The 138,034-nt window shown below is 51.4% G+C and overlaps 6 protein-coding genes and 1 long non-coding RNA gene across 17 annotated transcripts; 4 read left to right on the forward strand and 3 right to left on the reverse strand.

Annotated features, from left to right (window-relative positions):
* The first annotated feature begins 49,983 nt into the window (after nt 1-49,983).
* RSPO1 (R-spondin 1) lies at nt 49,984-78,570 on the forward strand. Of its 4 annotated transcripts, none has more exons than XM_066982795.1 (8): nt 49,984-50,154; nt 63,144-63,219; nt 63,357-63,477; nt 70,948-71,339; nt 73,138-73,329; nt 74,077-74,226; nt 74,636-74,824; nt 75,660-78,570. In XM_066982795.1, exons 4-8 carry the CDS (start codon nt 71,246-71,248, stop codon nt 75,815-75,817), a joined length of 783 nt encoding a protein of 260 aa, XP_066838896.1. In that variant the 5' UTR covers nt 49,984-50,154; nt 63,144-63,219; nt 63,357-63,477; nt 70,948-71,245; the 3' UTR covers nt 75,818-78,570. The 4 variants fall into 4 exon arrangements, with proteins under 4 accessions (XP_066838896.1, XP_047929205.1, XP_047929206.1 ...); XM_048073249.2 differs by lacking the exon at nt 49,984-50,154 and adding an exon at nt 62,907-63,018; XM_048073248.2 differs by lacking the exons at nt 63,144-63,219; nt 63,357-63,477.
* A 4,359-nt stretch (nt 78,571-82,929) lies between these two features.
* GNL2 (G protein nucleolar 2) lies at nt 82,930-93,937 on the forward strand. The gene is made up of 16 exons (XM_048073246.2): nt 82,930-83,090; nt 83,194-83,278; nt 84,468-84,562; nt 85,063-85,202; nt 86,144-86,328; nt 86,724-86,790; nt 88,152-88,310; nt 88,872-88,985; nt 89,457-89,585; nt 89,789-89,893; nt 90,004-90,162; nt 90,582-90,689; nt 91,015-91,442; nt 92,082-92,161; nt 92,880-92,974; nt 93,757-93,937. The coding sequence occupies exons 1-16, from the start codon at nt 83,027-83,029 to the stop codon at nt 93,904-93,906; spliced, it is 2,163 nt and encodes a 720-aa protein (XP_047929203.2). The 5' UTR covers nt 82,930-83,026; the 3' UTR covers nt 93,907-93,937.
* Nucleotides 93,938-94,561: 624 nt separating this feature from the next.
* Nucleotides 94,562-98,368, reverse strand: DNALI1 (dynein axonemal light intermediate chain 1). Of its 3 annotated transcripts, none has more exons than XM_048073252.1 (6): nt 98,211-98,368; nt 97,988-98,127; nt 97,723-97,892; nt 96,733-96,875; nt 96,304-96,468; nt 94,562-94,913 (listed from the first exon to the last, which is right to left on the reverse strand). In XM_048073252.1, exons 1-6 carry the CDS (start codon nt 98,289-98,291, stop codon nt 94,878-94,880), a joined length of 735 nt encoding a protein of 244 aa, XP_047929209.1. In that variant the 5' UTR covers nt 98,292-98,368; the 3' UTR covers nt 94,562-94,877. The 3 variants fall into 3 exon arrangements, with proteins under 3 accessions (XP_047929209.1, XP_066838897.1, XP_047929208.1); XM_066982796.1 differs by having other exon boundaries at nt 96,427-96,468; nt 96,733-96,911; XM_048073251.2 differs by having other exon boundaries at nt 96,733-96,911; nt 98,211-98,367.
* Nucleotides 98,369-98,435: 67 nt separating this feature from the next.
* SNIP1 (Smad nuclear interacting protein 1) lies at nt 98,436-102,168 on the forward strand. Its single transcript, XM_048073247.2, has 4 exons — nt 98,436-98,746; nt 98,832-98,928; nt 99,284-99,873; nt 100,542-102,168. The coding sequence occupies exons 1-4, from the start codon at nt 98,451-98,453 to the stop codon at nt 100,804-100,806; spliced, it is 1,248 nt and encodes a 415-aa protein (XP_047929204.2). The 5' UTR covers nt 98,436-98,450; the 3' UTR covers nt 100,807-102,168.
* LOC125183904 (uncharacterized) lies at nt 102,029-104,150 on the reverse strand. Its single transcript, XR_007166703.2, has 2 exons — nt 103,361-104,150; nt 102,029-103,277 (listed from the first exon to the last, which is right to left on the reverse strand). It is a non-coding gene; the product is annotated as an uncharacterized lncRNA (long non-coding RNA).
* A 140-nt stretch (nt 104,151-104,290) lies between these two features.
* MEAF6 (MYST/Esa1 associated factor 6) lies at nt 104,291-111,618 on the forward strand. 6 transcript variants are annotated; one of them, XR_007166701.2, is made up of 8 exons: nt 104,291-104,449; nt 104,601-104,716; nt 104,805-104,892; nt 105,280-105,325; nt 106,187-106,376; nt 109,590-109,647; nt 110,281-110,314; nt 110,790-111,618. XR_007166701.2 is itself a non-coding variant. In XM_048073266.2 (8 exons), exons 1-8 carry the CDS (start codon nt 104,354-104,356, stop codon nt 110,796-110,798), a joined length of 609 nt encoding a protein of 202 aa, XP_047929223.1. In that variant the 5' UTR covers nt 104,291-104,353; the 3' UTR covers nt 110,799-111,618. The 6 variants fall into 6 exon arrangements, 4 of the variants coding, with proteins under 4 accessions (XP_047929223.1, XP_047929224.1, XP_047929225.1 ...); XM_048073266.2 differs by lacking the exon at nt 109,590-109,647 and adding an exon at nt 109,457-109,486; XR_010826533.1 differs by lacking the exons at nt 110,281-110,314; nt 110,790-111,618 and adding an exon at nt 107,958-108,097.
* Nucleotides 111,619-121,521: 9,903 nt separating this feature from the next.
* On the reverse strand, nt 121,522-131,863 carry ZC3H12A (zinc finger CCCH-type containing 12A). The gene is made up of 6 exons (XM_048073271.2): nt 131,706-131,863; nt 130,945-131,538; nt 126,271-126,410; nt 125,256-125,490; nt 124,610-124,716; nt 121,522-124,506 (listed from the first exon to the last, which is right to left on the reverse strand). The coding sequence occupies exons 2-6, from the start codon at nt 131,493-131,495 to the stop codon at nt 123,506-123,508; spliced, it is 2,034 nt and encodes a 677-aa protein (XP_047929228.2). The 5' UTR covers nt 131,496-131,538; nt 131,706-131,863; the 3' UTR covers nt 121,522-123,505.
* Nucleotides 131,864-138,034: the final 6,171 nt, after the last annotated feature.

Genomic DNA, 138,034 nt, shown 5'->3' on the forward strand with positions numbered 1-138,034 from the left:
GGAGCAGCCGTGGGCAGAATGGGTTTGGTGGGCTCAGCACACTCCTGTGCACCCCTCAGTGTGCTTCCAGTCCATGAACAACTGCATCCTCAGGCTTTGCTTGCTTGATCTTGGTGGTTTTGTCATTTGTTAAGAATTTCCAGCTCGTACCTGCCCTATGAACACACTTAAAAAATGAATGAGTAGTTCGCAGTTATAATGCACTCTGAAGCAATGTGATTTTTTTTTTTTTTCCTCTCTTGTCATCAGATGAAAGGAAAATATGCTGAGCACCCTCCAGCCAGGGTTGGGAAGGTGCTGCTCGTGGTGGGGAGCTGGGGCAGGAGTGACGCTGCTGGGGCAGGCCAGCACAGCCTGCTTGTGCCTGGGGGCAGCACTCGGTGCAGCACCCCTTCTGCAGCCCCGAGGCTCTGCGGGGATCTCTGATTCAGGGTCCTTTTCCAAAAAGCCTTGAAAGGGATCTGCCTTCTGGAAGGGAGATCCTCCACATTGTAATCTGTTCTTGCTGAGGCATGCCCGTGTCAGCACCCACTAGTCACCGGCCTCCTCTAAAACGGCATGACTTCCCTTTCACTTCATGAGTTAGTGATTTTGAGCTGCAGGGCAAATGTTAAATGTTAGCAACTGCTGTTAAAGTCACATCTGCAGATAATTTCGCTATTCACCTGGAAAGAAACAGTGTTCATTCAATTAATTTGAGAAATATATGTTGCCTTTCTTAAATCTTTCTGGATAGATCCTGGCACCATGACAAGGCGGTGCTGTTTGTTCTTTATTTTTGCAATCAGAAGTCCAGGACAAGGATGTCATTTGTCGGAAGTGGCAGGTAAAATTGCATGCTTTCTAGAAGCAGAAATTCAGTTTGTTGCGTGTAGGAAGACTTTCTGGCTCAACGTAGTATGACATTTGCAAGCATTTAATTTGAATAAGTTCCATTTTTGTGCTCCATCCGGCTTCTAATATATCAGCCAAACCATTCGTAAGGGACACAATCTAAATCCTGCCTGTTTTCCCTTCTATGTTATCATCAGGGATCGATCACGCTAGCGGTGCTTGTTCCTTTTGCTTTCAAAGCTCCCAGAGGTCGGCAGCTCAGTTCTGGAAGACCTGGGAGAAGCTGCAGATTCCGTAAGGATGGAAAGTGGAGATGGAGGTGGAGAGATTTGGGATCTCTGGCTCTGTTCATCATGCTGTGCATGAGGTGGTGAAGCAAGCTGCTGAATTAGCATGGCTTGTGGCTGCAGAGGAAGATAGTTGGCTAGGAGCAAGTGAAGATGCTGCTATTAGCAAAGATGCAAGAGCAAGGAGAGTCCTGAGCAGGGACTGATTCCTGAAGAAGAGAAGGAAGCTTTTCTCATAGGGAACGAGTGACAAAATGTATAATTCTTGTCAGCCCTGGGGAAGGCAGCTGTGCCAGCTGCAGGGTGCTCCCACGCATCTGTCTCACTTGTAAATCTGGAACATCAGGAGCCAGGGTGCCGAAAGCAAGCTGCTGCCTCGTCTGGGGCACTGCCACAGGCTGCCTGCAAGCAGCTCCGACACGAGGAGCCCTGTTGTAGAGCTGCGTGTCTAAAAGTAGACATCCCATTGGGATGAGGCTAGAAAAATGATGCTTTTTTTTCCTTTCTTTCCAGAGAGAAACAGGTGTCAAACACCTGTGTCTGCAAGCGCAGCCAGGGAAAGGCTCCATCAGCTGCCTCCATCAGCCAGCACTGGAGAAGACAGGAGAGCAGATCCCTCACTGGGGGCGAAGGGAGAGGGGGCCCACCAGTGAAGTTGGGTCCTCATCAGATTTGGTCATGTTTTAGCTGTTATAAAGGGTTTCAAGAGCCTCGTGAGCTCCCCACCCCCATCTTCTGCCCTTTTTCATTACATATTAGATGCCCATCTTATTTTTCTAAGTACCCTCTCTAATTACTTGGAATTTCTGTAACTCCCGTAATTCGGGAAAGAATTCTTAAATTGTACGCAGATGTGAACTATCCAGTGAACATGTATCAGCATCCGGGATCTTCTGTAAAGATGCAGGAAGAGGCAAGCTTTTGCTAGGCTCAACAGCCATCGCTTGGCCCCTGTTAATGAGAATATCGAGTTCTCTCCTGCAGCACTGCAGGTTACAGGTGACCTGTTGGTGGGAATGTAGGAAATTATCCATCCATACTGAGCCTGTCCCCTGTACAGAGGGGAATAAGCAAGAGTTCCCCAAGAGGCAAATTTTGTCTATCAAGGGATCTCCTTGCTGCTTTATCCTCACAGACTCCACATCTGGCAGGGAGAGCAATGGGGCAAGGGAAATGCATTGCCTGTCTGCCTATATAGCTCAGACAGGCTGGTGACAGCTCGGTGATGTAAATGATGCACATTAAGCCCTAAATAAAGTGTGAGGAACATGCTCGGGATCAGTAAATCCATCCTGACAAAAAGAAGCAAAGGAATGAAATCCCTTTCCCCAAACAGACTGGCAAGTTGGTGGACTAAATGGAACCTCGTCCCACTGAAAAATGGCTCCTGAAGATTGATGGTTGCGGTCTCTCTGCTCTCCCCAGAGGCGACGCATGCGAGCATTTGCCAGGCAAGGGAGGCTTTGGGCAGGGCGAGGCTGGGGAGCAGGGTCACATTCCCCTCCTCGAAATGCTCAGGCTTCGTCAAGCCAACTTCATCCAAGCTCGTTTATGGCTGAGTTTGTCCCGTTTGCAATTGTGTTCCCCCATCAGGCATTAATCACCCACAAGGGGTGGCTGCGGCCAAATGTCCCTGGTGGCTTTCAACAGACTTGGGGGCCTTTCTTCTCCGCATAAGTGGTGGACTTAAGATAAGCCCGGGGTCTCTTACACACGCCTTCCTCCGAGTAAACAGAGCGGGTGTGATGTGTTACAGGCTGCATTTCCGAGAATCATCCAGCTGAGGAGGAGAAGGGGGCTCTCTTTGTATTTTGCTGATGATGGAAAGTCACCTGTCTGCAAAGGAGGTCGTCAGGCTGGGAAACCTGCCAGTCAGCTCCTCCGTCGTGACGTCTGGAGGCAATGATCAAAGGCAAAGAGCACCGGATTGGGATGGGCACGGGGAGCAGCCCAGGGCATGCACGAGCTGCTCCCCAGGTCTGGCAGCGCGCAGCTCTGAATCTATTCCCGTGGGATGAAGACAGCCCGAGGTTTGATGAAAAACCTGATGCAATGCAGCTTGCACTGTTCATCTCCCAGCAGGTTTCCGTGCCCACTCCCTCTGCTTAACCACCTGTTCCACCAGATTCCTATTTTGTAGGGAAGATCTTCAAAAAACGACGAGCATCTGGACAAAGCCTGTGGGTAGCTGCTGCCTGGCAGCCTCAGGGAGATTCAGCAGCTGTCCTCCCCTGGCTGAAGGCAAGCCCGGCAATGCGAGGCTGAGCATCACACCCAAATCCACCCGTCTTCCATCCACTGAAAGCCATCAGATGCTCCTAGCTGCTCTGGTACCAAAGGGAAAGGCTGAAGACCACCTGGATGAGAAATCAATAGTTCTGCCAAGGCAGAAATACCTGCAGGCGAGGCAGGGTGCTGGTGGAGCTTCATGTGCTCTCGCTGCCAGCCTCGGTGCTGCCACGAGGGGCCGGAGGCTGCGACAAGCAGGGCGCTGGGTGACCAGAAGGGAATGGTCCTTTCTGGACTTGATTAAAGCTTGAGAGTTTTTACCCAGTTTGTTGGATGTTCTTCATTGCCCTTGCATTTGAACGGGAGCCAAAAAGGTGGGATCCAGATTGCAGGCATTGTCCTGGTGCATCTCGCTGGGCAAGGGCTGCTCTTCTCGGTCTCCGTGGGCTGCAGCGAGGTCAGCTGGCACTCCGCAGCCCTCGAGACCCAGGATCCCTCCAGGCTGTGCTGTTTTGGTGCGGCGGGTCAGCAGTTATCATCCCATGACATGGGGCCACGCTGCCAGCTCAAGATGCAGGCTCGGTGTAGGAGGCTGCCAAGACACCTCACCAGATGCATATTGTCTCTTTGTTCCTCTGAAAACCACAAAAAAGTTTCTCCCTTCACAGTTCAGTGATGCCCAGACAAAGATGACGTGAAATCTGTGGGAAGACTTATTTTATTACAATATAGGAATTCACAGAACCAGATGTTTAAACTTAGCCATTGCTCCTCCATACAAGCACCACTGCCCATGCTCAGTGGAACTGTTTGCAAGATAATTTACAACGCTTTAAACATGTCCACTGCTGCTTGGGTCTCCAAAAGCTGCTCCGAGGCAGGGCAGATGCCACAGCGAGTCCCCCGCATTCCCCAGGGCCACAGGACCCGGCGGAGACGCGGTGGCGGTGCTGGGGACGGGCAGCACAGTCCCCCCCTGACCCCAGCCACGTCTCGCAGGAGGGACAGGACAAGGCACAGCCCTGGGAGCAGCACGGTCCCCGGCCAGGAAACCACGTTGCCTTGCGGGAAGTATTTTATAAAACCGTGTTCCCCAGGGAGGTGGCTCTGCCCGGCCAGTGCCCGGCTGCTGGCACGTCCCGTGGGTCCCTCCGCTCTCCTGCTGGACGTGCAGCCTTGCTGTAGTCCCCCGGGAGTCAAACCCCACACCCGGATTCTTCGTTTTGTCCTCTGCTTCTCACCCTGGCTCCTGCAGCTGGGTTCAAAGGAGCCTGGCTCCCTGCTGGAGATGTGGCCCTCCTGGGAGCCATGCAGCCAGCAGCTGTTTTGCAGCAACACGGGTTGGCCTTTTCAAAACAAGCCAGCATCTGTTAGTCAACTAGCATGCAGTGTTTTAGGGTCCTTAGGCTGGAATAGAGACACGAGGCTCACACGCACATCCAGGCTGGCAGCGTTGTTTGTTTCCCCAACATCCAGAATTTCATCTTTTCCACCTTCCCGCTGCCAGCACAGTCCTTATCCCTCTGCCCCGACACCTCCAGGGTTTATTTCAAGCTGAGCCACACTGCCTCCATATGTCCTCCCGCCACTGGTCACTGGTTGCTAGAAGTCGGTGCTGGTTGCTGGTCTTCGTTGTGTCCATTCAGAGTTGGCAGTCCTAAAAACCCCGTTAATCTTAGCCACAATTAATGCCAACCACAGCCCCCATCTGCTGGACCGGTGTGCTCCTTTCCAAAGCAGATCAAGCTATTTGTAATTAAAGCAATGCAGAAAATCAAGGACGTTCCCCAGACCAGAAACAGAGGCGGCCGCTGAAAGGGGGAAGCTGGTAAAACCCTCCGAAGCCACGAGACACGCCAGCTTAGTGCGGCTGAAAGTCCACCCCGTGCTTGGCTTCTTGTACAGTTGACTTGTAAAATGATGATTCTGATCATCTCTTCATGTCTTCCCACTCGTACTCCTGTCTGTTGGATAAAGAGTTTGCAAATGTTGCAGAGAATTTCAGAACGTGTTCACCAACTCGCGGAAGGCTTAGGCTGCGAATATGAAATCATCACAAACTATCTGGAAAAATGCAGTGCTCACACCATGTTCACCTATTCTCAGCGCACATGGGCATCGTTTAACTGAGAATATCCAGCAAATCAAAAGCTCTCAATTACCCCGGTAGGAAAACCCCCAAAGTGTGTAGACTTTAATGACCAGGAAAAAGTGAGCCGAAGGTTTGTGACCCCTCAGCACGGAGCATTTGCAAATCCTTCTGCTCCAGAAGGTTTCCCCAGGTCTGCAAGTCATAGCAAATGCTAAAAAAATATTTTTTATGCAAGATCAACTCTGGAGTGAAATACAGAAACGTACAAAGAGATCTCAATTGACCATCTGGCTCTAACGTTCCCAAAGCTTGTAGCCATTTATCTCTGTCCAAAAGTGTGCTTTAAAGATGCAACAGGAATCTTCCTTTGTAGAGGGAATTTGTGAGTGTGTGTTTGGCCTTCAAACACGTTAAACTAAACACCAAAGCCTATGGGGAGTACATAAACACTAAAGAACAAACAAGCTTGCTTCATACCTGAAACGAAACTTGATTTTGGTTGCAGAAGAGTGTTTATTTTCTTGGAAAGAAACAGGCCCTGGCCTTTCAGCTGTTACAGATTTTCTCAAGGGAATAATTTTTTTAGCAAACCTTGTTCCTTCTGTAATCCTTTGTAACAACTCACCGACTCATGCTGCCCTAGCTTTAAAAATACATTTTCAAAGCCCATTAGCAAATTCACAGGTTTTTTTTATACACTGAGAATTAAAGTGGAAACATAAGACCTAGCAAATTATTTTCACTTTATATACAGTCTCCCTAGTAAACAAGTGTTGCAAAAGCCTGTGTGCTGTCGGCAGAGCACTGAGGGATGGAGAACAGAATGTGGTCACATGTGGTTTTATTCAGCAAGTTATTTATATAATCTGAAGTATAGTAACAATCTGCCTGGATCCAGAGGCTCCCAGCTCCGCAGCCCGTGCAGACGGTGCTCCTTGGCTTTTCCACTGCGTCTACACGGCTGCTCTCGGGCTCCGAGCACTTTGCTTCTGCGTCGCGCAGCCCAGGCAAGATGCTGATTTCCAAGCAGAGCTCCGGGAGGGTTTCGGGACCACATCCTGGCCTCCCTTCGTTTAATCTGGATGCGAGCCTGTCCCAGCAGCCAAAATGACCCCATCTGGTCTGGGTCCCACCTCCCCCTGCCTGATTTCACTTCCAGAGCTTTCCAAAGGCTCCATCTCCTCCGCATCCCACGGGAAGCATCTCTTCTGCCCCCCAAAGCAGCCTTCTGCCCACCAACACCGCACGACACCCCGCTCCTCCTGGCGGAGAGGCAGCTCCAGAAGGTGTCCCCCCACGGCACACATCACCCACCAGGGATCCCTCGGGGTGTGGGATCTGCCCTCGCAGCCACAGGACCAATTATGCAACATTGCAGACTAGCGGTGCAGGAGGAGATCGGCTGGGAGTGTGGGCTGAAGAAGGCCAGATGAGGTCTGAGCAATACCCACGTCGTCGTAAACTGTCAGGTCTGCTCACCCGAAAGAAATGGTTTTCATCTCGCTGGCATTAAAGATTACAGTCAGTCATTCCGCGGGAAGGTGAAGGGAATTCTTTATTGTGGATCTTCGGTTCTATCTTGAATAGCAATAAGGATTATCCTCCAGATTTCTGCATCTCACTCGGAGCCCGAAACATGTGTTCATAATTTTCCTCTCCCTTTCAGGCAATGCCAGCAATCTCCTGAAGTTCTTAAACTGAACCTGTGAAATTTAGTGGTTGGCCAGTGTATCTGACATATTCCCCTAAAATACTGCTTCAAGTGTGCTTCTCATACTGATTTATGATTTTTTTTCTCTAACAAAGTATCCACTGTATTTTATCGCTAGTATTTCTCACGCCATTTTTTTTTGTCAGAAACAAAGATCAGACCAAAGATGCTTCTATGAATTTCCAAGGAGGAGCAGTAGGTGGCTGGCTTGGATTTCTTTAGTCTAATTTTTCTGGTTCAGGCAGGCAAAGACTTCATCATGGCATGATTATTAAAGGTCTAGGGCCAGCCAAGTTCTGTTCCTTGACCTAAGTGCTGAAGTTGGTGGGGTGGTACACACATGAGCGGAATTTGGGACGTCTCCTGCGTGGATGTTGGCAGGTGGAGCAGGGCAGAGCCCTGAGGATGCTGCTCAGACTGGCCTAGGGACCTGAGGAAGCTGCTGGGAAGCTGAGATTTGTTCAGGGCGATGAGGAGGGGACACTGATACCACATCTTTTGTCACAGAGATGCCAGCTGGTCCCTGCTGCCGAGCAGGAGGTGGCAACACGGACCCCGATTTGTGATGGCTGGGTGGCCAGCCCTCACGAGCAGCAGGACCCTCTTGCGATGGGCACACCAGGGGCTGCCACTGGGCTGCTGCGAGGAGCCCCCATGTCTGCTGGCCCCACGGGAGAGCATCCAGGCCTGGAAAGAGGTGGGGGACACGGGGACACCCCCAGCCCCAGCTCCCCGGCTGCTGCAGCCAGTTGTGCTGCAACCCCGGTTGTGCCGCCTTGCAGCGTGCTCGGCTCAGACGTGCCTCTCTGCTCTTGGTTGCTTTGCTTTTATGAGCCAGTAGTTTAAAACTTGAAATAAACAATGATAATTGCCTAATTTGAGGGGAGGACGCTGTTTCTCTTTCTGTGCCAAAGGAATGAAAATTTGTCAGGACATAAAAATACCATAGGCTTTCCCTACACGCAAACTGCTTCTGTGGCGGCTCGCCCAGGGAGGCGTGCGTTAAAGTTTTGTGACGATTGCAGCTTCCAGCACCGGATTTGGGTTTATTTCTGGTGTCCCGTTGTCACAAGCACCAGTCCCCAGTGCCCGGCGTGGCACAGGAGGGCGAGCGGCTCTCCTCCTGCCACGTGTTCGCAGGCAGCGCTCTGCGGCAGGCGGGGAGCGGAGCCTCATGAATCTGTAATTGCAAATGTGGGGCTGTGGCAACAAGGGAATTCAATGAACCCGCAGACTTCATATCTCCGCTGACCCGCTATGGCCCATAAACGATCTAAATACTGACTCCTCTTGTCTGTGGCCAAAAGGGAACAGTCAGTTCTTGTGTTTCTGAACAAGGCGGCATCATCTGGCAGGGCGTTTGAGGCTTTATGGAGTCATCGTTTCTGTTTCTCAGAACCTTCTTTCAAAAGTCGTTTCTTGCGCTGAACCTTTAGTCGCTGCCCTCATCCCGTCACAGCCCTTCCCTGCTCGTGTCGCACCCTCAGCTGTCACGTCTCTGTCTCGTGTGTGCTGCAAGGGTGGTTGTTCTGGCACACAGTGAATAAAATGAATGGTTTCACCTGAAGAGGAATAACTTCCCACCTGCAGGCACCCTACAGATAAATCTTTGATCTCCTCCGCTGAAAGGCTGCGAGCAGGCAGAGGATGAGGTAGCAGCGCGGAGGCGAGGCGTTGCACAGGGAAGTTGCACAATCGCGGGAGTTTACGAGAGGAGTCCAGCTGCACGATGCACCAAAGAGAGCGAGGAAGGGGCTGGCAAAGAAATTTCTTTTCTTTTCTATTCCAGTTGTCATCCCACCCTTGCCACTGCAGCAGCCAAGCGTTCCCGGGCTTCGACATGAAAGAGCACAAGGCGATCTCGCCTTGCACTGCGCCCTGGGGCGAGCACCGCGCTCCGCAGGGGCTGAGCCTCGGCTGTCCCTTGGCCACGGACACCATTCCTGCTCCATCCCATGGCGGGGGCTGCAGCTGTGCCCCCTCTGCTTCATCTCGCAGCTCAGGACCGCAGTGGGGCTGTGCTGAGGCTCTCAGGCAGGAGCTGCTCCCTGTGCCCCCAGCCCCGCGCAGCGCCCGGCACCGCGCAGCCCGGACCCGCTGCCCCGGCCGGCCGGGCTCTTGTCCAACCTCGCAGAAATCCACGGCTTGGCTCTCTGCTTCCTCCCATCTGCCCAAGTTTATTTTCCTTGTTTTCTGTTTATGAGCTGGGCGAGTATTGAATTTCCCGAAGTCATTGCCATCCATTGCCACAGGTCTTGCACACAAAGACTCCCTCGGTGCCAGGATCCAAGTTTTGCAATTGGACTGGTTCCCTTTCCCTCCAACCATTGTGGAAACAGCCTTTGTTTTGCTTCTGGATCTTGTTCATCAGGCCCAAATCAAGGGCCGCTATCCAAATCCTGTTTTTTTTGAAATCCGATTTCACTGTTTTAATGAAAACAGCATATTTTAGGGGACAGGGCTGAGGTCCTTGAACAGTAGGATTATTTTTTTTTAATATTTTTTTTTTCTGCAGGACTTGTATATCTTTGCAAAAGCTGAGCTGTCCAGTCCTGCCAGTTCCCTCTGAATAGCAGGGACTGGAGGGACGGGGCATGAACGCTCCTAAGGGACTTATTAAAAGAGAAAGCTCGATTTCTGGCCGAGGAGCTCCATCCCAGCTGCAAGCTGACAGCCAAGGCTGAACAACCCGCGCTCTCGGAGGCTGGCTGAGAGGTGGGGGAGCCTGGCAGCTGCGAGAGCCTCTCCGTCGGCTTGTGCGGAGGAGTGAGCGGCTGCAGCCGTGGCTGAGCGTGAGCCGATGCTCCTGCTCCAGGGCTCCTGTGCGTCTCTGGCCCCGAGGATCGTGGCTCCTTTCCCTGCACCCGTTTTTGTCTCCTCCAGCGGCAAACGCCTCTGCACGGTGTCGTGGCCGCAGCTGGCGAAAGGCAGCAGCGACTCCTCCATCCCTCGCGAGGCAGTCGCACTGACCTCAAGCCTTTCAGATGAAAAACCCCATTTATTCCGGGCCTGTAGGAGAGGAATCCCCTTAAGTGCATGCTCAGGCATGTGCCGCTGCTTCCCTTGTGTATGTCAGAGCGAGGGAACGGTTCTGTAATCACCCATTTTTATTTAATTGTAACGCCCCTGTCCCACTAACTGTTCCAGATGCTCTAATGGTTCCTAGCTCTGGGCTCTAAAACATGCTGTTCTTTTCACCCTGGTCTCCGCCCTTCAAGTACAAACAATGGTTTTGCTGGTTTTTGAGCCTTTTGTGTGCCAACGGGATGTGGGGAGAGAATCCCCTCCATGCCAAATTCAGTTGATAATAAGAAACAGGAAAGGAGCTTGATGCCAGCTTCGCAAGAGCCGAGCAGCACTGGGCTGCTCGCTGCGGCATGCGGATGTCGCCATCGCCCAGCAGCAGGGTGGGATGCGGGGGGGAGACGAGGGGAGAGGGCTGGGGCAGCACAGGGGGGCTTTGGCCCCGGCGAAATCAAGCACCGTGAGTCTGCACAAACCGGCAGGGATGCTCCCAATGGCCGCAGCACCTGGTGGGCGTGAGGTGCTCCTGGAGAGCACCAGGAGCATGAGGATAACACGGGATGAGCATGGGCAGGGCGCTGTGCTGGGCGCTCCCTGCCCTGGTGCATCAGGAGTTGTGGCTGCGTGACCACCGACTGCCCACCGGCAGCCCCACCAGCAGCCAGCGGGTGCCGTGGGTGCAGCAGCCCCATGGCTACTTCCTCCCTTTGGCTACTTTCTCCCCTTGGCTGTGGCCACCATGCATGCACCTGCACATGCAGGAATGAGCAGCCCCAGGGGCTTTATCCCCTCCCCGTCTCCCCCTACCCCATTCCCCTGTGCTTTTGGGTGGCCGTGGGCTGCTCCCCGAGGCACCCCCAGCATGGCTTTTCATAGAAACCATTTTGGGAAGACTTGGCTGCGCCTTCCTGCCCGCTGCACGGCTGGTCTGGCGTTCCAGCAGCCCTGGTTATTAACAGCCGTGTCACTTCTGTGTCCCCTGGGCATCAGTCAGCCCCGTCTCCCCGCTGATGGAGGAGACAGGGGAGGAGCAGCCCTGCTGCAGCCGGCGCTGCGACTGCCGGGAAGCCTGGTGTTAGCAGAGCCGCGCGGGGAGGTGGCAGGAGGAAGAGGACCCTGGCTCCCAGGACCGATTATTGCTAAAGTCTCCGCAGGTTCCTACATCTTCTCTTTTATCCCTTCTTTATATATATTTCAGAATGATATAAATTCTCCGCTATGAACCCCGCTGTGTGAGCACAAAGGAGAAGTTGCAGGCGGGCCCAAGAGAAAGGGAGAATAAAAAAAACCACAGGAGAAAATTAATAAAGCATTTGAGAAAGGGAGGGGGCGCCTCGCTGGGAAAGTGTGTAGCACACAGGGCTCCCCAAAGCACATCAAAGCCTGACTCTGAAATTAGCCCAACTGTTGGGAATGTAAAGCAGGGGATTCTCCCACTGGGCTGTGGATTGAGAGTCCCCCCACGGGCTGCGAGGCACTGACATTTGTATTTATCCAGCCTAGAAGCTCCATCATGGAGCTTTTCAAAGGGCACTGCTGGGACCCAGCAGGCCACCTCCCCAGCACGGCAAACACTGCGCTTTTAATTACTGCTCCGAGACGGCACATGTGCCCGACCCCCACACTAATTCTTGTTGCAATTACAGCGATCTAATTGAGTTTATTCACTCTCGGCAGCTTTTGTGCCTTTCTTCCTCGCACTCCCTGCCGGTGAGAGCTGGGGCCTCCATTGATCCTCTAGGTAGTAATACGGGCAATGTCGGCGAGCCTCCCCTGGGGCTCCCGTGGGGCTTTATTGTGTGCACGGAGCTGGGGAGTGCGGGAGCCTCTGGCGAGCGGAGCCCTTCCCCGCAGCACCCGACCCCTGCGCCGGCTCGGGCCAGCGCCACGCTCGCAGCATTTCACCACGTCAGCGTGCAGCGTGCGCCGGACGTTTTGTTTGGAGAAGCAATTTTACATTTTTATAGGAAAATTACTTCCAATTAGCAAAGAGATGAGGCCTTTGGAAGTTGCAAATAAGGCTTTCCGCGCTCGGGGATGATGAGTTGTCCGACGGGGACAGCGAAGGTCTCCAGCTGCGCTCGTGCAGCGGGCGCGAAGCCGAAGCCCCCGGGCAGTAAGTGGTACTGCTGTCCTCTGTCCTGACCCTTCCTGCTCGTCAAGGAGGTCTGAGACCCACCAGATTCCCAGAGGCACAAAAACTGCACCTGCCCCTCAGGGAGGAAAGCACCGAGGTCACCCAGTGCTGCCTCCCTCCCTCCTCCTCCTCGCGAGCATCGCCTCCTCCGCAACCACCTTGCAGGAGGCTGCAAAGAGAGATACCAGTGATGTGGTTACCTGTCAGGTACCCAGAACTCAGTGCCAACTGGATGCAATTCCAGTGCTGAATAATTATCTCGTTACAGCCCCGTGGCTGGGACTTGCACCAAACCCTGGCATGAGTGCTCTGAGCGAGGATGCGGCCGTGAGCTGCAGCGGAGCCGGGTGGTATCAGGCAGTCCCAGGCATGGTACTGGAAATCAGCCCCCAAATGACACTCCTCTGGCTATTTTTTATTTATTTATTTTTATTCTGGAAAACGTTGATTTCTGTTGGAGGAAAAAAAAAAAAAAGATTAGAAATCAAACTCTGTTTAGTATTTTTGATAACAGTGATCTGTGCAGCAGTGATGAGACATTTTGAGAGCTGATGTCTCCAAAGGCAGGGGGATAGCTAGGCAAAAAGGCCGGAGATGGAACAGGGCATAGAAAGGCTGACGGCAGCTTGAGCTGGGTCTCCCTGCTTGGCACACCAGTGGCTTGAACGCCCAGTGGAGCTGGGCCAAAATGGGACTGGGGGGAGCAGCACTGCCTGTCCCCCGGGTGCAGGGCAGCATCCTGCTCCTGCTCAGCTGGGAAGGTGCTCAGCTGCAGGGATTTTCTCCTGTCCCTGCCAGCCTTTCTCCGTGGCTGGGCACGGAGGCATGCAGGACGTGCTGGGGGGCAGCCAGCACCCCCAGCACCCAGGGGAGAAGCCCTTCTTGGAGGGCCCTGGTGGAAACATCTGCCCTGGCTTCTGTGGATGCTCTTGAAAAGGGAGCTGAGCAGACACATGGTAACTGGCAAAGGGCCCAATGAGGGAGGAGGGGGAGGAATTAACTCTCATTTAAGTCCACTTTTGTTGTAAATAAACTATAATCACTTCAAACCTTTTGCTTAATCAGAAAGGGATGTTAAACATTAAGCAAACAGTCGGCAGGCTTGTCTTACTGCTGGATTAGAGATATTAAATGCCAGCGATACTTGCTTTTTTTAATCTGTCCTGCAGCTGTATTATTAAAACAAACACATTTGCAGACCTGCAAAAAAACTAAACGAAAACAAAAGATGAGATTGAAGCTTTCCCAAGGGCAATATCTGAAATCTGGACAATTTTAAGATCTACGTTTAGTCTTCATCTTTTGAACCAAATAATGGAGGGAAATGACACATAATAAAATTAACCACTGGAATTAGCAGCACATTCTTTAATGGAGCCAGGTTAAAATCCCTGGGTCACATCCTCGTAACCTCTCTACCGCACCTCCAGTGCCCAAGCACTGCGTCTCTGAGCATGACCCGGGACTCTCAGAATTTTCCTTTCTCTGTTGGGAAAGAGAGCAAATAGCCTTTGACCTTACAAAGATGCAAATTTTTGCAATAACCAATGTTTTTTTCCTTAAAGCTCCAACTTCTGGACTCGAGTGAATGCATCCAGAGACGGGGAGATTCACGAGAGTTCACAAAACTCTTACCTTTATTTGAGAAAAATTAAGGTTTCTAGCTTCCTTGGAAAGAGAATAAAAAGGCTTGAAAATACGATACCATGAAAGACTTAAAATTGCAACTGGCGCTAAGGAGAAGCAAATATCCATTTTTCGAAACTGGGCTTCTGAGCACTGGTAGGGGAGCACCAGCCAGGCTCAATATGCTTGAGAAACCCGAGCAGAGTTGTAGCACGGGCGGGAAAACGTGGCCGGCATCTGCCACGGCTGGAAGCTGAGGTGCAGCCCTGGTGCACCCATGCCATGCCACGCATCACCCTGTCGGGGCAGGCAGCCGGGAGCAGCGGTGCCTTGCCCTCAGCCCGGGCTGTGAGCTGTCCCCTCCTCTCCCAGCTGGGATTACACAGCTCCTGCCACCCTGCCCCGAGCGCTGGAGTCCTTTTGTTCCTCCCTCCAGCCCCAGGGACAATAAAACAAGATTTTAAAGGAACCAAAGGAAAATGTCAGCTCGGTGGGGCTGGGTAGGCTGAGACACGCAGCAGTCTCAGGGCAGCAGAGTTAAAGTGAGTGTCCATCGCTGACAGGGATGCCAGCCAGCAATTTATTTTCCACATTAATTTTGATTATGAGTTCTTATATGGTTACGAAGCCCAATTTTCACAAGGGAAATTTACCCCCCCCACGCACAGGACAACAAATCAGATTGACCTAAAGTTGTTCTTTCCTAAATTTCTTGTGGAATCTTGGCTGGACACAAGTTGTCTCAAATGCAATTACACTGTCATAAATAATTTTCCACCTCTTTTTTCTGTCTCAACCATCCTGCTCCCCTGGGGTCAGTGGAAATTTCCCCCTTTTATTAGGTTAGACCAGTTGGCACGGAGAAAAACTCTGCGCTCATGGCATCATTGTCTGCTCTGAGCCAAATCCTCAGAGATCTCCCTCCCACTAACACAAAAGCCGGCTGAGCCGTGGCTGGGCTGGATAACGAAGCTCGTGGCTGGGGGCCAGCCTGCCCCCGAGCATCCCAAGCCCCCCAGGTCTCCTCGCCCTGCCCTGGGAAACACCAACCCATACCATTAAGTTTAAGCACCCGCACCAACCAAAGTGGAGTTCACGACCCTGGAGCATCAGCTCGGCTTGGATCAGGAGGTGCAAGCAAGAGAGAGCTCAGGATTCAAGGCAAGCACGCACTAAGAAATGCCTTGCTGCCTTTAGACATTAGCGAAGGGCTATTATACACGTATTTCTCAAGGTCTGTTGGCTGAAATACTCCATTTTTTTAGCGCCTGCTCAGTTCACAAGCTGTCTCCTGTCCTTTCGTGGTCGCAGAGCCAGGCAGTATGTGACCGAGCCCTTGCAGACAATGGGCTCGGCAATGTGACTAACATCTGCCACATGTGGACACGTCCTCCTGCTATTTAGTACCAGACTGTGCTCTTTTTTACTGTGTCTTTCATACAAGCTGCATCCCCAAACCACTTCACAGAGCAGACTAATTAAAATCATGGGTACAAAGCCATGCAGGGAGAAAAAGCCCTCTTTAAGGCATCCAAAGAGTGAGGGGATCACGTTCAGCCCACAGGCTACTCTGCAGGGTGACCGGCGGGTTCCTCCCTGGTCTCAGTCACACCCATGCAAAATCTGGGCAGATTTCATTAATTTGGCCCCCTCAAGGGCTGGTAAACAATTTTCAAGGGTCATTAGAAGCGTTACTGAACCTAAAATCCCTGGGTTGCCGGTAGGACCAGTGCGCTCGGGCTGCCTGCAAGCCAGCAGGAGCCGGGGCACGTGGCGGAGCAGGACGCTGCCGGTGGATACGGCGGGAGGCTGTGGCTTCCCCCGGCTCCTTTTGCACGTCCTCAAACATTTCGAGATGCTGGGAGGATGCTGCCTCTGCCCGCTGGCCGGCAGGGAGGGAAGGGCTGAGTGTTCCCAGCCTCCCCGAGCCGCATCTGGTGCCTCTTAGCAGTCCACGGGACACGAGCTGGGTGTCTCCGGCCACAGATTCGACCCAGGCCAGTCCTGTAACGTTGTAGGAAAGCCTCAAATGGCTGGACGCATCTTCGGCAGCGAGGAGGAGTTGGTGTCTTGACACTTGCTTCCCTGCCCTCGCAGAGGAGGGCTGTTCTACTCTCCGTCCTTACGTGGGCTCTGGTTTCTGTCCAAACGAAGAGCGCTCATCCTCGTCCCATTCCTGCGACTGCGTGTTTTGAATTAAGTCATATCTGAGGCACTCGGGAAAGTGTGAAGCAATTTTTATTTAGAGGATGAAAAAACGGTGGGAGAGCAGAAAGAAGATGACCCAATGAAATAGCCTGGTCCATTATTAGTAACTGATTAACAGGAAAATGGAGAGGAGCCTGGAACCATGAGCCACGTCAGAGGGCTGCCAGGACTGCGAGCCACATTACTCAATAAGTGGAAAGTCCAGGTAAAACACATCCCCTGGCTACACATGTGGTAGTGATTTGGGCAGATACGCTGTCAGAGCAACGCTGACATCATAGCGAGAGGTATTTACAGCCGACAAGGAGAGCTTGGAGCAGACCTTGGCCCCCCTACCCCCCCCACTTTTTTTTTTTTTGTTTTATTCTGAGCTGTTATTATGAAGAATTATTTATGAAGTGGTGAGAGCATGAGCAGCACAGGCCTGCCAAACTTAAAGCACTTTTCATTTAACAGAATGAAAATTATTTTAACATGAGTATCTAAAGCAAAGATCCACAGATTCTGGACAGCTTTATGGAGGCAGGCTATAAATTCTGAGCTCACAAATGTATTTTCTTCGCTGCAAGTTCATGTCACCAATAGGCTTCTCTTCACCTCTGAGAGTTTATTTTCAATAAACACAAGCTAAATCTCCAGCAGTTTCCAGAGGAGGATGTTAGCAGCTATTACTGTATCTAATCAACTGCGATCCACGGACTGTTCCAGCAGGACACTTAGGAACAGGTTTTAATTCTGTCCCGGCACTGTGGGATTGCACGAGGCTCACCTTGCAGCCTCTGAGGTCAGCGGGGAGCATCACGGAGGGTCTCGTTCATTACAGACCTGGTCCCAGGCCACCAGGACTCCCTCTGTTGGCATCCCCAAGCCCCACTTGGGCTGCAGCAGGACGGAGCTTCCCTGGAGCACCCACCCGGCTCCTCCGCACAAGCTCCCAATGCAGAGGATCCCCAGCCTGGCTCAGCAGCACTGCTCATCGCGATGTCTCTGCCCATGCTCATGCAAAGCACCATCAGAGCACACTCCTGCTCCTCTGTTTATTTAGCAGGATATTTTTCTCTTCCCTGGTTGCCTTTCATCGTTGTCCCTGCGATCGCCGTGGAGCAACAACCCAGCTTTGCGAACACAGAGCCATGCACCAGGCTGCGGGCACACCCCAAGGGGCAGAGAAACCCAGCCAGAGGGTGCCAAGTGCAAACCTCTTCTTTTCATTTGGGGGGGGGGGGGTGAAAACCACGCCAAAGCCCCCTCCGCTTCCTTCCTGCCACCCACTGCAACCTGGCTGCTGCCAGCACCCACGGTCAGTGGAAACACGTGGTGGTTTTCCAATATGCAATCGGGCGCTTTCCGCTCCTGGGAGCCAGCGCTCAGTTGTGGGGCGGTGTGGCTGCAACCCCCCCGGCCCACCCTTGGCCATAATTCACACGTAGATGGAGACCGAGGATCTCGGATGATCTCAGTTTCTGACGGCTCAGAAGCGACCTGCTGACATTGGGATGTTTTGCTCTGCTTCCTTCGTCTGGGCCAAACTCAGCCAGCGGGGTATTTGTATTTCTTTTTCACATAGTTTAGAATGCCAATTGCTGTCATATTATTTTTGTTTGGAATTTCATGTCAGTTCAGTATGCTACTGAAATGTATCCTCCCCACAGACGAAGGCTGTTGGGAAACCACAAGCTTCGTGAAATTCAAAATTGGTAAGCAACAAAATTATGAAACCACAGGAAATGGAATGAGCAATTCCTGCAATTCTTGCTTTTCCCCTCAACTCCTCCATTGCTCTTCGAAAAAAAATAATAAAATAAAATAAAAATGCATTAAATGGGGTGTTAGCAAATGCTTCCTGTCCTCCAGTAAGATTTCTGGTTTTCTGGGTGCTGAGAAGGATGGAGGGGAAGGGCCGCGGAGGGCAGCCATGACTCACGCTGCCGGCCACCATGGGGCTCGCAGCAGAGGAGATACATCAGGGTCAGCGAAGAAAGGATGACAAAGACCCCACGATGACAATGGGCAGCGGCACGCGGGACCCACCAGCATGCAGAGGGCAGCCTGGAGAGCAGCCTGCCTCTTCGCTTGACATTTTTTTATGGGTCAGCACTTCATCTTGCTGTTTGTGGGACAGCTGAGTGCTGCCGCTGCCGTAGCCAAGGGGCTGCCCAGCGAGCAGCGCACCGTGCCGCTTCTGTGCCTGCCACCAGCCTGCTCGGCCTTGTGGTTGGATGGGGATGTTGGTCTTTCCCCAAATCAGTAACTTTTTCCCTCGTGAGCTGTGGACACCAATCACTACCATGGGACCCAAGCCCGTGAGCACGGGTCCCAGCACACCTTGAGCTGTGCCTCACCCCATGACGAGGAGCCCTGGAGTCCTTCAGCCTCCTTCAACCATTTTCTCGTTTCAGTTTCAATTACAGGCTGAGCGGCAACCCAGCTAACGTGACTCTGACTATGGCTGTGCTTCTCCAGTGTAATTTGGTTTGCATTTCACTGTTGACATGTTTATGGGGTGATGATGCTGGGGCAACGGCCCATGATGGTAAGCGAGAGACATCGGCGTTTTTCCCCCTGTTTGAAGAACGCACAAGTTGCGGGAACAGCCAGAAGCTGGAAGTTGTGGTATGAGTGAATCCAGGACCCTGCGATGCTCCAAGGCATGATTCTCACAGCTTCACTAAAAGGTCTGAGGCCACGGCAGCCCCAGCCCTGCTCTTCTGATCACCAAGGTGCAGACCTAGCCTGGCTTTGGAAAAGTATGCAACAGCCAACCCCTTACAAGCAAGCAAATCAGCAAGGTACTTGCAATAGTTACTCTTCATCTTGGTTTTGGAAAGGGAGGGAGTGATGGTGGGGACTGAGATGAGAATTAAGCTGGACCGGGAGCATCCACATGTCCTTTCCAGACCTAGGGGTGTGCAGAGGGGCTGGGAGGCTGCCCACATTCACGTTCCAGCACGCAGCTCAGTGGCTCACCCTCCCAGGGCAGACTTATTTCACCTCTGGTGAACAATTCCAGCCATGACGTAGATGTCCAAGCGTCTGCTTGCACAATGTGGTGGATGAGATACGGTGTCAGGTATGGTGTCTGCTGGGTACGTGCTGCAGCACATCTCTCCCGCAGCCTCAGGGTGCCATACACCAGCACGTCAAAACCTCAAGCCGATGGATGCTGAGCTCAGTGCACATCACTCCTCTGAGGCTACCAGCTCTGTATGGCCATGGCAGCCCCCATGGGGTGGGACTTACAGGCTTTCCTACAGCCAGAGGAGACCCCAACCCCAGCACAAGGCCAGACTCATTAGCTCAGAGCATCTTCTTTGGTGAAGGTAGATGAGCATCATGCTCCGCGGGACAAAATGGAAATGACAACAAGCCCTGGTCTGCAGTTTCCTCCAAATCCTTTGTCAGCTGGCCCCGTGAGGACCAGCTCCTTTCAGAAACACACTTTACCTTCAGCAGACTTTCACAGCAAAGCCAACAACCCGCCGGCACCATCAGCTCTTGGTGGCTGTACAACCTAAAACAGGAGCTGGCAAGCCTTGACCAAGCTGGTAGCACAGACGATGCTGTACCAAGAAACCAGCCGAGATACTGCAAAAATTCATCCCCGTGGCAGCTCTGCTCCAGCGCAGAGCAGCACCAACCGTGGCTCCCGAGCACTCGGCTGCACATCGGGGAGAGCAGCTGCTGCAGCGCTGCTGGCTCCAGCGGGGTGTCCCGGTGTCTCAGACGGGTTACGAGTCTCCAGTATTTCCCCGTGAAATGTCAGGGGACAGTGTAGAAAATGATGCTTTTCAATAACAAGGAAATATTCCTGAATGAAACCAGATCTGTTTATTTTGAGTTCACTGTTGCAAATCATTGCAAAGAGAACCCAGTCCTGCAGAATGGATCCAACGTGGATGTGAACCACATGAGGTGCAGGTTTGATCCAGCACAGAAACATTCTGAATTTGCTTTTTTTTAATCTAATTTCTTATTGAAACAATGTGGTTTGCATGAAGGTTTTGATGTTTTGTTTTAAAACCACACATCTAATTTTAAATGTTTAAGGCTTATAAATAATACAGTAATTTTGATGCAGCCAAAGAAGATCTCATGCGAGAAACAGATAAATCAGTAAATCAGTACCTCATTTACATGTTTAACATGTGCCACATTTTATTCACTATCCTCCTTGGATGGGACTCAAAGGGACCCTCCAAAGAATTTGCCCCCACATCCCTGCTTCATCCTGAGCTAGAAACAAATTCCACTTTGGAAAACAAAAAACAAAACAAAAGAAACCCTGAGCTTTTATCACAGATGTCAGCAATTAATCCCTCCATTAAATAAAACATTTGCTCACCTTATTTTGCCTTTTTCTCATTTGCTAAGATGAGACGTGTCTCTCTCCAGAGCTGCATCCGACTAGGGAAGCTTCCCGGTGCATCCCTGGGCAGTGGGAGAGCTGTCCTAGGAGAGAAATTCCCCAAACTAGCCCTGAGTTTCCCTAGGTAAAGGGGATTTTTGCATGTGCAAAACCTTTAGAGAATGAAATAAAATTGCTTTAACACCCCTGCGTGCACCTCTGGTCTCTATGCCCCTCTCCCTGGTGGGATGCACAAACTAGCACTGCTGCTCCAAAACTGCTCATTTTCACCTGTTTTTGCACCTGTTATTAGTCATCTAATAATCACTGCAGTAGTCGCTAATTTCCTCCTTGCTACCGTCCAGGATAGCTGCTGTCTCATGCAGAAGGGTTAATCTCAGTCAATTAATTCAGCCTCTCCAGCCGTGCAAATGAAACGTGCCCCAATTACTGCCATCTCCTCCTCTGGTGTAAGAGTGAAATCTCATTAGCACTTGAGTACAACCAAGAATGCACTAATGGGGGTGTTAGATGTGTTAATGGAAAACATTTTCCTTTATCCTTTGGCAAATCAAGCTGTTTCCACCAAGTAAGTGTGGGATTTGATCTGGAAGTCTGCATGCAGCTGCATGGCCAGGCTTTGAGGGCATTAAGTCTAAAAAGAACAGAGCACGGAGAAATGCACTAATCCCGGCCTCATTCAGCTTCCCCTGCCTTCGCCTGCCTCTGTCCCTCTCCTCTCCTGGTTTGCACAATCCCATATTTGCAAGGACCTAAATTTTGAGCCAGATGAGCTGCTGATGTGTGCCAACACGAAGCCCTTGGCCTTAGCAGAGTGGCACCTTTAACACCAGCTGAGGATCTGGCCGGTCTGAGGAGGGTCCCGCACTCAGAAAATGATATTAGGACTACAAGCGACGCTTTGCGTTGCCAACTTCAGTATGGTGCTGTGAAATGGATAAGAAAAATGTGAAAAGCACAAGTGGAGTGTCTTTACATCCCGCTGAATAATGAATGTCCCATTTTTCTTGACATCTCTGTATGAAAATAATGCCTCTCTGAAGGCTGGATTCAAAATTAGTAGGAAGATTTTAGCTTTAACTTGTCTCTGGGAATGAAAGCTCCTTCCTGGCTGGGACTTCTCACCTGCTGCCCAACCACAGCAGGCGAGGTAGATTATGAAGCCACTTTAATAAGCTTAAAGAATTTTTTGGGAGCAATACTGTGGATTATTATCTTCAGCAGATGCAGCCCTGTGCAGCCTCGGGAAGGGTTAAGTGAAGCCCGCTCACCCAGCAGCATTATTCCCTGTTCTCAGATCTCACTCTACAAAACCCAGAGGTTTTCCTCCAAATGGGAATCCCAGCTTGTCGGACACAACCGTGCCAGCCCCAGAGGGCCGAGTGCAGCGGGGGCCCAAACACACTTAGCACACCGCGGGCAGGAGGAGCAGAGCAGTCCTCAGACAGAGAGAAAAAACACAGAGGTGCAATGATATGAGGAAAAAATAAATCTCTTTATCTTAATATGACAGCTCAAAATTTTTTCTTGTTGGATAAATCACAGAGCCAGGGCGTACCCGATGATGCAGGCAAAAAAAGCATGCAGAAAACTCCCCGAGGTCTGGGGACTGCAGGTTTAGCTGCACACTTGAATTTTAAGAAACCCAGTGACAAAGAATTTCAGGCAATTCTAAGCCTAAATCACTCTTTTCCTTGTACCTTTGGGCATACATTTCCTTAGCATCTTTCTAAGCCAGGTCCTCCTGCAGCCACGCTGCTGGCCGGGCAGGGGGGGCCCCGCAGAGGTCTGCAGCGCAGCCCCCGCCTGGCTTGCATTTAGGGCTAAAGCTCCTCCAGAGAATTTAAGGCCAATGCAAACAGATTACGATTAATCCCATCTGAAGCCGAAATGCAATTGTTTCCTGGCAGCGCCGCCTGCTCGGGAGCGGGACGGCGCGGTGCGGGGCTCGCGGTAGCAGGGAGCCCTGCGACACGTCTGGTGGCGGCGTGGGGAGCGAGGCGGGGAAAATGAGTTGGTGTTGCAAAAGGGCTTGATGAAAGGCAGGAGAATTAGCGCTGGACTTGAGGGCAGAGCTGTGAGCGCGGCCAGGCTGCGTGTGTGTGTGTGTGTGTGTGTCCGTGTTGAAAGTCTCTGAGCCGATTGCTGGATATCTGTTTCCAGAATGCTGGTGGATCTTTGTGTTTCATTACAGTTACAAAACTGCATTGTGTTAAATCTCATCATCTCTACCAAGCGCAGCTAATCAGAATTCCAAGAAGAAGAAAAAAAATGCTGCTTTCACAGGGACATCCCAACTGCTACGCTGCCACACGCTGAAAGGGGCAGCACGGACGTGGTGCGGTGGGACCTCGTGGGGCTGGTGGGACATCGCTGTGTGATGGGGCCAGGCACGGGGACATCCCCACGCGCTGCAGGGTGACAAAGGCAGCTTGGGACCACCTCCTGTGCACCAAGTGTGCCTCCAGCCAGGTTAAAAGCAGTCGTGGTCTGTCTCCAGTGCAGGTCAGCATTAGAAAATGGAAAAGAAAAGAAAAACTATTATTCAGCTTTTATTAAAGTTTCAAGAGGACTACAGGCCAATATAATGCTCTTTTTTTATTAGTACAGGTGTTGTTAAATGGTATATTGCCCCATCCCCTTCCCCTTTTGCTGCAAGGTGCCTGGCACAGGCACGGAGCTCTCACAGTGGTGTCAGCAGCACGGCCCCGAGGGACAGCGGTGACATTGGTGACGTCCCTGCCATGGGGCACGTTGGGGAGTGCAGGCGGACCAGGGGATGGCAGCAGCACCGTGCCCCTTGGTGCTGGCTTCACAGGGATGCTCCAGCCCTAACCAAAAAGACAGTGTTTATGTAGTTTGGCAAGGGAACGTGCTTTTCTTTCCCTGCGTTTATTGATGAGGGACACCCGTGTTTTGGGTGGGAAGGGGCCTTCAAAATCACCTGGTCAAACCCCCTGCCATGGAGCTGGTGTGCTGCATTGTCCTGCTCTTCTGACCTTTTGTAAGGATTAAATCAAGATTACGCCTGGCCTGGGTCAAACCCCTCATTTTGGAAAGCCCTGATGGAAGGTGCTGCACCCATGCACCCTTAGGTGATGCGCCTGGGGCCAGCAGCCCAGCTCATCCCCTCCTTGCAGCCAGGAGGACGATGCAGAAAGATCTGGCCGATGCCTTTCCGCTTCCACGTGCCCTTGCACACACTTGCACCTCACCTCCACCCCCTGCTCTGCTTCCCCAGCTAGCAGAATGGCTAGTTTAAAAAAAAAAAAAAAAAAAGCAATTTTTATTATTCAGCATTAATAGACACTTCTAGTCATTATTCTTCATAGCTTGAGAGGTTTTCTTTCCTTTGATCCTGGTATATATAAAATCTTCCCCTTCAGGAAAATTCCCACTGAAATTACTGACCTAAGAGGCTCGCTTGTAAAAATCTCAGAAGCAGCATTCTTTTCTTTTCTAAAGTGGTGGAGTTTCAGGGAGAGTTTGCAATGAGAGTTTTACTTTGAGTGCAAAACCCAGCTTGACCTTAATTATGGAGCTGTCCCTGTTGCTTCATTAAACGAATAAAATAAATAATAATAAAAAGCAGATTTGCTTAATGTCACTGCGGAGCTAGTGGGCCAAGTTCAGTTTGCCTTATGTGCTACATCAGCGTCTATGCTAATAAAGCGTAATAAATGCTAATTGTTAGTGAATGCAGTGGACGCGATGCTGTCGGAGCAGGTAAAATTGCAGCCGGGATGTTTTGGCCCAGTCCTGTTTGTACTTGGGTCATTTCATCCTTGGGCAGGTCTCAGTGCTTCCTTGGCTTGTCGACTGTCACGGCTGCAGTCCCCATGTGGTCCCCAGCCCCGGTGGCACACGTCACAGCCACCAGGCTGCGGACCCCGGTGGCATCTGTGGCTGGCGGAGCAGGCAGAAGTTTTGCTGTGTTTCTGCAAGGGGATCAAAGAGCAGCCAAACCAGCGTGCAATCTGTGAAAGCTGAGCCTGCCCGTGTACAAAAAAGCCTTTTTCTGTGTTACCACGTGTCAGCAGCGAGGTTATCCCTAGCGGGGCTCTTCTGGTACCGCTTGGTACTCATAAACTACTGGAGGAGGTTGGTGAAATCAGGAAAACACCAGATTATAAGCACTGCGCTGGGTCACCGATTAACAGCCTCTTGGCAAGTGGAGCAGTCATCGCAGCATGTATTTCATTTACGAGAGTAGAGCCCCAGGACTGCTGCTCGTAATTCAGCCGGGGGCTGGATGAAGTGAGATCTTTCCCTGCTTCAATCAAATTCATAAAAGCAGAGTGCGCTGGACAGCCCGTCAGCGCGGCTGTGATTGCAGCCCTGGGAATTGGGGCTCGGCTGCCCATCGCCTTGCGCAAAGCCGGGGGTCCCAGCTCATCGCCCACCCTGCCCGCCTGCTGGGGAGCAGCACGAGATGGGCCCGGCTGGGAAAATGTTTGGGGTCTGGAGACTGGGAGAAGGGCCCGGCTTGTTCAGTCTGGGGGTGGGCAGATGCGGTGGACGTCCCTCAAATATGCAGTTTTGAAGAGTATGGAAATAATTCTGCCCTGTGCACCCTAAGGTTAAGAAGCAAGGGGCTGGTGTGGATGGGACCAGGGGATGGGAGCCCCGTCCCAGAGCAGCACTGCCTTTCCTCCTTCCACCTGCCCAGCTCGCCTGCTCCCTCCCGCAGCCCCGCTGCTGCCCTGCTGCTTCCCCATGAGCCCCCCACTGGGTTTGCTGCTGTGGTGGCACAGGACCCCACAGGGACTGGCACAGGACCCCACAGCAGGACGGGTACAGGACCCCACAGCAGCCCAGCACCAGCTTTCCCACACCCGGGAAGAGGCTCTGGAGAAACAACTGCAGCCACTGCTGCTCGTCTTTGAGATATTCTGATTAAAACAATGGAGCTGATTAATGCAAACCAGATATGGGATTGGGAAAAGAGGAGGCAGGGGTAGGATTAAACTGCGTGGCCCTCTGGAAGCCTTGCAGGGAGGCTGGGAGACCTGCAGCAGCGTGCCCCCCTGCTGCCCCCAAGGGAAAGGTGAGGCACAAGGTGTGGGAGAAGCCCTCAGAGCTGCCCGGGCACACGGGCCCCGCTCTGGCAGGGCTGCACACATGTGTTTGGTTTTACAACGGTGAGGGTTTCCCCCGAGGTCTGTGCGTGTCAGCCTGCACGCTAGGGGAACGCGGGGCACGGCCAAGGTGCAGCGAAAAGCACACCAGAAGATGGGTGAAAGAGAGAAAAATACCAGTTTGTGATCTCAGTTTCTGATCTCATTCATTTAGTCATTGTAGGAGCGCTCCAGGACCTCTCCAATCTTAGCATGCGAAGTGACTTATAAATTAAACATGTTTTTTAAGTTGATGACATCCCTTTAAACAAACAACAACATTGGTATCTCGCTACCAATCAGCTCCTGATCAATTATCTGTGTTTTTACAAATGCGCTGTTACCATATAGCACGGAGTTTCCTTCGTATATTGCAGCACCCCGAATCAAAGAAATCTTTCACACGAACATCGCAGCCTGAAAACAATAGAACCGAACACCACTTCTTCAACTTAAATTGCTAACAGACCACAAAATTAAATAGATTTTTTCCATCTGAGAACTCTCCGCAGCAGAGTCAATCACGGAGGACCCGATAATATCTCCGAAGAATTGTGCAGGAAGTGGGTCTCACTAATTGCTGCTGCTTTTGCCCTGGTGTTGCGGAGCTGTGGCGAACAGAAAGACCCGAAACCGTGGCCGGGCACTGAGCTTGCACATCCCGGCTGTGCCTCGGTCCTTACCTGAGCGTCCACGGGCTCCTTCCCCGCTGCTTCCACACGTGGTGCTCAGGGGCGTTGTGCAGGCACTGCATTGCTTGTAACGCCCCAAAAGGGCTGCACTGCATCGCTTATAAAAGGGGGCATCACTGCCCACTGCATTGCTTATAACGCCCCGAGAGGGCTGCACTGCATCGCTTATAACGCCCCCTCCCAGCGCTGCAAGTGCTGGGGCTCGCGCCGAGCTCGGCTCATGTCTTAACAGCTCCGAAGGCACGACACAGAGCTGGTTCACTCGGTCACATTCCTGTCCCAAATCTGAAAATCACGAAGAAAAAAACAAAAAAAAAAAAAAAAAAAAATGGAGAGCCAAAATGAATATTTCCCCTCAGAGTTACTTTCTTGGCGAAAAAACAAGCTGTGTGACAGCTGCTACTCCAGACACTAAAAATGTTCATTCATCATAGAAAATAAAAGTCCTTGTTGCTTTTCAGCCGAGAACCCATGTAATCACCATGTAACTAAATTAGAAATGGGTGACTTTGCTTAGTTTCAATTTCACATGATCCAAACAAGACCTGTTTGGTTGACTCATCTGGGAGCTGCACTTTATTATATCTTCAAAAGTTCAATAACGTTCAGAAGAAAGATATCTTTTATGATATCTCGCTAGTGCCTGCCATGCTGGAGCTGAGATTTTTACCGTGATAAGTTTAATAATTTGAATTTCTGACATCAAAATGAGGCTCTTTGAACTCAAGACTTTGCCATTTATCTTGTCACAGGGATTACTTTCCTTTTTCTTATCGGTGAGGCGATGCCCACAACCTGGGGGTGCCCCTGAACCAAGGGTGCGATGCCCAGGACCTGGGGCGCAATGCCAAGGACCAGGAGCTCAACGCCCATGACCTGTGGGTTGCAGTGGCCAGACGTGGGGTTGCAGTGCCCAGCACCCATCGGTGCAGTGCCCAGCACCCATGGGTGCAACGCCTGCAGACCTGCCGGCAGCTGGGCAGGCCCTGGCCCCACGTGCCCGTTGTCCCCCCGTGCGCCCCGTGGGGAGCTTTGCGCAAGGCGATCGGCTGCGAGGATTTGCACATAAGTCACAGGGTTTAACCAAAATCCAATTTGCCGGGGAGGAGTGTTGGTTTAGATTATGGAAGAACAATTCACTCGTGGCCTTGTTTTGAGAGGAGCGAGGGAAGGAGCGGGCAGGGCAGGGCCGGCCTTTCCCTGCCTCAGCCGGGGCTTGCGGGGCGTTCACGAGGCCTGAATGAAAACAAATGTAAAACTGATAGGTACATTTGTAACCTATTACCACATGGGCTTTATGAAACCCTAAACTCGCTGGCAAGGGGAGGGAGGCGGCAGCTTCCAAAATATTTTTTTTTTTCTTAAATGAGAAAGCGGCTTCAGATGGAGAGGGTTCTCATGCAGGCGCGCTGGGCTGGGGCCGAGCTGCGTCTGAACGGGAACAGGCGAAGGAAAACAAAGGCTGGGCCGCGGGCTGAGCTCACCGCGCTCACAGCAGGAGCCACGCTGCCCTCCGCCGCAGCCAGCACAGCCCAGCAGCGCCGGCTTGCTGGGGCACTGGGAGCACTGGGGAGCTGGGGACACTGGGGAGTAGACGTGGGGAGCAGCCCGGGCTTCGTCGCCTGGGATAGGGGACTGTCCCCGTGTGGGGTGGGAGGTGTAGGGTATAGGATGCAGGGCTGCAAGGTGCAGGGGGCAGGACAAGGGATGCGGGGTGCAGGATGTGGGGTGCAGGGGGCAGGATGCGGGGTGCAGGGGACAGGAAGATGCAGGGTTTGGTTTGCATTGGGCATGGTGCTTTGCGCAAGGTGCAGAGCACAGGATGGAGGGTGCAGAGTGTAGGGTGCAAGGTGAAGGGTGAGGGATGTAGGATATAGGGTATGGAGTGTAGGGTGCAGGGTGTAGGGTGCAGGATGCATGGTGTAGGGTGCAGGATACAGGGTGCAGGGTACAGGGTATGGAGTGTAGGGTGCAGGACACATGGTGTAAGGTACCAGATGCACGGTGCGGTGCTCCGGGCATTGCCATCCCATTTCTCCTGGCTGGCTGGGGTCAGGGGCGATGGAGAAATTGGCTCAGCACATGCAGGGAGGAGCTCGGTTTTGCACAGCCCTGCCTGGAACCCAGCAGGCAGCGAATTGAACCCAGACGACAAGTCACCGTGCTCCAGGCAACCAGCGCCAGGCCCCAGCAGCACCCATCAGGGCAGCAGCCGTCACCCTGCGGGTGCTGGGAGGAGCTGGGTGCTGAGCAGGCACCAGGCACAGCCCAGCCTCCAGTGGGAAGAGCGGGGGCTTCTCCTCTGCCCCGCTTCCCCCTGGCAATGCCCAGTGCTGCCCAGGAGCTGCACGATGCTGCCGATGCCGATGGGTGAAGGAGCGGAGGTTGTAGTGGGTCAGTGTGGCAGACGACATCCCTCCGACGAGCGTGTGCGGATATTTTCAGAGGTTTATGCTTTGGCCAAGTATGGGTGTTGTTTTATTTTCCAAAAGGACAGCAAAAACTGCATCCCTGACATGAAGACTGCTCTCTGCCAAATTTCAATCCTCTGGTTCAGGGCATGGAAGTATGAGAGCTTCTCAAGAAAGGGGGGTTGCCAGAATATTTTTTTTTTAAGGCATTGTAAAAATTCTTCCATTAGTATCATTCTCAGATGCAACTGAACCATTTCAGGTGCAACCTTCCAGAAAACAAAGCAAAATGTAATGAAATAAAAAAACAAATCCCGAGGCAGGCATGCAGTCGAGCAAATGTAGCCCAGCTGAGCTGCGTTTTGCAAATTTCAGAGCAACTACATGCGGGTGCTCGTAGTGCAAGGTGCCTGGCAGCCTTGGGATGGCCTCTCTGCCGCTGGCTTTTTATTATAAGGGCTGGGGAAGGGTTTTGAGTTGTCTAGATGTAGAAACAGAATAGAAAAAAATAGAACAGAGAACAGCAGAAAAATTGAAAAGAAGTAAATCTAGTTTTCAGCCAGCACCACCACAGCCTGCGCATTGTCACCGCCGTGTCCCCAGAGCCCAGCTGCTGGCACGGGAGGGGCCGGGCTGGGAGGGATGCGCGGCTCCTGAAAGCAAACGATGGGCTGCGGCAGCTGGGGAGCTGGCGGGTGATTAGTGGGATGGGGTTTGGTTGGCCAACCCTTCGGGTCTGGGAACGGAGCCCCGGTGACCTGCTGCTGTGCACAGGGCCATGGTCGGGGTGCAGGAACAGGAGATGGTGCCAGCAGCATCCTGCCCCAGCGCTGCTAAAGCCCAGCTCCCACCAATTTGTTCACAAACTCCTGCTGGGATGTCGCAGGGCTTGTTATAAGGGATGCAAGGACACGAAGGGAGCCAGAGCCGAGCAGCCCTGCCTGGCCAGCACGTGGATGTGCCAGCAGCACCTGCCAGACCCCGGCTGCGCACACATCTCACCGTCCTGCCCCCGGCGGGGAGCCGCTCCTAATCCCCAGCAACAGCAAACGCTGCTCCCTGAGCGCTGCTGGGGATTAGCAAGCAGCCCCGGAGAAGTTTTAGCCAAGCAAGTTGGAGGAAATGAATCCCTGCACATGCTTCCTTTCCAGAAGGGGCACCATCGTTTTACGGCGTGGAAGCGATGTGTGAGCATCGGTATCCCATTACGGACATCTGCATGATAGCCCCGGCGCTCCCCAGCCCTTGCTGTGCCGGCCAGCTCGCTGCACGTTTGAAAATGGAGACATCAAAGGTGTCTGCTTTATTTATGAGTCATGTTCGAGTGACTCATTCTGGTCAGAGCACGTGTTGGGGGATGTTTTAGCCCTTCTGGTAATGTATTTGTGTAAAAGAAGTACCCGGCTGATACCTAGCACCGTATGTCCCCTGTTCTTGTGGGGACAGGGAGGGTGGCACCAGCAGGGATGGTGGCACTGGCAGGGATGCCGCAGCAGTGCTCCAGGACAGTAGAGTCCATGAGGACGTGACAGCAGGGGCTGGTGTGTCCCATCACTGGGGTGTCCCCATCTAGTGTGTCCCATAGTCCCATCACTGGGGTGTCCCATCTCTGGTGTGTCCCATCACTGGTTTGTCCTGTCACTGGTTTATCCCATCACTGGAGTGTCCCGTCACTGGTTTGTCCCATCACTGGGCTGTCCCCATCACTGGGGTGTCCCATCACTGGGGTGTCCCATCTCTGGTTTGTCCCATCACTGGTGTGTCCCACCACTGGTGTGTCCCCATCACAGGTGTGTCCCCACCATGGGTGGGTGCCCACCACTGTACAAAGCCCCGAGGTGCTGCAGAACACAAACAGGAGCGAATTCTCCTCCAAGAAGAGCTGCTGCAATGCCGTAACTCGCCTCGCTCGCTGAGCACCAGCACATGTTCTCAGTATCAGGCTCCTAAGTGTAAATGACGCTACCTGCCAGCGCATGAGCTTTTTATGGATGTACTCACGCCTGAAAATTTGACCCTCAAATCCCGTGCAATGCGCATGAATTTTGAAGGGAGAAATATTGGGTTTTATTTCTTGAAAGAAAATAAATGTGATTTCAGAATAAATCAATAGAACATGACTTTGCTCAGTGGAATAAGCCAAGTGGAGACATGGAAAAATAAACTCTTTCTGACAACTCCTGCTGAAAGATTCTCATCTATCCAGGTCATGGGATCAACAGCAAGAATGGCAGCCACTTGAACTTTGGCAGAAAGCCCTCCATGGCTTTGACAGATGTTTCTGGCATGAACCCATGAGGATGCTTTGCTGATTGCTTCTGGTCCTGACAGCGCTCGCTCCTGGACAGAAAGCAAGCCCCAGCGTGCAGGAACCATGGCCATGGGGCTGCAGGAGGCAGTCACAGCCTTCAGAGAGCTCCATCCTTTTGGCAGGCACTGGTTTTGCCAAGAGCATCGCCCTGGGCATCACCCAGGGGGGAGATGTCCTAAGTGTCCCACCCGGTGTGGAGGTGATGGGCAGCGGGGCACAGAGGGCTCCGTGGAGCTCCAGCTTCACCAGCAGCCACCAGAGCACTGCAAAGGCACCCAGGGCTTGTGCCACCTGTCCTACACTCGCCTCCCTTTGTCGCTGGGTGCAGATCCGGATTTCCCAGGAGAGGAGAGCTGCCTGCCTCGGCGCAGAAACACCCAAAGACCCCGGGAGCACCTTGAGGTACGCTCCCTTGCCCACGGAGGAGGATGGCGTAAAGCAAACAAGGAGCGACCTGGGCAAGGTTGGCAGGACAGAGCTCAGAAGGTGACACCTGGAGTCCCAGGCAAGTCACTAAGAAGGGGAGAAATGCTCATTTAATTTGGTTCATTTGTTATAATGATTCTTCACCGTGGGCCATATTAAACACTTCAGTGATTTTTGCCTCTAAAACCCTCTTGCAGGGATTGTGATGAAAGGTATATTTATTGTACTTCAGCTTGGAAAGTTGTTTCAGATGTTTCCAATTCATCAACCAGTTCAGACATCTGTTCCTGGTTGGGGCAGAAAAGCTTAACTCGCACACACACACCAAAAAGCGTTCATTTTGGAGATTTTTATGACGAGCTTTCTAATTCTAACACGTTGTCAGATAGCGCTAATCGCCAGGTCACCCCAGCCAGGTTGGGGCTGCCCGTCGCCACTCTCTCCCCAGCCACCCCGCGCGGGGTCCCTGGGGACAGGAGGGGACAAACCCTGCTGGTGCTGAGCCACCAGATGCCGGATCAGGAGCTGGGTGTCCGGAGCGATGGGTTCATCCTGAGACTGCAAAATTTGGCTTGAAGTTGGAACAAAACTCAGATATTTAGAAATTCTCCCCTGCAGGAAATAAAACCTTGAAGGAAATTGTGAGGGAGGGGTGACCAAACGCTTCACTGAGGCACAGATCAATCAGTTTGGTTTGGTAACAACATTTCAATAGCTACAACCTATTCCACTCCACCAAAAAAAAAAAAAAAAAAAGGCAGTGAGGTCATTTCAAATAAAAAAAATCAAAATGATTCATTCAGAAAATGTCAAAACAGGATGTTTTGATAGCATCAACAGCCTATTTCCAGATCTCTTTCGAAAGACATTTTGGTTATATCGACCAGGTTGCACAAGGTGCTGTGATTTTGGAAGCCAGGCTGCGTGCTCTGGCAGAATACGGGCAGACGCATTTCCCACTGCTGCGTCTGTTCCAATATTTTCTTCCAACACCCATTAAGACTCGCTGCTGAGCGGGCTCCGGCCTCAACACCTCTCATCCTAAAAGCTGAGTGGGGAAGCCGAGCTGAGGGCAGACACTCAAAATACTCCCCCCCAAAAATCCAAGCAAGTCTCCCGGTTGTTGCCCGAACCCAGCAGCCTAAAAAGAGCGCAGGCTCTTGCTTTGCCTGTGTTATCCCGTGGCTCCTCCACTTCCCAGCACCTTGCTCACCAGGACCTTGACCTGCTGCAGTCTCCCAAGCTGCTATCGCAAAGGGCTGGGGCATAAGTGTAGCCCCGCAGGCTGGCAGGATGCCCCAGGAGCAGCAGCATTGATGCAGCACCGATAAATGGCATTGCCGGATGGTGCAGGAGGGTCGGTCAGCGCCGTGCTTGCCCGGCACACCTGCCGAGGAGAGGTGATGGACGAGCTGGAGGTTGGTTTCCAACACACGGCAAAAGCCGTGTCCTATTGGTACAAGGCCAATTAGAGCAGAAACAACTGAAAATGATGAACTGCAGGAGCCTCGTCCTGATGGTGCAGAGAAAGCTGTCCATGCTGCAGCCAAAGAGCAGGTGACAGGTCCCGAGGGTGCCCACAGGTGGGTCCGTCACCTCCTGCCCTGGAGCTAACTGCCCCCAGAAGTTCACCTGGGGAGGTTGGGCACAGATCCAGCCTCTCCCTGGGGCTTTGGACCTTTTCCCTCAGTATTTATCAAGGTCCTGGCACTCCCTGGGGGCTGCAGGTGACAGAGCCCTGGCAGGCGGTAGCTTTGGATGGGTAAAGGATAAGCTGTAGGTTTTGGGGAGCTGGGGAATCCCCACCTGGGTGCTCAGGGCAGAGCCTGTCCCCCTCCCTCACTCCCAAAGGTGTCAGGGGACACTGATTTTGGAAGGACCATGTGCAAGACATAGGCAGACAGATTCCCATTTCTGTCTTTATTCCAGTATTTTATTTATGATTTATTCTAGTATTTTCTGGCAGCGGAGTCCTGGAGCGAGCAGGCTCTGTTTGACCTGCAGCATGCCTGCTTTCTCCAGCTGTGCCAGCAAGCCTGATGATGGATGGGATTTTCCAGCACCGTGATGGAGACGGAGGCAGGCGATGGTGGGAGCAGGAGCTGGAGGTGGCTGGGAACCAGCAGCTCCCAGCGCCAGGCGGCTTTCCTGGGAGAGCACGGCCCCGGGAATGTCAGCTCCGTAATTAATCCCCAGCCTCGTCACCTGCCAGGGGTGCGAGCCACCAGACATACCCCACGTCTGGCCCAAAGGGAGAGTGAGAAAAGTTAATTGAACTCTGGCCTTCAAACTCCCACAGAAACTGTCCTGTTTTTCTATGCCAAGCAGCCTGAGAGTTTCCCGGAGCCTAATCCCTAGCGAGAGACAGACTGTCTAGCAGCTCGGCGAGTGCAGCAAATCCTGGCTGGGGTGAATCTGCCCTCTGGTGCAGCGTGGAGATTCTTTAATTAAAGCAAATGTTGCCATGGTGGGGCATAGAAAGCTTTTGACAGATGCAAGCTGGGGAACGACAGACAATGCGCAATCTCATTAGCACCTGCAGCTCCATCTGGTTATTGGATTGGGATGCTTTGAATTTTTATTGTGCGGACCCCTTGGATTCCCCCTGCCTTGTGGGGCGAGGCACAGGGCTGGGGCAGGTTGCAGGCACCAGCAGGTCTCCCAACGTGGCGGAGCTTTTTCTGCAGGATTTAGAGAAACAGGAGCTTTGCTCTGGTCTGGGGAAGCAAGGCAAGCTCTAGCCATGCCCTACAGACAGCCTGGCTGTGCTCTGCTCCGTGCTGTCGTGGACAGACAAGTGGGCAGCTCACCTTCTTCCCCAGGAGCTTCCCAGGCTTGTGCCCCAATCATCAGCCCTGATCCCCCATGCTCCTGCTCGCCCTGCCTGCTGCAACGGAGAGGTGTGATCGCTCACTCCAGCCTCAGCGCCTCTTCACTGCTGTTGGCGAAACAAGGAGGTGCTGCTTGTCACAAGCTAGTGTAGTTCACTGACTGCTGAATATCTCTGCTACTGTAATTTTCCTGTGCAAATGGGATTTTAGTGCTTTAATCCACGTTTGGGAACTGCCCCCAACGTTCTCCAGCACGTTGCTTCAAAGGAGCAGAAGGTGATGAGGTTATGAAAGCGACAGCTGCCAGCCTGCCTCGACGGAAGTTTGTTAGCTGGGTCTCGGATTGGTATTTATTAATATTATGAGTATTGAATCACTGCAATGAATAATCTGGCAGCTTTAAGACTTGCCCTGACGAATGTAGCTGTGGTACAGCAAATGTTTTCCAGCAGAAAGGAATGCAGAGGGCTGGCTCCTCAGCAGGTCTGAAGATGCAGCATTTCCAGCAGCCCCAGGGACCTCGCTTTCTGTCACCAGCCCCTTCCTGCTGCTATCAGCTCTGCAGCACAGGGCCGTGCACCGCAGCATCAGCATCAGATCCTTACCATCTTGGCTCATGCAGAAGGGCAGGAGGAGTGAAGGGACCTGCGTATGGCCCGTCAGCAAAGCCCTGCAGCTCGGGGTGCTGGTGTTGAGCTCTTTTTTTGGGGATCTGGGTGGTTTCCCATGGGAAATGTTGGGGACTCAGCACCTGCTGGACACAAGCAGAGGCCAGGCAGTCACACATTGCCCATAGCGGCGTGGAGGTGCTTAGAGAGTGCCATCTTTGCAGGAGTGAAGGAAAAGGGTCTTTATGCCTATTCCTGGTGTTTTCTGCAAAATCCTTTTGTGGCCTCCCGTGTGAGAAGCAATGAGTCACTCCGGAGGCATGCCTACTGTCCTATCCCATCCCATCCCATCCCATCCCATCCCATCCCACCCCATCCCATCCCATCCCATCCCATCCCATCCCATCCCATCCCCCACCTCATCCCACCCCACACGAGGCAGTGCAGGGGATGTCTCCGTCCAGCAGCACGCTGCCCATCCACCAAAACGCTGCTGAGCGAGGCCCCCGGCTCTGTCTCATCCCCGTCCCAGCAGCAGTGGCAATCAGAAGGGTCTGCTGTCTGCAGCCATTAGCCTATTTGCCTTTGCAGAGCCAGCTTTATTTGTAAACCAAATGGAAATCGGAATGATCCAACCTCAAAGCTGGGCTGAGAAGCCTGCGAGCTGGGCAACACCTGGTGCTGCTCTCGCTTGATGGTGGGCGAGGGTGAGGAGGGCTGAAACGCATGCTGAAGTGCAGAGACTCACTGTTTAGCATCCTCCATCTGACCCTGGCATCTTTTTCCTTTCCCAGTTTCTCCCCACGGCCAGAGTAATTCACAAATAGGGTGTGACAAAGTCTTTGTGGCTGCTCTCAGCCTGCAAAGCGCCATGCGGCACTTGCTGGTGCTGCTGCTGTGCTTCCAATTAGCTCACATCTGTTCCAGCTATCCTTCCCTCCAGCCCCCACCTCGAGCGCCTGCAAGTGATTTTATGCAGTAATAACAGAAATCACGAAACCTGAAATGAATCTAAACAAAAGGAATCATTCAAATTACCCTTAACCCTTTGAAGACCGGGCCCTGCCCCTAACAAAAGCGGCTCAGGTTCGATATACTCCATGACACACATCCAGAGTCTTGGCCGAGTGAGTCATGACCTGCAGGAGAACCCAGCTGCACGGCTGACTCAGGCTCCCGAGCACAATGGATTATTTATGCTAGCAGTATCTGACACAGATGTGTGGTGCAGAGCCCCGTGGCTCGAATGGCATCCAACCTCTGGGCTCCGAGCGCGGTGAACCCGGCCTGTGCAAGCCAGGGGTCCCCCCAGTGACACCTAGCTCCGGTTTCTGTAGGGCTTTTTCCTGCTGGAGGGAGCAGATACGGCTGCTTTGGGAATGCTTTGGGTTGTCCTGTTTTTCTCTTTCATCGTGCATTATGTAATGAAAGAGGATTTCATTTCTCCTTGGCTGAGGTGAGCTGCTTCTCTTATCCTGCTCCACAAAATGGTGCACGGAGGGGTGAGCACCCCGCTGTGCCTTTATCATGACGTGGCTCCCACAGACTGTGAGGTGCTTCTGGGCAGGTGGTTGGAGCATTGAGGGGATTGTCAAGCACAACATGCCAAAAAAAGGACATGGCCTATGGTGAGGGACCAGCGGAGCTACCAGGGCACCGGCAGAAGAAGCACCCACAGCCGGCCTGCGACCAGGCTGCCATGGGGCTGGGAAGAGCTTGGACATCTACTGCTGGAAGCCATGAGGTAAAGGTGCATTTCCAAGCTGTTGTGTGCCCCAAGTTTGGATCCCTTCAGTTCTTTAGCTGCAATTAAAGCCCTCTGCAGCAGCTGCAGGCCAACATGTGGTGGAGATGTTCCTTAAGGACAGCTGTCATGACCTGGGCCTGCGACCAGGCTTGTCTTGGTGTGACCAGATGGTTTTGACACTGGATCTCTTGGTCACCAGAGGGTAGGCAAGGACCAATGTATGTCTGCAACAAAGCGGACGGAGCCCAGCAAACACGACCTCAACCCATGAATGGAGCTCTCCTACCCCATGGCCACCCTTGGATTCCTGGCCTGGAAGGCTCCAGATGTCCACAGCCTTTTTATTACTGTCCTCCAGAATCCTCAGAGGCCCAAATAAATAAATAATAAAGCTTTTTTTTAATTTATTTTTTTTAAGGACCCACCAGCTTCTTTCAACATGGCCCAGTTCTGAGGCATTTTGCGGGCTGTTGCAAATGACCCCCAAGCAGGAGGTTAATGCTGGTGGTTGTGGTTAGCAGTCACCCACAAGCTGGAGGCTTCTGACACTGCTAATAAGGCCCATGTGTAGGAACGGAGAACGCAGCATGTGGCAGCACCAGGATTTCCTGCGTTCGGGGTTGTCTGGAGCTCTCTGGCACGACGAGCCACAGGGGTCAGGTTTCCCTGACCCGTCGGGCTGCCATCGCCGTGCTTCTCCTCTGCACCTGCACGGAGAGCCAGCTCTGGCGTGGAGGGGGCTTGGGTGGCCACCAACATCTGAAGGCAACCAGATGGGTAGGCAACTGGCTTCCTCTTCCCTGCTGATCTCCAAGGGGCTCAGATTTTGAGCCATCTACATCCCAGGCCGGTTTTCGTTTAGCACTGGTTAATTGCTTTGCAGTGACTTGTGTGCAGGAAGCTGTTTTGCACAACAAAGCGAATCTCTTCTGCCCAAACTCTTCTGTTTTCCCTGTTCCTCTCATTTCTAGACTCCAAAATCCCCAAATAAGCTCAGCCCCAACTTGAGCAACAGAGGGGGAATGCAACTGCACGGCAGAGAATAAAGCCCCAATTCATCAGTGTTGGCATGCTGACCACAACTAACAACTACTTAGCCTTTTGCATCTCCCATACAAATACGGATCCCGTGTGAACACCTGGGGAAAAAAAAAAAAGCATTAAAGATGATGGATTCAATAAATTAATGTCCACCTCACCGAAGAGTTGTCAGGAGAAGAGGTGGAAAATGCTCCTGAGGATGAAGAGGTGCAAGACGGGGGCAGGAAGATGGCAAGTTGTCATCACACATGGGCAGGTGATGTTTGCTGACCACTGATCTATGTATTTGTAAAGCTTGTTCTCATTTCTATCAACCAGATAAATTATTCCAAACCCAGAACTCTTAGGAGTTTGTCTAAAAAGCTGTGCAGCATTTTGAAAAGCTGCACTGCTAAAGAAATGCCATGTTCGCAGCAGCAGCACCACATTTTGCTATCACACTGTAACAGTTATTTTTGCAGAGTGAATCTACACTCCTCTTACTCTGCAGTCACAGTGTCACAGTAAATGTGTTTTTCACTTTCTTACCATGCTTAAAAATAGCATTAAGTTTTTGCTGATCACATGATATATATATAAAAAAAAGCTAATTGAATGATGCAGGGAGTAAAAACATGTGGCACAGTAAAAACAAATTAGGTTCGCATATGTTTTGTGTAACCCTCAAGACTTGTCTGTATTAGATATCAGTAATGAAAAGAATATTAAACTCTAACAGCACAAAATACCATATGCTTAGGAATTTAAAGAGGAACAATGCATTTGCGTTGGATGCTCCTGAATGGAAAATGCCCACAAATAAGCATTTTTTCCCTAGCTGTGGAAAAAATAAACATTGTTCCTGTACTTTTCGGTAACTTTTTAGTAAATTTGTAGGTGTTTCTGTCAGGTTCACCCCACACAGCAGCCACAAACCCAGGGACATGGGAGGTGGGGGGACACACATAAGGGACAGCCATGTGCCTGGTGGCAGCAGCAATGTGACGGGGGGTGCTGGTCCCCACCTGCATGATGCCTGCAGAGGGTGTGCTGATGGGGTCGGGGCAGTCAGGGACACCAGCTCCTTGACTGGGTTCCTCCTCTGACCCATGGTTTGCTGATGGGCACAGGAAAATAGAATTTGCCCTGGTTGTGCACTGCTTACTGGAGAGAGGTATGGCTGGAGGGGGGAGGCATGTCCAGTCCCCGTTCCCCTTCCTATCCCGGTCCCCATCCCCTTCCCTGTGTCCATCCTAATCCCTATCCCTTTCCCCTGTTCCTTTTCTTGTTCACCATCCCTATCTTTGTCCCCATCCCACTCCACCCCACCCCACCCCACCCCACCCCACCCCATCCCATCCCATCCCCCCACCCCATCCCCCCATCCCATCCCATCCCATCCCATCCCATCCCATCCCATCCCATCCCATCCCATCCCATCATCCCATCCCATCCCATCCCATCCCATCCCATCCCATCCCATCCCATCCCCCCTTGCTGGGCACCAGGGTGCAGCGAGCCCCCTGGGCAGACCCCGGGGAGGGCCGGGGGCTGTCATCTCGCAGCCCAGTGCCCGGGGCAGCAGCGTGTGTTTCTCCCTCCTGTTTACGAGCTGCGATGGGGATCCTCGTGTGACTCACTGCCTGCAGCCACCAGGCAGCCGCAGCTGTAACTTTCCAGTGAGTGTCGGAAAAAGGGGGGGAGGGCGGCGAGAAAAGGGAGGAAGAGCTGGAAAACGTTAGGAAAAAGCAGCAAAGGCTCTGAAGGGAGACCAGAGGCAGCTGAGAAAAACAACAAACAGTCTTAGAAGGATATTAACATTTTAACGAGAATTCCTTTAATTTAATCACAATGAGATTCACCGAGAGGAGGAAGAAATGGAAAGCTTCATCTCAGCCCTTAACAAAAAAATCTTCATGCTACAGGCCAGTGCTGCTGCAATTAATTCCCTTTCGTGGAGCGTTTCCATGTGCACCTCCGGAGTCAGAGCCTTCACGCCTTGGCACTAGCCGAGCAGCCGAAGAGATGGCAAAGATTTCCTCACTTTAATCTTTTGCATCGCCTTCTGATGTTTGTGGCATCGCAGGCACTGCTGCAGCCGCTGGCTGGGATGTCCCAAGTGGGAACACGCGGGGTGGCGGGTGGCTCTGCCCCACGTCCTTCTGCAAACGCACAGGGCTGCGGCGGGGATGCCCTGGGGGATCTGGGACTCGGCCGTGCCCCTGCAGGGACGGGGCAAAGACCGCTCAGGAAGCTTTCCTGTGGGCAAAGCAGCCGGGTGCCCATGTCCCTGCAGGAGCAGCAGCCACAGGGACATTGCACGGTGGGGGCACGCAGGGCACAGACGTCCCCACTGGGCAGGGTGGCCGTGTCCTCTGCAGCCCAGGGCAGCAGGGTGGCAGGTCGGAGCCAAGGAAGCAGCTCAGTAAGTGCTTCCCTCGCCCTGCCCCAGCAAATAAAATAAACTCATTTGGGTTTTACGTGGAAGCAGGATTTTACTGCCTCTGAGATCAGTCGTGGTGCAAGGGAGCTGAAGTCAGACAATACAAATGACACGTCCTAAACGGCATTTTTAAAAGCTCAAGGCAAGCTTGTAAAGATTTTATTTGTATACGAGGCTGTAATGAATAAAGGAATTGGCATTGCCGCCTCCGCCACCCTCCAAGAGCCCCGTCTGCTTTCCCGAAGCAAACACATCAGGGAGCAGCGGCCGTGACGCCAGGCCCTCGGCGCCCGGGCGGCCGCGGCGCAGGGCACGGCGCGGGATGCGATGCTCGGCAAGGGGCCCGGCGTGGGATGTGGGGCTTGGTGCAGGGCACCGGGCACAGCCACGCTCAGGGCGCCGGGGATGGAGGCTCTGAAAGGTGTCGTGCGCCCTCCCCAGCTCGGGGAGCCTCATCCCATCGGCTCTGTTGGTGGCCATAGTGTTGCAATGCTGCTCCCGGTGCTCCTGGTGGGAAGGTGCCCCGGGCTTACTGCTCGAGAAAGTGTTTTAAGGAAAAAAACATTCTGCGTTTGTTAAAAAAAAAAGGCATTTAAATGGAAGCATATTCCTTGGGAAAAATAGCATGGTGCGGACGTGCTGAGCAGCCCTGTCCCGGGACAAGGGGCCAGGCCGGTGCCAGCCGGGGCGGCTGCTCGGTGCCCTGCTCGGGGCTCCCCAGGGTGGCTCAGCGCTGCGGGAGCGTCCCCTCCCCGCCGCCTGCCCTGCGGCACTGAATTAAGCCCCGCCGCTTCCCAGAAGCCCTTCCCGGGGCTCCACGGGGTGACTTCACCCAGCTAATCCAGGGCAACTGCTGAACCATTGTCTGCCCAGCGCTGAGCTAGGATATTATGGCTGGAAAAACTTCCTTCCGAATTGCAAGCTGTGTGAGCAGAACTTGTTTAAAATAGCTGCTTTAACAAACAAACAGGGCCGGCTCCATTTTCATCAGCATCTCCCCTCCTGAAACATCAACATTTACATTTCGGTAACAGGAGACCGCTTTTAGAGCAACCACAGCGGTCGCCACGCTGATCGTCAGGGCTCCTGCCTCTGTTCCTGGCAAATGGTGGGAGAGAGGAAGCCGCAGAAGGGCCCATTTGTGCAGCGACACAATCCCAAGCATCTCAGCATCCCTGCTGCCACGGGCAGCCCCCGGCCCGGCCGCCCCCACCTGGGCACCGCGGGGCAGCGAGGGCACCGTGGGCACCTCTGGGAAAGGGACTGGGGCTTTTGGGCTCGTTCTGTGGGTTCGCAAGGAGCGCGCCTTTCGGAAAGCCCGTGAACCGCAAAGCATCCCGAGGACGGACTTTGAAGCCCACATTGTTTTCATTTGGATGTTATTATTAAAAAAAAAAAGTCACTCGCGTGTTTTCTGGTAAAATGGTTTGCTGAAATGTTTCCTCTTCTCCAGCTCGGAGCAGAAAAGCTACGTGCTGCTCTCTGCTCGGGCTGCCGGCGTGCCCTCTGCCTGCCCAGAGCTCCGCAGGCAGAGCTTGGCGTCCTGCACCAAATAAGCAGCTAAAAATCACAGCTTGAATTTCTGCAGCAGCTTCCTCAGCAGCAGCATCGGCCTGCTCCCAGGGGCATGGGCTCCTCTTCCTTTCGATGCTCATGGTAATCGCCCTGTGTATAGACCCGTGTAGAAGCTGGGCTTGCCGTCGTGCTCTCACATTTTGGGTGGAAAGCTCGCACATTTTGGGTGGAAAGCAGCATGGTGATGTGCTGGGCAGGAACCCAGAGGTGCTGCAGCCGCTGCTCTAAACCAGCTCTTGAGCAGAAAGGGTGGCCTGTGCTTTGGAAACCCCTTTTGCCAACTGGCGAACCCAGAGGATCCCTGCTCCTCAGCCGGGAACTACCCCTCCAGCAGAGCAAATTAATTACGGCCCGGAGCCAGGGAGAGGAGCAGCGAGGAGGCCAGCTGGAAGCTGCGCCGAGCCCTCTCGCACCCAGGGCCAAGTTGCACTTCCCATGACATCAGTGGGCACTTTGAGTCCGGTGCCAACAGCACTGGGGCCTGTCCCGGGGTGCAGACAGCTTCCTTCGTGCAGAGGATAAAACCCAGGCATCTGGAGGGTGCTCCCAGCAACCCCCTCCCTGCTCTGCATTTTTGAGAGGGTTTGGAGCGCATCGCCCTGGGGCTATGACGCAGGCCGGCTCTGCTGTGGTCGGGTAGGTGGGAGCACAGCAGGTGAGATGCCTTCACCTCCGTGGCTCTGGGCACAGCGAGCTGTCCCTGGGGCCTCTCCTCCACAAAGACTCTTCCTGGAGAGAGACACGAAGGAAAGGAGAGAGGGAGGTCAGGTCATTGCGGTGTCTCCTGCCTGTGCCAGTGCTTTGCTGGGTGGTGCTGGGTGCTGCAGCCCGGCGGGAGGCACAGCAGTGTGGGAAGGGTCCATGCAGCTTGTGCCTCCCCACACGGCTCTGCAGGAGAGGAGAGGAAGGTGGGAGATGGGGCAGGGGGCGGACAGACCTGGTGCCTTCTCCTTGGGGGCACAGCCCAAGCCATCCCCAGTCCCTTTGTGCTTCAGCTTCCCATGCCCCTCTCTGCTCCCTTCAAGCCCTGCCGGACCCAGGTGACGGGCAGGATGGGGACATCCCTCCTGGTGACAGTCACAGGTGTGACACAGCTCTCCGAAAGCCTCCCTGCGCTGCTCCCGAGCGCTGCAAAGCCCCGGCGAGGCCCCGCGCCGTGCCTCCCGCGCGAGCGACGCTCAGGTTACACTTGACATAGCAAAGTGGCAGCAAAATGGATTTAATTTATTTACTTTTTAAATGTAATGATGGAAAACAAAACATGTTGCAAAAGTTGTTTGTTTCGTACCAGCTCCGCGCGGACCCACTGAGGAAGGAGTGGCTCCTGGCAGCTCCAGCTCTTCAGAGACCGGCGATTGCTGGGCTGTCACGCTGTGCCAAGGACCAAACGACTGCTGCAGACACCCACCCTGCCCGGGGGCCGTGCTGGGCATGGCCGAGCCTGGGCGAGGGACATGGCCCCCCGCGGGACCCCGGGGCGGCCGGGCTGCAGACCAGGTGCTGTATGGCAGCAGGGGTGTAGGAGCCCGGGGAGGGCAGGGGATTCCCTCGTACACCCAGCACCGCTTCGCCCTGTGATTGCTGCAGGGTTTGGTGCCTCTTTATGCCGGGCAAGGGGCATGAGGGCAGCAAGCACCCCCGCAGCTCTCAGGAGAGGCACCCGCAGCGTGCGCCCCCAGGCAAGGGGCTCAGTGGCAGCACAACATTTTGGGCACCCGGCCAGGAGGCGCAGGAGGGAAGTTGGGCAGCGCTTCTGCAAGCTCGGCCCCGAGATGCGCCCAGAGCTACCAGCCCCCTTGTTCCAAGCTTCCCCCGTGGCACCGTCAGCCTGAAAATTTACGACGGACCACCAAGCGTGGGCATTGTCGAGTGCCTAATTGAAAACACTGTGAAGGCAACACGGTCCCACTGGCGGCTGGTGGTGCCGGGGGCCCAGGAGCCTGGTGGTGGCGTGGAGCTGGGGGCGCATTCACCCGTCCCTGTCCCCATCCCGCTCGGGCAAAGCTCCTGCAGAAGGGCTGCGTCCTGCACAGGAGGGTGCTCTTTCACAGAGCTTTGGGTAGGAGATACTCATGAGTTAATTAATCCTTGAGTTTTTAAGCAGAGACATATTTATGAGCCTTGTAAGAGGCTGGGGCCCTGAGAGACATTTCTTTATTCTTTCTCCAGCTCAGCTGAAGGAAACCATAAGGGGAAAGAGCGACTGAGCCACGAAAGCATGGAAGATGGATTTCGGGTTGGTGATGGGGAAATAAAAACCAAGTTGCCTGGGTGGGAACGGTGGCCAAGTGACAGCTCCCTTCCCTTTCCTTTGTCTTCTCATCCTTTGTCTACAGGGTGCTTGCTAGCAGCCTGGCCACTGGATGCAAGGCTATCTGCGGCGTTTGAAGTGCAGATGTGAAGTACACATGGGGTGTGTGTGCCCACCACGAGTCCCCCTGCTCCTTTGGGCTTCAAGGGGCAGCTCTCCTGGTCCTGTTGTCACAGCGGAGTGCTGGGGCGTGCTTTGGGATGAGGATTTGCTCCCGTGAGCTCTCCAGCACCCAGCAGCTGGAGCCACCCAAGGTAAACGTAATGAGGATGAGACGGGGATGAGGACATCCTCAGCATGTCCCTCATCCAGCACCTAGCTCCCACCCCACCTGGCTGCTCCAGCCAAGGGGCAGGCTCACCTCTGCCCTCTGTAACCCCTGCCGCTGCCATCCATCCTCACCAAGTCCTGCTCAAATGCCCCCAGACACTTTGCACCTCTCCAATCTGCACCAGCCATGGACTCTGGGACAAGGAAGGTGTGAAAGCAGCTTCTAGTTCCTTGTGATTCCCACTCACAGCCTCCCTGCACCAGTGAGCCAGCTCTGTCCCCCAGAAGCCTGGCTGCCCTCGCCCAATGAACCCGACGAGCTTTCCTTTTCGGAGAGCTGGGACACCGCTGTAAGCTGGTGGAAATTGCCATTGATCTCTGGCCGCCAGGGGAGCAGAGTTAATGCAGCGATGCTGATTACATCAGCCAAGAAGCTGATGGAAAATCAAGAGTGGAATAAACATCCACTGTGCTTTTGCCGGGCTTCTCTGCTGCATCATGAGCAGCCCAGAGAGTGCGTGTTGGGGACAGAGAGGTCCCTGCTGAGCAGGGCACATCTTTTCCAGGCTTACAGCTTGGAAGTGAGCACTCTTCTTTATCCTTTTCCGTGGAGTGAGCTGCTTATGGCATTCCTTGTCTCCCCACGGTTACCAGTTTATCTCTCCACCTCAGTGATGCTTCCTCGGCTTCGCGGAGCATCTTGGCCAATAGCGGCAGAGAAATGTGGCCACCACATGTTGGCAGCAATTGAATCCTGGGCACATTTTTTCTCTGCACAGCCTTTAAGCTGTGGGAACCATTTCAAAGGAAACCGTTCCCCCTATAACATGCTTGTGATCTGAAGATGTCTATTTAGATGGCAGCCCGGCATTAATTTAGCAATTCACTACAGAGTTTGGCGTGATGTTTAAAGCACTAAAATAAATTGTGGTGAAGTCGTTTCCCTCAAACCAGATTGTGTGGTTTACATTATTTGTCAACCTTAAGTACAACTGGCATGTTTGTATCACTCATGCAAAGCCCCATTGTGCCTCTCTCGAAGGGGGAAGAATCCGCACAGAAACTCGGTCCAAGTTCCTGCCCCGGCAGTCTCATGTCCCTGGGAGATCTGCCCCGGAGGCACGCAGCCCAACTGGCTGGAAGAGTGCCTGGGCTTTCCTCAGGATGATGGGTGTTAAGTGCAGGCTCATATAGGTTATATTACAAAGGGCTCTTTTAATCGAATGCAGATTTGTACTTTCTGCCTGCAGTGCCTGAAATCCACTGAGCCGCGATGATTTAGACACGCACATAGGAGCGCGCACACATGCACGCCGCCAGATGAGCGGGGCTGCACCAGCACCGCTTGCACACGCTGCCTTGCACCACGGCCGTGCTCTGTGCCCTCCACCGTGGGCTCTGTCCCTTGCTCCCCGGACACGTGCATGTCCCTGCTGTCACCAGGCACTGCCCGGAGGTCACCCTGAGGCTGGCCTTGCCCAGGCCACCGTGGAGCCACCAGACCTGGCTGTCGGGATGCTGCTGGCTCTCGGTGTGTGGTGGGGATGTGTGCGGGGTCAGGCGGGGACAGCGTGCCAGCTCCTGCACTGTGCAGCAGGTCGCAGAGATGTGCTGCGGTGCTGTGCTGGCCCCGGGCAAGCGGGCAGCATCCTGCCTGCTATCTCAGTGCTTTATCCCACCCTGCCCTTCCTGCTGATGAGAAATCCCTGGGTGGCTGTCAGGGATCTCCGGCTGGCAGTTCCGAGGCTGTTTCACTCCTCCTCCTCCCAGCATCTTGCCAATGCCAGTGGAACCATCCTGCGGGGAGCGGCCAAGGCTTCGCACCGACAGGGCAGCACGTGCATGCTCCTTCGGTACCCAGCATCTGTTTGCAGCCTCCTAAGATGCTTCCCACCATACCCAGCCACCTCTTCAGGGAAGAGACAGCCACACCGCCTGCCCCACACCTCCGTGGGTTCCCAGAGCCTGTTCGTTGCAGTTCCTTCAGCAGGCTGTGCGCCCCGCGCTGCCCCCCAACAAGTCCCCGCGCCGCAGCGTGCAGCCGGAGAGCAGGAGCTCATCAGCTGCCCTTCTGCTGAGGCATCTCAGAATTGTAAGAGACACCCAATTTTCTGGAAATTGAATTCAGACAATAAGTAACTCTGCTGCTCTCCAGAGCTGTCCGTGTGTGCTCTGGCCATGTGCATGTTTGTGCTTTCATTGGGTGCTGGCAGAAACTGAGTTACTCGTATGAAAATTCAAAGGGACGGAGCAGAAGCAGGGCCAGGCTGCATAGACATCTGGCAGTGCCATCCCCTCTCCCTCCCTGTGCCCCAGCAGGGTGGTCAGTGCCCAGGTGGCCCATACAGTGCTGATCCTCAGCAATGCCCTAAAACATCACCCGGTATGAGCCCATCATCCTAAGGGCAGCACAAAAGCTCCCGGCCACAGCATTAAATAATTGTCACCTTTTTCTTCTGCGCGGATTAACATTCCTGCTAACCTTGCAAAGTGTCATTGAACTACCGTCACCCCCCGAAACGCCGCACAATCGCACGGGGATTAGGGTGTCTGTGGAGCAGCCTGTCCTCGCTATTGTGCGACCCCGGCGGGGCGAGGAAATCCTGCGGCATCAGCCGATAAGTCCCCGCGGCGGGGACGCCAAAGTCGCTGCAGGGCCAGGCACAGCGCAGCCCTGCGGGGACGGGAGCTGAGCGTCTGCGGTGCCACCTGGGAGCCATCCCCGGGGCCAGGCTGGTGGCACCCACGGCTGGGCGAGCACGTTCGTAAATCTGAGCGCCGAGGAAATCCCATAAAACTTTTAACAGGAAACACGAAGCCATAAAGGGAAGCTCTTGGCAATACTTGCAGGCTCTCAGCAATGCCTGCTGCGAGCGCCTCGCTCAGGCACCTGGCACCGCAGCAGGACGGTGGCTGGGATGGATTTGGTGAGCAGCTCGTGGCGTTCGGTGAGCAGCCAGCTCCCACGGCACTCCCTTCACAGCGGGAGATGGGAATGGCAGCAGCACAAACTGGATGCTGCTGGGAGCAGGACTCCAGTGTCTGGAGAGCTCAGTCTCACATTGACGGCGTAGGCAGAAGCTGAGATGCAAAAATGCAACAGGGAAAAAGGATGCTAAAGCAAATACAAGATTTACGCACGTAGGTCCCAGGAGAGACTTAGAGTACTTACAAATGACAATACACATTGTCGTCCCAGCCCCCACGTTCAGTAGCAAAGGAAAAGTGTCTCCAGCTCTGGAGCCGTTGCACAATAACAGAGAATGGAAAACAATTTCATCTGCTCGTCCCCAGCATCTGGGCCCCGCATCCCCACTCCCACGGCGTTTTCCCAAGAGAAAGAGCCATCTCCTCCAGAGCTAAATGGGGAGGATGGAGTCCAAGGAGGGTCCAGAGAGAGAGTGGTGTGTAAGGAGCAGAGCCCAGCATCCTCCCCATGCGCCCCCTCGACTGCTCAACCAGCAAACACGCGGTGCCTTCTCCAGCCCTCTGCTCGTCGTGGATAAGAACAAGGACAGAGTGAAGTCTCCATCAGTCTTTTCTGGGCATTCGTTTCTGGCAGAGGGCTTGGAGATGCGGCTGGACGGGGTCTGGTCTCGTGCAGACCTGCTCAGAGAGGAGCCGTGATGGCAAAAATAGCGCCTGGACCCCGCAGCCCAGCAGGATCGGTACTTGCCTGCTCCTTGGCAGGGCACTGGGTGTTTAGAAGCCAGCACTTGCTCATTGTTACTGCTGTGCAATGGGATTTCATGGTAGTTTTTCATCAGCTTTGCACGTGTTTGAACGTATGAATAGGGACTGAACTTCCCCACATGTGACAGCAGCCTGGCTGCCCAGGCTCCACTGGGATTTTGGAGGAATGATGGCCATTCCCGTCTAGATACTCACTGTATTCTTGGTGCATGTGGGGAGAATTTGGCTTCTCTTTTCTGGTGTCATGTCAATGAAACAGCTTCTTCCTCTGCCCTTGGGATGTGCAGGTGGGAAAAAAGCAACCCCCCCCCCCCTAAAAAAAAAAAAAAAAAAGCCTGGGGGTTCAGGACAAATATACCAGCTTGGATATCAAGAGCAAGAGTCTGGGTGAGCAGAAACCCCAGGGGTACAGCGGCGGCACTGTGACACTGTCCTCAACACCTTCTCCCAGGGGGTGCACGTCAGGGCATGTGCCGGGATTTTGGCTGCAGCTGGCCATGCAGCAGCCATGAGCTTCCCTCCTAAAGCCCATGGCAGGAGCTTTCCCTGGATGCTCTGCCGTGGGCTTTGCATTTTAATCACTTTTGCTTCATCTGGAGCAGCTTTCAGGAGTAATTCCTGCACTCCACTTGGCTTCTCGTAGTAATCTCATGAAGAGGCGATGAGCCCTCGTGGGCAGAGCAGGAATGGCTGGGGGAAGCGGAGCCTCGGAGCTGCTGCAGGGCTGTTTCTCCTTGATCTCTTCCATCAGGAGCCCGTTTCATTGCTCATTAGCAACCCTTCGCCCCCAGCATGCACAACCCCTCCCCAAAATTGGCTGCATTATGCACCCACGTAGGAGGCTGCACCACCGAGGCTGCTGGGGCCCTTCTGCTGAAATACCCCGCAGTGCCCATAGGGGTGTGCATTAAAGCAGGAGGCGATTCAGATCCATCCCAAGATGAATAGAGGCTGACTTTTAGAGCTACCAGCAGACAAGCTTAGTGCCTGTTGAAAATTAGGCCATTTCTAAACTCTCCTGAAGTTTCTAGTGGGTTCTGACAACGCAAGCGGCTGCAGCAATCCCCGTCCTCCCAGGGCAGAAGGTGGCGATGGCCCCGTCTCGCTCTGCTGGCAGCTGCCCGCGGCGCAGAGCAGCGCTCGGCGGAGCACGCGCAAGTGCTGCGGTGAATCGGGAAAGTTGTCCTGGCTTCATTTGTCACCAGGGAAGGTCAGGAGGTCCAGGGTGGGTGTCCCACACTGGGAGGAGAAGTCGGCTCCTGCCAGCGCAGCCACCAGCGCCGCGGTCCGAGCCGCGGGCGGGAGTCCCCCTTTCGTTTGGCTCCGTGCGACCGATGGCTATTGGCTATTCCGGAGCTGGTTTCCATGATTTTTTTCCCTTTTTTTTTTTTTTTTTGTTCGAAAAGAAAAAAAAGTTGAACAATTCTGGATTCATCCCCATGTGGAACGGGAAAAATTTTGAAATCTTGAACATTTTTGAGGGCTCAAAAACAATTTCCCACCCAGCTATAGCCACCAGTCTCATCAGGATGTGTTTGAAACAGCTCCAGCAGGAGCTGAGCAGAGCTGGTCTCAGCTGGATACCACTCTCGACGAGAAATGCAGTGGTCAGGGGTCATGTTTCTTCAGAAAAAAAGTATCTTCAATAGCTCAGGAAGTTATTAGTGTCTGCTAACAATAAGAGCTTTGGGTTGATTCAATAGATACTCATTTTAATTGTAAAATGCCAGTAATGAGAAATGTGCCATCCAATGACTCATTTTTCCCTTGTAAAAATTATTGGACATTTTTATTAGTTTTACAAATGACAGGACCTCGTATTTCTGAGAACACTTTATACAAGCCTTGCACAAGCCCACTCTCATAAAAGCGTGTCTGTGGTGACATCCGGAGCCACAAGAAGGGGAGCGGTAGAAAGGCCCAAAGTGGTGAGGACAGCCCACAAGTGGAACTGGCAGGACCGAACCCCAAGAGGGTGGGAAGGGGTGGATACAGCGTCGGAGACATGAGGTTCGGCGCTGCTTCCCAGCAGAGCCTTTCTGGAGAGGCACGGGACAGGCGGGGATGGGTGCCAGCCGGCGCCCGGCGGTCCGCCCGGCGCAGAGCCCCGTCGTGGGGCAGCGGTGCCGGCGCTGAGCGCCCGTCCGGGTGGGAGATGAGCAGGGACGGCAGGAGCCAGACCCAGGTAAGAGCCCACCCAGCCCCTCTGCGTGGCCGGGGGGACCACGAGCGCTCTGCTCCCCTCCGAGCTGCTGCTCTCCACGGTTAACCCCGGCGCCCGGCTTTATCCATCTTGGCTTTATCTCTGCCGCCCGACAGCGCGGACCTGGGGGTGCGCAGCGGGGCTGGCCCCACGCTCGCCTTGGCTTTCCATCAAGCAGATAAGAGGTGGAAGGGGAGGAGGGGGCAGGAAGGCGAGGGGCACCGGGGACAGCCTGCGCCCAGCCCCGCCGCCGCGGCATCGCTGGTGGGGAGCGCTCCCGGGGCGTCTCTCCTCCTCCAGACAAGGCTGCTTTGACCAGACTGTGCTCTTTTATGAAATCCCAGCGATTTCCCATGGAGAATTAATTTGCACGAGGCAGAAAAAAAAAAAAAAGATCGTTTTAGAGAATTTCTCGTTTCAGCGTTTCATTTCTCCTCTCTTGTTGACATTATTTGTATTTTTGTTTACATCTGCTCGTCACGAGCCATCTGTAATCCTGCACAGTGTACCATGAGCTGGCATGATATGACATAATACGAGAGCTGAGATAGCCTATTATTTCTATTTTAGTTTGGAGGATATTTTAAACTTTATGTTAGCCAGGAAATTTCTAAATATTTGTCTTCATTCCAAGCCAGAACGAAAACAATTCTGGAAATGTCGGAAGTGCCCGTGAAACAAGTAGCGAGCGCTTCCAGCTCGGCCGCTGCCTGCGGTGGGGTGGCCGGCGGGGAGGCCCGGGGAGGGCAGTGGGCAGGGGGACAATGGGCACAGGGACTGGGGCTGGCAGCGGGTTGTGACAGCAGTGGAGTCGGCTGGGGATGTTGGGATGGATAATTCTGCCACGAGCCAGTGCAGCCCTGGCTTTCCCTCCCTATCTGGGTCAGGACGCACTGGGAGGGGTGCAGGAGTGGGGCCGTATCCGTGGTCAGTGCACTTTGGGGCCTGCCTGCAGGCTCTCGCGGGGTTTTAGTCGGTCCTGAGCCCGAGGGCTTGCGGACACCTTGCAGAGAAGGCACAAGGCTGTGCCGAGCAGAGAAGCCATCCCCAGCAGCCTCCCCGTCTCCTGGGTCAGACGGCTTCCTCGCTCCAGGCCATGCCAGGAGGGACTGGGGCAGCTCTGCAAACCCTCTCTGGTTTGGGAGGCACAAGCCCGGGATGCAGAGATGCTGTGCTCAGCCCAACCCCGGTGCTGTGCCCGCTGTGGGACAGGAGCTGTGGGAAGCCAGGGTCCCGTCTGCATGCGTCCTGCAGGAAAACACTGTTGTTTCCCCCAAGTAATTGTCTCTGCCTCGCTGCCGAGACGCTCAGAGCTTCGCTTTGTGTGCTCTGGGAACCAGCGATTTGTAAAGACACGCTGCTGGGCTAATCCTCCATCAGCTCCCAGAGCCCAGACCAGCTGGGGTCTGGCAGCTCTTCCCCTTCTCCGTATCCAGCCTCCTCGAACAGCGAGCGTCTCTGTAACGAGCCGCTTACAGGTTCTGACTTATACGCAGCACAGAGCAGCAGCTCACTGCGGTCGGGAGCCAGGGCTGCATGGGCACGTTGTGCCAGGCAGGCACGCCAGCAGTGCCAGCGTGGTGCCGTGCCATGTGCAGAGTCCCGGGGGCGATGCCAGCCCTGGTGGTGAAAGCATCTTGGCACTGTCCCTGCTCCAGAGCCGTTGTTGTGCCCTGGAGACGCTTTTACGGAAGGGAGCTCCTTTCACGGCACGGTTTGCCGTGGCTCCGGTCCACGAGCTAATACATTGGGGAAACAATAAAATTAGGCTCTAAAAAAAGATACCTTCCTCTTTGTGCACAGGAAATCTCACGCTCTGCGTGGAGCTTTTAATAGCGAGCACAGTAGCGCCGCGCGTCTTGAACTGAATTAAAGCTCCCTCGTGCCGTTCCCCAGCGCGCAGCTTTGCCGAGCCGCACGCCCCGTGGCTGGACGAGCATCGGGGGGACGGCTAGGAAGGGGGGGCACGGCCGGTGCCTCCCAGATGAGGTTTGGGAGGGCAGAGAGGGCCTGAAGCTCGAGGCGCTGAGGTTTCTGTAGGCTAGCAGCTGGCACGTTGGTGGGTGCTGGCTGGCATCGGACCCGGGATCTGTTAGCAGGTAGCGTACGCGGAGCTGGAGCCGCGTTAATCTTGGGTCTGCCAAGGAGAAAGGCTGGCACGGTGACATCCTCAGCGAGCCAGCTGTCAGTGCTGAATAAATAGAGCCCTGCGAGCTGTGCTGTGCCCCAGGCTGCTGCAGGCAGCTTGCAGGAGGCAGAGCAGCAGGATGCTGCTGTTAACCACCCACTGCCCGAGCAGACAGCGGCATCCCCCCAGCCTGGACGGCTTGGTCCAGCCTGAGCCTGGGTTTTGCTCCCCGATTCCAGCCAGCCCCGCTGCAGCTCGGTTTGGGGTTAACCATGATGGTGCTGTGGGAGGGCTGCAAGAACGGTGCTGTTGGGGAGGCTGAGGGGCACCCTGACACCCTCAGTGCCTGTCCTGGGTGGCAGGAGACCCTTCGGGTGCACCATGAGTGGCACCCAAAGGGGTGGCTGGCACAAGAGCCTGGTGGTAAATCTGGGGGTGGCAGAGGGTCTGAGGGGGACTTTGGTGCAGCACACAACGACTTGCCCAAGGCCACCCCGGATGGCGGTGAGACAGGGGCAAGGAGCAAGAATCCCTCACCCATTGCTGCCCACGGTGCACGACCACCACAAGTGCAGAGCGTGGGGACAGGCTGGGGGGCTGCACCCATGGGTGCTGTGCCCCAGGCTGGGCAGCAGTGGGGGCTGCCAGGGTCCCCCCCCGGTGGTGCAGGAGCTGAGTGTCCGGAGGGGACAGGCACCGTGCTGTGGGGAGGGAGCGGGTTTGTCCCCCCAAAATGCGATCGTCCTGTGGTCCTTGGGGGAAGCACTAACGCCACTGCTCCGCGCGTATCGAGGGCCTGTGAGTTTTAAGAAAACTCATTTTGAAGCTGACTGGAGTCTGTCAGAGCAAATCAGTTGCAGTTTCAGATAGCCACTTGTTTCTGGTTTAACCCTGGGAAAGCAACTGGGCTACAAATGTTTACCTTATGAGGTAAACCATCAATATCCTTGAAACTTTGATTAAAAAAAAAATACTGGACTGGAGCATCTTGTGGGTTTCTCCCCACCCCCACCCCCCACCCTGATTCGTTTCACAGTATGCCAGAAGCATGGCTTGAGTTAGGGCTTTGGCAGGGGCTTTTATCATGATGGATATAGTGGAGGCTAGAAAAGAAATTTGGTTATCAGAGGATGCCAGAACTCAACTTCCTAGCACATACATTTAATAACGCGAAAGTTCTCCTTTAAAGGTCTCCTTAGAACAAGTCCTAGTCATCGCAGAATGCATGCAGATAAATTAAATTACATTTTAATAGCGGAGAAGTCATTTCTGGGCCGGGCGCAACAGTGAAAGTATGTTCTCTCTTAGACAAAAGTAGCCTCATCTCCCATCAAAGTTCTGAATGCTACCATATGAAAAACTTAATTGGAAATGAAACCCCGGAGCTCCCAGGGCAGAGGCTCCATGAGAGGCTGTCACGTCCATGGTAGCTCTTGCTGACACTGCAATCACTGGAGAGTCGCTCTCCCTCGTAGCAAACGAGAAGGCATCTCCAAGAAATAACATCTCCTGCCTTTTGCAGTGCTGGAGAGAGGGGCTGGCCGTGGGTTTTGTGCGGCTCAGCCCCGGCTCTTCCTCGGGGAGCAGAGGCGCGAAGCCGCAGCCTCCTGCCAGCAGCAGCAAGGCGCTTCCCACGCACGCCCCGTGCCCTTCACAGATCCCGCTGCACATGCCTGGGATCTGCATGAGCGGCTTGGAGGAGATTATAAAAGGCACAACGGGGAAATAGATGCTCATTTCCCATTAACTTTAACCAGGAGCGTGGCTCCGACCTGCCCCTCACCCCTCTGTCAGTGCCCCGGGCTGTCAGTGCTATCTGCAGCACACACGTGGGGTGGAAGCTGGATGAGTCCCTGTGGTGCAGGGCTCCTGGATGGTCCCGTCCCTTTTGGGGTGGCTGTCTCCTATACCGTGTGCCCGAGCATCTCCCTCAGTCACCAAAACCCCCAAACAGAGAATCAGGCAAGCGGCCCTGCGTGGTTTGTGCTTCAAACCTCTTGCCACTGACCGGCAGGAGAGGAGCTGCCCATCACCCGAAGCTTCTGAGTATCCAAGCTCCCTGGGCTATCTCGCTGATATATTTTTTTAAATCCACCTTTTCTGAACCTTGTGGCTCAGCGCCATCCGAGCGGCGGGGGGCGTGGGGCCACGCAGGATGGCTGTCCCCGCGGGGAGGGTGGCGGCGGAGGGTTTGGGACATATTTCATGCAGATGAGAAGAGTCTCTCAGTCATTCCCCTGTGCACCCTGGAGGCGTCACTGCATTTTCCCACAGAATGGCTCATCTGAACTTGCACTGACTGTCTAAAACCGCCAAGCCCCAAAGCAGACGTCGCGAGCATCTGCTCTGCCGCCCCGCGCGGCTCTCTGGCTAAGGCCTCGCTGAAGCATTCTTTCCTTTGCCTCAGACCATTGTTTCCAGCTCTGCCATCTTTTTGAGCCATGCACGATCCATTCTCTTCCTCGCGCCGTCATCTTGAAGATATTTAAAATATGCGCAGGCTTTTTCCGTGCAGACGCCGAGCTCGAAGCGGACAGCATGTGCGGAAGTGCCGCGGTGCGGCCGTGGGGTGGCACTGACCATCCCCTACCCCCAGCCCTCCACTTTCTCATCTTCCCCTTCATCCTCCCGATCTCTGCCTCTCCCTTCCCTTTCCCCCAAGACCCCAGGAGCCCCAGTCCCCGCTTTCTGCAGCCCCAAGACCCGGCTCCCAGCACAGCCCAGCCTCCTCCCTGCAGCTCCCCGCCGAGCGCGGCGGCGGGGCTGGGCGTTGCTGCTTCTCCATGTTTATAGAATTACCCAAATCCCTAGGCAGAATTAGCTCCTTGCAGAGCATTGCACTCAATTAATTATATAGTTTAAAACACAATACATAGACATATCCCATCCGCACCAGCAAAGCTGAGGGCTCCACTGGAAACCTCTCAAAAGCCAGAGTGCAGCAGAATTAAGGCCGTATGCGCAGCCTTAGCCATGCTCCTTCAGCACACTCACAGCATATAGCCTTTAATTATAATTAAAATAATTATAGATGTGCTGCAAATGTCTCAGGGAACGCAGCGAGCAAGCACATTTCTACAGCTTTTGCTATACTGGTACAGCAAAATACTTTGCTGGTTTTGCTGTACTTTCGCTTTTGCTGTACAAATGATTTATTTCCCCTGATTTCGATACAGCGATATTCCTCGCCGCCTCCACGGGCTTTGGCTGACCCTGGGGAGGGTCCAGGGGCACCCCAGCTCTGCTCGCGCCACCGCAGGTGACTGACACCAGCGCTGGGGACTCCTGAGGTCACCCGCGTGTGTCCCCGTGCCGGGGTGGGAGTCCACAGCAATTACAAGCTTCCTGCGTGGCCTTCCCCTGGGTTTTTTGTCACGCATGATGTCTCACATCTGGGATCCGACCAGTCGGTGAGGATGGCAGTGCTATTTCCACGCCAAGCTGTAGCTTTTTCACCCCTAGCCATTTCAGAGTTTACAGCTATTGTGTTATATATTTTTTTTAAATGTTGCAAGAATTTATATTGGGAAAAAGTGCCTTTTTTTTTTTTTTTTCTTTTCTCAGTGCCCTGGGAAATGTCATCCAGCAGGAATGTTCCCAAGAGCCGCTCGTGGCCGAGGGGAGGCTGGGCTCCAGCAGCTCTTTGGGGCCCCCCCCTGCCCCACGCTCATGGCAGTGCCGAGCCTGGCAGCGGGGCAGAAACCCGGGGAGGGAGAAGCTGCTCGTGGGGCAGCCCCCGCTGCAAACGCTCCGGGTTTCGTGTCCTCCTCGCTGCGCTTCTCCCAGCTCCAGTTCTGGACAGAGTTACGAGACGTGCTGGAAGTCCCAGCCCTGTGGCCTGTCATCATTTAAGCTTGACTTTAATAGTGTCTCAAAGCAATTTACTTTTCCCGAACATCAAAGCCCCCCGGAGTGATGCTGGGGGAGGCAGGGCTTCCCCGCACCGCTGGCACCAATGCTCAGGAGCAGCAGGATCCCTGCTGCTGGTGCTGGACACAGTCCTGGGTGGTGGTGGTGGCACCACGGGCTGGCTTTCCTCTGGAGCAGACCCTGCTTCAGCCTGAAAGAAAAGCTTGATGTGGCTTGGAAAGGTACACTGGGCGGTAGATGAGGGTTTCTGCGGGTTTGTTAAATAGAAAAATTGACTTTAATCCCGGAGCTACCGGTGTGCCTCACGTAGGGGAGGTCAAGGGGAGGAAGAGCTGAGGTGCTGCACGCAGGAAGAGAAGCGAAATTCTCCAGGAGAAAGGAAATGACAGCACACATTAAAGCACAAGTGAGGTTTGTATGATTGCCCTGCCACAAAGGTGCCGGATGCCTTTTCCTGAAGCAAAGCACCACAAAGGTGCGTGGGCGCTGCCCTGGCATGGCGAGCAACCACCCAGGAATCAGCAGCTCCCCATCTCCCTGCGGCACGGGACAGGAGAGGCAGCAGGGAGGAGTGCCCGTGGCTGCCTGAGGTTCTGCTCTGACCGACCCCGTGGGGCCGTGTCCTGCGTGTGGGGAAGGAGGGCAGAAAGGAACCGAGCTGGGGCAGAGCTGAGCAGGGTGTTTGGGATCGTGCCTGCCTTCTACAGGCAGAAGGGAAACGATAAATGTGGATAGAGCCAGCAGAGGGCAACGCATGGGGCAACGCAGGGGGCAATGCCTGGGGCGGTGTTGGGGACAACGCACAATCAGGGCAGGGGGAGCCCAATTCTGCCCAGCACTTGGTGCAAGGACCAGGGCAGCTCCAGCAGGGCCAGGGATGGAGCCTTGGCCCACCTTGCAGATGTGAAGAGACGAGACCTGTCTGGGGGAGTGACACAACGATGGGGCAGGTGACGGGTGCTGGGAGCAGGCACAGCTTGGCTGTGGCTTTTCTGTACGACCTGACAACACCACACCTCAAAAACGCAGCTCCAGGAGCATCCAAGGGGGGAAAATAAGGAGGAGAAAGAAATAATGGAGTGATGCCAGCCTGCATCGCCTTCACCTCTGCCCCCTACCCTCCTGTGTGCCCGGGGATGCTGTGGGGTGCAGGGGGAGCAGCTCCCTGGTGGGAGCTCCCCGTGCCTGGGGCTGCCCCACAACCCCGCTGCTGGCCTCCTGAGTTTTGTAGAGGAAATTTTCTGCAAAAAAATGGCAGAGGCTCCTGCCTCCACAAACACAGCGCGCTGCTGTCCCTGCCAGAGCTCAGCGCTGGTTTGCCTCAAGGAATCTGTGAGATCTGTCCTGCTGTGATCTGTAACAATATTGGGATTAAATTAGCTTCCCTGAGCTGCAGAGGGGTCAGCGTGTGAGGCCCCCTGGTTAATCCAGCAGGCCAAAGAGAACAGAAGCCTCCCTGCACCGGGAAAAGGAAAACAACGGGGTCTGTTTGCAATCCGTGGAGCTAATTCAAACAGCATTCCTCAAACAACAGGGGAAAAGGGCCTTCGAAGCGAGCGGGAGGGGAGCGTTTCCCAGCATGCGCGTAACGCCGCTCCAAGGGCGGAGGCGAAGCGCCCAGCCTGCACGCGGTGTCCGGCCCCGAGGCGAGGTGCTGGACGCAGGACGGCTTGCTGGGGGCACGAATTCGCCACCCACACGCTGCCCTCTCCTACATTCTTCCCCCTCTCCTCCGTGGCCGGCGAGCACGGAGCGCACGGGATGCCCCGGTCATTCTGCGGGCACCGGGTAGCCTCGAGGTGCTCGCTCTGCCCTGGGAAAAGAGGCACGTCCCGGCGATGCCCCCCATAGCAGAGCAGCCCCCTTTCTGCTGGCTCCCCCGTGGCCCCGTGGAAGGAATGATCCCGCGTGCCCCCGTGCCTGACCCCCGAGCGGGGCTTGTGCAGGCTGCGATGGGAACTTGATAGTTGTCTTTGCAACCAGAGCGGTTGTTTATGCAAGAAGTTAGGCACTTGGGATAACTGTATTACCGGGGACTGAGGACTGCAGGTGTGCAGATATTATTAAAAACAATTGCCCAGGCTATCAATCATCCTGCGCTAGATAAGCCCCCTGAAAAGCAGACCTTTGTGTCCGAGAAGGGTGCAGAGAAACAGCACGGGGAAGGGCTGGGGCCGCAGTGCTGCAGAGGTTTCAGACCATTCTCCCTTTCCTTCTGGTGTCTCAGCGAGCGTCTTTTCTGCTTTTTGCTTATGCTGAGATATTATCGAAGGCTGATGAGGCACTGGGGATGAGTAATACATCCTCTGTGCCAGCTGAGAACTTGTAGGTGCTGGTATCTGCTCCTGCAGACAGGGTTAATGCCAGAGCCCTGGTCTGCCAGGAGCTGTGCTGCTCGCTGCTGGAGCTGCTGGGGAGGGGGGACCAACGGGTCCCATCCTGGGTGTCCCCGCAGTCCCCAGGCACTATGGGGTCTCCGTGGGGGGATTGCTGTCACCTGGCAGCTGGGGGCACAAGGGGATGCGGGGCCGGAGCCGCAGCTGGGCGAGCTCCGCCAGATAAAGGCAGGGTTTTAATGGGGAGGGGAACCAAGTGCTCCAGCACTGGGTTTGGGGGTGCGGGAGTCACCGCTTTCTCTGCAGAAACAGGGGGAGGCTCCCCCTCGGAGCAGGCACAGTGATGGTTTGTGTGGAGTGAGGCACGGAGCCCTGTGAGGGAACGGCTGGACCTGGGCAGAGTTATCCAGGCTGGTGTAGGGGAGGATGAGACCTGCAGCTGACTTTTTTACCGAAAGCAACAAAAAACCACTGAATTCAGGTGGCCTACGTCTGCTTGGAAACACCTCCTTCCCTGCACAGACTGTTCATAAGGGTGGGATTTGGGACAGGGATGCATCTGCCCCAGGTTGTGCTGCGCCATCCCCATGGAGGAACATCCCTGCAGCCTGCTCGTGTCCTTGTCCCTGTGACCGGGACCTTTTCAGCTGAAGGTCCGGAGCCAGCTCCAAACCAAGGAGCAACCGGCACGTGGAGCGAGGTGCCCTGCTCCTTTCCCTGCTCTGGGTTTAGGCAGGAGCACCAGGTCTGCCACGTGCTGGGCACTGCACAGGCTCTGGGTTAGGAGCAGAGGCTTTTCATCTCACCTCAATAACGTGAACAAATGTAAGGATGATGGAAAACTGGCCGTCAATCCTGTTGGCAACTGCAGGCAGCATCCAAGTCCTGCTGGAGTCAGCGCGGCGCTTCACTGGGCTGATGTCCTGGCTGTTCGAGGAGCAAATCTGGCGAGCTATTTATTCACGAGCCTTTCCTTCTCGATTGCGTTCGGGCATCTTGCAAACGAGAGGAGAAGCTGCTGGGAAGGAAGTATTGGGGCAGCCCCTGGGAGCAGAGCACGAGGAGCGGGGACGGCTGGAGCCCACCACGCTGCCCCAGCACCTGCGCGGCCAGGACTTCTGCGGACTGCAAGGAAAACCTCCTGAGTCAGCGGCTCTGCTTTCAATCTGGAGTGGCTTGGCGTTTTTGCCCTGTGAAAATGTGGAATTTCGTGTCCTTTTGTACAAGAGAGAAACAGCCTGTTTAGGATTAATTTAGGATCAGCCTCAAGAGCCATTAGCTAAAGCAAAACAAAACGGTAAATTAGCTGCCTGTCAGAAGGGGAAGAAATGTGGGACTTGATGCTGGATTTATTGTGGAGGGTGTTAAGGCAGGATTTAGTGTGATTTACTGTCCTCTGCAATGATACCTTCTAACACCAGGGAGCTGGCAAGCACATCGCCTTGCCTTCAGTCGGATACACTGTGCTGCTCGCTAATTATTGATGCGCCCGGTAGCCCTGGTCCTACTGCTGGATTTGTCAGCGTTTCCATTATAAAGCTCTGTCTTCAGGGGTTTATTGCTCGCTTATAAACATTTGCTCCACACTGAAACTTGATCTACAGCTGTCAAATGGAGCTGCAGTGATCCGAGAAAGATTAGAAAGAAAAAGGTTTGGCTATCCAACGCAAGCATAGAATTCAAAATCTTCAGTTCGTGAGATTTTTTGCTCTTCAGTTAATTTCATGACTTTGTCCCAGAGCAATGTCTGATGGCCCCTCAGAACTTCCTAGAACAGAAAGTAGAAAACCTCTAAATATAAATAAAAAAGGTCTTTAATACGAAGACTGACGGCAGTGACCACGTAGCATCTGTGCAATATTCAGACCACATTCCCTAATGCTCCTACAAGAAAGCAACGAGCTCAGAAGATGCTGTTTACAAGTAGGAAACCAGGGACATTTAAAGAGGTGCCGAAGACAATTCAGGACAAATAAAACATCCATATTCACATGCATTAACGCATACACAATGCAAAGGAAAATCTGCATGAAGGGTGAATTTTCTTTGTTGTCTGTTCTTGTTTTGCATTATTGTCCTCATACCTGAAGAACACAGATTCCCAGCGTGTTTGGGGGGCTTCATGCCATGTCCACTATGGCATCCCTCCTCTTCCTCATGGTGAAGAGCTCCAGGACTCCTGCCAGAGGCTGCTGAGGATGCCCAGAGACACATCTTCAGTGGTGGCTCGTGGAGCATCAGCAGGGACCTGCCCTGAACCCGAGCAAGGGACCCAGAGGAGGATTCAGGAGCTCACCATCAGTCCCATGACAGCCTGAGGAAGAGCCTGTGCCCTTTGCCTTTCAGCCAGGAGCTGTGAAAGCTTGGGGAAGATGAAGCGAAGATAATGCAGCTCATTTGTACAAGACTTTTGCTACTCACTGCCTGGTGAGTCACCCTGCTTGGCATCGCTCATATGTCAGCATGCTGTCCTGTAATGTCCCTAGGAAGACTTGGAAGCTGAGACAGAATTTTATTCATTACAGAAGAATTATGGCATCTGCTCGAGTGGATCTTACACCTAAAATAAATGCTGACATGTGTTCAGATGGTTAGAGGAGCTGACCCACTTCCCGGGGGAGCGCAGCCGTCTGGAGCCGGCCGCGGTCACAGCTGGCGGAAGAGGCGCTGGTGGCTGCGTCGCACCGAAAGGCAGGAGCAGGGGCTGTGCTGGAGGAAATCCCTGCTCCTGTGTGCCGCAGAGGGGAGGCACCTCCGGGCACGGGACAGGGCTGGGTATGGGATCCTTCCTGCTGACTCTTTCCTTGTACTGAGGGACGCCAGCCCCAGAGCAGATTGCTCCGTTGCGGTGAGCATCGCAGCGGTCTCTGGGCTGTGGCAAAGGTAAGGCTTTGCTGAAGACGCAGAACAGGAGCAGGAGTGAGCTGGGAGCCTGGAGCTCCTCTCCCTGCTCTGCAGAGCCGGGACTGTTCAGCCGCCAGCCCTGAAGCTCTGCCTCCTTCCACCCCGGTCATAGCACCACGCAGATGGGGCTTCCTCCCCGTAAGGAGCCAGCAGCCTGAGCCTGGGCAAGCTCCACCGGTGGTGGTTTCTGGGGATAATCGCCCGTCTTCTGGTTCAAACCCATGTAGTGCCACAGGAAGGATGGCTGGAGGAGGAGGAATGAGAGACAAAAGGCAAGGATGGAGCATTTTGTGCATCGCCTTCGGCAGCTCCCCAGACTCTGCCCACTGCAAGTCACACGTCTGGGCTTTAAGGGAACCGCTTGGTTGGGTTATCACCAAATAACCCCTAAGTAGAGAGTTCAGAAGGTATCACCACCGATTTCTATATCACCCCTCAAAGACTGTGACCTGCAGATTACCTTCAGAGGCAGGCAGAGGCAGTGCCACAAGGAGAGCCTCGGGCAGGAGCAGACTTTGTGCCTGGGATTGCCACCGAGGGGCGAGGAACGTGGAGCAGCCGCAGAGACAGAGCTCAGGAGCAGATGTGCTACATTCTCCTGTGCTGGGGATGATGGTCTCGAATGGTAAGGAAGAAGATGGCATAGCCATTGCTGTCCCTCGCACAGCACCCGTGTGTCCTCCCGAACCCACCCGTGGGTGGGAGTGGGCTCAAGACCCTGATTTCTGGCTCCGGGTGCCAATGGAGCAGCACTGGGGGATGAGCTGTTGGGGCTCCCCGCAGGTCCCCGTGTTGCAGGCACTGTGTCTGCCCCCTGGGAGCTGGGATGAGGGTCGGTGACACACGGGGACACTGCTGCCATCCCTCTCCCGAGCCCCTGGTGCAGCAGGCATGCTGGTGAGGGTGGTGGCTGCGTGCTGCCGGGGCCAGATCCTGCTCAGCCCCCTGGGCACAGCAGCTCTCGGGGACACCAGCAAGGTGCCCACACCTCGGCTTTCCCCTTCACACCCCACACCCCTTGTGGAGCAGAGTCTGTCCCGGGAGGAGAAGGGGAAGGGGGATGAGGATGGTGCAGCAGCGAGGAGGGAGAGGGGAGAGAGCTCGTGGGCTGCCTGGGTGCGACGCAGGGCAGGGAGCAGCAGGGCTCCACCGTGGGGACGTTTTCCCACGCGTGAGCATTTCCTCCTGTTGCACAGCTAGGGATGGAAAAATAACCAGGCTTTAAAGCTCATCGCCTTGGTGCCTTCCTCCCTCCCGAGGATAATAAGCTGCTTTTAATATTTGACATGTTTATTAACAGATGCAGTTGTGACAGCTGATGACTTCATATGCCAGTTACCACTGAAATGTTAGTAATAACTCGGAATTAAGTGTCATAAATAAAAAAGACTACAAAGAGAACGGGATGTTGTGTCACTCTGCAGTAATTTACTGAGACCCCGTTGGCTCTGGATGCAACACTGGAAGGTCCTTTGTTGAGCTCCAGTCCGGGTTTTGCAACAGTCACAATATTTTGGCTGGATATTGTCTTAGGAGGTGGTACTAGTGGGGTGGAATTCCCTCATGCAGGAGTTTGCACTAGATGCCTTTACAAAGCTGGATACTCCGGTAATAACAATAATAAAAAAACCCTACCCGGTGGATGGGGATGGAGTCTACGGCACTGAGACCAGGATTTATTAATGTGCAAATTGCTCTGATATGATCACATACTTTCTGCTTTGCATACACAGGGAGCAGCGTGGGCTGATGGAGTATGAACTAGCCTGGGCGATCTTTACGAGCTGAAATCCTGCACATCACAGAAGGGTTTGTTTCTCTGCGCAAAACCTGGGAAGCTGTTAGAAACCTGCTTTTAAAAAACAAGTCAACAAAACCCCCAGACCCAAATGCACCAGACTTCTCCATGAACTCGCCATGAAAGTATTTTTCATTTTTTTTGACAGAAACGTGCATGTAACTTTCTCTGGAGGAACCGAGGATTTTTGTAGTTGGTCTTGTAGTGTTTTAAAGCTGGGAAACCAGTAAGAGTCTTTTCAGCAGTGATGAGGGAGTGACAAGTCAGAGGTAAGGGCTTCAGAATGCATGTTTGTTTAGATGAAGCTTTTGCAATGTGGGCTGCTAATGAGGAACGCGAGCCTTGTCAGCATCCGACTTGCGGCTTTGCCTTGTGCAACGCGGATAATGAGTTCAGACAATGAAAACTGGGAGAAATCACAGCCCGATCTGCCGGGATCCCCAGCTCCCCCACCCCCAAGGTGAGCGGGGCTGTGCAGGGGAGCCGGGCTGCCTCTCTCTCCCGTTCCTGCTGCTTTCCCTTCCCAAAGCTGGCACCGGGGCGTGCAGAGCGAGTCGGTGACACTCGTTAGTGCGCGGAGCTCGTTACAGCTCCTGGACCGGCTGCGGCTGCTCGGTGTGCTGCCGTGCACCGGCTCGCGGGGAGAGGAGTGGGCTCGGGCTGCACAATTTGGGGACCGACCCGTTAAGTGGTCCCTGCCTCAATACCGACCCTTAATTGAGCCTCCTGCGGAGGACGGCACCCATGGGGGCACGGCGGGCAGCCGAGGAGCGTGGGGTAAGTGCGTGCTCCCAGGGGTTTTGGACTTGGGATCAGTGGGGAAATGGTTAACGGTGATCATGGGAATAATTACACGGCCGTGTTAACACCCCGGGTGCTGCCGTGTAGGGGAAGTGCTGCCGTGTCTGGGCGCTGGGCGGACGAGCCTGGGGGTTAGCGGGGGCTTGGGCTCCGTGCTGCTGTGATCCCACGGCCGGGCAGGGACCTGGCTCCCTTCTGGGTGTCCCCAACGTGTGCTCAGATCGTGGCGAAGTCTCAGACCCATCCTCGTGGTCCTGTGCACCTACAGAGCTGGGCTGCAGCATGATGCAGGCGCTGGGGGAGTCTCATCCTTGGGCTCCTACGGTTTCTATAGGTTCAGGCACGTGCGTTCCCCTGAACGGCCCTCGAGGTGGGTGTGGGGGTGTGCAGGTGATGCGCTTTGGGTTTAAAGGAGTGTTTTACAGCAAAAGGCATTAAAATAAGGCAGTAGTGGCAGAAGCAAATGTTGCATGGCATGGTAGGGATGGAGCCTTTGCTCTCCTGTGCACAGGTCACTGGCCACCAGTGCAGGAAGCCCTGCAAGGTGAAGGTCCGTGAACTTGAGGCAGTGTTTAAAGGTGCTGTTTGGTGGCCAGGCTTTAGCTGAGATCCCGTGGGGACCCAGCACTTGCAGTGAAACCTCTGTCCGCAGCTCCACCCACTCTGAATTATTTTGCCTGGAGTCCACCTGTGCCCCTGACCTCCTGCCTGCCAGCTCACCTCCGGCCCGGGCCGGGGACGCGGTGGCTCTGCGGGACGCGGGCGCTGTGCCATGCCTGGAAGCCACCCTGGGGAAGAGGCTCCTTCCAGCTGGCTCCGTGCCCCGGCCCCGGCTGCGAGAGCAGCAGCACCACCCTGAGGGACGTGGCGGGGAGCGAGCGCGGGGCGCGGGAGCACCCGCTCTGGTGGCAGAGGGGGCATGGATGCGACCCCGCCAGCACACCCGAAATGAGCCAGCCACAGCCAACCCTGTGGTACCGTTGCCCAAGCTAGACCCGAGCACCTTTCTGCCCCCACCATGGGGCTGGGAGGCTCTGCTGGCAAAGCAAGAGCTGGAGGGGATGGGACAGCCTGTGGGGACAGCCACAGGGTGGGAAAGTGTCATCTCCCCCAAGGATGGAGGCGTTGGCTGGAGACCCTGGTACAGACGCAGCTGTCCAGCCATGCCCACAGGCAACCTGTTGCTGCGATGATCCTCTGTGATAGAAAAAAATTCTTGTAAAAAAAAGAAAAAAAAAAAACTCAAAAGTGTTTGCAGCAACAGCTGGCCAGGAGAAAGCTCGGGCTGCCCTGCTCGCTGCCTCCCACCAGCGCAACTCCTGGCCCTGCCCTGATGCCCAAAGCTGAGGCTCCTGGCTGGTTTTCCTGTTGTGTTTTTCCTTCTGCTCCTGAAATCAGTGGTGCTCGCTGGGCTCTGTGAGGCTTGGGTTTCCCATGCCGTGACATTTCGGTGGCAGAGCCGGCACACGGGGAGTCCTCATGGGGAGCTCCCACCTGGAGGATACTTCTTTTGCGTGTGGCCAAGCAGAAAGCCCCAGGTGCTGCTTAGGGTCTTTGCCCCGGGCTTCATTTCTGCTTGTGCCCGGAGGAGCGGGTTACACGGCAGCTTGTGGCTCACTGGGCTGCTGTCAGCCTGGGAAGTTTGCTTTTAAACCATGCATTTAGAGTCAATTGTATGATATTGCTGAAAACCCTCGTTTGGCCACATTCGCAGGGAAGTGAGAGGGGAGCTGGGCATTGAACTGAGCTGGTGCGTGCTCACGTAGGACATTGCATTAAACCCCCACACACGTGGGGGCCGTGGGGCTGACACCGTGTGTATCTGCCCTGCACCCCCGTGGCTGCCAGCGAGCATCCCACTGTGCGGCAGCACGGCCCCTAAGGGTTGTTGAGGATTTTTATTTTTGGTGGGAAGCTCTGGGTTTCAGTCCGCCCGGTCTGCGCTGGTCCAAAACGCTCTGGTTTGAAATCCCTGGCCTGAAATTTGCTCTGGTTGCTACCGTTGCAGTGCATCTCATCACCAGTTGGCATTTGGTGAGTTACTGAGCTTTAGGGGAGGCTTAAAGCCACGTGAGGTTGTACCTAAAAAACAAAACGGGCTGGATCCTTCTGGGACCCCAGCTGAGCTCCTGCCTTGCAGCTCCTGCCCTGCTCCCGTGGGCACGGCAGAGCCTGCAGCCTGCCGCAGAGCTTCGCTGCTGCTCCTCGTCCCAGTGCTAGCAGCAAGGGCAGTGGAAATCCCCCAGTAAAAAATTTCCTGGTGTTTTACAGTGCCGAGCACAAGCGCTCCCAGAGAGAGGACTGTGGCACTGTTAATCGCAGGAGCACTTGGAGCAGCTGCTGCCGTGCGTGCTGCGCGGGGAGCCCGAGCTCACCGGGGCTGGGGGCTGCTGCTGGGGGCTGGGGCAGGGGGGTGCCCGCCGGCTGGACCCCTCCTCGTCGCGTTCCCCATCTGCAGGGTCACAGCACGGCTCCGCAGATGTGGGGGAATGCAGTGCAGAAGCTGGTGGAAGGAGTCAGACCTCAACAATGCTGCGGAGAGCTCCGCTGCCAGATTGTTTTTTATTATTTTATTATTTTTTTTTCTTTTCAGTGAAGTTTATGGGTTAGGGATTTTGCAGAACTTGGCACTCGGATATAATATCAAATGAAGACCTTCTGGTTCGGAAATTTGACTTAATGCAGCCTTCTTTTATTGCTTCAAGGATTAGGCAGAACAAAGTGGCTCTGCATGTGCTGCACGGGGCCGCTGGCCGGGTGAGACACCCTGCGGCAGCCGCGATGCCCACGCCGGGCACCCATGGGACTCTCCACCACCCAGGGCTTCAAAGAGCTTCTTTTGTAGCGTGTAGCTCTCTCTGCCTTGCTGACTGAGAGCAAGACTCTCCTAGCCGTGAGCACAATGTGCTTTTGGTGGAAACTGTCCTTTCTGTGCCGATTCTGTAGCTTGGGCATCCCACGGGCGAGCCACCCCTGCGTGCGGGGTGACCCTGGGGGTCCCCAGCTGTGCGGGGTGACCCTGCAGGCAGCATGGGGCAGGCAGGGCACAGGCACTGGGTGCAGGGAGCACCCACAGACGTGCGAGGTGGGCACATCTCTGGATCAAGTAGGCGTAACGGCGTGGCACGGCCAAGGAAGATGCCTGGGGGCTTGCAGGCGGATGGGGTGCTTGGTGTTGCCGCTCCTCTTGCAGCTCGCAGTGTCCTTGCAGCCCTCACCCACCTTGTGGGTGCTTGGTGGGCTTCTGCATTCACAGGGGCCACGTGCAGGTGGCTGGCGTTGAGCTGCTCTCTGGTTCTTACCTCTTTGCTCCACTCCCCATCTGCGCTCAGCTCGCCAGGGCCAGCCCTGGGGAAGCCCCTCTGATGTGAGGAGCTCCGAAGGTGCTGGGATGAGGCCCCCTGGGGCTGGATCCTGACACCCGCGGCTCCAGGGCACCCAAAGGGGTGCGTTCGGAGCCCGCCCGGCTCCCAGCCCCACCTCAGACTGCAAGCTTCAGATGTCTCGGGGAGGCTGCCGGAGGCTTTTGCCAAGGGAGGGCAAGGCATGCAGCGAGATAAACGCGTGTGTGGGCTTCTGCTTGTTTGAAAGGTGCCTCCTCTCCTGCTGGCTATGTCCCACCTGGTGGGACTCGGCTCTGCTGCAGCAGCAGGGCTGGACAGGGAAATGGAAATGGAAATGGAAATGGAAATGGAAATGGAAATGGAAATGGAAATGGAAATGGAAATGGAAATGGAAATGGAAATGGAAATGAGTTAGAAATTGAGAAAAAAAAATGGGAAGAATGAATAAATTTCTGGAGTCCGGTCTCCTAGCATATTTGCACCGCTCCCACCGCCCAAGCAGGCTGCCAAGGTGAACTTCAAGTTTTCTCCCCAGCTCTAGGATGTGGAAACTCCAAATCCTCTGCACTCGGGGCCGGTGTCCAGCCGGGTGCTGGCAGCCGAGCGGACGGGTCCCGGGGTTCATTACCGCTGCTGCTGCACTTGGCCGCTGTCCTGCCTCCAGCCCTCCAGCATCTGGTCCTTCTCTCCCGGCTTCAGTAAACCTTCGGAGAGCCCGTTTACATTACTGATAGCCCGATACATTCGGTGAGAGGCAATATATCAGCAATTTAGTTATTGCGGATTAGGTCTCGAATATCCCAGGGATATAACGTTGGTCTTTCTCACCTTGTGTGTAGGAGGACTAATGGTAAATTATCTGGATGGTTTACATTTTCTGGTTTGTATTGGAGCTCCCAAGGACCAATTTATCCTGATTGAATTGCAAACAAGGCTTACTGTCATCTCAGATGCAGGGGCCAGGTCTCTCCATAAATGAATTCAGAGCAATTCAGGTTACCCCGAATTCTTCCTGTCGATGGGATAATGGCATAAATCCTGCTAATGTTTAGACTGGAAATTGTTTGCAGCAACCTGAGCTTGACTGATGGCTGCAATAGCATCAAGAATCATAATTTGTGTCCTGAGGTGAGGGTGGGAAGAGCTGGGAACCCGGCTCCTCTCCTGGGGGGCAGGCCACAGGCACAAGTCCTGCAGAGAGATTTTGGGGGGTTTGAATGTGGAGAATGTGCTGGGGACCTACCGTGGCATGGGCTTCTCAGCATCCAGTAGCTTTTCTGTGCTGAGTGAGCAGCTGTCGCTGGAGGCTCAGGCTCTTTTTGGGCTAGGCTGCAAGGAAAGAAGGAGGAAAAAGCGTTTGCTGAGTTTGTGTTCTAGGTTTTCCATGGCACATCCCTGCCCCTGCACCGAGCGAGCCCTAAGGGATGGGCTCATACGGCTGAGGTTCGAGCCTCACACTGGCTCTTGGCACGCTGGGGGAGTGTTTGCTTCCTGCGAACATCCCTGCTGCTGTCCCGAAACAGCAGCGGAGGTTTGTCTGAGCTGCGACTGTTGTGTAAACATGGAAGGATGTGGAGCAGGTCCAGCGTGTGTGTCCTGCGGGGCACGTCACCTGCATGAGTGCTGGGATTAGCAACAAGGGGCAGCCAGAGCGGGTGGCGGCGGTGCTCCCACCAGTGCAGCTGCCTTTCAGGGCTAATTTGGGGAGGGTTTGGGCTGTGCTGCGCTGACATGGCCCTGCTCACCTTGGTGAGCATCCCTGGGGTCCTCCTGGCTGTGCCGCGCCATGCTGCGCCGTGTCATGCCACACCACATCATGCCATGCCATGCCAAGGTGTGCTGTACCGTGCCATGCCATGCCACGCCATGCCATGCCACATCACCTTGTGCCATGCCGTGTCGTGCCATGCTGTGCTGCCCAGAGGATGCAGGCAGCTGTGCTGCCTTCACCCCTCCGTGCAGGGGTGCCCCACACATGTGCCCATGGATGCTGAGCACAGGGAGGCTGTAGCGGGCCAGGGTTGTGATCTCTGCACAGATCTCCGCTCCGGTAAACACTCCCAACAGCCCAGCTTAAGCACTTGACAGTGTTTATAAAGCAGCTTGCAGCAAACAGGCTTGGAAGTGCAGAACAAGTTGGTGTTTACACAAGTGACTAATTATTTATTTGAAAATCCCCTGGATGATGCTGCGGGCTGTAACGACAAGCACATGGGCAGCGCTGTGCTCTTGCCCCAGCAGCTCTCAGGGGAGTCGCAGCGGGGATACGGTGAAAAGTTCAAAGCTGTTGGGGCGGGAGGATGCCAGCAGCACCCCGCGGTGCCACGTGCCCTCCCGACAGCGTCGGTGCGCTTGAACCAACGCTGCCCCGAGGCTCCCGCTCTGGTGCTCAGCTCAGCATTGAGACGTGCTGCTGCAAGGCCCGGCAACACACGGGTCACATCTTCCTCCAGCTGCTACCTCGAGATGTTGCCAACCTGCTACTGCTGCTACAAGCAGCAGAGTTTCCAAGAGCTTTTCTGCTGCGTGCGTGCCTGCTCAGGGCTCCTGGTGGTGACGCTGGGGTGCAGTCAGCCCCTGGAAGCACCTTCCTGGGTGCAGGGCTTGGTCCTGGCTGGAGCTGGGTGGGCTCCCATGGTTTCTTTGGTCCCTGCATGCCACAGGGATGGAAGGTGTCTCCCCAGGACAGATGAATGCAAGGTGTGTGCACAGCGGGGTCCTGCACCCCTTTGTGATGCCCGGGTCTGCAGCCGGGCACCGTTCCAGCCCCATCGCCACTGGCCATTGGGGGCACCAGTGACTGCACAGTTATTATAAAGGGATTAAAACCATTTTCTGTTTCATTTGACCTCACAGAGTGAATGTTGTCGCCTTTATTCCCACACAATGGCAGCAGTTGGTGGGGCTGCGCTCTGCCAGCTGCATACAGAAGAGCGCGGCCCCGCTGTGCTGTGCCAGGGCTTTCTGCTCAGCCTGGGAGTTGTGCTTCCTCCGCTTCTGGAGCACCCAAATCCACCTCCACAGCCATTCCTCCATTTCCCAGAGCTGCATTTGCTGCCCGGTGCAGGGCTTCCCCCAGCTGCACGTCGCAGCAGCACTGCATTCTGAAGGACGGGGAGCTCAGGGGGTCGCAATAGCCCTCGGAGCAGAACCACAGCATTTCGGAATGCTCCCAGGACAATCCCTCCCTGTCCCCAGGGACAGCGCTGCACACCCAGCTCGACTCCCAGCCCCCAGAGGTGCCCGCTTGATAGGAAACATCTTGTGCGCTTGGCAGCCCGCAGCGGCCATCTGCTGCTTGGTGAGCAGGGGCTGAGGAGCACTGGCACTGCAACGAACAAGTTACAGCTGCAGTCAGGTTCAGCATCCACAGATGGCAAGACCACAGCAGGCATTTCCACGTAAAAAAACTGTGTGCAGTTATTAAGGCGAGCAGTGACGTGCAGGTGGGGTTGGAGGGTGTTCCCCCTCCACGTGCTTCTCCCCCAAATTTTGCTCTGCGCTTGGCACCGTGCTGACCCAATCCATACGGGAACGATGGAGACCAGTGTTCATTATCTGGTGGAGCTAATCCTTTCTCCTCTTCCTTTCCAGTTCCTGCGTGTGCCCGTGGAAACTACGAGCAGCTAACGCTCACTGCCTGAGCCCCCAGATGGGACTAGACCCAAGCTCCTGCGCTCCATATGGGGATGAAGGCAGAACCATGTTACCTGCTACCTAAGGCCTCTGCTGCTGCGCCGGGAGCTTGTGGATATGGTCCTGCGCCTGGCTTCGCACACAGACTCTCAGCTCTGAGCAAGCCCCAGAGGTTTTAGTGGCAGCAGAGCCCCCCCGGGCGCGGGACGGACTCCGATCACCCTGCGATACAGGGCTGCAGCGCTGGAGAGTTACTATGCAGCTTGGACTGCTTGTGGTGGTGGTTTTTCTGAGCTCGATGGATCTAACAGGCAGCAGCAAAGTGGTGAAGGGCAAGAGGCAAAGACGAAGTACGTATGAAACGGTTTTCTTCTTCTCTGCTCCTCGTGGTGCGCTGCCGTTCGTGCAGACCGGGAATGTTTGTAGATGCGCAGGGCTGGGCAGAGCCTCCTGGTGCCCAGCGAGGTCTCAGTCCTCCCCTGGTCCTGTGCAGCTCTGCTACTCGCAGGATCCTGCCTGCTGTGGTCCCTTTTCCTGTGCCGGGGAGCTGCAACCCAAGGTGCATGGCAAGCACGGGTTTTAATTATCCCCTGCGGCCAGGACTGGCTTCGGCCAGCCCCACCCAGGGACTCAAGCAGCCTGAAACACACAAAAGCAGCCGCATGGGTTTCCCCTCATTTAGGGGAGCTCATTTTAGAACTGGTTTGCGTTCAAACGGGTTTAAATTGAAAATATATAGAAAAATGATTTTATGTTAAAACTGGGACTGCTGGAGCTCCGTGAGAACGGGGAAAACTCGATGTCGTGGCTAATGCTATTAAGCACAATTCCCAGCGAGTCTCGGTTCGTACCTTTGCCACAGAAGCAAACTTCAGTACTGTGGGGTGCAGGAGGGATGGGGCTGAATCCCTATGAGGATTCCTGCTTCCAGAACCCAAAATACAGCAGGGAGGTTGGCCCACACCTGGCCAGCCCTCCTGGCAGCCGGGCGCTGCGGGTCCCCAGCCTGGGGATCCCTCTTGCTTTCTGTCTCGTTGTCCGAGGCTGCAGCAACCTCTGCACTGTGCAGACAAGTGGGGACTGGTGACAGGGCAAGGACAAGGAGCAGGGGAGCTGCTGGCAGCCCAGGTCACGGTGGGAGGGAGAGGAAAGCTTCCCCACCTCTCAGGCTGGCATGTGAACACTCTGGTGCTCCGCACTTGCTTTTGAAGTGTAGTAAACACAGATTTTAAAGGAATACATTTTAAAATACGCAGTCTCTCTATAAACAAGGACACTGCTTGCATAATAAACTAATAAAAATAACCTGCATTCTAGCCTGCAAAGAATGCTATTGGTTTCAAAACAAGCAGCATTTTACATGATAATTAAAAGCAGAAAACTCTCAAGACATGGGATTGAGTATTTTTCTTGGACTGAATCTAGGAGCTGAGAACACATCTCTATTTTGGGGGCAGTGAAATCTCCTACGCTGCCAGATACAGTGAACGTAAGAGGGGTCACAGTGCGATGTAGCTTGGCCTCAGCCCGGCTCAGAGCACAAGGCAGGATTACTCAGAGCGTTTCCCTCCAGCACTGCATGGCTCCGGTCCCTGCTTGCCCCAGAGGTGCCTGGAGCGGCACCGCTGTGTGACCTCTGTTCGGGTGAAGTCCTGCCCTAACAGGACTTTTAGGCAGTGGGGTGCTGTTTGTAGCTGGTGACTGCTTTGGGGTCCTGGACATAGTGGATTCAGAGCTGCAGAGAGTACAGGGGGGGCAAGGCATCCCCTGGGCAAAGCCATGGCAGGGACAGGGCTAATGAATTATTGAGCTGGGTTTGATTTGTTCTCTCCAGGCGGCACTTATGTCAGGACATGAACTCATACTTCTCATCAAATATTTATGGCAGCTTCCCTCAGAGGGGGATTTGTCTCCAGGAAGTTGCTGGCCGCCCTCCAAAGAGCTGGCTCTTACTCGAGTGGCAGGGCTCAGCAGTGATGCCCTGTCTCAAGCTGGCTGTGGTGCTGTGTCCTCCCTCGTGGGACAACCCCGAGCCCTGGGGACCATCAGAAAGGACAAGGCTGGGGGAAAATCACAGAATTGCAGAGCTCTGGTGTCCCGGTGCCCGTGGGGTGGGTGCTCACCGTTGCCTCTCTCCTGCTTTTCCAGTTAGCACCGAGCTGAGTCAGGGCTGTGCCAGGGGCTGCGACCTGTGCTCCGAGTTCAACGGGTGCCTGAGATGTTCCCCCAAGCTCTTCATCCTTCTGGAGAGGAATGATATCCGGCAAATTGGGATCTGCCTACCATCCTGTCCACTGGGATACTTTGGCCTTCGCAATACAGACATGAACAAGTGCATCAGTGAGTATCAGTGGTCTCTCCGTGCTGCGGGCAGGTCGTGGTGCTCCTCTCCTCTGCCCATCCACGGTCACGAAGCAGCTCTCTAAGTGAGAACTTCAGCCTGGGGCTGCCTTGTTCAGCCAGAGCACCAGAAAGAAACTGGACGTGGAAAAATGTGATCACTTCCCTGGCAGTTTCGTGCAAACCACCCTGACAGCCAGGTTTCTGTCCAGCTCGGCTTCTTTGCAGCCCATACTGTAGCTGCAGCTGGAGCGGCTGAGACTGGGCTTTGTTTTTTTCTGCTTTCCCACTTCAGCCAGTTGGTGCTCGGGCTGAACACAAGCCCAGACCTTTTCCACCCTGCCTGATTTCCACCTGGAAGCTGCTGCTGCAGCACAGTGGCTCTGTCCTGTAGCAGGGAAAAATGCAAAGAAAACTAACGTCCATTCAAGTAGCACAACCAAGCCTGGCAGGGCACCCAAAGACTCGCCCTGGCTGCCTGCAGCCTCCTTGGAGCCAGGAGCAAACTGGTGAGAGAGGTCAGGAGCTTCCTGAGCCTTTGGGACTCAGCTCTTTTACTGCCCATGCCTGCTCCCTGCCCACTGGCACCCTCCCCAAGCTGTCCTGCCTGCACAGCCACAGCCTCAGCCCCGGCACACGCAAGCAGCACAAATCACAGCTCCCGTGCGCTGTTCAGGCTAGCCCAGCCTGCCAGCACTTGTGTTCGCGTCAGACTGCGTGATGGCTTTGTGTTTTTGTTTCCCCCAGAATGCAAAATTGAGAACTGTGAGTCCTGTTTCAGCCGAAACTTTTGCACAAAATGTAAGGAAGGTTTGTATTTGCACAAAGGGAGATGTTACGTCACATGCCCTGAAGGCTACTCTGCTGCCAACGGCACCATGGAGTGCAGCAGTCCTGGTAAGCGATGCTCAGGCACCTTCCACTGAGCTTTCTATGCATCTGTCGGGTCCAGTAGCATGTATTGCTTCAGGCTGGCTTAGATGATAAAACAAACTCTTCAGAGATGGTGTTGTACTGGTGTCTAGTGGGTGATGGTACAGGTGTCCCTGTACCCAGCCCTTCGGAGCCTGCTTGGCACTGTAGCACCACGGTGTCACTGCAAACTGCTCGTGGAGTGTGTACAGCTCAGAGATCACCATATGGTAGGAAAGGGGTGCTGTGAAAGCCTAGAAAGCTGCTGGGGAAGCACACACACTCCTCCAGCCTCAGGCGGGGAGAGGTGCAATGCTGCGGGAGGGCTCCTGGGAGGATGGAGGCAGCCGTGGAGAGACAAGAGTTACCTCTGGCCTTTCTTGTTTTCTGGCAGCACAATGTGAAATGAGCGAGTGGGGGCCCTGGGGGCCCTGCTCCAAGAAGAGGAAGCTGTGTGGCTTCAAGAAGGGTAATGAGGATCGAACGCGGCGGATCCTGCAGGCTCCCTCTGGAGATGTGTCCTTGTGCCCCGCCACCACGGAGGTGCGGAGGTGCACCGTGCAGAAGAGCCAGTGCCCTGAAGGTGAGCGAGCACCGAGCGTTTCACCACCTCTCCCCAGCACCACTCCACGTCAGTATTTAGCCTAATGGCCCAGCACCATAAATGTGCTGTGGATCTCAGCACCCCTCTGTGGTACAGGTACTAAAAGACTCGATGTTGCTCTGCATTTTGCACAAACAAAACTCCTCCAGGGACCCCGGTGTGATAGGGCAGCTGGGCAGACCCTTGGTGGAGCTGGCACAGATCCCCAGCACGGCTTGCTGCCTGTCCTGCAGGCTTCGGGTGTTTTAGCTCCTTTGGGCAAAGAGCAAACAAGGTGGCTGAGCAAGCTCTGTGTGCTGCGCAGATGGGAGTTGTCGTCTCCTTTGTAGGAATGCTTAGGTCTGTGCTTTTCCCAGGAATTGCTGTGTCCACAGGATGAATGGTGGCTTGGTCATCCCCTTACGGGATGGACAAGATTGTGTCTGGGCTGACTGCTTGGAGGGGAACCGGTTCTGAGCAGTGAGTAACAGCACGGGACCAGCGAGCAGGGAGGAGGGGACGAGCCCTGCCTGGCTGCAAGTGGTGCAGGCAGCGAGGTGCGTTAGCAAAGGGGAACAGGCTGCAGCAGCAGGGAAATGCAAGTGTCAGATCTCCTGCCAGAGGCTGGAAACTGCAAAGCTAAATCCAGGTTTGATCCCCCTTCCCTGTGTGTATTTAGGAACAGCTCGCAGTACAAAGAGCAGGCTGGCAGGTGGGCACCTCTGTGGCTGGAAGGGGCTCAGCTGCCCCTCAAGCCATGCCGGGAGCCCTCAGGACCCCGCTGGGCATGCTCGTCCTGCCGGGAACCTCACTCCTGCCCTTTGCTTTACTGCAGGGAAAAGGAAGAAAAAAGAAGAACAAGGAAAGCAAGATAACACCAATGGGAACAGAAATCGGAAAGACACCAAAGATGCTAAGTCTGGCACCAAGAAGAGGAAGAGCAAACAGAGAGGGGCCGTGGTCCCCGCCACATCTGCCAGCCCTACCCAATAGCTGCCCCTTTCCGTCACCTGATGGCAAGACTTCATTGCTGCTATGTATATGAAAGCTTTATTGAACCAGAGCACTGCTACACAACATTACACATGTTCCGAAAGACAGACATATACTCCTAGACTAGACCCGACAGAAGCCACATACACGATACTTAAGGAGGCTGCACCCCCAGGACGCGGACGGCACCCCTCTGGGGCGAGGAGCGCGAGTGCTCGCGGAGGGACGTGGCAGTGCGACGCTGCGGGGACAAGAGGTGAGGATGAACCAGAGCAAAGGACAAGGGCACGGGACCTTATGACACAGTGCCTCCACGCCGAGCCAGCCGCCTGGCCCCGGCACAGCACGGTGGCAGCCTGGCAGACACAGCTGGGACTGAATTTCTGCTCTTCCAGACCAGGGAACTGGACTCACACAAAGGCAGTGGCCTCTTTCTCTTCCCCTCCCCTTTATTTTGTGTTTTAAGCTGTATGACTTTATCATTGAGAATAATACATGTTAAACATTTGTGGTAAGAGGTCAGTGGTATCTGCCCTGAATCTGCTTCAAAGAGTTATTTCAAATTAAACAACAACAAAAAAAAAAGATGACAACCAGCTTCCTGAGTGTGTGGTTCATGCCTTGGCCCCTATGGAGGCTGGTGTCCCACAGGACGAGACTCACTTGTGGAAGAGAAACACACAAAAGCTGTAAGAAAACCCCAGAAAATGCTGCCAGCTGCGTTGCAGCCTGAGCTCAGCCCCGCTGCCCGCACAGGACCCACGCTGCTCCCTGCCACCCCCCGAGGAAGTTCCCGTTAAAGGACCCAGCTCGAGAAAATGAGAGGTTACAACACACCGCAGGTTGCCGAAACGTTGTGACTTTGCTCATACGGTCACAGCTACCAGACTCCAGGCCGGGCCTGTCCGTTCGGCCCAGCACTGCCCCAACGCACAGTAGGAGGGAATGAAGGCGGGAGGGGGACGGCACGGTTCAGGCCCCATGAAGAAAAGCAAACGTTTAAGTTTGGTAGAAAGCACTGGTCTCCGTGTCACCAATGGGAATGTCCTGGATTGAGCAAAAATGCTCCTGCTCTGCAGGAATTGGCACCTGGGCAGAGGAGCCAGGAGGAGGACGGTGCTGGATGGAGACGTGGTGAGACCGGAGCGGGCGCATGCTTCACACTGCCCTTCTCGGCACGGAGAGCCTTGCCCTTGACATAACATGGCACCTCGCTCAGTTTCCCTTATATTTTAAGTCATGCTTCCTCGATATAAATAGGGGCAGATATTTAATTCCTCTACAGTTCAGCAAAACCCCTCTGGTCCCAAGGGATGGAGCCGGGGAGGTCCCCAGTGATGTGCAGTGCTGCACCGCTGAAGCTCCCGGCTCCCCCGGTAAGACAAGGGGCAGGGAAAAGCCAAGCCCAGAGCTAAAGCTGTCCAACCCAAGTAGCGCTGCCCTTGCTTTTGTACAGCTGCCTCTGCCTTGCAGGGGTTGCCTGTGGTGGAAAGCCCCTGGCACATGGTTCTGGGTGCCTCCCCGGCGGGGTGCCGGTGCTCTTCCACGAGGGGACGCGGGCGGCGCAGCTCTGGTGGGGACAGCCGAGGCTCCTCTTGCCCCGTTGCACTGCGGCTGCTTTGGCGGAGGTCAGGACGTGGGAGCTGCATAGTTGTTTCAGCCCCAGGGCTGTACCAAGCTCTCCGTGACTGCTCTGCTGGCAGCAAAACCTTTCAGCCCATCATCCACTTTGTGTTTAAGTAAACAAGAAGCCGTTATATCTTTTAAAGGGGATTCCATTTCAGCACAATGATAAACGACCAGCATACCAAGCAGAGAGAGAAAGAGGTTCTTAAAGTCATCCTTTGAGTTGTTTATGGATCATGTTCAGACGACTCCTGAAGGCCTCCCAGTTGAAAGATCAGATCTCACTTTGCTTTCTAGCCTCAGCTAGCCTGTGAGATAAGTATTTTGTTTGTGACATGGCACTGCATGTAAGCAGAATCATTTTTCCCTTCCGCTTTTTAGCAGCAATAATCAGTAACCCTTTCATGAACCTCAGCTTGCTAATTCATAAACCACTCTTTCTTCCCTCCTGCTTCAGTATCTCAATCCAGTTCTCAACAAGGATTAAAGAGAAGAGAGAGTGCATTAGTAAGGTTTTAGACACTACGGCTCTGTTAACTGACTGGATTCCCTAACTCATGGCAATATTAGTGCAAATATTTCAAAACTAAACTGCATATAATAAATCAACACAACATATCTTGTAGACTTTTCTAGAGTTTTTTTTAGAAAAACTGAAGAACTTCTTTCTGTTGCACTCTTTTCCCTTCTTTCTTCCTTTTTCATGGTGAAATGGGAAGAAAAAGGGAGGAAGGCAAATGAAAGTTTAAAATGTGTATTAAGAAAATCCATGATTTTTCATTATGGATGATTAAAAATGAAACTGTTTTAGAAAAATTAGAAGGAATTTATAAAAAAAAATGATCAATTTCCTTTCTTTAATCAGCTCAAGAATAGTGCTTATGCCCACTCTCAGACAGCTGGTTCATTTCAGAATTTAGAAACCTTTTGCCTTTGACCAACGTGTTTTGCATGCTGAGCTCGACAGTCCAAAACGGAGATCTCCTTAGATAGGTTGATATCATCTCAACTCACATGCACATGAATGCTCTCTTTCAGCCCACCAAATAAAATCTGTTGTGGTGTTCTCTCCGTGGCATCACTGTAAAATATGCTTCTTTAAACAAATAAATAAAGAAATGGGTTTGCTGAACAAGCTTTGTTTGTTTATTCACCAAAAACGGAGTCAAATTCCAACTGGTCAAAAATACCTAGAATGTGCGACTAAGTCTCTCCTGAAGTAATTTGGCCACCCACTACCACCCAGAAGCCAAATGTACCTCCGTGAGTCACGGCACGGAAATGTTAGTGCTGTGGATCCTGCATGTATTCACGTTCTGTACTTTGACGACCTATTTGCTGAACTGGAAAAGTAGTTGCTAGATGTATAGACAGCGAGACAGAACCTTTGTAGGAAACTCCTTTGAATGGAAAAGGTCTTCACGTATACTCATGAGCCAACCAATGTTTATTCACTGGACAGACCAACTCAAAATTTGCAGGACAGTTTCTAGGTAGTTTACTTAGCTTTTGGATAAATATTCCTAGGTAAAGGGAAACAAAGTGCAAGGAATAATGCATTAACAGCTTACTGTTTGGAACTGTTTAATTTCTATCTCATTTGCTGAGATTTAGGAGCTGAGGCAGACAAATTTCACACAGGTTGGTTGCATTACATTCTTATCCTTTCTGTGCAAGATAAATCTGTATTTTTCATCAGCTACAGTCAAGTTAAATGTGTGCATACATATTCCTCAAACAATAATTTACTAGCTTTATATCCCCATGGAGATGAAGGAAATGTGTAGACTTTTAGTTCATGTTTATGTTAAATTGATTTCTCACACAGAAGAAAGCTTCGATTAAAGGAAATATAGTAGGAAACTGAAAATGGTTATTACTAATATTGTTATTTGGATTACATTGTCTTAAACCATTAGAAGGGCCCTTTTCTATACATATTTACTTACAGATTTTACTAAGTCAATAGTCTTCACAGGATGAGATGTTAGGCATAACAATTTAAAAACAAAACACAACAAAACAAAAAAACACCTCTATTAAAATGACAGAAATATCAGCTCTGTATAACCAGTCACCATAAATAAATCACACTGATGGCATTTATATACATAATAGCATATTATACCCAACCGAATGCCAAATCATAGTGTAGCTGGAGGTGCATGCCAGAATCTCCATAATTTTTGAAGAACAGCAGGATCTTTTTTGGAGAAAAAAAGAGGCAATGAGGTAGATACTATAGCTATTTACAGCACAAGCAAAAATGTTGGGTTCAGACCTTGTTTGCCATTACCGCTGAGGCAGCTTGCAAAAAGGCCAAATCTAGAGACTTACAAGGCTAAAACGTATGGCGCAGCATGTGCAGCTTTCCAGAAAAGAAGCCACTTTTCTTCACCATTAAAATCAAAGAGCAAAAGTAAATTAGTTACATGCAAATGCTTTAACTTCCAGATTGCTAGTAAACACTTAATTCCTGGGAGAGATCTGCAGCCTAAGTTCAGAGAGTAATGCAGAAAGCTCTGTGTGTCTGCGAGAACTGCACAGGATTCAGCACGACTTTTGCTCTGAGGGATTGATTCTGGGTGCACAGAACTGTCTTGGCTCTCCAAGTCCTTTTTCAACTTTTTGACTTTTTTGCTTGATTTCAGTGTTCTCCTCTCTCCTCCCTCTGGCTTTCCCCTATTGCTTGTAGTTGCCATTTTAGGATCTCTTAAATCCAAGGCAACAATATCTTAAATCCAAGGCAACGATATCTGAGATCACTCTTGTTTTTTTCGGTTAAGGAGACATCAGACCTGGAGTCTTTTGCCAAGGAGCCTTGCCTCCCACTCCTGTAAGTTATATCTTTGAAAACTAACTCCTGAGAAACTGAGTTGGGAAAATGATTGCAGTGATAAATAATCTATGGTATCTTCTGGCAGTGCTCTGGATGATTTTGAAAGATATGAAACTCACTTCTGTCCTTGTATTCTGCAGGGAATCACTGCAACATGGAGATTAAGATGGCTGGTGTTGCCCTTATCCAATTAAATAACGCAAAGTAGCTCAATAACACACTGAAAAAGTGCTCTGACTACAAGTCCAGTCTTGTTCTTAAGTCTTGGAAATCTATTTTCCTTTCATTTAATTGACAAAATCTGTAGATCATACAAGGAAGACAGTCCCTGCCAAAAATCAAACATCACTAGTTTTTAATAATACAATGGGAATAACCCCTTAGAACATATGCAATTATGGCAATGAGTCATTCTGATGGCATCACATAACCACATTTACTGGGATTTTGACAAGGAAGAGGCCACAGAAAATTCCATATGATTTAAATTCAACAATGGTCAGGCTAGTCCTGTCTATGAAACTAAGGCCATTTGGCAGCTCTGCCGGGCCTGGCATACATCACCAAGCCCCCTGTCCTGCTCAGTACACCGTATAGACAGCATCCCACTGCAGACAATTTAAAAGAAGAAAAAAAAAGAAAAAAAAAAAAGGAAAGAAATGAAAGCATGCATCAATGGCAAATGAAAAGCTGGTGAATCATGCAGAAAAATAAAATTAGTTTAGCGGAGTAAACTAAGCTGACTCGTATGTTAGCAGATAAGCAATTCCAACAACCACAGCTACAGAGATGCTGCAAGTTAAATACTAACAGTTAGCCTCAGTAACGTAAGTTTGGTCCAGAAAAAACTTGAGAGAGGTGAGCGCAGCTGAAAAAAAATAATTTATTCTAATTTGAATGCAATTCCCATATGTTATCGGTGTAATCTTTCCTAATGACAGAAAATTCAGGGCTATGGCTCACTCTGATTTGGATGACAGGGCTCACCATAAGCGATGCTGGGAACAAAGCGGTGCTGAGACTTCAGCGTCACAGATTTCAAAGTGGAGATCCAATGATCAACTCAGATGTATTACCAACAAAAGTTCTCCATGACATAACCTAATGTCTAACACTTTTTCTATTCTTACAAAGAAAGAGACAGCAATTTTCTGGATGCATTCCAAGATATTTTGCTAACAATAAAAAGAGTGTTTTCTTAAGGAGAAGGAAGAAAGAGTGGGGGAGAACAGGGCGAGTATTACTCAACTATTTAGTCTAAAAATTTGAAAATCAAAAGGATCTTCTGACAGATTAATATCAACTCTAATAGAAAACACACTTGTCCTGAGAAAAACTCTTCTACATAAGCCTCAAGTCTGATAGCTTAAACAATTATCTACAATTTGGAATTAATTTTTTATGCCCACATCACTGTGTATTTTTCAAATGCCCAAGGCATAGATAATTCTATTAAGAGGAGGAGAGAAAAGTAATAAAAAACCAACAAACAAAAAAAAACAAACAAAAAAACAACACCAGAAATCGTAGGCTTAAACAAAATAGACTGAAAATGCAAGACTGCCGTCTTACAAAACATCTCACAAGTCTTGACTAATTACGACTACGTGCAGCAGGGACTATGCACTACCTGAAAGCAAAATGCTGAAAATCATTAAAAGAACAGAATCTCAGAAACTCTGTTATTGCTCTGGATTTAGAAGAGCCTTAGCAGAACTGAAAGGAAATTGAAATAACCATGAATACTCTGCCGCTAATAATCATTTAGAAATGATGGGCCAGGCCTTCATTTTGTCGAATGGCTCCCCAGTGTGCTGAGCAGCCTGGTCCCAGCCCAGTGTCTGGTACAAATTAACACGATTTCACTGGAGTTTTGTTAATTCCTCCTAGGTGAGGATCTTTCCAACTTCTAGTAAAAACTGGCAGTAACATGAATGTAGGCTTAGCCTTCAGACCTATAATTTGCCTAAATTTGATTTAAGTTATTGCGCCGTCCATGCAACTCTTTACATGCAAACAAAAAAGGGAGTGTTGTTATTCCTAAATTTTAAAAGTGGGTGCCAGGAGGCCAGGACAAGGAGCCCCGTGTGCCTATAAACACCCCTCCAACCCAACCCCGCTGCCTGCCAGCCCGCACCCAAGCGCCAGCGCTCCCACCAGCACCAAGGAACCAGTTTGCTGACCACATGCATTCATCTGCAAATGGAAATAAGTACTAATGCCAAGCTCCCAAATGATTCTGATTATGTTTCTGCGAACAACACCATTTCGAAAAAAAAAAGAACCAACACAACAATGAGGATTCTTGTGCCAGCGCCCTTTTTATTACAACGCCTTTGAACGCCTGCAGTCCCCCACGCTGCCCGGGGCGGACAACGGAGGCCGGCACAACAGAGGGACAACGGGGAGCTCTTGCACTTCTCGGGCACTGCGGGCCGGGCTCCCAGGCACCGGCGGAGCCTGGCGGGCACCGGCCGGGGCCGAGCGGGCCGCGGGGCCGGGGGTAGGCCGCAGCGGGCCGGGCCGCGCCACGCGTTGCCATGGCAACTGCAGCAGGGAGGGGAGGGGGGAGGCCGCGAGTGGTTGTCAAGGCAACGTGCAGGCGCCTGCGCAGTAGGGAGCTGGAGCCGGCGGAATGACGTCACGCCGCTGCCCCCCTCACGCCGGAAGTGGTTGTGGCAGCTCTTCCGGCCCGGTGCGTGTGGCGGAGCGGGCGGCGAGAGCGGCCCCGGCACGGCGGCGCCATGGTGAAGCCACGGTACAAGGGTCGCAGCACCATCAACCCCTCCCGCGCCAGCACCAACCCCGGTACGTCTGGGGACGTGGGCAGGGCCTTACCGGGACGGGCCCGGCCTTACCCTACTATACCGGGCCGGGCCGGGCCGGGCCTAACGCTGCCTTCTCTCCCCAGATCGCGTTGCTGGCGCGGGAGGCAACAACATGCGGGACCGAGCCACCATCCGGCGCCTCAACATGTACCGGCAGAAGGAGCGGAGGTGAGCAGGGCCCGGTCATATCGGTGCTACCGGTGCGTGGCGCTGAGCCGCCGGGCCCCGCTGTCAGGTGGTGCGGGCCGGGAGCTGTGCGGAGAGGTGCTGGTGCCTCGTCTGGTGACGGAGGGCCCGCCAGTTGGAGCAGAGCCCCTCCTTTGCTCCGTGTCAGGAGCTGGGAGGCTTTATCTCGAGGTTCCACCAGGCCAGCGATGCTATCAGGGAGCGCGGCTCAGCTGGAAAACACGTGGCGTGGAGCAGCTGATATGATCTTGCTGGAATGTCACGAGCCCCAAAATGCCCAGATTTCCATCACGTCCAACTCAAAAGCTCACCTCAGAACATCTGAGGAGCCTGAAGTCCCCAAGGCTCTCTTCCTAAGAGATTCCTTCCCTCTACGTGAGAACCTGTGGCTGCAACGCAGTCCCACCTTATAAACACACGCCTCTGCCGTGCTGTGGATGCCGTCGGGGTTACTTAAGGTTCTGGTTCAGATTAGCAGCTTTGTCTTGTTTTGCCAGATTCCTCCTTGTTTTGAGAGAGGACTGGGGAATACGTATTTTAAAAACTACTCAACTTAAGCCAGGTTTCAATGGGGAGCTTTATCTTACGATCAGCGTTCAGTGCAAGCTGATGGGTTCAGCTGATTAGAAAATCGCATGTGAGCGCAAGAGAAGAAAGTGGTTTTTGTTAGGAAATCATACTTGAGTGCTTTTTGCACCCCAGTATGGCATTCATGTGCAGCCTTCATGAAGAGTTCAGTCAAGCTGGAGTGAGAATGAGGAGTTTTGAGATGTTTTGTAGGGAATTGGCATTCTATTTTGCTCTGCGTATCGCATGCTAACTTTTATCCCTTGTTCTTAACTTGTCCCCAGGCCAATCTTATAAATACGTGTAGTTACTTGTACTCTTGTGGAAAAGTACAGAGTTCAAATTACAGAAACTCTTAGCGAGGTGTTTTTCAGAGACATTGCCGTGTGGTTTGACACAGAAAAATATTAGGACAGGGTCGTTTGTGGCCTTTGAACTGCAGCGACAGGGGAACCTTCTAGTCTGACGTCAAGCTACCCGGGGTACCAGTTCGAAAGGAAGGGTCTTTCTGGATTTTATGGATGCACTTTACTCTAGTAAACAAAAGTGCTAGAGGGGTGTATGCTTCATTGTGAATTTACGTGCATTCTCATTTTTCACTTAGAAACAAACGTGGCAAAGTGATTAAACCCCTGCAGTATCAGTCAACAGTGGCACCAGGCACAGTTGCAAGAGTGGAACCAAATATTAAATGGTTTGGTAAGTTTGTTTTTTTCTACTTTCAGACTCAACAGGCTCAGAAGCTGTTGGACTTTGTGTTTTTAGAGTGTGAGTATTTAGGAATTGTCATCTCAGTGCTGTGTGGGACAGATACTGGAAAGGAGGGCAAAAAAACTGCTGCTGTAGGCAAGGGCATTGGCTCACACCTTGCCTGTACCTGTACTTGGGGTGTTTGCTTCCCATACACTGCTGACAAGTGTGGGTTTTTGTCTCCTTTGGTTATTTTGTGGGATTTATCCATGTGTACCTACATCGTAGCTTGGATGTGTTAAGTATCCTAGGGATACTTGTAAAAGTTTCTTTAAATTATGGAAAAGAAAGGGATTGGCTTATATATGCCAAATGTTGGGGTTGTCTCAAGTAAAGTCTCCTATTTCTTGTCACTAGTATTTTGATTCCAGATGGAGTGTTAATATTTTATTAATATTCCCTGTGTCTATGAAGTGGTTAACGTGGGGAACCTTGATTTTCACCTGCAGGAAATACTCGTGTGATCAAGCAATCGTCCCTACAGAAATTTCAAGAGGAAATGGAAACAGTCATGAAAGATCCGTACAGAGTGGTGATGAAGCAAACCAAGCTACCGATGTCCCTTTTCCACGACCGGATTAAACCTCACGTAGGTATCGTTCCTCTGCACCTTATGAAGGCTGGGCTGTGTGCACAGATGTCGTGAATATTATTTACCTGTGGGAGATCTGATGCGTTTGTAGGAGCATTGGAAGGAATTAGGGCAGATGACTGGGGGAGGGATGTTTTTGAAAACATACCGCTGTAATGCTTCTAATTCCTCATGTGAAAGATAGACTTTTTTTTTGAGGATGCATCATGCTGCCAGCACGCTCTTGTGCCATGACTTTGAGCTCAAATATGTGCTTTTTATCTTGAACCAGACATTCTTGCGCATGCAGCCGCCTTTTCAAGTAGAATCAAGTTTCAAGTACATAATTTTAGTTATTACCAGGCTTCTTTCCTAAAGTCTGCAATATTATTTTGGATTATTGTTGGGTATTTTTTCGTGTGGAAATCTGCCAGGTTTGTGTCATAAAAATGTTTCCTAAATTGAAGAAAAGGTTACCGCAAACTAAAATGTGCGTTATAAAAACAAATGACTTCTTTCAGCTCTGAGTTGTGTGCTGTTCCAATAAAAGTTGGCATTCACTACAGGCTTTAAAATCTATGATTTTGACTGTAATTGTCCCTGACAAAAATCTGTGAATTTGGCGAGATCTGTGCACTTGTTAGAAAAATAAGAAATGATCAAAGATAGCAGCTAAATTTTTATCATTGTAGCCTTAATTACTTTTGACATCATTTATGCAGAGAGAACCGAAGCATAGTTCTTTGGCAAGTGCAGTGCGTTTTGTTGCTTATTAAATATCCACTCTTATGTTTCTCAGAGATTAAGCTGCAAAACTCAAACATTGTTAGGGAAGTGCCTGTAGCTCTTGTCACAGGTTGCAGAGTTGCATTGAACTAAGGCCTTGTACGCTGCGTGTCACAAGAGATGGAAAACAGTTTTTGGTTTTGTTTTCATTTTACCAACCCATCTTTCCTTAGACCTCCAGAGTTCACATTCTTGACACAGAAACGTTTGAAACAACATTTGGCCCCAAAGCACAAAGAAAAAGGCCAAATCTCTCTGCAAGCGATGTGCAGTCCCTGCTGGAGAATGCTGAGGCCTCATCGGAATCTTACGATCAGGGCAAGGACCGGGACCTGGTCACAGAAGACACCGGTGTAAGGTAAATGGAAAGGAGAAATTATTCTTTGTTTACATACCTTGAAAGTCAGCTTTATTTAAAAAAAAAAAAAAAAAATGCATCTAGTTCTTCCATCAGTGCTGCTACTGTCTGATGAGTAAGCAAAGTGAAATCAGTTGAATTTGGCTGGGACTTGTTTTAGTTCTGTTTTGTCCCAGTATATTTAACTGAACTATTGCTCCCGTGGGACCCTTCTGTATTCATTCATAATTAATTTCCTGTTGCATGTCTGAAAATCTGCAAACTCAGTTTTTGGGTTAAACAGGGGGCTGGGCCTCCTCTCCTTTTTTGTCTGTAAACAGCCAAATGGCTGCAGAGGAGAGAGCACTATAACCGTGTTATTGTGGTTGCTGATGTCTGTGGTAATCTGCTTCCAGGGATGAAGCACAAGAGGATATATATAAGAAAGGACAGTCCAAAAGAATCTGGGGTGAGCTTTACAAGGTCAGTAACATTTATAATTTGCAGCAGTTTTTTTTCTGTCTTTCAGTCTTTTCAAAGGCCAGTGCTTCAGCACAGCATTGGAAATCTTGTACAGCAGTAATCAGAAAAGCTCTGAAAACCCTTCATTTATAGATCTTGCCATGTTAGGGAAGCTTTGATGACAACTGAATTTGCTGTGAAGTTTCTTAGTTAAGACAGTTTCTTAGTTTCTTAGTTAAGACAGTTAAGACTGTCTTCGTTCATGCGGAGATGTCCTGAGTATGTAATTTGCCTCCTCATTTTCTTGTTAACCTAACTGTACTGAGTGACTTGACACCATACACCCTTTTCTGACATCGGTCTGGTACTGATCCAGTACATCAACTGGAACAGAAAAAAAACAGCTGTAGAAGAGAGTAGAGTTTCATTTTCACATCTGTGCTTGACTGAGCTTGATCCTTGAGCTCTTGTCCCAGTGGGACAAACATCTGTGAAGTACATGATCTAAAGATGGACTGGCAGAGCCAAAGGTGTAAGCTTCGCTTGGATTCCTGGGGCTTTACCACAAATAAAGCAGTCAGATGCCCTTATGTTTCATTAGACTGAAAACATCTGGCATGTTGATAGGGTCTTCTTTGGAGTGCTCTGCCGTTCGTGTTGCAGTGAGTCACCTTGACTGCTAGAGGAGTGGAGCTGAGAATGAGTTAGGGTTGTAAGAGCACTTTGTGCTCTCAGTGACTGTTAAGTGTGAAATTGCTTGACTTCTTGTTCTGAACTTCTGAATGTAGCTTAAAACTTTCTCACTTAGATCTAAAAGCAGCGGGAATGATAGAGCAAAACAGATTTCAGTAAGGTGCTGCCAAAAATCCAGGAAATAGCTGTGAAACAAATTCACTTGGCTTGAAGCAAGTCATAAACTGACAGCTCCCTGCTGTAGATGCTTAGTGGACTAACAGCAGGTTCCTACTTGGTTGTGTTTCATATTGATCCAGAAAACACTTTTTATACACCAATCCTTTATGAAACGGTGGAATTGAATTGCTGCAGAATGGATGGAGAACATTGTTTCTGTCTGCTAAAGCAATTTATTTTCCCGTTTGGTTGCAGTGTTTACTTTTCCAAGTGCCGCAAACATCTTTCTAGTGCGTAGGGAGCTATAGTGCATAAAAGCTACAGGGCTGTCCAGCCTGAATTTGGAGGGGAGTATGGGAAGAGAGAGTGGAGGATCAATGGGTATTAGTCTTAGGTTCTGTCACAGGAAAGTAAAAATTGTTCATGAAGGATACAAGGTTTTTAAATTAATGACGCAGATTAGAAAATTACTAACATTCATTTTGGAGGTTTATGTCTAACCCTTTCCTTCTGCATGATTTTTTTTCCAGGTGATAGACTCATCAGATGTTGTTGTTCAAGTTCTTGATGCCAGAGACCCCATGGGCACTCGCTCCCCTCATGTGGAATCTTTCCTGAAAAAAGAGAAACACTGGAAACATCTCATTTTTGTCCTGAACAAATGTGATCTTGTTCCTACCTGGGCTACTGTAAGTACGGTCCTGCCTATTGTGCTCTGGACCTTCTTTGTTCCTTTTGTAGCCTCAGCTTTAATTCTGTTACCAGTCCTCAGGCTGGTCTCAAAGGGCGTAATGTAACTGGGATAATGGGAACTCTCTGCTTGTTTGCTATAAAAGTAACAATTACCATTTAAACCCGTCCAAGTTTGGCTCAGTTGAGCAACAGTCACCAGCCACAAATTCTCTACTTCCTCTGTCTGGATTTAACAGTTCAGCTGATATCTCCAGAGTGTGCTAAATGTTAGTCCGCTTAAGATCCATATCCACCACAGCTGGTCTGTTTTACATTGTTAAACTAATTAGTTTTAGCTAGCAGTGAAGGCGTTTTTGGGAAATTGTCTTTTTATAAAAACAATAGCCAGTGCTTTTAGCTATTGGGTTGGTGAAATGCTTCAAAGGTTCTTACAAAGCAATTTTCATAGACAGCTGCATTTGTGACCCAAGCGAAGATGCTGTGTTCTTCTCATAAGCAGATTGCTTCACTGCCTCTGCAGCACAGAATCCCTAACTGAGCAGTATTTTCCTTTTCAGAAGCGCTGGGTTGCTGTCCTTTCCCAGGAGTATCCAACACTTGCTTTTCATGCCAGCCTCACGAACCCTTTTGGCAAAGGTGCCTTCATACAGCTTTTAAGGCAGTTTGGAAAGGTACAGAACAATCTGGGGGCTTTGTACTGGGGATTTGTTTTTGTTGGGGGGGAGGAGGGTGGGGAATGCCCGTTTAGTGTGGGATTTTTAGTGTTTGAGGTTCAATACGCTTTCTTGTGGCCATCATTCTGTGGTGAGCAAATGGAAAATACTCCTTCAAACATGTTCTAAATGTACATCAAACTGAGGAGATCCCAAAGAGTTGGTTTAACTGTCACTGTTTGGCCTCAGTTTCTTGTAGACAGAGTATTCCATTGATACTCTGACTTGAATGTGTAGAAGAAGGGAACATGTTTCAGGCTTGTTAACATCATGCATCTATGGATAATCTGTTAAGATATTTTCATTTTAAGTGTCTTCATTTTCCCAAGAAAGATGGTTTTTCTTGTCTTGAGATTAGTGCTATATGCTGTCCCCAGCTGCTGCTTGTTATTTGCTTTAAGTATTAAAAGAAATGTTGTTTCTTTACAGTTACACTCTGACAAGAAACAGATCAGCGTGGGTTTCATTGGTTATCCCAACGTTGGCAAAAGCTCAGTGATCAATACGTTACGGTCTAAGAAGGTCTGCAATGTGGCTCCTATTGCAGGTGAAACTAAGGTAGGAAGAGATTCCTGCATTAAAGAGGCGCAAGGTGCAAAATTTCTTGGCTATCTAACAAGAATGCCAAGTTAAATTTTGTTTCTGTGTGCTAATACCAAGTTTCTAAGATGACTCCTATAGTTTAGAACTGTCTATTTAAAAGCAGAACAAAGGGCTGTTCATGGAAGGAGGTAACACAGATGACTGCCAATCTTTTTCAGGTGTGGCAATACATTACCCTGATGAGGAGGATTTTTCTCATAGACTGCCCAGGTGTAGTTTATCCATCTGGAGACTCAGAAACAGACATTGTGCTGAAGGGAGTGGTATGTATCTGTGCTAAACGCTGGAAAATTCTCGCTGTTGTTATTGTGGTGGGTTGAAATAAGTGAATGCACACTTTCCAGAGGGTTGATACTCTGACATTCATTTTCAGGTTCAAGTTGAAAAGATTAAAAGCCCTGAAGATCATATTAGTGCGGTGCTGGAAAGGGCCAAACCAGAGTACATCAGAAAGACGTACAAAATTGATTCCTGGAAAGATGCGGAAGACTTTCTCAAGAAGCTTGCTGCTAGGACTGGAAAACTGCTAAAGGTGTGACAACTTTAGGACGAGAGAGAATGGCCTCAAGTTGTGCCAGGGGAGGTTCAGGCTGGAAATGAGGAGACATTTCTTCTCAGAAAGAGCGGTCAGGCGTTGGGACGGATTGCCCAGGGAGGTGGTGGAGTCACCATCCCTGGGGGTGTTCAAGGAGAGGTTGGACGTGGGGCTTAGGGGACGTGGTTAGTGGGTGATGGTGGCAGTAGGGGGTGGTTGTACCAAGTAATCTTGGAGGGCTTTTCCAACCTTAATGGTTTTAGGATTCTGCGATCTTCCTGCATTTGCAGGTTGGAAGAGTGTGTGGGTCAGTTTCTGCACTGAACCTGGGAAATAGGAATGTTTCATTTGCAAAGGTAATATAAAGGTGGTATGCCCTGCAGACGTGGACAGAAACTGTCACTGGATTCTTTCAGGGTGGTGAGCCTGATGTGCAAACAGTCAGCAAGATGGTTCTCAATGACTGGCAGAGGGGCAGAATTCCATTCTTTGTGAAGCCACCAAATGCAGAAACAGGTCCCCAGGTGAGGATGTGACGCTCGTGCCTTTTCTTCTTGCGTATTACTCAGTTTTCCTAATGGTATTCACTGGTGCTTTTCCTGGAGTACCTTGGGCAGGGCATGTCTTTGGGCTCTGACTAGTGATTAAAGTGGCACTCAATTAAAGTTGGTAAGTACGTGGAGAGGATGAGGTGGCAGTGCTCTTCCACAGAACTGTCTGAGCTGTTTTGCAATCATCTACTAGCAGAAATGCCAGTAATTAATTGTCTTAGGTTTCTTCCAAAGAGATCATTTGGACAGACTGACTCTGTGGATAATGTTATTTTATCTGTTACACCCTTTCTTGTAGCCTCCTGCGTCGGAAGGAGAAGGAGCGATGACATCAAGCCAAGATAATGACAAGCCGGAAATCTCTGAGTTGGCAGCATCAAGTGTGGAGCCAGTAGAAGAGAAGAATAATACAGACAATGAAATTAAGCAACTCATGTCACACGTTCGGCAAAACTTTGGGAGGATTAATGTGGCACCGCAGTTCTCAGAAGAAGACCTGGTTCCTGTAGATGTGCCAGGCTTTGATGAAACAGACAGTGATTCTCCTGCAGAGGAGGAGGAAGAAGAAAATGAGCAACATCAAGATTTGGTAGAGAATGAATCACAGGTGGCTGCACAAGGTGCCAGGGAGAGCTCTAAGTCAGTTCTTAAGGCTTTGGAGGAGAAGATTGCAAAATGCAAGAAATTTCTGGATAGAGCCAAAGCCAAGAGATTCTCAGCAATAAGGTATCTGAATGCTCAGCGATTCGTGTATTTTCACAGGGGGACAAGAGGGTTAATGTGTTTCTGCTGCAGTTTCACTCCATTTTTGACTTGTTGCCATGGCTTCTCTAGTTTAGTCATAAATATTTGAAATTTGGCTGAGCAGCAGTTTGTTTTTGAAAGAATATTCCAAGTCCTGTTGGCCATCATAACTAGAAATGTTCTCACTTTTGGGAAGTTGCCTCTTACAGTATGGTTTAGAAACCTGTGGATATTCTGGGTAGCAATATTTCTTTCTTCGATCTCTCCTTAATGTTCAGCTCTTTCTTGAGCAATACCAAGGCTGATGTCCTACCTGAATATGCTAATCGGGTCTCTGTGTATGTACGAGAGTATCCTAGCTCATACAGCAGGCCCAGTTTTAGCAGAGCTCATCTACCAGCTTCTTGAGGACGAAGATGTCAAAGTGTTAATTTTTGTCCCTTTGTGCCAAGCACAAGTCCAGTAACCCCAGAGATAAGACTATTGGAATCTCTCTTCCATGTGAAGACTGTGGCTTTGCTGATGTCAGACCACTGGGACGTGCTGGAGATTGATCACTCCTTGCGGGTGGCTACATCTTGTATTATGACAGTCTTCTATTCCCTGTTTTATCTTTTGTAGAATCCCTAAGCAGCTGAGTGAAAAAGTGTTTGCAAAATCAATGCAGAAGTGTGAAGAACCCGAAGAAAATGAAGACAGAGGTAAAACAAGATTAGTGGATGTTCCTAATCCCCATTTGGAAATCCACTAAGCAAGAGGGGGGAGATAAGGGGAGAGTGTTCATTAGTTCCTGACCGCAAGTTCTTCTTTCCCTTAACTTATTTAAATCTTTCCATAGCGAACGTAAGGGCTGCCTCATGACCTTGCTTTAGCTTTTCTGTAGGACTGGATGGTCTGTGTAGTAACATGTCCTCTACTAGTGAATGAAGATAAAGCGAAGACAAATGTGTTCAGAGCAGGGTGCTGCTGCGGGCAGATTTCAGTCTGAGCAACATCCGTTCCACATGGTACAGCATTACACAGGCGGGGATGGAAGTGTTTTATGACACTGTAAAAGCACAGAGCTACTTCAGGCTATAGGTTTTACTGCGGTCGCTTTTGAGAGTCTGTGTCTTCAGTTTCCAAAGCAAGTTTGATTAAAGGCAAAATAATGTGGGAGAACCTTATTCTGACAAGGCTGTGAAATATTTCTAGACTTACATGTTGCTTCAAGCAATCTGCTTATCAAGAGTGGTTTTTCACCATAACAGGGAGTGATTTTCTGGTAAGGGACATGCATGGGTTTTTAGTAAAAACTGTTAAAGCATGACCAAAGGATTGCTTTGCCAAAGTAGATGGTGCAGTGACTCCAGCCTTAAGTTCTGCGAGCAGATGGGTGTTTTGGAAGATGCTTGAGTACGTGATCATTGCTGTTTGCAGGCAGCACGGAGAATAAAAGAAAAAGGAAAGCAGAAGAGGAAGATGACGATGACCATTTGGCTGAAGAGCCTTGCAAGAAACTTACATCCAAAGAAGTGAGTGAGATCCCCTGTAGTATAACAGACAGGCGGAGTAATAGAGCTGGCTTTTTTCCTACTTAGCTTGCTCAGTATCAATGTAAGAGGTTTGAGACCTGGCGCTATTAGCAGGAAGAGAGTGCAAGGCCTGTAGGTGAGGCGGGGGGAATGTGAAGACGGTGACCTGCTGCTGACACAAGATGTGACAATAGTGTTCCAGCTGAGCATGGGCCCCTAGGAGGGACAAGCTGGTGACAGTGACAGAAAGAGTGTTGAAAGGGAGAATCCTTTGTAGAGAACTGTTCTGCTTTCAGTGTTAGCTTGCCTACTGGTGCTGGTAAGAGAGGAGGGATCTAAATGCTGAGGTGCGAAAATGAGGACCTAGATGGGCAAAAAGTCATTGGCAGTTCTGTTTTCAAAGGGAAATGCCGCTGCTGTTTCCTTTTCTTGTTAATCAAGTCTGAACAATTCTTCCAGTGTAACTTAAATACTAAGAGAGAGAGACTGTTTGTAGGACTTTAAATAGGATTTGTAAGCAAATCTTGTACAGCAAGGGGGTTTTTAGAGCACTGCTAGGACTGTCAAAGGGGAATGGAAGACTGAATTCTATTCATGTATGTTTGGTCACATCTTCTGTTAAAGTTCTCTAACGTGACCGTGCACATCAGTAATGTTTCCTATTAAGTTATTTATTTCACTTAAGGTATTGGAATACAAAGCAAACACCATTTGAAAGAATGCAAACAAATTGAGGCTATGGATACTGTGGACTTGCTAATATGTTTTGTGTGTATTTACAGAGGAGACGAGCTGAGAGGCAGCAGCGCTCCAAGAAAGTCGGAGTCCGGTATTATGAAACCCACAACGTGAAAAATAAGAATAAGAACAAGAAAAAAACTGGCTTGGAGGCACAAAGATCAAAGCACAAAAAATATAAACATAAGCAATAACTGCTTATTCTATTAAATTTTACATAAAACAGCTCTAGTATGCAGTGCCTTTTTTTAATATAAAACTTGCAGTTCCTAGTCAAAGCTGTTCGCCTTGTCTGTCTTGTTCCCAGGAGTAACATCTCGCTCTTTTTCTGCATCATCTGAAAGTTCTTTATGCAACTGGAGATCGTGGTGTTTCCACATCACCATCTAAGGCCAGTAAACATTGCATTTTCAAAACACATCCTGAAACACTCTTCAGATTTTCCTTTTCTGGAAGCTAGCTTTTACAGAGCTGTTCAAATGACTACAGTGAAGTTTTTCCTATGTCTGCTTACTATATATAACCAACGAGTTATACAGGTACCTCAACTCCAGTTTTCGTTTGCTTTCACTGAGTAGTGGTGCTTAGAACGGCATCGTACCTCTTTGTTTCATTAGAAATAAGCATTTGGAAAGCTTGGGTATTGTTCGTCCTAGGTTATACCACTTCTGAAAAGGGATTTTGATGTACAGTTAACACCAACTTACACATACTCAGGGAACTACCCACCAAAACACCAGGAGATATCTAAAAATTGATTAATAATGAATGTGACACAGTAGTTGTAGACACTTCATATATGATTTCAAAATTTTCTACGTTTTCAGAATGATAACATCACAGAGATGCTTGTTTGTAAAAGCATTTATTAGTTTATTGCTTTGAAGGTCATTAGCATATTACCAACAAGCAAGTCTCAGACATGTTCACTATTCAAGGAGCTACATGCTGAGATGGCACTGAAAGAGCGTACAGTAACTAGTGGAGCTTTTGAATTTCAACTCTTCAAGAGAAAAAGGGACAAATAATACAATTACACCGCCTTCAGTTACCGGTAAGTGAAAATTCAGTATTGTTTTTTTGAAGACAGATCTTTGTCACTAATTGCAAACTTCTTGCTCTGACAGCTCTTTTGAGCACTGCCTGGAGGGCACCAAAAAAAAATCTACTTATTCGGTGCAATGATGCTTTCAAGTTGAGCCTGAAAAACAAATGAGACAGTAAGTCAAATTAGATTCAATCTAAAAAATAAACCCGCGTTGATGAAAAGTGATAAATTGTCTGTTAGATATTCAAAGCGAGGAGCTGAGGGATGCTGCAATACTTCAAGAGAAACAGGCCAGGGTTTTTCCCTAGCTATTCCATTCCTTACTACATGTTTTATAAATTAGCTTTTCATTCTTGGCATACACACTTTTTGCATTCTGAGAAGAAAAGAGCTGGCCTTGGTTCCATACAATGAAAGGCTCATTTTATAATGTAAAGCATTGAAGAGGAAATTAAATAAAAGCTGTTGAAACAGTGGTCTGAATTCTCTGATTTCAGGCTGGACTATGTTAGCTAAATTAAATATTTGGCTCTCTAGGGTTTGGAACACAAACTGACTCTGGGACAAAAGTAGCTGGGAACAGCAAGTTTTTCAGTTGCTGAGACAACTTGACGCCCAGTTAAAGAGATTGATCAGAGTGCTACCCGTGCTTGGGGAGCGTGTAGTGTGTGAAGCTTCCAGGACTCCTAGGTTGTCCTCTTCCTAGAGCTGCCATAAAAATAAACTACAACGGTGGTATATACACAGCTGTTAAAATACTTGTACTTAAAGGAAGAAACATGGGTCCGGTGGCAGCACGCATTTGCTCTAACAGTTACTCTATGTCGTGCCCTAAAATACTTCAAGATGGCCTGAGGATGTTAATGGTTTAGAAAGGAAAACTAGGAATAGTGGAGATAAGGAAAGCAGCTGGGTGTAAAGGAAGTATTTTAGCTCTAGCCAGAGAAGTTTACAGTTGTTTATGATTCCTTCCAAAAGCAAAGTAATTAACAGAACCTCTCCTTTCATTAAAGTAGCAAGCACAAAATTACTCCTGTCAGATCCAAAACAATTTCAGTGATCCAGTCAAATCACCATAGGACAAATTGCTTCAGTGTTTTCCATGAGAGCCTGTTAGCAAGCAAGAAGTGAACAGAAGAGTGCTTTTACTTATAATATAGTAGCTACACTTCAGATGTGACGTAACAGACATTTAGAGGCCTAGAAATCCAGTCAGCAATATGTGCTTGCCCTTCCTAGGTTTTCTTTTGCATTGTCTATAGCTCTGTTATCTTAGATGGAGATAGGAAGTTCCAAGAAAATGTGATGGCGCTGCCACCACACTTCAACTCTGCTGCCAAATAGTTCCATTAAGAAGGCACAAGTACAATAAATCCTTGCTATCTTCCCACTTCCTCAAGAATTTAAAGAAAGTGGGACATTAATACAAGCGCATCATAAATGTAACTACTATAAACGGGAAGGAGAAAGTTAGTTTTTCATCTTTCTAATTAAAAATGCCAAAGTTTACCATTGCTATTTAGAATTGCATTTCTGTGCTAACCTTCAGCTGTTGATTCGTTCGCTTCAGGAACTGAACCTCTTCAGTGTGTTTCTTTTCCTCTATCTGCCGCCTTTCGTTTTCACGCTTTTCAATAGCCTCACATTTAGCTTTCTGTTCGCTCACCTGTCTTTCCAGCTCCTGCTTTTCCTCTTCTAGCTCTGCAATCTTAGAAAATAGTACAGATCTCTCAAGTTTTGATTGTTAACAGTCAATTTTTATTTGATTTCTCAATTTTACACTATGTTGTACAGTCTTTAAAATGCTACAGGTATAATAGCTTATGAATTGCAACTAAAAGCAGCAAGACAGTTATTTTGATGATCTTTACTGCCACCCAGTGGAAGCAGAAATAATTGATTTTTATATAAAACTAATTCTTATGCCATATCACATGTAGAAAACTATTATTGGTTTAACAGACCGACTTACTCTCTTTTCCATGTCTTGTTTGCCTTGCTCAGCTTGCAGCGCCTTCCGCATGCCGAACGCAGTGCTGCTCTCATACAGCGTCTGGTAAGCAGCAATTGTCATTTGGATTTCATCCCTGACTCGAAGCAGCAATAGTCCTCGCTCTGCACAGTTAATTGTAATTTCACGGATCAATTCATCTTTAAAGAAAAGGTACAAAAATATTGAGTAACTTCCTGACATTTATCTGGGAATGCTGGAGATGCACAGGGTCTAGAAGTTCTTGGTTTTTACCTGTTCTTTGCACTACGAGAGCAACATTGGTTTACGGGAGATGGTCGTAATTTTGGTTTTGTTACTTTACAACTACAGCATGAAGTGCTATCAAATAAATCCATTAACATGCAGCAGTGTGCTGTATAGAAACTCTGGTAACAACAGTGTTTCTGTCCCAGGGAAAGCATAACAGCAAAACCCTTAAAACTTCTAATGATTTTATGCAGTTGTCAGAAGAGGCAAGAGCCTGCAGAAGAATTCTGCTCAAACAGCAGTCTCTTGCATTTGGGAAGATCAGAGAAGTAAGGGAATTTAACACTTTTGCAGAGGATATAACAGTATTTAAGAATTAAGCTGTGTTTTAGGTTAGTTTAAATTAACTATTCGGGTGATGAACAACTAAACCAAGATTAAGTTACTTTGTATCTTTTACATATACATAAGATTACTGTCACAACATGTCATTTTTGTGGCAGCTTTGTGGATAATGGGACACTTAAAATGCTACATGTCTAACAGCTCTCAGCGTGGGTAGGTAAGTGTTACATTCACACAGTCTGAGCTGCAGGCCACTGATGCAGGGAAGGCAGGTGTAGTGTGGCTGCTGGAAAGGCAACCCTGGCCTTGTATCCCTTCTTGTGGGGTTCAAGGCTGTGCGAAACGTGGAAAGAGCAGCAGTGAGGCAGACAAGGACTGAGGCAGAGGAGCGGTGTTTTTGTGACTGCTGGTACTGACCGAAGCACTGCGAGTAGAGCTCCCTGCGCACGGGGCAGATGCCGGTCTCCCGCGCCTGCCGCTGCTGCAGCCTCAGGTCCAGCTGCTCCTGGAGGTGCACGACGTCCAGGCGGGTGCTGGGCACGCTGGACACCTGCTGCACCCACAGCTTCTTGTCCTCCTCCCACTCCCTGCACCCAAAAGCACCGGGAGGGCGGTGATGGATGGGGACCGCCGGGAGGCCCACCTGGGCCCTCTCGGCGGCTCCCCCCCCCCAGGGTCTCACCGCGGCGGCAGGATGGCGTTCAGCAGCTCCTGGGGCTGCCTGCACTCGGCGGCGGCCGCGGCGGCAGCGGGCCGGGGCCGGGGCTGCGGGACGGGGCCGGGCTGCGACGGCGGCTGCGGGGTCCCCTTCAGCGGGCGGGCCTGCAGGGGGGTGCGGGAGAGAGCAACGTGGGGCCGGGACAGGCCTCGGGCAGGCCCCGGCCGTGCCCCCGGGCCCCGCTCACCTCCGGGGAGCGCTTCTCGGCGCGGCGGCTGACCAGCACCGGCGGCTCGTAGCGCAGCAGCGAGTCCGGCGGCGGGATCATGGCGGCGCCCTTCTTGCCGTGGCGGCGGCGCCCTTGTTGCTATGGAGGCGGCGCTGTTGCTATGGGAGGGGTGGCGCTGTTGCTACGGCGACAGCGCTACCGCCCTGTTGGCGCCGTTGTTGCTATGGAGACTCCGCCCCTCGCTTTTCCCTAAAGCGCATGCGCCGCGCGGAGCGACCGGACGCCCCGGCGGAAGCACTCCGGGGCAGGGCCGGAAGCGGCGCCCACTTCCGGCGGTGGCGGCCGGCGGCGGCGGCCATGGAGGAGGCGGCGGAGCAGCGGCGGCGGGGCGAGCAGCGGCAACACCGGGCCGAGCAGCAGCGGCGGCGGTGCGGGGAGGTGGTGGTGAAGGTCGAGAAGCGCAGCCCGCGGCGCTCGGCTTCCCGCTCGGCGCGGGGGGGCAGCCAGTCGCCGCCGGCCGACGAGCGGCGGGGAGGCCGCGGGGGCAGCAGCAGGTAGGCCCGGGCGGTGGCTGCGGGCCCGGCGCTGTGCTCGGCCCGGTTCCCGCCTCTCACTGCTCCTCCTCTCCTTGCCTTAAAGGTCGCCCAAGCGGCGGAGCCGGGCCGGCCGCCGGAGCAGGTCCCCGCGCGGCAGGCGGAGCCGCAGCCCGCACCACGGCGCGGTGAAGGTGAAGCAGGTAAAGGGAGGCGTTAACGGACGGGCACGGTCCTGTGCGCTGCCCGCGGCTCGGCTCGGCTCGCGGGGCTCGTAGTGGGGCTCCTCCTGCGGCTTCTGAGAGGCTCGGCTGGGGGAGGTCCGGAAACCAGCCTCTGGCCCGGCAGTTTTCTTCCTCAAATCCTTGTAAAATGCCTTGGGAATTAAAAGAGTCTCATAGGGTAACGTCTCACCCCTCCGCGCTTCGAGTGTTGCTGTAAGTAGCTCAGTGTTCCTGCCTGCCCGTGAGCCCAGCCTCGGTCACCTTTGCCGAAGTAGATTTCCTGTGTCTTTGTTCTAATTGTAAATACCTTACCCTAAGCGGTTCTTCCTTACAGGAGCGAGACGAACATCCTCGTAGAGGAAACGAGGAGCGAAAGCAGAAATACCCATCGGAGCAGGAACACAGGCGAGACAGAAGCGGTGACAGAGACAGACACAGAGATCACGCAGACAGAAGGAAAAATCCCAGTGAAAAGCCTGGAGGTCGAGGCCACGAGCGAGAGAGGGATGCTCAGAACATGCGTGAGCAGCAAGCAGAGAGAGAGTTTTATAACGAGAGAAGGCGAGAGCACCGGCAAAACAACGAAGGGAGCGGCGTTGACCAGAATCCAGAACTCGGGCAGTCTGATAACAAACCAAAAGATAAAGCTGCTGTAAAGAAAGAAAAACCAAGCTTTGAACTGTCTGGGGCTCTTCTGGAGGACACCAACACCTTCCGAGGGGTTGTGATCAAGTACAGCGAGCCCCCCGAGGCTCGGATTCCGAAGAAGCGGTGGCGCCTCTACCCTTTTAAAAACGACGAGTTCCTCCCGGTCATGTACATTCACAGGCAGAGCGCTTACCTCCTGGGCAGGCACCGCAGGATTGCGGATATTCCCATCGACCACCCCTCCTGCTCAAAGCAGCACGCTGTGTTCCAGTACCGGTAGGTATTCTTCTGCCTGCCTGCTGGTGGAACGGGGTTATTCAGTAATTTGTGAAAAATAAAATAAATGGGGAAAAAAAATAAGTAGCTACGCATGGTTTACAAGTACGTGTTTGTAGTAAGTTGTTTTTTTTTTTTATGACTGCTGCACATCATCCTAGCAGTAATCAAAACTATTTGCAATTCCTCTCATTTAACCACAAGCAGCCTTTTCCTAAGACAAACAACCCAGCAGGGTTAAACGCAGAACTGCGCGTACGTCTGAGCTGGAATAAGTAGCAGGTGTAATTGGCAGTAAAAGCGTTTCAAGGAGAGGTTTGCATTTGGGTTTTCACAGCAAAGACTGCTGAGCTCCTTTTGAAGCAGCAGGGGTTGCGTGCTTTGGAAGACAGAGCTGCTCTCTTAAGGAAGAGCCATCTGTTGTGTGTTAGGAATTACTGCCGTAGATCACAGTAAGTTACGGGAGGTGATGGCTGTCGGAATGTTTCGGGGATTTTCCCGTTCTCATCCTGTCTCTCGCTTCTCACATTTTGCTTGTTCAGATCTCTGAAATACAGTTAACACCTAACTGCACTGGGGCCGATGTGCTCCAAAATCCATCTGCGTGTGGAGTGGGGGATTTTCTGTGTCGCTGCCTTGACTGGAATGGTGTTTTTTTGTCTCGCTAGGCTTGTGGAGTACACTCGTGCCGACGGTACGGTCGGCCGGAGGGTCAGGCCGTACATCATTGACCTCGGCTCTGGCAACGGCACTTTCCTCAACAACCAGCGGATTGAACCTCAGCGTTACTATGAACTGAAAGAGAAGGATGTGCTGAAGTTCGGGTTCAGCAGCAGGGAGTACGTCCTCCTCCATGAATCTTCAGATAAATCTGAGGCCAACACAAAGGACGATGATGAGGAGGAGGAGAAGGAGGAAGAGTCTGACAGTTAACAGATGAGGAGGAAACTGGGGGGCGGGAGCAGGGGAGAGAAACTTTTCCAAGAGAACATACATTGGGATGTAAACATGGGAGCATCAAAGCACTGATGCCTCTTACTGCCTTAAAGTCCTTCTGTTGCTGATCAGTTGTCATGCTTTATTTTGGGGGACTTCGCTGATTATTCATCTTTGATAGTTCTGCGTATCAGGAAATCCAGCTTTGTGTTTTCTTTTTTTGTTTTTTTTTTGTTTGTTTGTTTGTTTGTTTGTTTTTTCCCTGACAAGCAAAAAGAGCACCTGGATGTGAATGTTGTGATGCTGGAAATATTCAGCAAACGTTAAAAGACTTCTCTTTTAGAAAATGATGTAAAACACAGCGAGCCTATTTAAAACTATTTTTATTACCTGTTTTGTCATAACCCTTTGGAAATGCTACTTAACTGAAATCTTAGTTAGAAGGTGACCCAATACCCTTTGTAACGTGTCTCGTTTGGTAGAGTTTGCCAAATTTCTTGCCAGGTTAGTTCTAGACAGGACAATTTACCAGCCTTCCTACTAAAAAGGCGGAAGTGTTGCAAAGCCCCCCTTGTATCTGTATGTTTTGGGTAGTTAGATTGCATTACGATAACTTTCAGCCATGGGCATTTTACCAGACTACTACCTGGAAATTATAAGGTAAATGGAAACTGAAGGAAGCGCTTCCTAGAATTTTAGGTTACAGTAACTTGATTTGGGAGGGCTGAGGCCCAAGTCGGTGTATGCCCAGCGTGTGTTGCAGCAGAGGATGCTGAAACTATTACTGGGTGTTGAATATCTAGTTCTGAAGGTAGGGCCTGTATCTCCGACAGCACCGCTGCCCCGCGAGTAACTTCTTGGTTTTGTTTGTATTACGTATAGTACCTGTTCTGTGGTGGCACGTTTTAACCAGTTTGCACTATTTAAGTTTTTTTTTTATATATATAAAAATTTAAACCGCCATTTGTTTAAAATATTCTTCTACCCCCCCCTGTAAATGAAAACAATACTTTAGGAAGAGAAAAACCAATTCTACTTACTGCAAGTACTTGCATCTTGCATATTTTTGGATGTCGACTTCCCATGGTTTGCTTTACGATGTGAGAAATGTAATGTTTTCCACACTGTTTCCTAATTTGCCTGGATGTTTGTTCTGTGGTCACACATGCTACTCCTACGTGCTGTGTATATACTTGGTGTATGCAGGGGCTGCATACTGTATACACAGGCTAGAGCATTGATGGTGTAAATATGGGGCATTGGTGTAGGTTTTCAAGCAGTAGGCAGAATGAGTTTTGACTAGGAGGATCTCCTTTATATATACTCTAGGGGTTTTTAAATAAAGGATTTGTAAATTTAGCCCTAATTCTTTTTAGTTATAAGATTTTTCTAGTGTCCCTCTCTTCCTTTATATTCCTTGAAATAGGTGCATTACATGTTTTGACAAGCCTGGAAAGGTGAGAGAGATGCTGAAGGTATAAATTACCACAGCTGTGACATTCAACAAAGTGGTTCAGCAGTTGGAAAGTGTAGAATTAACGAATATCATCCTGTTGTAACTCATGCAACTTTTTTGTTACTTAAGCATTGTCTTTTAGTAAAAGCAGGACTCAATAGATGGTGCCACGTTACCTCAGGACTGGTAAGGTTGCAGCTGCCTCAGTTACAGGTCCCGGGTCAATACCCTGAAGAACCACGGTGTGTGTGTTTGCTCTGTCGGACTGCGTGCACCGTGGGCACACTACCACCGATTGCCACTTCCCCGGCACCTCTGACTTTGACCCTGCAGCACCCACAGCAATTGCAGTCTGGTACCTGTGTGTCTTTCGTCCCATGCTATCAAAGTATTCATTTCCGTGTTAAGAACGTGAAAGAAGTTTGAAAAAGAAGTTTGCATGGTTTGTGTGCTGCAGATGCTGTGAGGTTGGGGGACGGTAAGGGCTTGTAGCGCTTTCCTTTGCTCAGACCTTTCTGAGCTGAGTGTGCAGCAGGTAGCTTAGTGCTGTGTCAGGGCTGCTTGCCCTTGGATGTAGACAGGCTCATGCTAGGAAACAGCTGGGGTTTAAGCCAGGGATATCAGTAGCACGCAAGGGCAAGCCAGCCCATCAAGTCACACTTATTTCAGAGCATTTAAATAAACTAGCATAGTTTACTAGAGACTTGAACCCAGCTAAAAAGTTCAAATTAGGTGAAAATGTGTGCAAAGTATGCTCAGCTACTCCTAGAACATGTTGAAACGATCTACTTGGGGTTATTTCTTCACAAAGGGAAGTCACGAAGATGGAATCCTTACAGCTGAGACAGAGAAGAGAGATGATATTGTCTTGCTTAAATGAAACTTTTTTACTTTTTCAGATTGGTTCAGTTTTTTTACATGACCCTGCTGGGTTGCCACTTGTGACCCTTTCACACCTTGCTAGGAAATGGCCTCGGCTGGTTTCAGGCTCAAGTCCTGTTCAGTCCTTGGGCTGGAAACACAAAAAGAGACGAGTGAAATCCCCCAATACTCTACAACTTACTGCATCTATTTTGCAAATTAATCTTTGCAAACCTGAATATGTTATAATAGCACATCCATGCTCTTGATTTCTGCTGTACCATTTTTACTAATTGGTCTTATAAGCAGCCTGTTTTCCTCCAGAATGATGGGATTCAAGGAGCTGCAGTGCACCAAGTGGCGATGAACACAGAAGTAACCCTCTTTTACAAATGGTGCAGCATTTGAATGCCAGGTCTCATATTTTATTGCCTTATTTTCAGTGTAAAGTTTCCTTACGTTCTGAAGATACCTGAGTTCTCAGCATGTTTACACAGAAGTGCACGCTGAAGATTGCTGAGGGATGTTATACAGCTGAGGCACAGGCATGCTGGCTGGGGGTCTCTGTGGGCTGAGCAGGAAAGTTCAGGATCACTTCTGTGCTTTCTCCATGCCCTTCTTCTGTGAACTCGGCTCAGCCTGACCAGGCTGTTTGCCTGCATCTACCGATGAATGCTCATCTGTGGTTTCAAACGAGCAGCTGCTGCTGTAGTCAAAGAATCGGGTCGAGCGTTGTACATTCGCACTGAGTGGCACCAAACCTTTGAGAACTCCCTGGAGGCCGTTCAAGCTGCTCTGTACAGACCTCTGTATTTTGTGATTGTTTTTCCCTTAGTAATGGGGAAAACCCCTCAGTCAGGGACTTTCACCTGCCTGTCCCTACCCCATCCCTGCAGCACGGGGCACAGTGCAGACACCCTTCCCGCACATTTGCATGCAACAAACCCTCACGAAGCCTCTTTTAAACGAAAACCCCGAATATAACCCGCGGGGCGGGGCGGGGACCCCCATCCCGGCGGGGTCGCACCGGGAGGACCCGGCCCCGCTTTTTCCCATTGGGAGCAGCGGGCGGGGACCGAAGCCGGCACCGGGGGCGGACCCGGGGCCGGGACGGGAGCGGGAACCGGGGCGGATCCGTGGCCTCGGCCGGGCTCAGCGCTGCCCCCGGCGGCACCACCGGGCACCGCAGCCTCCGTCCCCGCCGCCGCCCGCCCGCCTCAGGCCGCCATGGCCGCGCTGCACGCCAAGGCCGGCGGCCCCCCGCAGATCCCCGACACCCGGCGGGAGCTGGCCGAGCTGGTGAAGCGCAAGCAGGAGCTGGCGGTGAGGCGGCGGGGACGGCTCCCGGGCCGGGAGGGGACCGGGGGGCGCCGGGCAGGGCCGGGCCGGGCCTAGGCCGCGGGGCTGGAGGCGGGCGGCGGGGCCTAGGCCGCGGGGGCCGGTCCCGCTCCATGCCCCGCGCTGTGCCCGGCAGGAGACGCTGGCCAACCTGGAGCGGCAGATCTACGCCTTCGAGGGCAGCTACCTGGAGGACACGCAGATGTACGGCAACATCATCCGCGGCTGGGACCGCTACCTCACCAACCAGAAGTGAGTCCCGGCCCGGCCCCTGCCCCTGCCCCTGCCCCGGCCCGCCCCGCCGGGCCCCCCCCGCGATGCTGGTTTTCTCCGTTTTTAGGAACTCCAACAGCAAAAACGACCGGAGGAACCGCAAGTTCAAGGAGGCCGAGAGGCTCTTCAGCAAGTCCTCGGTCACCTCGGCGGCGGTGAGTGTCGGTCCTGGCGGGTCCCGCGGTGGTCACCGCTGCGGGACCACCTTTCTGTATAATATCTTCTACCTTCCCTACCTCCCCGTCCCAAGCATCTTCATTCCCACCTTGCAGTCTCTTTCAGAAACTCTTTTCCTAGCGCCTGGAGAGGTGAAGGGTAACCACAGCCAACAAGCACCCATGCTGTGCACTTGTTGTTGCCGTTCTCATCTTCTTTTTGCTCCTAACCCCTTCCTGCTGTGCCGTGCTGGTGCTTGGTTGCAAGTTCTCTGAGGCAAAGACCTGATGTGTCTTGCTCTGTGAGGCAGTTTGCCGCGCTTTTTGAGCGTGTGAAAAGTGGAGAGTGAGTTACTGCTGTCATTAACGTCCCTTTCAATTTTCTAGGCGGTCAGTGCATTAGCTGGAGTTCAAGACCAGCTCATTGAGAAGCGTAAGTCACCTCTTCATTTCTCTCTGAACTGGCAGAATTGGAAAGCGCTCAGGTTCTCACTGCAACTGAGCTTTGTCTTCGGTTCTCTGGATTCCTGCCCTCCTCACTGCCCCCCTGGAGCTCTCCCCTTCAGGGGTCCAATGCTGGTCTGCTCAGGCCAGCTCCTGAGTGCTCAGATTCAAGTAAATTCAACAGTGACACTGTAAGAAACAGGAGTAAAGTTGAGCCCAATTTGTTGCATGAACTTTTATGTTTTGTAAGAGCTTGCTGTGCATAAAATATATTTATATGGATTTGGTGCTCTTTGGAGAAAAAGGCTAGAAGAACTGAAGCAATCCGTTTCTGTTTGTGTGTCTTTCAGTCAGTTGCAAGTGATTTTAGGAGGAGCTGGGAGCTCCACTTTCGGAAACTACTTGTGAGCTCTCAATGTTTAGACCTTTCCTCCTGAGTTAGTCTTGCTGCCACTGTAACTTATGTGTTACGTGCTGATGAAGAAGCAGTGCTGCATTTCCAGTGCTTGGTACTAGAAATTTTAATTTTCATACTTCTTCCCCTAATTTTTTGAGGATATTTGCCACTTACGATTAGTTTGATTTTTTTTTTTTTTTAATATTTATGTAATTAATAGCAAATCAGATGCAATTCTAGCACGCTTCAGTCACTGGCGAGGTAGCTTGTTGTACTTCAGAACGATTTTTCAGGTTCTCTTATTTATCTCCTTGTCTAAGGCTCAGTATACCTCTGCTGCCTTACGTATTGTTGCCAGGTGTTTGACTTCTGCGCGGGGCTGCACAGGAGCTGCCTGGGATGTGAGCTGTGGGGAGGTAACCACTGGGCTCTTCTGTGTTTGTCCCACTCTAGGGGAGCCAGGCAGTGGGACAGAGAGTGACACTTCTCCAGACTTTCACAATCAGGAGAATGAGCCCAGCCAGGAAGATGCTGAAGAGCTGGATGGATCCGTGCAGGGGGTGAAACCCCAGAAAGCTGCTTCTTCCACTTCTGGGAGCCACCATAGCAGCCACAAAAAACGGAAGAACAAAAATCGACACAGGTTAGTGATACCGGCAGCCTTCTAGGAATGCCTGGTGAATGGCTAGCTGTTGTTGAATAGACTTTACTATGTGAAAGGAACTAGTAACTTGTTAGAATAATGAACAGCTCGGGTCATTTGTTTTGGTAATTCCACTTGTTTTTAAGTTGTGTGCACCATGTAGTATTCATCAGGATCCCATTGCACCCATTGTGTCACAGAGGAGAACATGCTGAGGTAGCTACACAAGCAGTCAGCACAGGGTACTAATTGCAGCTCTGGTACAGCTCTGCTTTTGACAAGGCCTTATCAATTCTCTTCTCTGTCAAGGAGAGTAAAGCTTTCTTCCCTCCAGTAGAGGAAGATTACATTGTGGCTTCCTGTGTGTGCTTCTTGATTTCTCTAGAACCGAGGAAGATAGGAATGTCAGTGCTTTCTTTGGAGAAGGAGGATGGAAAAAACAACAAAATGTTTTGGGGGTTGTGGACACTTGAGTATCTTTGCTACAATTTCCACTCCAAACCTTTCCAGTTGTCATGTTCCAAGCTGAGAGTTTTTGATTATGACATGCACGAGTTGCTTTCTCAACCTTTTTTAACTTCAGAGTGTTACTAAACTGGCCTGAAATTCATGCGAAACACATTTCCTGAACTCTGTATGATTGAATTTAGATGACCGGTTCTGGCCCTTAAGGCATGATGCAGCATAGGCTGATGGCTCAGAAATCAGAAATAATCTAACTGCTTTATAGTGATGCTCTCCCAGGGCCAACATACCCTGCTTCTTACCGTGCCTCAGAACCCCCTTGGTATAGCCCAAGGATTTCTGTGGAGTGCAATAGTGCTGTGCCCTTGGGGGAGAAAGTCTGTGGAAATCCATGGTTTTGGAAAGAAAGAGACAGAGACATAACTGCAGAGCTACACTTCTCTAGAAATGATTGCTGGAACTGATACCTAAAGATTATTAGAAGCAAAGAAGCTTTAAATAATTAAGTAAAGGAGTTTTTAAGATATTAAGTGTTGCTACCTTTGAGCTTGCTCGCATTGTGTGTGGATGGATTTCCCTCTTTGAGGGACCTTCCCGTACAATTGCAAGAGAAATGTTTTAAAGAAAAGTGGTAAAGATTCCCAAGGATTGCTGGGGGAAGGTTGGTCTGCGAGATATGGAGGTAGGTGTAGTGCTTGAATACTGTTTAACTACTTCTTCATTAGGTTTTGAGTCATTAGCATGTCTTTAATTCTTAGATCAGGATTCTCCTCCTACAGCAGTCTGAATCAGGCAAACATCCTCGAGTATTGGATGTCCTCTTTGGTTCCTTATGATCTAGGAATCAAGAGCAGTTCAGAGGTCTTTTTTTTGCCTGTAGATAATTGGAAAGAAGGTCAGCAGTAACACAAGAAACTACGTTTATAAACCAGTTCAGAGAAACAACCTGTAGAACTGAAGTACAGCATAAGAAAATTGCTATTTCAAACAAATTTTATGATTATATTCTGCACTTATATGGACAACAAACCAATCCACTGCAGATACAGTGGGGTCCAGTACAAATGCCGTAAATAATATAAATTCTTTTGCTCCATTACATAACCCAAACTTTAGTGCCAAGAGTTAGGAAGAAACTGCCCTACTGAAAGGTTGTGTTGCTTTGGGGTTTCTTCTGCATTCCTTCCACTGAAGCAGCTCGTACTGGCTACTGTCGGAGACAGAATATTGGACATGAGGAGCCCTGGTCTGATCTGGTATGGCACTTCTTATCATCCTAAGAGATACATCAGTCACATCTAAATTACAGAAGGGTTTTTGCAAGTAGTAATTGACTATTCTGTGATACTTAGCATGGCCAGATAATGAAGATAATTCAATTTGTCTGTAGCACAAACTCTGTTAAACTTGTGATTGCTGTTAATGACTATCCCCTAAATTTCAGCAGAAGAGACCAAACAATTTTCAAGTATATCTAGGTTTTAACAAAACAAAAACCAGTCCCAACCTTTTTATGGCAGATCTTGTTCAGAAGCTCTTTCATTTGCCAGCATACATTTGAGTTCTGCTCACCTGTTCCTGAAGAATTGGCCGGTGCTGGGAACAGACACCCTGGAGGTGCACTGACTCCACTTGCAAAGCTTAGGTTTTTCTAATTTAATTGCCATCAAGAGCAGTAGGGAAAGCTGGATTCAGATTGGGCAGAACTCCCGTGAATAGGCGGTTAAATTTCTAACAGTTAAAAGAGGGAATCAGATGGAAGTGTTTCTGTTGAAGCTGTCCTCTCTTCCCTCAGACCACAAAAAGGCCAAGATGATTATTTTCTGCATTCAGCAATTTTCCTGGCTACAAAGTGTTTCAGGAGAAAACAATACTGCAACCTCTTAGAAATTTGATGCTGAGAAGCTTCTGAGTTACAGATGAGTTGATGATGAGTCCTCTCTGACCAACACAGCTATTAGCTCTGGGACAGAACTGCTTTTAGAGATAGTGCTGCGGTGTCAGGGTGAATGCTGAGACAAGGGGTGGGAATGTAACCAAACTGTAATTAGATTCGGCCAATTCACCGTGTTATCTTTTTAGCTCTCTAAAGGAAGTGAGTGTAAGAGGATGTGTGTGTGTGCGTGCATTTTGAGAACATATGAATGCATAGTTGGACACATAATTTTATGGTTGTTGCCACCTCTCTGCCTGAACAAGCTTTGCTTTGCTTAGTAATCTAGACAAAGCCACTGCTTTCTGACCACCCATTTGTTTTTGCAAGCAAATCAGTTTTTTTCTTTGCCTGTGAGCTAGCACGCACTCTTAAGTACCTGATAGTTTCCTTTTTCAGCACTTAATATTCCCTCCTTAAAACTACTCTGCCTCTGTTTTAACACCTCTTTTTCCCAGAAATCCAATTGGGGAGGGGGACTCTGGATTGTCAAATCTGGAGTGCTTTTTGTGCCCAATTCTGTTTAAGATATCTTAAGAACTTTATGGCATTTGAACACTGGCTTTATTTTTTTCTTTATTTTTTTTTAGTAATCTCGCTAGGGTGGCTAATCAACTAATTTATTTAATTCATTAGTATATTAATTTCTATTGCTTTCTTCCTTTCAAATGCTGCCCCTCAGCCCGTCTGGCATGTTTGATTATGACTTTGAGTAAGTTTGACTTGAATTAGTACTTGTGCTGTGTTGTTAGTGTGTAGACACCAATGTGCCTTTTGAGACCTTTCTAACCCATAGTTTATCTGTTTAATTGTAGGTATGTATATTAGGTTAGGCTGGGAAGTTTTTTTTAAAAACAGAAAAGCGTGATGGAGGTAACATTTTATTTAATAACTTCAGCAAAATTAAATTAACTTCACTCTTCTTTACCTCTCTATTTCATTTTTAAATAGATAAACTTTTTAACTTTAAAACTTAGTTTAAAAACTGATTCTTCTGGCTTTGCTTCTTAAGGAGTTTAGTGTAGACTTGGATATTTCTTTCTGGAAAATGTAATAAACTCAGTACCTTTGACTCGTGTAATTCCTGTCATCTTAAACTCCTATCTCTATTCAAAGTAAATAACCATTACCACTATGTCTGAATAATTACCTATGGCATAGTTACACATCTAACAAATTAACATAGAGCATGCGTATTTAACCTTATTTCTTTATGCTGCGTAACTTCCCTGTGACTTTTTATTATGAACCTTTATTAACTCTTTTTTTGAATGGAACGGATTATGCATTTTGGCAAAGAATAAAGAATCCACTCTCCCTCTCTTTGCTGCTCTTTTGTCCAGTAATATTGGGACAGTGATTTGGCTCAGCCGAATTGAGAATGTGGATTGAATTAACCAAATAGTCTTTGTTGTAGCCTGTGCCATATGCAGTAGCTGGTTCTTTGAACTCTAGAGTTTGTTTAATGTATTGAAATGGACATTTCTCTTATCTTTCCAACCACAGGATTGATCTCAAGTTAAACAAAAAGCCAAGAGCCGTAAGTATCAGTGCTCTGTCATTGTTTTCATTGCTCATCCATAGACTTGAGTGGCTGACTGATCCCTAATCGTAAAAAGCCTCCTTCTGCTGTAATTTAGGATGTTGTTTTTCTTATTATGAAGTAATCGTTGTCTTGTGGATTTAACAGTAAATAAGTCCAGGCAGGCTTGTTATGAAGCTAGGTCAGAATTAAGTCACATGCACCTCTTATGAAAACAGCTGGTTTGCGTCCTTCTGTCTTGTCATGAAGTGCAATATTAAAAGCACCTGGGTTTGGTCGATGCGTTCTTGAACTAAGGTTTTGAAGGGTCCTTTCTTTTAAATGTTCAGCTACAAGAAAAAATAAATCTCTTTTCTGTTTTGCCTTCAGCTAATGGTATGTAGAAATGAGAGGAAACTTAAGAATCCCAGCTCTGCAAGCAGAGTTGGAAGTAGAAGGGTCTTAATGTGCCCGTCTTTTCCTTTCTCTGCAGGACTACTAGACTCATCAGTGATGAAGCCTCTGGGATTTAGGTCTACATGAATCCCCACCAAGAAAAATGCCAGTCAACTGAATGAGCACGATGGCAGCTCTCTGGCCAAGTGTATGCAGAAGGGAGTGGTTCACTCTAAAGAACTCAGATTGGGGGAGAAAGTCTTGGACCATGTACTTTGCATCATTTTTAAATCACCTGACTTACAGGAAGACAAAGGTGTAGTAGTAGTAGTCTTGAATTCCTGACTATTCTGTGCTTCCAGCTCAGTTGGGAACTTCCTACAATTGGCTGATCTTGCTGCTGCCACCCCTGTCATCTGTAAAACCATGGAGAGGCATTTTCTTTTCTGCTGGAGCTGGGGTATGATTCAGTTTGTCCCATCCATGTTCTAAGACTTAGGTTACTTTTTGTTACTGATACTTAGCTTCATGTGGTTTTTTTTGTTGTTTATATTTTGTTTTGTTTTTTTGGTTGTAGCTGGGAGGTTTTTTTGGTTGTTTTTGTTTTGTTTTCAACCAAAGTGTGTAGTTAATAAATTGGCTTTTGGTTTGTTTGTTTTAATCCATGTAGAGAAGGTACTTCATTTTGTGGAACATCTCAGTTTGATTCTTACGCAAGCAGAGAACAAGGTGGCTAACCATTTTCTCTAACTTTTGTTTTGAACACCATCCCCTGAAGTTTACACACTGCTTTTAGATGCAGGGAAGGCAGGAGCTCAAAGCCAACTTGCTGTTTGCTATCTTTGAGGTTGGGTGGATTCTCTTTTTAATACAAACTTCTGTCATTTGTACATAAACAATAAAAGTTACATTTGTCTCTCTTCTCATGTTCTGTTCAGTCAAAATTTTGACTCCTAGTGCTTTTTATTCTCCATCTGATCGTGAGGCCTTTGCTGGAGTTCTTCCATTTTCACATAGTAGCTGTTCCTTGTCTCATGACCCTCTGGAGGTATCCCTTGTGCTTTCTTTCCTGCGGTAGACATAACACTGAATACTTGAAAGGATTGCCAGGCACTAATCTCCGACGGTGTTCAACTAATCCTGCTTCAAGGTAGGACTTGGGTGTAAGTCAGTTCTTGCTGCTATTGGAAGAATGCCCACAGATAAGGGATGAGCAGTTTTAATTGCCACTGGAAAAATACACGGAGGGATGAATGTTAGGTGCTTCTCACAGCAGCCAAGTCAAGATACCAATGCTATTGTTGAAGTAGGCTGTGCTTTCTCAAGACAGTATATTACGTTACCTGTGCTGTAATGCCTTAGTTTGCTTAAACATTGCCAATGGAGAAAGTACCGTGCATAAAGCTGGGTCACTTGCTTTCCAGCCCCCCAGGTACTTGCATGTGCACTCGTTACAGCTGGGTGTTAATTCTGCTCTGTTATCCCTGCTTTCCTGGTGTCTTGTGTCTTACTGTTAGTAGTAGAGACTTAACTCCCACATACAACCACCCAGTCAGGGCAGTACCTGAGGGTGAAGGTAAACGCATAGGAGCAAAGTTCTCCCTTGGTCTGTTTCCTGGTTCGGCAGCTGAGGGAGCTCTGTCTTTGCTCATGGTGGGAGCTGGCTTATCCCACAGCAGAGTGAGTGGCCGGCGCTCCTGTCAGGCTGACTGCTGCTTGTCTGCGGGGAAGTTGGGATGTAATGGCTTAATGGGAGAGCAGCAAAGCTGTCCTACTTTTTTTGTGTTTTAAGTTGTTCCTCTTAAGAAGTTATATACAGTGGGATGGAAGATGTGGAAATGCCATAAACTCCTAAAAGGCCTTACTTTTCTACAGTTACAGGAAAAAGATGACTTATCTGATGGTTTCTGACTACTTGGCCTTGGTACAAAAAATGCTTTTCTCACACTGATACTGCTGTTCCAAAGCAAGGCTTACAAGAGGGCCTGAACTCAAGAGGGTCCTTGCTCCACCTCTTTGACCTCAAGGAAAGCTGTTTTTGACCAGAACATTTCCCTGCAGAGAAACAGCAAAAGGGCTCACGTATCTTGGAGACCTAGATGTACGAGCACTTTATACAGGAAAGTGTCAATCAGCTCTGCTTTCCCTGGGGTACCTATCGGTGCTGCAGGGACGAGGTGAAAATGCAACCTTTCCCGCCTCCCAGCAGTGTTTGTCCCTAAAAGAAGGGGACAGTGACTGCTCATTAGGACAGGCTCTAATGCTAGCAGCCCTGGGGAGCGAGCAGGGCTAGAAGGCTACGTGGCTACGTGGAAGGCTACTGTTTGTAGATAAAGGAACCCAGATCTGCTGATAGGCAGCTCTTCCCTCCTGTGCCCTGCTGACAGGCAGCAGCTCTTTGGCTGCCACAAGAGGTGAGATTAAAAGGCTGCGGTGCCCACTGGGTCTATTCCAGCAGAGGGAGCAGATTTGCTTGTCCCAGAGCAAGAACTGCTTGTGACGGCTCTGCAGCTGTGGTGCCAATGTAACGGGTGCTCTGATCATGCCTGGGGACACGAGCACTGTCACCTACAAAGTGGTGGGAGACAGAGCCTGAAGTCTGACTCTGGCAGTTACGCCTAAACCTTCTTTTTTAGTTCCTGAGACTGCTATTTTTCTTCTTAAACAGCCTGGGGGACTAAAGATTCCCAGGATAGCCAGGGGCTTGCCTTGAAATTGGAGTCAGAGCTGCACAGGCTCTTACCTGAATGCTAATGAAAGCTGAAAATAGTTAAATGAAGTCTCAAGTCCTTTGCTTGCTGAAGATGAAGCCTGAACAGAGTAAATGCAGGGTGGCTGACCAGCTGCTGTCCTTATGGCGACTGGAGGTAGAGCAGGAGAAACGCTAATCCCCTGCACAGCCTCATCACCAAGAGGATTAGGCAGGCATTTGTCGATCCCAAGCTAGCAGCCGAGAGGCTACAAACAGGCAGGAGGAGCAGCAGCCTCCATGGCCGCGTTCGGCTTGCTTGCAGGGCACAGCTGAGCTCTCCCCGCAGCCTCCTGCCTGCAGCACCGGGCTGGGCTGGGCTGCTTTGCCGGGTAAGTGGGCATAGCCAGGGGGGAGCAGGACCCCCAGGTGCTGACCCTTCTTTTTGTGAGCCTGGCACAGGGCGAGCAGAGCCTGGTGCCGACACATAGCACTGCAGCCACCACGTGTCCCGTCGGTGCATGGTGCGTGGCAGGTGAGCGAGGCAGCGGCTCCCGGGGCTGCAGCACGTCACCTCTCCATCTCTGGGTCCACAGGGTCCCCATGGGGAAGCGGCGCAGCCCGTCGGTGCTGTGGTGGAGGCAGCTCCTGTGCACTGGGTGCTGGTGGCTCCTGTCGCTCTCCAGGACGGCTCTCGAGGGGCTGCGGTGGCTCTGGAGGCTGGTGTGGGTCAGTACCGTGGGGCTCCTTCCCTAAGGGTTTTCCATGCATGTGTGGGCTCCAAACACACCGTGGGGGGCCAGGGCACAAGGTGGGGGCCCATCCTGTGGGATGATAGCACCTGTTTGTTTTGGGGGAGGCTGTGGTTTTGGTGCTGCTGAGGTCACTGCCCTATTCAGCCGCATTGCTGCGGGACTCGGACCCTGGTCCCTGGGGCAGGAGGTGCCAGTTCTCAGCACTGTGTGGGTTATAGCCCTGGGGATGTGGGGCCTTTGCTCCCTGCTCCAGGACCTGCCCCGCCAGAGGTGGGTTCGAACCCGCTGTCCTCTCCCTCCAGTACCTGCTGATCTGCTACAAGAGCTGCTGGGACTTTGCCTTCCAGTTCACCGAGGAGGTAAATCCCCAGACGTGCCCCAACACTTGCAGGGCCCCTCCTGGGTGCTGCGGTGAGACAGCAGACTTCTGGTGCCATGGTCTGCCGGGTGGCTCTCTGGTGGTGGGGTTCCTCACTCGGGGTCAGTGCTGAAGGCCGTGGGGCTCAGCTGCCCACAGCTGTGTCACTCCCTGCTGTCCATGTGGGGGCTTTCAGCTCGGCTCGGTGCTGCTGCTGAGGCTGGAAAACAGTGGTGAGGGGAGCGAGGAGGAGGAGGAGGTGGACAGGGCCTCTGCTGCTGCGCTGGAGCCCAGGGAGGCAGGTGGGTCCCTGGGGGCTGTGACCAGGGCGGGCAGGAGGGTCCCTGGTGCTGGATCAGGCACGGTGGGCGCTGGTGGAGCAAAGCTGTGGTGCCAGGGCAGTGGTGGAGCTGCAGCGGCTGCGTGAGGCCAGCGAGGCCGCGCTGGGCAGGCTGGAGGCGCTGGAGGCCGACGTCCGCTTCCTCTGCACCGAGCTGGGTGCCGAGAAACTGCTGTGGAGCAGCCGGTTCCTGGAGCTGCTGCGGGAGCAGCAAGGCCTACGGCAGCGGGTGAGTGCCCCCCGGGGAGGGTCCCCTGGTCCCTGGGCACCCCCAGCCACTCGTGCCCTGTCCCAGCTGCAAGAGCGCCCACTGCAATGGGACAGCCCCGAGCTGCCCGGAGACGTGGAGGAGCCAAACGCCAGCGGGAGCGAGGGAGAGGGCCCAGCAGGTATGAGTGGGGACTCCGGGTCATGGAGACAGTGCTTGGGGCAGAACAAGGCCCCCACAATGTGGCTGCCACCCCAAGGCATCCTCAGTGCCTGTTTGCTGCTCCTGGCCCCTGCGCTGGTGGCTGGGCACCGCTGGGAGCCTGGCTCGGTGCTCCCACAGCGCCAGCTCACCCTTGTGCTCTGTTAAAGGACGGCAGTGGTTGGAGCAGCCCTGACAGCCCGTCCCATGCCCAGGCAACTTTTTGGGACCAGGGGTCTGTGACAGGCAGGAGCTGTAAGTGCCGACAGGAGCTGGGTACCTCGGGGTCTGCTCAGCGCTGGGGACCCTGCCCAGGCACCCCAGCAGAGCCAGGACATCGCCGTCCCCTCGGGTTCCCGTGTCCCTGTACGCACCCATGTCATCAGCCTCCATCCCACAGCACGTGGTGCCAGCCGGGCCCTGCCCCGTCCTGCCCAGCCCTGCCTTGCCCTGCCCATTTAGCAGAACTGCAACCATTTCCCAAAAACATGGAAACGCCAGGAGGCTGCCCACACCTGGCATCGGGACGGTGCCTTGGGGACAGGATGGTGCCCTGGCCACGTGCGGCTCCTGCCGTACACACCACAGCCAGTACCAGCAAGGAAATGGGGGGGGCTGAGCACCACCCCAGGCCACGCACTGCCTCCTGCTCTGCCCCAGGGCAGGTCCCCACCGTTCCAAGGGCCAGGGCCACCCACTGAATGTGACTGCAGCATGGGTAGGTGCTCCCCGGGGAGCCCAGCTCGGAGCATCTCCCTTATCTGTTGCAACTCACTGGAAGCATCCAGGAACAAGGAGAACAATCACCAGAAGCCCCCACAGGCGCCTTTCACAAGCTGAAGATGCTGGAGCAATAGAGGGATTGCAAAAGCCAAGCACTGCCCCGTTTACTTCCTCCTTGGACAAATCCATCGGCTCCGTCAGCGTCCCCCGTGCGTGTTGCAACCCAGCCAGGGCCCTGCTGGAAGGGACCCAGCGCCCAGGGAGGGGCCGAGGGGCTCAGCCCAGGGGTGGGACGAGCTTCTTGGGGTGAGATGAGCTGCTTGGGGTGGGACAGGGCCCTGAGGGGCTCGATCCTGAGTGATGCTGAGCCACACCGATGCCAACCCACCTCCACCCCTTCCCAAATGCCAGACTTGGTCCCACAGCCCTGGAACCTCAGCCTGAAACGGGGGAGAGGAACCCCACTGCTCCCCCCCCCCCAGCCTTTCTTCCACCCCTACAAAATAAAGGCAGCAGCCTCCTGCTTCGTCTCCTTTACTCAGCTTTTTGACTCCACCAGGCAAGGACGGGTCTCAGCACCATCCCAGCACCACGCAGCAAAGCCCCCGCTGCTGACAAGGGGTCCCTGCTCCAGGTGCCCCCCGAAGCATGGCACAGCCCGGCTCCAACACGTGGCGCCGGGTGCCAGGAGGGGACCCGCGTGTGCCGGCGCCGTGATTCACTCACGGAAGTGTTCAGGGCAAATTCGTAGCTGGGCTCCTGTTGTTCAAAGGAGCATGTGGCAGCGGCGCTTCCTGCTGCCGAGATAATCCTGCCTGCTGAGAAGGCTATGCAAACCAGCCGCTCCTTGCCAGGAGATGGGCAAACTCCCTCCGTGGATGTTCCCACTGCTCACGCCGCATCTCCAGCCCCACGTGCTCAGCCCTTCCCGGCAGGCACAGCACCGGCTGCCACCACCAGCTACCTGCACCCTTGGCACTTGACAACCCCAACAATACCCAGATAAAGGGTATCTGGGATGGGCCAGAAAAAAAGAGGAAAAAAAAAAGGAAAAAAAAAAAAACACCTTTTATCTGTTTTCTCTCTAGCTGCTGCTTGCTACGGGCTGGAGTTTACCTGGCCCAAGCACAGAGCTCTGCCTTGGCTCCCCTCTGAAGGTCAGCCAGTGAGCGTGTGACCCTGCTTGTCTCCGTCCTGCAGCCACGAGACCTGGCCTCCAGCACAGAGGCTTTTTCGGGAGTATTTCCATACTGCTTTTGGTGCCAGCACCAGGCAGATTTGTTTGCTGCTGCTCATGAATTAACGCGGTGCTGTGCAATGGCTGCCACGAGCCCGATCCTGCACCGGTCCCGGGGTTCCGGGAAGCCCACGGGACCCATTGCACAGCCCCTCTGCGGCCCCTGCTCCCCGGGGCTGGTGGGGTGCAGGGGACAGCAGCGAGCAGGGCTCCTCCCGACGTGCCCATGCAGCGCCCCGCACCCAGGGCCCTGATGCAATGCACATAGCAGCAGCCTGACTCAGCCTGCGCTGACCTGGCTCCTGCACCCTGCCTCAGGTGGGATGGCCCCACGCTTCTCAGAAGCACCAGAAGCAGTGGGGCCCCGGGAATGAGCCACGCCTGAGGCTCTGCTGCAGCACAATGCCAGCCCCAAAGCAGCCACCTCCACCGGGATCAAAGCTGCAGCCACTGGAAGGACCTCTGGGCAAAGACCACGCGTTTGCTTGGTCACTTCAGGCAGCTCCCACAGGGCCAGCACCCGCAAACGTGGGTGCAGCAGACCCTGCCTCTCCCTCATCCTCTTTCTGAGCTGGAAAAGCAACAAAACATTGAGAAACAGTCAATTCTCAGGCACTGCCCCTTCTCCAGTGCTTCACCTCCCAGGTTACCAGTACCCACTGCAAAGAGGCACGAAATCATAGAGCTCCACCTGCCCAGAAACGTTATTGACCGTCCTGCAGTCCCTGCAGCCACTCTGGGCACTCTGAGAAGTGCTGAAAGGAATCTGAAAGCCCCCTGAGATCCCACTGCACCGATGGGGAAACTGAGGCAGTGCCAAGCGGCTTGGCCACAGCCCCGTGGTCAGCAGCAAGCCCCAGGACAGACGTCTGCTTCCCCAGCTGGGCTGTGGGCTGCTCCCAACCTGCTCATCGCGGGGTCTTTGTGCCAGGGCTGCTTCCACGGGTGCAGGAGCTCCCAGCACACAGGTCCCCAGCTCTTCCTTGGGGCCAAAGCAACACAAACACCGCAGGCAGAGCAGGCAAAGGCGTGGCACGTCGCCACCGATGGGGCTGTGCTGGAAATCCCCTGCCAGCTCCATGAGGAGAGCAGCTCCCTGCCTCTGCCACGGGCAGGAGCGAAACCAGCTGGCACCAGCCCTGCTCGCACAGCGCTCCCTCCCCAGCCGTCCTCGCAGCGCCTTCGCCGGCTGAGCAGGAGCTGGGAAACCTTTCCCCAGGGCCCCTGCGCCATGCAAATCCTCCTGACCTATTGCTCAACCAGATGCTGAATTTACTCCAAAGCACTTGTGCAATGCGGGCCTTCAGGGGAGCGGGGGAGGCACCCGGGGGGGAGCACGGGGCTGCTCCTCGCTGCTCGTCTGCGGCTTCCCCGCAGGGGCTGCGTTGGCTGCTGCTTCCCTCCGCTGCTGCAGCCACGGGCTGAGCTCTGCCTCCTGCTCTGGGCGGTTTGCTCTGGGAGCAGCTGGGATGGAGAAAGGATAGAGAAAGTGCTCCTGCTGCCCTGATGCAACTCCCTGAAGGGAACATTTCTCACTTGCAAACCCTGGCCCGAAGGAGCGCAGGGATATTCAGGGCTCAGACCCCAAGGCATCGAGGAGCACGAGGCGCGGTGAGAAATGCGCAGCCAGAGGGGTGAGCCCTGGCAGGTACCTGCACAGGCATCCCCAGCACCTAGCAGCCTCCCAGCCTTGCTTCCCTTCCCTCTCGCAGCACCCAGACCCTCCCCAGCTGGTTGCTGCAGGGCTGGGGAGCTGCTTCCTGCATCGCTTTCCCCCTCTGCCCTTGTGCTGTAAATGCTTCCCTGTGACACAGCCTGCCCCAGACGGGCAGGATCATCACACGCAAGGGTGCAGCCCCTTTCCCACGGCCCAGGCTGGAGTCTTAGGTCAGATTCCTGCCTCTGAAGATGCCTTAAAATGTTAGAGCTGAGACAGCCACATCCTGGAAATCCCCCAGTGGGAGGGAGCCAGGCGGGTTCAGGGGGAAGTTCAGCAAGAAGGGCCCAGGGCAGCTGGCGCAGGGGCGAGGAGAGCAGAGCCCCCGAGACCACGCTGGGTCCCCTGCACATGGGAAGGCAAGGCAGGAATGCAGCAGTCTCTGCCCTGACCTCTGCCACAGCACAGCTCTTTTTTTTTTTTAATACTAAAGAAGAAAGGGAAAGTTGAATTATCCTGCAGCACCGACTTCCAAATGAGGGCTCTTCCCCTTCCTTTCATCGCACAGCGGAAGCAAAGCTTTGACTTTGATATTCAACTACCTTTGCACCTATTTCTAATGCAACGTGGAAGGCAAAGAGATGGCTCTCCTCCTCTACCCGCAAAGCATATCAGTGAACTCCTCTTCACAAACACCCCCAGCTCAGCCTCCTCACTTTCACAAGGGGATTGTCCTACCCCGACCCCTCTCGTTGGCAGGGCCACTCCGCCCAAGCACAGAAAACTTTCAAGCAGGGTGCCTGTGTGTGACCTTACCTGCGTGTGAGAGATCAGTAAGCTGATGAGAAGATTTAACCTATTTTAGACCAGGAAGCGGTGAGCCACAGGATGTCTTTGCAATTCCACAATAACAGCGGAGCCGAGGCCCAGCCACCCCCTGCACAGGTAGGCAGGCGTCTGTAACCTGACGTGGACGATTGTGCAAGGAGAAAAAATACCCAAATACCCACCAGTGACAACTCTGACCAGCGTTCCCTGCGATTCACGACCATCTCAGCACCACAGTGAACATAACCACGGGCATGTCGAGCAGAAGCTGTACTTACGCGCAAGCAGGGGCAGGAACCCTACACAGGAACCTCACGAGAGAATTCAGAAGAACAGTGGCTGGATTTCAGCTGGGTTTTCCAGGGGGCATTGCAACATACACAGCAGCAGTTTGTGGGTATGGGTTTGATCAGATTTGTGTTATGGAGAGACTTGGGAGGGTCAGTCCCTACGCCACCAGGACGACCTCTGCAATGGAAACGAGGTGTTAACATCACAGCCAAACCAAGCCTGCACCAGCTCTTCCCCTCCTGGTTACGGCAGTGGAACTATTTCTGTAGAGATCCTTTTAGTTGTATCAGTTCCAGTTTAACAAATAAAAACAGGAATTTCCCCCACATGTACACATCCCGAAGAACTAACATTTATTAGGATTTTACAGGAAGACCCAGCCCTGAAATCCTGTAACATTTTTCAGCTGTACAGATTTCATTCTGGGTTACAAGAAATGTCACTGCCAGGAACGCCTCTAGAGAGGAAGTAATTTAGGGGCAAGAAGGTTTAACTGGCTGTCAGCTAACACCAAACACCTCACCTTATCCCCAACAACTCATAGCAAATACAAACCCCACTGCAAAGAGGTCTTTACCCGGTTAAAAGGTCGGCTCCAATCTGACCCATCACTTAATCCCCCCTCACCACGGCCCATCACATGCACACAGAGCCACACAGGCTTACTTCACATGCAACATCCTTCCAAGGATTCCTCTGCAACAGATAATGACCTTTCAGATAATGAGGCTCAGACTTCAGATTTGTTTTTTGAAGCAGAACAATATTCCCAGGAGCACCTGCTCTCCTTGTTTTTATTAACTAGAAATAGTCATTGCCCTGTATTAAATTAAGAGCACAAATTTGAATAAGGACCATAAAATTATTTGCCAAGTCAGATAAGAACATGCTGTACTACAATATAGCAGGTGGGAGGGGAAGATTCATCTCCTGAAATGCAAGCACTTACGTTCTTATTGCTTTTCCTTCCCAGCTCATAACAAAGCTTTAGAGCAAAGTCTTGACACGTTACGATGAGCACACCATCACGCTCACATCTGGCACAGATGTGCTGCATAACCAGAGAAAATGTGCATTTGTTTCTGTACTTTAGAACTACTAAATTTTAGATTAACTAAAATTGATCCACAGCCCACACTTTCCTCCATAATAATCAGGAGCGTACTGTGTGTTATCACCCGAGATACCCAACACTGCAGTTTTCATACTGCCAAGTCAGAGTCACATACCACTGCGTTGCTGCCTCATCACACCTTAATTGCCAGTGCATCCCCTGTGCCGTGGGTTGACTTCAGTAATGCCATAGTAAACAAGTAATTGGACATGCTGTTATCTACTACAGCAATTTGAAACAATTTTTAACCTGTCATACTGCATCAATTAAGCCTGTCAACATCCAGCCAGACTGCTGCTGCTGATCACCTATGTGTGGAGATCTGAGACTGCCAGAGGATCTCCGGGGAGGCAGGACATCTTCTGCCTTCCCTGGAAAGCAAGCTACATGTTGAATGGTCTTCCAAAAAGCCACCGGAGCCCAAATAATTCAACTCAGCAGTTTTTATTTATATAACACAAGTTCTTACTTTGCCATGGCTTTCACACGGCTGCCTCCATTCAGTACATAAACTATATACTGCGTAAGGATACAGAAAGTTCAGTAAAATGTCAACTTTTGAGTATAAATTGTTAGTCTTCTGATTGCAAGAGAAGCATATATCAGCATTCTGCCAGAAAAACAAAAACACTATGCCAAGTAACACAATGGCTGAGTCGAGAATAGTACTAATTAAAACCAGCATCAAGCAGCAAGTTGCTGACAATAACATTAAAAACCATTTTTCCTGTAATTTACAAATATGCAAAGTATCAGGTTACTTAAAATTAAGAAGCATTTTGCTTACTAACATGAAACATTACTAATTTGTAATGTATCATAATTAACCAGGTATACAGGTTTCTGTGTCCCTGTGGTTTTTATGGCACATGGTGCCAGTTTGGGTAGGTCACTCCTTAGACAGAGGGAAGAACAGTAATAGATAAAACCATTCCTCAGGAGTTCTCAGCAATAGCTGTATTCCACTCTCCCCTTCATAATTTGCCACTCAACAACCTTGGTTTAACCACAAGATGGACATTAAAAAAACAAAACAAAACACAGATACAATGTGTATCAACAAATCAACTGCTTCTGGCCTGCAGTGCAAGAAACTGCTTTGCACTCTAAGCACAATGAAATTCCAGGACCAGAACCAATTACTACAGCAATTGTTTTTGCATATTTAAAATCTGTTACAGTATCTACAGTAAAAAAAAAACAAAACATCTTACAGAGTAACAGGGAACGAAAGGGGAACAGTCTTACCAAGTAAGTCTCATTCTACATTTCTGGATGCCATTACAGTTTGACAAAGCTTAAGGGGACAGGAAAATAGTGAGAAGGAAGATGAAGCAACAGCTTTACAGAGAATATTAAGGAATCCTCAGGAACAGTATTGGCAGCAGTCCAGACGTGACTACAGCTGTTTTACTGAATGCTCAAAACTATTGCTGTCTCAAGACAAAAGGCACAGTATCATAAATCCTCTTTGTCAGTGTTACACAGAGAAAAGCCAAAGACAGGATACCAGGCAAGGTCAATGTTTTAGAGCAGCATCAACAGCGTGGTCAGCCACACATTTTGACTAATGCCTTTTCCAGCAAATGCCAAACACAACTCACATGCAGCTTTGGAGCAGTGTCAGGTGTTTCATCCTGAGAAAGGAAGGATTATATTCCTAGCTCCTCTTATTTCTGGGAGCTGAGCAGCTTGCTGAGCACTTGTGGTACAGACCATAGAATTACCTTGTCTCAGGAAGGTAAGCTTAAGTGGGAGGGCCATGGAAAGTATCATTAAAGAATTGCACCAATAAAGCCAAATTAAAGTCAGCTAAACCTAGCTTCATACTAGATTTATAACCCAACATTTTCTACAGATCTGCAAGTACAGTTTAGTAAAGATGCTCAGTAAAGGGCTAGGAACAGCCTTGACAATGCATTTCAGTTTTCACATAAAGCCTCACTCCACTACAGAGTGTAGTATCCCCTCATCTTTCACAGGCCCCACAAAGTCCTCCCTCTGCACGCCTGATCATACACTGAGCCATCTCAAAACTTGAGCTACTGGGAGGAGTAAAGCCATGCTCAGTTCTGAACTGCAGGAATTTAGGGTGTACCTGACTCACCATGTAACCCCCAGGGGAAAAACCCTGCTCCGAAACAGCAGCCTCTCCTCCTGCCCAGTACCCAGACTCTCTTCAGCATCATCTGGGGAGGACAGGACCACAGACTGCTCTCACACCTTTAAGGGGCACACTGTCATGACTACACCAGAAATCACTGTGAGCATACCACATCTGGTATCCAGCCTCCAGCTGGAGCCTAGGACTTCCAAGGAACAAGGAGGAGCCCTCAAAAGGCATCTATGGCAGCTACAGGGTGCAAACACTGCCCTGCAAGCTTGGCATGCCAGCTGCCCTTGGCATCTGCCTCATATACCTGGATTCTGAGACTTGTACGTTAGTATCTCTGCAGCTAGCCTTTGGGGATCCAAAAGTAGAGGGAAACGGCTCATCACAGCATCAACTAAATGGGGATGAAATATGCCACACAGCTTGACGTGCACGTTGGCCCTCTCCTCTACAAACTGGTCAGACACCCACTGGCAGGAGTCCCCGTATGCTGGCCCCGGGGCTCTCTGCACTGACCGAGGATCTTGCACACTGGCAGATCTCACCTGAGGAGGAGGCATCTGGTATGGTTCAGACCAGTACTCACGAGAATGAGACGGAGGGGCGTTATACTCATTGGGCAGGCTGTACTGCCCTGCATTAGTTGGGTGTACGGGTACTCCATAGCCTGAGAAAGAGTGAGGTGGTCCTGAGTGAGATATCTCAGGGTTGTACTGCAAGAAGCTAGCACCAGAGGCAGAAGATTTATGGGAACCATGCTTATAAGGGACCAGACCATTTTGCTCTAAGCTGGAAGAGTGTGGGTAGACAGATCTCTGCCTACCGCAGGTGCAGACTGCCACCTGCTCAGCATGGGAGTGATCACAGTGACTGGTAGATCTGTAAGGCCACATGTCAGACATTTGGTTCTCCAGAGACCCAATGCCTGAGTCAAGATGCTCCTGAGAGATATAAGGCAGAGAGTCCATGTGAGGATGCTGGTACCTTTCAGAGGACCTATGGCTCCCACTGGTAGGAGGAACACTGCCTGACACACAGCCTTTGACCTGAAGTGGAACATCACCGGGCTTTGTTTTATGGGTCAAGCTTTTCCTCTCTGCAGAGACCTTCTGCAAAGAGCTTTTATCACTCTCTGCCTGGGAACTTCTTTTGCCCTTTTTCTCCTCCTTGACAGCACTGGTACTTCTGGTAGGAGACAGCCTTGCATTGGCTCGGAGTTCATCAGCTAACGAGCGCTGGGGTTGATTGATCCTTTCAGGGTGGTAGAATTTACACTTAATTCCGTAAGTGCATTTCTTCCCTGCAAGGAAAAGGCATAGCATGGAATGACAGCTGAATTTTACTACACACACAAATTATACTTGTACAGACACTGGTCTTCATGTTTAGAAGGCAGCTCTTACCGTAAGGGCACTGCTGCTTCTTGTGTTCTGGCACCACAGGTTTCTTTCTCAGAAAGTTATCCAGGCTGGGACCATGTCGTCCTAGGGGATCATCTGGAGGCATAAACCTAGGAAAAATAAATCTCAGTCAGGAGCAGTTCACTTTCTTGGGTCAAGATTTCTTTTTTTGTAGAAATCTTCCATTTCACTGGATATTAAGAGCTATGTGAGCCCTAAAAATCTCTCATTTCACTGCAGAGACAACTCCAGTCACCTGCTAACCTCTGGCAAGAAGCACTTCTCTGCACAGAAGAGGCTTTGTGCTCTGCTGCTGACCAGAAGCAGTACTTGTAGCTGGGCCTGCTAATGATTGTGCTGTGAGGAAATCAAGCCCTTGAGCTTTCCCAGGAAGTCCTCTAGAGCACAGCTCCTAGCTGCAAACCACAAACAGCTCTGAAAGACTACTCCAATTCTTCACACCTTTGTACCTCACCACAGTTGGGTAGGAGTTCTTCCTGTCACTCCTCCTTCTACAAAAACATCTCTGTGGGACTGTTGTTTTCATTCTGCAGCCCCATTTTGCTCTTTTCGTGTCTCACTTGTTACTGCTTCATAAAAACAAGTTGCATGCTCACATTTTTAAAGCAAAGGAAGATTGGGAACATACTTGTCATTTACAAAGGAATACATCAGCAGACGCTCCTCGATGAATTTCTTCCACTCAGGACGCTCATTCTGCAGGTCCCGATAAGTATCGTTGGAAACCACAATGCCATCAGACTCATGTGCCAGTTTCACAATGAACCGATCATCATAACAGACAATACGCTTGCCTCCAACCCGCCTGGAAGGAGTGAAGACCAGAATTTTCTTCTTTTCAAGGTCACGGAGAATGTACTGGTCTAGAACAAACACAACAGTGAACACACTTACACAAATGTGCACAGCCCAAAGGCCCTCCCACAGATAAAGAAAATACATGAAAATTAATTTAATCTCTCTGCAACCCAGCCTGTACTCTCATCTTTTTTCGTACCAGCTGTTAGGTTCGTCAGAGGTGGATTCCCAGACCCAGTGCCTATGTGGCACCTGAGAACACTCAGGAACTAGAGGCCACTGGAATACAGTGAGTCCCATCCACCTAATCCTTTGCATACATTGAACTATTGATTTGCATTTACGATTGGCAGGCTAGTATCTTTTATAGTGCCACACCACATGCATAGTAAGTTCCTTTTGAGTCAATTCACTCAGAAATCTCTGCTGTTCATAAGTTCAGAGTAAACTCCCCTCAATTTGAAAAAAATGACCACACTGTCAAGGTTTTACTTTTTGCCTGTAGAAACTGTACAGTCTACAGTGTTGTGTCAAACACGTTAGTCAAATATATAGCATGAAGGTGTGTCTCTGAAAGGAGAATAATTCAATAATTATGAAAGAAGTTAAGCTGAGTAGTATTACATTCTTTGTTCTCTGAATTATTCCAGCTGATCCAAGCAAGAACTTGCTTAGGGGAGAATTTAATGACTTTAAATCTCGCTGGTCAGCACTGCTTATTGGATCTCCTGCTACTCAGATCTTCCATTCATAAGTTAATTACTAACTAGCCAGAACTTTGCAAGCTCATTAAGCAACAGAGCAGTAAGCCTGAAAAGCTGCTTTTGGTTTTCGTATTTCCACACCTGTTATAAGCACATCTGGTCGTGGCTGCTCCTTCCTCCAAGACGGCACAAAGACTGTGATATCCTTGTGGCCCCTGTCCCAGAACCACTGCACAGCCAGCAGGATACCTCTGCAGGAGAACACTTCTTTATTCCCATGGCTGCATTAAAGAAAAAAATGAGGATTTCAATATTCAGGTTAGTACAGCTTAGTCAGGAAACACTAAACAAATGGATCCAGCAATTCAGACAACCTTAAATGAGTGTCAGAGTAGCAGACTCAGTATTTGTTGCTTATCTCAAATAGCAGCACCAAGATCTTCATTTTCACTATTGCTTTTAGCACCTCAGTATATGAATAAATAGCCAAATCCTCAATGGGAGAGGCAAAGCAGCAGTAATTCAGTAATTGCTTCTTTGAAGCAGAGCCTTTTGCTTTAATTCTAGACCCTAGATCTTTATTTTTAGCCCTGAGCACAATGTGATCTTGAACTTCCTTTGTCCTTTTCTGCTAGCTACTGCCAGTGGCCAACCTCTGCCATGGCAAACAGCACCTTCACAAGGCGCTTTGCTTATGTTATTCTGCACCTCAAGGACATCAGCACCAAGGCAAGATGTTTCATTACATTATGGCCCAAAGAGTCAGCTATAAACATGCTATTTCCATGAAACAGCAATGCTTCCCTTAACATAATCAGTGCCAAATGTCGTTAACAGCACTTGGCAGCTAAGGAACAAAGTTTGACAACAGCGTCAGAAACTACCTACCAATATAAAAAACTGCTGCTTCATTATTCATTCATATCAGTAAGTTTCCAGAACTTCGAAGAGGAAACTACCAGTCCTGTTCTATGAGTGCCAGTATTTACAGTGTTATCAGCTCTTCTGTTGATAATGGTTCTGGCAGCCTTTCAATATCTCTGTTACAGCCTGATTTGTCATTCTGGGGATCTGAGAGGCTGCATTTTGGGATGACACTCTGACATGGGTTGTGCTGAAGATAACTGGTCTCACAGTTCAGAAAGATTTTCCCTATCTGGGCACTACTCCTTCCTCAAATCTTATTCTATCTACACTTGAATGACGTTTCCAATCCCAACACCATTTATCCTGCCAGCGAACAGATGTCAGCCTTGTGTGGAAGGTGACGCTGCCTGATCTCAGTGGCCACCTGCGTGAGCAGCTGGGGAGCCAGCAGCAGAAGAGCCTCTATGCAACACAAGATGTAACAACAAGTTAGGGGCATTGGTGGCAACTGTTCGTAAGCCTTCCCTTCTGTAAGTGAAATTTCTTGCATAGTATTAAACAGGACAGATGCTTAGTTATGCCTCTGGATGTTTACACAGACTTCCAGTATTCAAAGACTCATTACAAACAGGGCCCATAGCTCTGGGGCATGGCAGGATCAGTGCTGAAGACTAAATCCTAGACAAGCACGTGCTATTACAGAGGTCCATCAACTCCATGACTGCCCAGTGCAGTATGTAGAGCAAAGCAGCAAGCACACTACAATCAGATATTGTCTGAATGCACATAGAGAGCCTCAAGGGAAATGTTTCAAGTGCAGAAGGGGAGAGGGAGGGAAAGATGAACGTAAGTACTAGGGGAAAAGTTAAAACAGCATCATGTAGCAGAGTAAAGCAGGGTGTACATAGGCTTACGGCAGAGAAACTGTCCTATAATCAGAGGAGACACTGCCCTCAAATGTGGAAACTTAACAGCCAGCAGGTTACACTTACCCCTAAAGGGCACAAGTGAAACCAATCAACTGTAAAAGAAAAGCTGAAGCACAGCTATGTGAAACGGCTGAAGCATCTTCACACAATGTCAGCAAGGGAAAGACCACAGGGGACATCACCAGTAGTTCCTACCCCATACAACAAAGCACTACTGCTGAGCTCCACTCATGCCCAGCTCTCAAGAACACATCAACATCACTGGTTTTCAAAGGTGTTTAGCCTGTACTAGTTTGCTGACAAATTTGCATTTAAACTCTCCCACTTTCTGAAATGTCAAACCTCTTATGTCATCATGAAAAATACTTAAGACCAGTACATATCAAAGGCAATGGAAACAAAAGACACTAGACACACAACGCTATGCATTTGGATAAAAAGAGGGCTGTTATCCTATTAATGGATTAAAAACATGCAAGTATCTCCCAGGCCTATGAACATACACTGTTGCTTCTTTGCTTTCAAGACAAAGGAATTATGGATCTAATATATTATTTTCCAACTGTCATCACGTTGTGCTGTATTATATTCCAGCAAATACACAAGGCTTCTTAAATATAACCCAGATTTGTTTTGCATATGCGAAAAGCCACTTCCTAGGTGAATAAGTTTAGTGTTTTCCCCCACCCACCTCTACAGCAGCCAAAGCCAGCAGTTTGTTTTCTAGAGGGCTTGGGAAGCCAAACCCAACCAACACTGCATGCTCTACTTCCAAAACCCAGCAAGATGCCTTTTTCAGGGACAAACTTCCTTATAAACTACTAACAGCTTACATCCCAGAGGCATTGAGAAGTGCTGTTACTGCTAGTACGACTGTGCCATTAGAAAAAAATTTGCTTCTTCTCCTGTCCTCACCCTTCTCTGAAGCTATTAAGAAAATTGAAAAGTTTTTTGAAGAGTTTTACCAAAAGAATTATTCTAGAAGAGCTAGGCATTCAACAACAGAACTAACACCTACTGAAAAGTGTTCAGTGTCTCCTTAAGAATCCCAAGTTACAGAAAGGCTGACATTAACAATCGGAAAACAGATTATCTAGAGCTGTTCCAATATCAGATTGTTTTTCTATAAGTTAACTGATTATAATAAAAAAATCTCTGCTTATTTCTTATTTATTGAGTCCCTGCTACCGCTCTAGAGTCTACAGAAGGTAACTAATTGGGCTGATCTGATTTGGCAGCAGCCAAGAAAAAATTCCCTTAGAAGGAAGTAAAAGCTAATTTCCACTATGATTTGCATATGTTTGTCAAGAGCTGTTCAGGGAGGCCGCTGTACACACTGCAAATGAATCAGCAGGGAACATCACACACCATCAATACAGGAAGTTTCAGAATGGAATTCCCCTTCTAGCAAATTGCTTAAAAAAGCCAGACTATGTTTCTCATGTCAAACTGTCCTATCGCCGCTGTTATTACCGCCCGGCCTGCCCTGAGTCACATTTGCTGTAATCTCTCCTGCGCTTTATGGGGTAACACTCATGGGTAAGAGCCTCCTCATTCAATAAATGAAACCATTTCTGTTGTTTAAGCCAAACTACTTAACCAAGGTAAACATCACCACAAGAATCATACTTATCAGCCCACATCTCTCAATAGGCCTTTTTTCTCAATTGACCACGCAGCTGCTGAGGTCAGTACTTTCCTGAAGACTCCGAAGTCAAATGTTTCACTCCCTGGCCCCAGCCTACTGTCACCAGAACACACGGGGACTCACAGGATCTGTCAGCTGGTCACACAGACCGTCTCCTATCTTTTCTCAGTTCTATTTTGAGAACTGTCAGCCATGGCTGACAGGCTTAGGGAAAACCACACCTGCAATCAAGTCTCTGTTCAGCACTTTCACCTTACAAAAGGTCTCTGGAGTACACAACTGCTCTACGCACCCATTTTTAATAAGTAAGCACGTGCACGCAAACATACAAGACCTATAAAACTAAAGCAGTGAAAAAGCCCGTTTTAACTGCAGAACCCAACTTCAAAACCTGGTACAAAAAGTAAACGGAACCCAGAACCCATCTGTGCACTGGGGGAAAGTTCAACATCAGGAGCTGGGGTGGTGGCAGATAACTGTCACTGACGGGAAACCAAAAGCCAAGGTGAAAGGAGAATCAACATGGACAAACCAATAACTAACCAGCACAAGGACTCCAGGTGCTCAATAAATATTAGGGTTTTTGTATCCCCAAATTACTGTTCCAACCCAAGGGGCTCCATAGGCGTTCTTTGTTTGTAGTGCCTGACAGAACCTCTCTACCAACACCAGAATGCCAGAGACACCAAGGATGAGTCGCAGCACTGCCCTGATGTCAGTGTCACCAGTGGCAGAATTGCCCATTCCGGACATTTTTGCCAGATTGTCCCTTTGCAGACTCCTGCATTCTCTCTACTTTATAGAAATCCAATGAAAATACAAGACTGCCAATTTGGAGACTGGCCTTCAGCGCAGGAGACGGCTCCATATTACAAAGCCTTCTCTAATTAACCTGTACTTATTTATTGAGCAACTTCCTGCTAGAGAAACTTATATAAAGCCATTAGGTAAGAGGACAATGTATCTTCAGTTATTCTCCTCAGCAGCTAGAATACAGAAGGGAGCTTCTGTTTCCCCATGAGGTAACTAACATCTGTTGTCAGAATGGGCACCCTCTGACCACTGCTAAGTGCTGGCAGAGACCAGCAGGACAGACTGCATCTGCAAACGTGACATTCATCCTCCAGAGAGAACTACACACGCTAGTGAGGTATCTCGGAAAATATTACCAGCCAAAACCAAAACATCCAGTTGTAGTTTTTGTGAAAAACCCTGAGTTTTATCGGACTCTAAGCTCATAGATCTTGGCACACCTCACAGCTAGAGGGTCATAGAAAATCACCACCTTACAGGTCACTTTAGGACAGCATTGAGGACAAGCAGCATGGATTTGTACCCACTATTGTCCCCACTTCAAAACCCCAAACACACCTCATTGCCACATTGCTTCCATCAATAACAATGGGCTTCAGGTTATCACTCTCCTTCTCCTCTGGAGGCGGCACAGGTGCAGGGGTCTTGTTGGCAGCTCCTCCCCGAGGGACCAGAGGAGCCTCCTTGGTCTCCTGCGGGGCCTCCACAGGGTCCCGCTCGGCCGGGCCATGCTTCACCAGCTCCCCGAGGACGGTGTTGGTGTCGGCATTGAGGCCAAGCTTCTGGAGGACAACGTAGATCTCCTCCGAGGAGTAGCCCAGCTTGCGGAAGAAGTCCACCTTCAGCTGCATCTCCAGACTGTCGGGGGGCTCCTGCGTGGGGCTCCCCGCTGCCTCGGGAGGCTCGGCGCCCAGCATGGCGGGCTGGCCTCCCTCCTCACGGCTCACAGCCCGGGCGGGCAGCGGGACGCCCAGGCTGAGGTACCCGCTCTCATACGGATCTCTGGAGCTCATCCTCTCATCCAGCCGAGAGCCCTGCTGTCTGCCCACCGGGAACGCCTCACGCCGGCCGGGGCAGCCCAGCAGGGAGGAGACGCTGCCTGCGCTCATGCTTGCCCTCGGCTGCCTCCCGGCCTCCGCTCACCCCCGGGACCTGCGGGACAACAACGGCGGCGTTAGAGGATCCCGGCGGCCCTCGCCACGGCCTCCTCCTCCCCCCCCCATCCCGGGCCTCCGTCCGGGGCCGCCTCCCCGAGGCCCCGAGCACCCGGCCCGGCCTCCCCGCGTGCCCTTCCTCAGCCCCGGCCCTTCTCCCCTTACCGGCCTCCCCCCCTCGGGCCTCCGCAGCGTCTCCATAAGGCCGGAGCGGGACCGGGCGGCGGCCGCCGCCGCTGCCTGCTGCTTTATACCGGGGCTCCGGGAGCGCTGCGCCAACGCGGAAGGGCAGAGCGGGCCGGGGCGGAGCGGAGGCCGCTTCCCGGTCCGCCCCGCGCCCCGCCCGGCCGCGGCCCCGGGGAGAGGCCGGGAGGCGGCGGGGCCAGGCCCGGCCCGGGCGTGCGGCCTCCCCTGGGGCCTCGCCAGCGGCCCCGCCGAGCCCCCGGGCCCCGCCGCCTGGTGGGGGAGGCCCGGCCCTGTCCCCGCCGCTGTGCCCCGGCCCCTCCTGTTCCCTTTGGTCTCCTTCCAGCCCCCGCCGAGTGCCTCCTCGCGGGATGAACCCCGGTGGATGTAGAGACAGGTCCTTTTCTGCAAACACCTGGTTTTTATGCAAATCGTGTTGCAATAAAGGCAGATTTGCCCCGACAAGTGCGCTCGTTAGGTAAATTCATTCATCTTCTTCCTGGTCTGCTTGCGGAGACAGCCTTTACTCTCGATTTTGCGATCTGCTGCACTTTCACCTGGCTGATTCGGGGTTGCGAGTGGAGCGGGAGACCCGGCAAAACCCCGAGTTAGCACACGCGGGTAAAACCCCGGATCAAAGAGGTCGATGTGGTAGAGCAGCTGGTATCTCAGATAGCTTTCCAGCTTGTCCTTGGCTGCTGCTGTTCTGAGGTGAAAACCATTAAAAGGTGTGTTTCACAAGGACTCCAACCCTAGCTCTTTCTTCCTTCCTCCCCCCAGCTCAGGTGAGGTACAGCTGCAGTTTTAGAGGTGGATATCAAGTGGCGATCGAGTCCCAGAGCTCGAAACGTGTGCTCAGTGCCTGCTGAGCAAGCGTATGTCTCCTGACCTGTACATCAGGCAGGATCAAGCCGGCTGATCCTCACCACGGCAAAGAGCAGTCTTTGACCTAGCTGTCAGGAAAACGTCACTCCAAGCCTCGGTGCACTTCAGTGCGAAGGAAAGCACAGGAAGGCCGCAGGCTGTAACTGGAAAGGGAGAGAAACGGGACAGAGGGCAGGGAACGGTAGGCTGTAAATTTTCAAGTGCAAACTCACCCAGGGTACTACTGAAAATGCAAAAACGGTGTTCAAGCTAAGCCCAGGCAGTGGCCAGCTTTGCACAAAATGAATGCGTGAATGTGCAGCCACGTGCTTCAGGCATATCAGCAAGGGTACTCGATGTATTTGCGTGTTCTTTATGAGCAGCTGGTGCGTGGGCACAGCACATATTGACACTGCCGTCACCCGATGGACGGACGCTGCCGAGGCGGTCAGGGTTGGTGGCAGCAGCTCTGGCTGTGGTGGCCCACCTTGGTCAGCAGTGACCATCCGTAGGATGCCCACACACGCCACACGCAGGGTGTGCACCCTGCAGCTGGCAGGGCTGACAGACATGGGTTTGTCACGTTGAGCTGCTGCTTTGATCCCTGCGTGCTGCAGGTAGCGGTGACTCAGCCAGTGGAGATTTATCAACCCCAGCTTTTGGAGGAGATAAGAGCGGGCGGGAAGCACCTAGCAACAGGCAGTACTGAGTCCCGACTATTGGTTAAAGCCACTCTTACGGACCATACGTAACTGCAGGAATTGAACTACCATTTCACAACGTGCAAAAATTGTACAACTCTGACTTCTGATTAATCATTCCTAAACAATTTAATGAAGGTAGTTGCAAATTTGCTTCCCTGAGGCCATGTGCCGGAGCCCAACTTAAGAGCAAGGGAACTCTCCCAGTTACAGGAATACATTTGCATTCATCTTCCTTGTGGTTACCCTGAAACAATCATTTTTTCTTGTCTCTGGCCATGTCTGAAACCGCACTGTGTACTCAACAGTAACACACACACACAGGCTAGATTCAGATCAGAGATAATATCCTTAGTCAGTACTTAAGTAGGTGCTTTCCCAACTCTTCTTTCCCTTGGAATCTACTCCAGTCAGCATGAATTTAGCATTTGTTTGTGTGCTTTTGCTTCCAGGCTAAAGTCTATTGCACCAAAAAGTATGGCCACAGATGTGCTTTTTATAGGAAATACCCCACGCAAGATCCACAAAGCTGGATCTTTTGATTTATGCAAAGCAGTGACAGCAGCCGCATGCTGCCTTTTTTCATTGAAAGAGACGCCAGGATAGGGAGAGGGTATGTTGGCTTCTCCACCCTAAAAGTCGAAAGGGTTCATACAGTGGCCACACCCCAGAACACTTGGTGGTTACTTTTGATTTTTTTTTTCACATTTGCAAATTGCTTTGAAGAGAAAGTTTACTGCAGTTGGCATTGCAAAGACTCTTGGGGAAGCTGCAGCTTCTGAGGACATGAAGATTTGCAGACCAAAGCCACCGATGGAATCACTGATGGACAGAAGCCCTTCACTGTCATATATAATTTAAGAGAGTTTGTTTCTACACAAAAGAACACAAAGACTCCTCTGAGCGGAGTGAGCAGCAGGAACAGCTGTCCTGCAACACTGCCTCCTCTCTAGCTTCTTGTCAGAAAGGCTTGTGCAGCTTCTCAGTCCCACAGCAAAAGCTGCCTCTTTTTAAAGTGGTGTTGAAATATATTGACCCACTCCACAACATGGAGGAGGAGGAACTACAGTTAAACTCCTTGTGCAAACAAGCCTGCAGCTTCTTCAGCAATGCCACAGCAGGGACAGTCACGTCTCTCCTTCTCCGTCCCCTAGACCTCATGCTGTAAGGTTCTGCTTTATTGCCTTTCAGCGTGTCGTTTCCAGAAACTTGCTTGTCTTGCTTTCTCCAGACAAGCCTCTCTGTTCGCTTTGGGGTGTAACATCCAGCAGGACTTCAGTGAAGTCATTGCCTTGTGAACAATACCTTGCAGCCAACGCTGATAGCAGCAGCCCACAAACATCGGTTTTTGAGCAGCGACTTGTCCCAGGCCGGGGAATGCCGGAGGAGTTGCACAACAGAGAACTTGTCCAAGAGAAGCGAAGGGAGGCATACTTGGAGGAGCCTGAAGCACCAAGTCTGCCAGAGACACGCTAATAACCATTCAGTGGATTTCATAAAGGGACCTGCGTACCTCCAACAGCATTTTGCTGAAGTGCATTCTGTCTTGCACACCCAGCTTCCCTGTCCAGAGGCCAACAAACACCACTGTGTTTTAGGGAAGTGGTCTTGCACAACCCAAGATGCTGAGTTGTGCCCCAGCCTGTCCCAAAAGGTCAGGTCCTCAGCGCTCTGACATCACTTCGACTTTCTTTCTGCTAGGCTGGCAGGGCTAGACGCAGTGCTGGGACACGCAGGCCCAGTCCCAGAGGGGCAGGAGGCTTACCCGGGGGGGCTGGAGCCTTTGGGCAGCGGTGCGTGACCGCGCCGGAGCGGTGCTGAGCAGAAGGCAGAGCGCTGAGCCAGCAGCCTCGTGTCTGCATCATCCTCTTTCTGTCGAGGGAAGGCCTGTGCGGGGAGAGGGCAGTCCCTTCGGCACCGCCGGCTGCTATTTCGGGTTGAGTCGGGCTGTGCTGGTGGCTCAGTCCCGTTGCTAGAGATGTGCGTTCACAGGAAGGCGGCGCGGAAATCCCCTCCCGAGCACGCATGCACGGGGCCTTCCCTGACAAGGAACTTGTGAGAGCGGAGGGGGAGGGCAGCGGGCAGGCCAAGCCAGATGCGAGACCACACGACACGCCGGATCTGGCCATCGCGGGTGGCCAGCGGCGTGTTTCCTGCCGCGGAAGGGTTATCTTTTCAGAATCAGTGCTTCTGCTAAGCCAAAAAGAGGCAAAAGCAGCCGGAGGCAGTCGTGGTGGCTGGGTAGCCTGAAATAGCAGGAGCCCTGACCCAGGGATGGGCTCCGTCCCTCCCGGTCCTCCATCTCCTTTCAGTTCCTCACTGACTCCATGCAAAGCAGTGCTTTTCTCCTGGCTTGTTTCGTGCTCGCGAACAAGTCCCAGAAAGTCCTGACATCACACTTTTCTAGGGATTTTTCTAGGGATTACCACTCCCTTGTCCTGGATTTATAGGAAGAGCTCATCCCCTTGCAAAGCCTTTCATCTCCCACTCGTACACTTAATACAGTCAAAATAGGTGGTATGCGAGGATTTTATTATCTGCTGGTGGGAAGGAAGCTGGTCTCGTGCCAGTTCCTGGTGAAGAGATGCCAACTCTACAAAACTATTGCTAACTAGCCTCAATCAGGAGCCTTGTCAGCAAAGTGGCCGCAGACCTGGCTTGCCTACCTGCAGAAACTCAAGACAGCTCACTCAGATCTAGCTTTTTTAAATGGGCTAATTAAACCTCATTTATAAATGCCTACACGGGAACACTTATGTTAATTAAGGACAATTTAGATGGCCTTATTTAGTAGCATTTGGGAGTAAATTAAACTGAATTAAGGCCACTTTAATTCTGAATGAGAGTTTTATGCAGAATTTTAATGCTCTTTAATCCACTTTGGATTAGTTACTTCACGTTAACTTTCTTAAAAATCCTGTGTAGACAAGCCCCGAGCAATTAGGGGAAGGCACATCCGTATCTGCTCAGAGCTTGAGCTCAGCCAACAGCTGCTCTGGGAGGGGAAGGGGCAGAGCCTGGCTGTCTTGGGAGCTGTGCACTCCCCACAGCTTCGGAGTCCTAAATCCCTTTTGCCTGTGGAGCAGGAAATAGGGCAGACAGCACGGCAAGAGCAAACACTGCACTGCGTGAGCTTGTAAACTATTTGTGCCTTCAGCCACGGAGCTGCGGGCACTCCGAGGTCTGGCTTTGGAGGTGGAGGTGTTCACTAGGGAGGTCTGATCAGTGCCGATGGGCTAAAACTCCATCAACTCCTCGTGCCAGTGCATTCATCCAGGAGCAGAAGGGTGCTGGTTTACTATAGCTGAAGCCCAAATAAACAGGTGACCTGCTGGTTGGTCTCCCCGTTTATCAACACGTGTTCCTGTGTGATGAGAGCAATACCAGGCAGTTTAACTGAGTCCTCCCATGACCTGCAATGTAGGGATTCAGAAGCTGGCAGGGCTGCATCTGGATTTTCTTTTAAAGTGAGCAGTGTAATTTATTACGTAGTCCTCAGCACACCCAGGAATTAAAGGGGGAAGCAAGTGCTGATTTACGCCCTTTCTTTGGAGGAGGGTCACCATGCCTCGCGAGGAAAGCTGAGCAATAACGCTGGAAGGAAAGCTTAGCAACATCTCTTTATAGCAGCTTGCTTTTATAGCCACGAGCACTCACATTTATGGTGGTGCTGACTGAGAGACCATCTGCTCCTCTTGCTTGCTTCGATAAAGACGTCTCTGATGGCAGCATCGGAGCTGGTTGCCAGAGTGCGACTCCATCAGCTGACGCATGGCTCCGGCTTGGAACTGAGCCCGGAGCAGGCACCAGCAGAGGCTCGCTCCCTTCTCACTGCCCAGCTCCACGCCGGTGCACGCGAGCCGAGCCAGGAGCCCTGGCCTCCCAGCCCCGGCGCTATGCCACGGAGATTCGAAAGGGCAAAGGTACCTTGAGTCTGCTGTGCAAAAAGGAAAGTGCGGCACTAAAAGGAGAAGCTAAACACGGATTTGCAGAACTTGCTGACTTGTGTTTTGAGCCTGTGTGCCCACGGTGCTTGTGGTATTGCTAGCTGTCTTCCCAGGGCTGCTGCCTTCATCCACGAGTGTGGGATTCCTTTGCAGCTGCAGAAAAACAGATTCGTTTTTCTCTGAAATATTCTCTCTTGAACTTATTTCCTGGATTATAAGGAGATCTTTGTAAATGCTCTGCATGGTAACTTACACCCTGCGTAGCCCGAGGGCTCCTCACAGAGCAGACCCGTTACGGGGATGAACACTTGCTCTGGGAGAGAGCACACACAGCAAACCACTCCGGAGGGACCGCAATGGAGAAATTTATTAGGCTGTCACCACGACTCCTGTTTGCCTGAGTAGACACGGCCTTAGGTACTACTCTGAGTAGGCAGCCTTGATCTCTACCTTTGGTCTTGGTGAATGATGGCGTTAAGTGAGAGGAGGATGGGCGTGTTTCCTCAGTGACAGATGGAGCAGGCACACCCTGACCATTTATTTCTCTTGAGCTTCCATCAAGCAATTGAGCCATCCTTCTGAGGTCTTTTTCACTCTGTAAACCTATGTTATTGCTGAAGGTTGAGGAGACGGAGACAGCAGAAGCCTTACTATCACCCTGGCTGTCCCAGTGGCTGCTGGTGTGGGATCTCGGCTGAGCGGCCGGGATGCTGAGACAGGTGCCCTCCAAGGGGACTGTGACATGAATCCTCCTGCTCCGTCCCACCAAGGACCCCAAGGGCTGAGCAGCTCTGAGTGT

Source organism: Anser cygnoides, chromosome 24 (genome assembly GCF_040182565.1).
Source record: "Anser cygnoides isolate HZ-2024a breed goose chromosome 24, Taihu_goose_T2T_genome, whole genome shotgun sequence".
Taxonomy (NCBI): Eukaryota; Metazoa; Chordata; class Aves; order Anseriformes; family Anatidae; genus Anser; species Anser cygnoides.

Coding starts and splice junctions, on each gene's coding strand:
- RSPO1 (XM_066982795.1), top strand. CDS start 71,246: ATGCAGCTTGGACTGCTTGTGGTGGTGGTTTTTCTGAGCTCGATGGAT. Junction 74,227..74,635: donor CATGGAGTGCAGCAGTCCTG/GTAAGCGATGCT, acceptor GTTTTCTGGCAG/CACAATGTGAAATGAGCGAG. Junction 74,825..75,659: donor GAAGAGCCAGTGCCCTGAAG/GTGAGCGAGCAC, acceptor GCTTTACTGCAG/GGAAAAGGAAGAAAAAAGAA.
- GNL2 (XM_048073246.2), top strand. CDS start 83,027: ATGGTGAAGCCACGGTACAAGGGTCGCAGCACCATCAACCCCTCCCGC. Junction 83,091..83,193: donor CCGCGCCAGCACCAACCCCG/GTACGTCTGGGG, acceptor TTCTCTCCCCAG/ATCGCGTTGCTGGCGCGGGA. Junction 91,443..92,081: donor AAGAGATTCTCAGCAATAAG/GTATCTGAATGC, acceptor TATCTTTTGTAG/AATCCCTAAGCAGCTGAGTG.
- DNALI1 (XM_048073251.2), bottom strand. CDS start 98,291: ATGATCCCGCCGCCGGACTCGCTGCTGCGCTACGAGCCGCCGGTGCTG. Junction 98,128..98,210: donor CCGAGAAGCGCTCCCCGGAG/GTGAGCGGGGCC, acceptor ACCCCCCTGCAG/GCCCGCCCGCTGAAGGGGAC. Junction 97,893..97,987: donor AACGCCATCCTGCCGCCGCG/GTGAGACCCTGG, acceptor TTTTGGGTGCAG/GGAGTGGGAGGAGGACAAGA.
- SNIP1 (XM_048073247.2), top strand. CDS start 98,451: ATGCGCCGCGCGGAGCGACCGGACGCCCCGGCGGAAGCACTCCGGGGC. Junction 98,747..98,831: donor GGCCGCGGGGGCAGCAGCAG/GTAGGCCCGGGC, acceptor CTTGCCTTAAAG/GTCGCCCAAGCGGCGGAGCC. Junction 98,929..99,283: donor GCGCGGTGAAGGTGAAGCAG/GTAAAGGGAGGC, acceptor TCTTCCTTACAG/GAGCGAGACGAACATCCTCG.
- MEAF6 (XM_048073266.2), top strand. CDS start 104,354: ATGGCCGCGCTGCACGCCAAGGCCGGCGGCCCCCCGCAGATCCCCGAC. Junction 106,377..109,456: donor AAGAACAAAAATCGACACAG/GTTAGTGATACC, acceptor GCTGCCCCTCAG/CCCGTCTGGCATGTTTGATT. Junction 109,487..110,280: donor ATGTTTGATTATGACTTTGA/GTAAGTTTGACT, acceptor TTCCAACCACAG/GATTGATCTCAAGTTAAACA.
- ZC3H12A (XM_048073271.2), bottom strand. CDS start 131,495: ATGAGCGCAGGCAGCGTCTCCTCCCTGCTGGGCTGCCCCGGCCGGCGT. Junction 126,411..130,944: donor GGAAGCAATGTGGCAATGAG/GTGTGTTTGGGG, acceptor TCTTTAATGCAG/CCATGGGAATAAAGAAGTGT. Junction 124,717..125,255: donor TATTCCTTTGTAAATGACAA/GTATGTTCCCAA, acceptor TATTTTTCCTAG/GTTTATGCCTCCAGATGATC.